At 38.7% G+C, this 121,995-nt stretch overlaps 1 protein-coding gene across 1 annotated transcript; it reads left to right on the forward strand.

Moving 5' to 3' along the window:
* Positions 1 to 35,274: 35,274 nt before the first annotated feature.
* On the forward strand, positions 35,275 to 118,242 carry LOC109423199 (protein hedgehog). Its single transcript, XM_029873771.2, has 3 exons — positions 35,275 to 36,483; positions 92,816 to 93,077; positions 116,447 to 118,242. The coding sequence occupies exons 1-3, from the start codon at positions 36,133 to 36,135 to the stop codon at positions 117,097 to 117,099; spliced, it is 1,266 nt and encodes a 421-aa protein (XP_029729631.2). The 5' UTR covers positions 35,275 to 36,132; the 3' UTR covers positions 117,100 to 118,242.
* Positions 118,243 to 121,995: the final 3,753 nt, after the last annotated feature.

The raw sequence follows: 121,995 nt of genomic DNA on the forward strand, positions 1-121,995 counted from the left end.
GGGCGCTTCGAGCAGAATACATCTTTTTTGACTACCGTTCTATTAACTCTTATATCTTGGGACCAAGTGAATCAAATCAAATCAATTTTTGAACACTTATGACTATTATATTGATCTTCGATTACCATTTTATGTGAATACAATATATTCAAAGTGAAAAAAAGTTCCAGCTTGTAGAATACTCTTACCACTGCAAGCCCTTGACTTACCAATCAATTTTGCCGAAGGAACCATCTTTCTAAGTAATCTGGATCCAGAAATATATGAAATTTAAAATTTTTAAGTTCTCTAGCACTAGTTTTTGACCAACCTAACAACTTTGCTGAAAACACCAACTCTCGTAATTATCAATACCCTGAGATATATGAGATGTTAATTTTGTCAGTGTTTCGTCTGTTTGGCTCTGATATCATAGAAATCATCAGTTTGAGTGGCATCTGCTTACGATTTAAAATGTTAACAAGATCGCAGTACAATTATAGTTAACACAATTTTTGGAATTTGTATACACCGTGTCAAATAAGTTCTCATACAAAATACAAATTTAGAAAATATTATTTTATTTCACATCTGTTATTCATATTTTCAAAATGCATGTATTGAAGGGCCGCATAATACTGATTCAATAAAGCATACGGTTTAGAATAACTTTACTTTCTATTTGTTTTTAGAAGCCTAGCAGTACACTTACGTTTTCTGAAATCCGTTTGCTTCGGCACGCAAAAAAATGTTCGAAAAGTTTTTCTTTCTACGGTAGCTACCCGAGCAGGAGGGCATACCTTACAAATACCATGCGAAGAACAACATGTGCTCTAATACCTAAAATTGTTATTGCTCCGTTATTCTACAAAATGTTATGAGAACATCATAATAACATTTGGAGGTATTTGAGCAGAGTTTGGTATTGATGTAGTATTTGTGGGTTTAGCAGTGAAAATAACCGAATAACAGGATTTGCTATTGCATCATAAAATCATCGATCAAATGAAACATTTAATAACAAGAACTGTTATTAGTTTGCTATTCAATAACTTTACGATAACAAATACAGCACTTGAAATTTTAGGTATGCATTCATTATTGAAATAACAAGACTTGTTATTTTCTAGGTGTTATTTTTACAAAATTTTGGTATTCGTTTTTGTTATTTTGCCTCTTATTGCCACCTAATGAAGGGCATATCAAGGTATGATAGTATTTAAGATAAATACCTTGATATGTTATTCTCTTGTTATTTTCTTCTGCTCGGGTAAAAGTGTCCATAAGGTTAAATTTTTTACCTCAGAGTTGTAAAGTATTTCAATTAAAATCCTTTGAATGCTAAAAAATCTACATACATTTATCTGTTAATCATGGAAGACTTTTGAAAAATCAATGCGATGGTGTTTAAACTACGGCAGCTTTTATGAATAGTGTGCCTAAATACCTTAAAATCACGGTTTTATTGTTAGTCTTAACCGTCGTTCAATAAATATTTATTGTTACAATAATAACACGTTGAATACATTTTTGGACGATAAGAGTAATGTAGGATGTTATAAAAATTTGAAATATGCCAATTTTCAACTTTGAAAAACGAGTATTGATGATACGGGGCCCGTAGAATGTGATATTTATATGTTTCTTTTTATTTTCTTTTGTAAGCACTGTCACGAAAAAATAGTCATAAACACGCCAAATTTATCCTGTGCCAGCTCTTTGATGTTTGCGCTTTTTTTTTCTGCCGCACCCTGTACAATCAAAATTTGTTTAAAAAATCATTTTTGGGCTAAATTACTTTCAATTAAATATTGTTGGGCTTTATGCAGTTAATGACGAACCAGCCGAGGGCTGTCTATATAACAAAGGCAAATCAATCAATCAATCTTTATGTAGTTAAACACTATGCAAATTTTAAAACATGTTATCGACATTGGTCACAGAGGTAGTGTTTTTTTTTAATCAGGAGCATTACCTCTGCAGCAAGTATTAATAAATTCCAAATAATTTGCTAGATATCATGCCATTATTTTTTTCAAAAACGAGTCTTTTAGTCAAATACTTGTGGCTGAGATAAATTTAAATTTCAAAGTAAACTAGCATAACTGAGATAAAAACTTAGTGAACATTTTATTTGTTGCACTTTGTTATCTGGCGATTATTTGGGAATGTTACTCTAGCAGCTATTTTTGCAATGATCATCAAAATCAAAAGTCCTGACATCGATTGCGCCTTCAAACCACTTTGAGTCCAATACACTCACCATTTCCTCTTGAGCAAAGTTGAAACAAATTGATAGAGCTTTCAGGTTTCGATCACAAGCACACAAATACACGACTGCAAGCAGAAGAACTCATAGCCACGAACGTAACTCGCCGAAACCCAAAATATAAAAGAAAACGAATTCCAACACATTAATGGTTGCTGGAAGCGCTTCAGTCAGCCAGCCAGCCAACCATCGAATCAATGAACACAAAAGAGGGAGAAGTTAAAAGCACGGAGCGAAACCTCATTTATATAAATGATTGGTTTCGGAAAGGGCGGGATTTGAGATATTTCTCATCTCTCGATCTTCTTGCCGTTGCTGGCGGTGGAATTGGTGGTTGCTTCGTTGACCCAAGGTGTTTCCTTCACCGAGGAAAGAATTGGTTCTTTTTAAGTTTTATTCCAACGCTAAAGACAACTCTACTTGGCGGCATTATGTTTGGAGCATCAACACGCGAATACCTCATCCTGATGGTATCTTTGATGGAAGTGAAACAACTCACAGATGAGCCCTTGCTTTTTGTAATGCGATTGAGTTTCTGCTGCTTGGTTTTGCCTATGTATTTTATCGTTCGAAGCTTGTTGGTAATACGCTATGAAGAAAGGGAGCTGGATGAGTATCGAAATGAATGGTGGATAATGTTGCCAATAATACATGTATGTGCACTATATAAAAAAGGTGAATTATGTAATAATTATTTTGATGTTATTTTTAAAGCAATCTCAGAACCAAATCATATTGGTAGTTAGCGAGTAAATGAAAGTCATTTGTTCTGACATAAGCACGTGTCTGGCTGAATACTATTCAATCAATTATTGCTTAGATGGTTTCCAAAAATAAATAAGATTTTTTTTAACTGCAGAATAGATTTGAGTCGAAGGGTCTCCGATTTTAATGAAAATTTCACCACAGCTAGTCTGCCTGTGGACGCATAAATGAAACATGTAACAATAGAAAAACACGAGAAAAACGCATTTTAAGTTCCAGAATAAAATTTGACTATGGTCGCATTCGATTGACATCAACGCAATTCAACTATCAAAATATATATAACTAGTTTATTTGTGGACGCAGTAGCGCCCGTGGCATGTTTTTTTTTTCAATATAGGTAAACGGTTCATGTGTTATTCACGCCTGTAGATTTTAAATGAAAAAAACATTTCATTTTTCTATTCAAAACATAGAGTTTTTTTATTTGGTGAAGTCAATGCAGCTTATAGGGTAAACAGCTATAATATGCGCCCCCCCCCCCCTAAGCAGAAATGGCAATATATCTGAAACTGGCGCCTTATTCCATCTATTGTTCACTGCAAATCGTTGTTACTAAAGTTATTGAAGTGTTGCATGCGAACTTTACCTTTGGAGAGGTGGCTATGGAAGCTTTGAAACATTTTTCGAAAACGTTCCAAAATTTACCTTTTCAAAACAAACGGGGCAATACGCCCCATCAAAAGAAAAACGTCCACCCCGTGATAAAACTGTCCCAGGAGATAATTCCACCACATGCTTATCCTAGGAGGGTCTTTCAACAAGTGTTTAACTGCATAAAAGTTGCAAAGTAACATAAGCGAACAGAACTAGCTTCGTCAGTGGCGTAGCTAGGAATTTGAGGGCCCGGTGCGGAAGCAAATTGGTAGGCCCCCATGAAAATTACATAATATGTACATATTTTACAATGATAAATCTATACATTTAACTGTCGAATAATCTCACTGTTATATTTTGTACAAAACGTTGAAAAAATCTCGCTTTTTGTACTCAGTATTCTAGTGATGCTGGCAGTGATGGCCAACGGAAGGTTAAAAATTATCTATCTTATCTTATTTTCTGTTTTCCTTTATGATTTTTTTCGGGAGCGCGAGATTTTTTTATAAGAATTATGCTGAAAATGTTTTAACAATTTATTTAGAAATTGCACCAAATAATCATTTATAAACGCTTTCAAAGATTGCTTTACTTTTTTCTTTAAGAAATTTCACTTGAAGAATAATTTGTATTCAAGAAACTTTTAAGTTGCAAGGATATCATTCAGTATTCCTCTAAAAGCACTCCTTCAGGAATGATATTATTATAATTAGCCTTATTAATGAGGCTTTCAGTCCCTTGGCTGGTTCACCTCAGACATGCAGGAATGTTTTCAAAATACTACAGAGCAATTCTAAAGATTCTTACAAAGGCTTCATCGAGTATTTCTCGAAATATTAGTTCAAGAATCTATCAATTATTTTCCGAGGATTCATCTAGAAGATTATCTTATGAATTCTTTCAAAATTTCGATCAAAATCGATCGAAAAATCACCAATGATTCATTTAGAACCAGATATTCTTCCAAGAAATTACAACGGGATTCCCTCAGAGGAAGAGAAGCCCTTCTAGGGTTTCTTTAAACATTCTTCCGTTTCTTTCAGAGAATCCTCTCAATATTCCTTTGGTGATTTTCCACGAAAGTCAAGTATTTCTCCATAGATTCTTCAAGTATTTCTCAATTCTTCCCTGAAATAACTCTTTTAGATATTTCTCCAATAATTAAGCTTGGAATTTCTTCAAGCATTCCCTTTTCCAAAAAAAATCTTCAAGGATTCTTCAAGAAGTTTCTCTAATGTTTTACTAAGAGATTCATCATAGGATTTCTCCATTATTTAAACAAAATCTCCAAGGATTCCTACTGAAGAAATTGAATAAATTAAATTAAATTAATTAAATTAAATTTTTAGATAGACTTTTGTAGGAGTTCTGTAGGAATTCTTTCAAAAAATCCTTTGGACTTCCTCTAACGAATGTTTCAATATCCATCAACTCTAGGAGTTTTCTCAAGAGTTCCTTCAGGAATTTTTGCTTGTATTCCTCTGGATACTTTTCAAAAAAAATCTATCTCTCCAGAATTTATGATTGATTCCTCCAGAATTATTACGTTATTTTTTTATATAATCCGTGCTTACTTCTAAAAAATATACAAAAATAAGAAACAGAACAAAAACGCTTCATTCCATTGTTTTGAGTGGGATAAAAATGGCAGCGTAAATGGCTAAATAGTAAAGGAACAGATACTCTATCTTCTCCAGAAGTCTCTCCAAGGATTTAGGAAATGTTCTAAGGTTATTCAAAATTCTAAAGGATTTCCTTTAAAGAAGCCTATGGAAATTGCTCCCAAAATTCCTTCAGGATTTTTTCCAGAGATTCTCTTGCGATTTGCCCGAAGATTCGTTCAGATTTTATTCAAGTATTCTCTTAGAGTTTCTTCAATTAATTTCATTCATTCATTCCTAAACTGATTATCACAAATTCCTCCAAGAAATTCCATAGGAATTCCTCCAGGGGATGCATTGAGTGTTTTTGCTAGATTTTTTTTTAGAAATTCCTCTAATAAGCCTATTCAAGGATTCATAAATTCCTCCAATGAATACTTTAGAAACTCAAATAAAAAAATATAAGAATTCTTTCAATTCTCACAGAAATCCCTCCTAGAAATTCTACAGAAATTTCTTAATACATTTTTAGGAAATTGTTTGTGATCTCTTCTGGTAATCATCTTTTTTTTGGAAATTCTTTTGGCAATTCTCTTGAGATTTTTCTCGGTCGTTCCGTTGTAAATTCGTGGATTTATTTTAAATTTGCAAAGATGTATCTCATAGAACATCAAAAGTAATAACAGACGGAATTTAATAAAGAATTATCAGAAGAAATTTACAGAGCAATTACCAAAGAAGCTTTTAAAAGTTGCCACTTAAATTTACAAACGAATCGACTAATTAGTTTTCAAAGTACCTGTATGTGTCTCTGACAGGTTTTAGGCCACTGAATCCGAATCCGGGCTCAGATTTGTTTCAGGACGCCACAATTTTGAGCTATACCTCAATTTATAGAGCAAAATATGCGATTTTGGGCTTTTTTGACTGCAAGCCGTCAAGCATGGAAATATTTTTTTAAGCAATCAAAAGGTAAAATGGTCAATTGACATCTATATTTACGACTCATGCAAAATATTTCGTTTTATCAAATCAAATTTGAAAGATTTAAGCATTTTATGTTGTAAACTTGCATGCATTTTTTGGAGGGTGGTTTGTATCGTACCGAAATTCCAAAAGAGTTAGGCCGAAATAGTTTTCAAAAACATTTGCAGAGAAAAATCCAAGAATTCTCTTATAGGACCTTTCGGATCAAATCCAATCAAAGCATTTCCCAAGAATTTGCCAAAAAAAAACCGCCAAAAGATATTTGAAAGTTTTATTCAGGTAACTCACAGAAAACTCGCCGAATAAATTACCAAAAAAAAATGCCAAATGAATTACCCAATCAATTCCCGTAGAGATTGGCATAGAAGCTTCCAGAAAAGTGTTAAAGTTATTCCGAAAGTTATTATCAGAGGCTTTCTCAAACGAATCGTCAAAAAAAAAATCAGTGAAAAGTTGCAGACGGAATTCCCAACAAAATTTTCGTAGAAATAAAAATCTAAAGAAATTCGTAGAAATGAAAATCAGAAGCCATTTTTGTAGCATTTCTGAGAATTAGTTGAAGAAGTTGCCTAACAATTAATCAAATATATCACCAAAAGAAATTTTCAGAGCAATAGCAGAACGGAATCTCAAATTAATGTTTAAAGATATTCCTTAACGAATTTGTACACGGGTTTCCGAATTAATTACTGAAAAAGATAAAAAAAAAATCGAAGAAATACTTCAAAAATTGTAATAAATGATGTAAAAATTCTCACAGGAATTGCTCCAAGAGATTCTACTGATTCTACTCAATGAATCCTTTAGGAAATCTTCCAAGGTTTTTATCAGCTTTTTTCCTATTGATACCTTTAACGGTTTCTTTAGCGATAACACCAGTTTCGTCCGGATTTCTTTCACGAAACTTCTATCGAAATGTTTCTAACGATTTCATTAAGATTTTTTTCTCAAGTGTTGAGCTCCAAGAACTCTTTTCTTGGATATCTTTTACGATTCATCTGGGAAATACTTCAAGGACTTCTTTACAAATTCCTCGAAGATTTTCTGCGAAAGTTGCTACAGCGATTCCTAAGGAAACTTCTTCTTCAATTCCTTGAAGGATTTTCTTCAGTATTATGTAATCCCAAGAACTCTATAAAGAGTTTCTTAAAGATATCTACAAACGATTCCCACATGTTCTCTTCAGCATATTTTCAGAAGAATACTTTGGAGTTCCTTCAAGATTTTTTTAGAAACTTCTTCAAGAGTTCTTTTTGCGCTGCCTCATACGATTTTTCTTGGAAGTCCTTTCAAGGATTTCTTAAGAATTTGTTCAAGCATTTTTTTAGTAATCATACCTGCAGGGATTTCCTCAGAAATGCCTCTAATAATTTCTGTAGAAAATCATTCAAAGACTCCTTAGGCAATGTTTTTAAGTCCTTTTCCACAATTCGTTCAAGAATCTTTTAAGAATTTCCAGTAAAAATTTAATCTTTTCAACAAGGATTTTGTTTTTCAAGTTACGTATAAAGATTCGTTCATGGATTTCTCGAAGTTTTTCTTCAGATAACCCTACAAGGATGGACACATTCATCCCTAAAAAATTCCTGCACAAATTTCCTCAGGGTGTCTTACAGAAATTCACCCAAGGCCTCCTGCGGAAATTCCTCCAAGGAAATATATAGGAATTCTTTTGAAGATTGGTTTTTTTTATTTGCACCAAAGAATTTGGAATTCTTTGGAGTTCCCTTCATTGATTTCTTGAGAAATTATCTAGGCATTTCATAATTAGTTCTTCCAAAAATCCCTTTGCTTACAGATTTTTTCAGGAATCCTTTAAGTAATTACTCATAGTACTCCTGTACTTCTAGTACTACTTCATAGTACTGTAGTAATCCTTCTAGAACATCATCAAATATACCTTCAAAATCAACCCAATGATTCTTTCCTAATACATCTTAGAATTCATCTAAGCGATTCTTAAAGATTTTTTTTTAGAAATTTCTACAAAAAATCCTACAGACATTTGTAACCGTTCGTCGAATTAGCACGAGAGTATCTTAAAACGCGATGGCTTTTGCGCCACTCTCGCGAACGAGAGACCACCGGTTCAATTTAGGTTTGCCCGACTAATTAGCGACTCTACTCTCAAGGGCTCCTTCGAACGGCCGCTATCTTGAACTGAAACCCAAAACGCACTAATTTATACACACAAAAACGAACGAACTGAATCTATAACAGAAACTTACTCAAAAAAGACTAAAGAACTGAATGAACAACAATAATCGAACAATAAAAGGTGTTTGAAATGAATTTATTTAAATAAAAGGAACAAAAAACAAAAGAAACAAAGAAAACTAAACAACTGAATTCGTCCAAAGTATATTATTTTTCACAATGTTCGTCAAGTGTGTGTGTGTGTTGTGTGTGTGTATAATCATGGCCATGAACTCAAAAACGACGTACCTGCGCAGGATTTCTTGAAGCGACGACTCGATGCTTCGTCGTGGCCAATCGTCGACGTCGGTTCGCTCTCCAAAACGTTCGCCGGACTAAAGGTGCGGAGGGGGAGTGTCGGCGGTCCGGTACTCTGCCCGATCGTGCTTAAACCGCACGCGGGTAGGCCGGATATCATCCCTACTCTCCGTTTGACTGCCAGTTTTGGCGGGCGAGGAGTAGCGAGAAAGGCTTGAAGCCAAAATAAAAAGCGCCCCTTGGACGCTGAAGTCCAAGGACGAAACACACAATTAAAACAATATACACTAAACACGAATTCGAATTGAATAATAACCTTTTATAAAATACAAAAAAGCACAGGGAACAGAGTGTCTGCCCCTGGCGACAAAATCCAATGTTTAAGACACTACATAACGAAAAACAAAGTCAATTAATAATAAACTCACTTCAAATGACACTATTTTACAAAATTACAATTCCACTAAATACTACACACCTTTACAAAACTTAAACCTGGCAGAAGGTCGCCGAAGCTCACTTCTGTTCTCCAGCCGACTCTAACTAAAAGTGATGGAGTCAAGTCGATTTCTCTAGTCAAGTAAATTTCCTGCTATTGAAGCAGTCGTCTATTCAATTTACAAACTATTATATACAAGTGCGCCAAATTCAAATCGCACATGGCCGTAAAAGTATTTTGCGCCATCGAAAAAGTCCTATAAGATACGTAACATGAATCGTCATTAGCTTAGCCTAGACACAAACCATATATGAAACGGTTAATCTCTACTAATGGAAAACGGTTCAAACTCAAAGTCAAATGCAACGAATCCAATTCACATAAGATTTTACTTAAAAAGACAAAAACGTCAAAAGCTACAAATTAACTAAAATAATCATGAAAACTAGTAAATAATTATAAAAAAAAAACAAATTCTAAAATCAAAATCAAAATATTCAAGAAATATATCAATTTAATCTAATTGAATTCAAACTTTATTTTACTTAAACAGAATAAAAACGTCAAAACGTTACACATTTCTACAAGACTTCCTTCGGGAATACATTCAAATTTCTTTGGAAAATCTCCCAAGGATCCATTCGGGTATGGCTTCAAAAATCTCAAAATATCATCAAATATATTTTCTACGAGGAACTACTGCAAGATTCCTTCTTGAAGAAATCTCTAAAATCATTCTTGGAGAAATTCCTTGAGGTCCATCTGAAGGATTTCTTGAAGAGCTTCATGATATACACACTTAAAAATTCTGAAATTTGCACGAGACAGAAACATCAAAGAACGTAAACATTTTCAAGACTGAATCACAAATTGGACTCAATTTTACGTGCATCATGTAAATCCTGGTTGGTTGCGTTAGATGTCAACAAATCCACTTCATCAGAAACGTAGAATCAGTATCATATTCATTTGCTACCTTCTAAGTCGATGAAATAGTCGAGAGGTAAGAGATGTGGCCCACAATCAGCAGATCCTGAGTTCGAATCCAGGCATGTCAATATTTTACTTTTATAAGTTTTATCTATCAGAACGGTTCTAGTGATGGCTAAACACTAAGAAAATCCTGGAAGACGTAAATTTACATGTTTTGACCTCTAAATTTGTGTCTTTGAAGACGCTCGTATATGTCAGGTTCAGGACACCTAAAATTACATGATTTTTTCTAGGTGTGTAATACTTGAATGGCTTTATGAACGGTTCCGAAATGGTATTTCTGAACGACTGCTTGAAGAAATTCTTACAAAAAAATCTCAAAGGCATTCCTGAAGGATTTCTTGATAATTGTTTGAAGAAATTCTTGAAGAAATGTCAGGAGGAGTTCCTGAAGCAATCATTGTAAGTATTCGTAAACAAGCATTGGTTTAAGAAAGTTTTCTTAAGCAATCCCTGAAGTAATTCATAGAGGAATTTTTGTAGAAGTCTTTGAAGTAACTGCCTGATAAATCGAAAAATATATTCTTGCCCGAAGGAATTCCCGCAGAAACCCTTCAAGAACGTAACATGCGTTCAGTTCTTAATTTTGATAAATGGGGCCCCTGAATTTCAGCTGCTATCTTTTGGTAAATCAACACCTATGTTTGGTTCTGTTGTTGGGATATCAGGGACGTTTTCATAATTGGGGACTACGAAGGTGATGATTTTGTTTGCGGTTTTCTGTGAGAAAGTGAAGGAGGGAAGATTTTTTGCTTTTTTTCACTCATACTCCCATAAGAAACCCTGTAGGAAGAAAGAGTGTTTCCCGGCTCATCAACCTTCGTAGTCCCCAATGCTCATGAATTATACTTCCATTCTTCTTCTTCTTCTTCTTCTTCTTCTTTATGGCTCGACGTCCTCGCTGGGACTTGGCCTGCCTCGCTTCAACTTAGCGTTCTTTGAGCATTTCCACAGTTATTAATTGAAGGGCTTTCTTTGCCTGCCATTGCATGAATTTGTATATTGTGACGCAAGTACAATGATACACTATGCCCAGGGAGTCGAGAAAATTTTCCCGACCAGAACGGGAATCGAACCCGCCGTCTCCGGATTGACGACCCATAGCCTTAACCACTAGACTAACTGAAGACCCATTATACTTCCATATCGGTACTGAATATCGTAAAATTCAATTTTGATATCAAACAAATTTTTTATTGTATTTTGGGGCTCCTGCAGGTGCAGAGTAGTCATCAAATTAATATAAAGAAAACTAACGAAACTACATGAATAAAGTGTGTACATTTATGATTGTTAATAATAGAACATCAAAATAGCCATCTGTGTTCCCCATTCTAAAATCTCTTAATAATCACGAGGCCCCTACATACCTATCAGCAGATCGGTAAGTTTTTAACTTATACTTATACAGGGGATACTCAAAATTACTGGGACAGGTAAATATTTCACTTTTCAAAAAATGTTCAACTCGTTGTAACTTTTCGAAAAGGGCATTAAATATTCTCAAATTTTTACTGTAAGTTCATCAACTAAATAGTTCTACACGAAGTTATAAAGATTCTAGAAAAAGGTATAATTATCTGATAGCCAATTTTGAGCTGTTATATCTCCGGATTCAATGAACTGAATGCAATGAAATTTTGATCTATTATGACTTATATAATGAACTTTGAAAAACAGTTGGCTTAATTTGAAATTAATAATAAGAAAAAAAGTTATAGCGATTGCATTTATTCTTTGCTTTTTTAGTAAATTTATCTATTTTTCATATATGCATCCCATTACTTTTTCAATTTAATGCCGGCTATTTGGTTGCTTTCCTTTGAAACATAAATATATTCAAGTCAATTAGAAGGAATTTGAATGAACTATAATTACTGTCTCGAATTTCGAAACTTCATCATCGTTCATCGCTTTCGATAAATTGGTGTTATATTAGAAAAATAAGATAATCGTTATAATTTTCTTTTGTGTAAATAATTTTAAGTTTAGTCAAATTTTTTCAATAGCTCATTATATAAGTCATAAATGATCAGTATTTCATTGCATTCGGTGCATTATATCCGGAGATATAACAGGTCAAAGTCGGCTATCGAATAATTATTCCTTTTTCTAGAATCTTCATAACTTCGTGTAGACTGGCCCGATATTTTTCAAATTTTGACCACTGATACACAACTAGTTGATGAACTTACAGTAATAATTTGAGAATATTTGATGCCTTTTTCGAAAAGTTACGGTGAGTTGAACATTTTTTGAGAAGTGAAAATTTTACCTGTCCCAGTTATTTTGAGTATCCCCTGTAGGAATCTTTCGCTAATCACAGAACTTTATTCAAACTGGGCCCCCGAATTCAGGGGGCCTGCAAATCAGGGAAGGATTTTAACACTAGACCTTTCCTGATTTGGAGGCCCCCTAGATTCGGGGGCCCGGTGCGGACCGCACCCTCCGCCCCCCCCTTGCTACGCCACTGAGCTTCGTTCACAATGAAGTCAGATTACAAGAGGTAAAATATTACGCCAAAAGCCTCGATTTCAGACTTTTTGATGTTTTCATTGCTTTTCTGTACCAATCCGCTAACGGACCAGCTTGATGGCAATTATTCTTCAATGTTTGAGATTTCTAATCGATCACGCATGCAAAAAGCGCTTGAATCGTTAAAAAATAAAGGGGGGCGTAATGCTCCGGTGGGGCGCATTATACCCTTTTACCCTATTTATATCTGAAAAACTTCGGTGAAGTCACCGGACAGACAAACAGGTCTATCTGTGTTCTTTCCAGCAACTGCTGCATTTGGTTGTCTAAGAGTGACAGATTCTTTTCTGCATTAAAGAAATCGAAATTTTTAACGTCTGTTGTCTGTGATTTTTCATCAAATGCTGTGTCTGGTTGTCTAAGTTGTCACTGGTTTTTTTCTCTGCATCTGATAGCGAAAATGAATTGAAGTGTCAAATATTAAAAAAAAAAAACAAAATTTTCAACGTCTTGTCTGTGATTTTTTCATCAAATGCTGTGTCTGGTTGTCTGTGATTTTTCTCACCAAATACTGTGTCTGGTTGTCTAAGGTTGTCACTGGGTTTGTTCTCTGCATCTGATTGTGAAAAATAATTGAAGTGTCAAAAGTTTTATTTTTCGTGAGAATTTCCCCGCGTGCTGCGTCTGGTTGGCTAGTAACCGAACAGACAAACAGGGCTATTATATATATGATAAATTAATATGTTGACAAACAATTTCAAAAATTTGTATCAAAATATAAAGTTTGACATAAAAACCTCAAGAATGTCGTAATGTAACATGTGACATTTATGCGTCCGACGGCAGCAATGGTTAAACAGTATCGGGCAATAAAAATGCACCAAAGCCGTATTCCCATACAAAATATTCATCTTTAGATTGAAATATCTCAACCGATTGTTTTCATTTTTCTGTGATGATCTACAAAACATTTCAATTTTCATAAACTACTGAAAAAGTTCAGTAATAACTCTCGAGCTCTCGACGCATACTAATTAGACACCAGCAAAACAAACTGCCTGGTGGCTAGGCATGCGGAGTGCGAGAGTAAGTCTCGGCTTCATATAAATAATTCGCTCGCACTTGTAAGTAGCGGGCACAAATAGGAGTGTGTAGTTGATTGGCATCTAAGCCGAAAAGAGAGATGAGTTTGTGAAATAGGAGTGTTCATGGTGCGGCTTCGGAGTCAGTTTGGCTTTCTATTCCGCAGAACCATTACCTGTTCTGTGGCTTAGTTGGTTAAAGCGCCGGTCTAGCGAATACGGAGTCGTGGGTTCGAATCCCACCAGAACGCGATTTTTTTCACAAATTTCATCTCCCAATTTGCCAATTAGCAACATTTCGTGCCTTCTTAATTACAAGTTTTTCCAGTATGTTTCGGTAATAACTATTGATGCAAAAGTTACAGATTGGTTGAATTTTGACAATAAAAATGCATCAAGTCTAAAAGTTTCATAGCAAAAAATGGTTACGTCATATCATTTTGGTGTCTTCGGCAAATATGTTTCTTGTGTGATGATGAATAAATTTGCTGAAGAGACGAACATGATATGACTTAAGTATTTTTTGCTATACAACTCTTTGTCTTGGTGCATTTTTGTTTTCAAAATTCAACCTGTCTGTAACTTTTGTATCAATAGTTATCACCGAACCTTTTCAATAGTTTTGAAAAACTGAAATGTGTTGTAGTTCGTCACAGAAAAATGAAAACAATCGGTTTAAAGATAACTGATATATGGTAATCTAAAATTGACTATTTTGTATAGGAAAACGGCTTTGGTGCATTTTTATTGTTCGATACTGTTCGACAAAGTTGTTTGGCATATAGTAACCTACAATAACACTGTTCGACAAAAAAAAACTTTTGCCGTGATCAGAGACCCCATTAGTAGGGCATTAAAGCGCATGGAAAATGTAGAAAAATTCCATTTTCAAATCTGTTGGAGCACCCCTAGAAACTTTTTGAGATGAGTTTGAATTTTATTCATTTTTGAAGGTTCGACAAGAGCTTCAGAGATCATCATTAACACATTTAAAATACAATATCTTTAAAATGCAGTTTTGTGCACCGCTGAAAATTTCACAGATCTGAGAAGCAACTTTGATAAATAACTAGTCAAAATTTCTACCTATTACGACATTCCGTTTCGTTGATACATATCCGCGAAAGCTTAACTCTGACTTATATAGTGAAAATCTTTTAGGTTTTTTTTTATTCTAATCCCATAAAGCACGCCCATATTCATATTTATTCAAAAAAAACTTCTATGCGTTAATTCCGTGAAGCGTCAGTCTTTCGGATACTTCGAACGCCTCGGAATATTGAATGGATTTTCGCTTCAGTAGGAGAAAACGTTTCTTTACAAGTCCATTAAGGTCACTGGATGTGACGTCCGTTTTCTAGTGTTAATGTATTTTTCGGTGTCTGACTGAAGAAGATGGAAATTGTATTTCAAACATCTGGTTCAACTAAGTATGATTCTGGAAAGCTATACGAGAAATTTTAGCATATGATTACAAAGGATTTCACAGGAAGAAAGTTAGATTAATTCATTGAGGTCAACATGAGTGTTTTAAGGAAAAAACTCTTCCAAATAAATTTAAAGTTCTAATTGCAGTTTTCAAAAACTTTTTTGTCGCTTATGAAAATGAACAAAGTTTATTGTAGGGTAGGTAATCAAAATTTGAACCAAATTGCGGATTTCTGAAGCAGTGAAAATTTAAAGTGATTTTTTCTCCCACATGGGAATAATTTACTACGTCAAAACCGTATGTACATGAAAGCCACGGGTAAAAGTTTTCTGTTAAATGTTAAAAAGTTTGTATTTGCACCGAATTTCATTGAAAGATTTGATTTTTCATCAACAATGATTTTAAGCTTAATTTGAACCATCGTAACCATAATTTGAACCAATTTTAATCTTAATTTGAACTACTGGCAGCAGCAGCTCGAGCATCTCACAAAACAGCCAATTCCATGCTAAACAATGAAAAATCACATGAATCTGCTAATTCTCATACCTATTTTTCATTAGGCAGTGGAATCTCGACTCAGAATGTTCGAAATCCTTTAGGAATTTGGAAACTAAATTTGGAATTTTTCATCCCCCAAGAGTAAACAAAGCAACCACTAGCGCAATCTACAGGCCAACACTAGAAGCTCATTCCCGTTTACTAGTTCAAATTTAGATTACAAATGGTTCAACTTAAGATAACATTCTCCAAGTAAGAATCACTTAAATTTGATAATTTTATGACAAATAATGCGGAATATTACTCGGTTGGTCGATTCTACGATAAATAAGCTTTCATTTGACGTGTTCACATATTGCGTGTGATACAATGCATGAGCTGTACGAGTGCACCGAAAATGTGCTTTCTCTTTGGGGAAATAAGTGAAATCACAGTGATTTTTCAATTGCCTGTTTTCCATGACAAAAACGCTTTTTTCAATGCTTTCAAGGTCAATATAACCTGATAACGTTATATTACGGAAAGCTGTTTAACATATTTGTCGGGATAATATTTGCCTGAAAAGTACGTCGTTTTAATGAATTTTGAAATGGTTCAAATTAAGATTACAATTTGACTAGTTCAAAGTTTGATTTCTTACCCTAACCTTTGACATCAAATGTTACTTTCATAATCATGTTGAAAAACCAATAAACTGCGATTTTGAATGTGATGGATTAGGATCACTATTCAGGCAAAATACACTTCGTCCACTTTATTCAAGGAAGTATTTTGTTTTGATCGAATTTCGAGTCGTGCCCAAATTTAAATATCCATATATCGCATATGGATGAGAATGCTTTTCAATGATTTGGTGTGTATCTTAGTAATCGATCCAGATTGCCTGACCTGGTGGATATCAAGCAGTTCCAGGTTCTTAAAAAATTAAATACGATGCGGAAAATATATTCAAATTCCAACGACCTCTGCTTTGAAACAAATTTGGACTATTTGGACTAAATAAATTATATTAACTCGCCTTAGTGCTTCTGGATAGATAATATTTAACACTATATTAATAAATAGGGGATCATTTAGGCAGGAGCACCTATTTTGGGCACTTGCTGCTATAACTCAGTCAATTCCAACCGATTTTGAATTGTTGCACATAGCTAGATACTATGCGTATCTGATCGTGTCTCAAAAATCAAGCCAATCGGTTCTAAATTAACTGAGTCATAGACACAAGTGCCCAAAAAAGGTGATCCTGCCTAAATGGTTCCAGACCTCATGCCGCTGGAACTTTTTTTTTCTCCCCTGTTGGGGAAATTAAACCACTGCGGCCCGCTGGAACTTATAAAGCAATTTTACAATCGTGGAGGACATTACACTGTCCGACAAAAAAAAACTTTTGCCGTGATCAGAGACCCCATGAGTAGGGCATAAAAGCGCATGGAAAATGTAGAAAAATGCCATTTTCAAATCTGTTGGAGCACCCCTAGAATCTTTTTGAGATGAGTTTGAATTTTATTCATTTTTGAAGGTTTGACACGAGCTTTAGAAATCATCATAAACACTTTTGAAATACAATATCTTTAAAATGCAATTTTGTGCACCGCTGAAATTTTCACAGATCTGAGAAGTAGCTTTGATAAATAACTAGTCAAAATTTCAGCCAATTACGACATTCCATTTCATTGATACATATCCGGGAAGAATCAAATAAGACTTATATAATACAAATCCTTGAAGTTTTCTCTTAATTCAATCACAAAAAGCAAGCCCCTATCATTATCTAATCATAACATAATAACTATTTTACTTTGATTTGACTTCGAAATGCTACACTTATGATCTATATAATTGAATTCAAATTTTCTAGAAGAAATTCCGGTCGATTTTTTAAATTACTAACGTGGTAAGCCTGTGTAAAAATGAAAATAAAATCTAATACATTTATATTTTGCGATCAGTACAAAAAAACGTTTCCAGTGTTTTCGTGGGTTGTCTATATTCACTTAATGTTTCGAAGAACCTCCTAGCCATACCAAAGTGGTAAAATTGATAACTTTATTGAAAAAAACAAACCTATTTCAATACAATGAATTGAAGCTGGCATTGCGCAGAAAACATGGTTTGAGTTCACGACTGTACAAAACAATACAACCCTAAAAAAATGCAAGCCAAAAATGAGAACCTACTCCATCAACTATTAGTAATCGTACAAGCACTGTTGTTTTCATCACATTTTAGTTAGTTTCACAATACAGAATGTGTATGTTGGGGTATTACCATTCAAGACACTTTTATGAAATTAATTTTTTTTCATGTAAATAGTAAAATATTTCTAATCTTAATTTCAAGCTCAATAACACTGTTCGACAAAAAAAAACTTTTGCCGTGATCAGAGACCCCATTAGTAGGGCATTAAAGCGCATGGAAAATGTAGAAAAATTCCATTTTCAAATCTGTTGGAGCACCCCTAGAAACTTTTTGAGATGAGTTTGAATTTTATTCATTTTTGAAGGTTCGACAAGAGCTTCAGAGATCATCATTAACACATTTAAAATACAATATCTTTAAAATGCAGTTTTGTGCACCGCTGAAAATTTCACAGATCTGAGAAGCAACTTTGATAAATAACTAGTCAAAATTTCTACCTATTACGACATTCCGTTTCGTTGATACATATCCGCGAAAGCTTAACTCTGACTTATATAGTGAAAATCTTTTAGGTTTTTTTTTATTCTAATCCCATAAAGCACGCCCATATTCATATTTATTCAAAAAAAACTTCTATGCGTTAATTCCGTGAAGCGTCAGTCTTTCGGATACTTCGAACGCCTCGGAATATTGAATGGATTTTCGCTTCAGTAGGAGAAAACGTTTCTTTACAAGTCCATTAAGGTCACTGGATGTGACGTCCGTTTTCTAGTGTTAATGTATTTTTCGGTGTCTGACTGAAGAAGATGGAAATTGTATTTCAAACATCTGGTTCAACTAAGTATGATTCTGGAAAGCTATACGAGAAATTTTAGCATATGATTACAAAGGATTTCACAGGAAGAAAGTTAGATTAATTCATTGAGGTCAACATGAGTGTTTTAAGGAAAAAACTCTTCCAAATAAATTTAAAGTTCTAATTGCAGTTTTCAAAAACTTTTTTGTCGCTTATGAAAATGAACAAAGTTTATTGTAGGGTAGGTAATCAAAATTTGAACCAAATTGCGGATTTCTGAAGCAGTGAAAATTTAAAGTGATTTTTTCTCCCACATGGGAATAATTTACTACGTCAAAACCGTATGTACATGAAAGCCACGGGTAAAAGTTTTCTGTTAAATGTTAAAAAGTTTGTATTTGCACCGAATTTCATTGAAAGATTTGATTTTTCATCAACAATGATTTTAAGCTTAATTTGAACCATCGTAACCATAATTTGAACCAATTTTAATCTTAATTTGAACTACTGGCAGCAGCAGCTCGAGCATCTCACAAAACAGCCAATTCCATGCTAAACAATGAAAAATCACATGAATCTGCTAATTCTCATACCTATTTTTCATTAGGCAGTGGAATCTCGACTCAGAATGTTCGAAATCCTTTAGGAATTTGGAAACTAAATTTGGAATTTTTCATCCCCCAAGAGTAAACAAAGCAACCACTAGCGCAATCTACAGGCCAACACTAGAAGCTCATTCCCGTTTACTAGTTCAAATTTAGATTACAAATGGTTCAACTTAAGATAACATTCTCCAAGTAAGAATCACTTAAATTTGATAATTTTATGACAAATAATGCGGAATATTACTCGGTTGGTCGATTCTACGATAAATAAGCTTTCATTTGACGTGTTCACATATTGCGTGTGATACAATGCATGAGCTGTACGAGTGCACCGAAAATGTGCTTTCTCTTTGGGGAAATAAGTGAAATCACAGTGATTTTTCAATTGCCTGTTTTCCATGACAAAAACGCTTTTTTCAATGCTTTCAAGGTCAATATAACCTGATAACGTTATATTACGGAAAGCTGTTTAACATATTTGTCGGGATAATATTTGCCTGAAAAGTACGTCGTTTTAATGAATTTTGAAATGGTTCAAATTAAGATTACAATTTGACTAGTTCAAAGTTTGATTTCTTACCCTAACCTTTGACATCAAATGTTACTTTCATAATCATGTTGAAAAACCAATAAACTGCGATTTTGAATGTGATGGATTAGGATCACTATTCAGGCAAAATACACTTCGTCCACTTTATTCAAGGAAGTATTTTGTTTTGATCGAATTTCGAGTCGTGCCCAAATTTAAATATCCATATATCGCATATGGATGAGAATGCTTTTCAATGATTTGGTGTGTATCTTAGTAATCGATCCAGATTGCCTGACCTGGTGGATATCAAGCAGTTCCAGGTTCTTAAAAAATTAAATACGATGCGGAAAATATATTCAAATTCCAACGACCTCTGCTTTGAAACAAATTTGGACTATTTGGACTAAATAAATTATATTAACTCGCCTTAGTGCTTCTGGATAGATAATATTTAACACTATATTAATAAATAGGGGATCATTTAGGCAGGAGCACCTATTTTGGGCACTTGCTGCTATAACTCAGTCAATTCCAACCGATTTTGAATTGTTGCACATAGCTAGATACTATGCGTATCTGATCGTGTCTCAAAAATCAAGCCAATCGGTTCTAAATTAACTGAGTCATAGACACAAGTGCCCAAAAAAGGTGATCCTGCCTAAATGGTTCCAGACCTCATGCCGCTGGAACTTTTTTTTTCTCCCCTGTTGGGGAAATTAAACCACTGCGGCCCGCTGGAACTTATAAAGCAATTTTACAATCGTGGAGGACATTATTGAGCTTGAAATTAAGATTAGAAATATTTTACTATTTACATGAAAAAAAATTAATTTCATAAAAGTGTCTTGAATGGTAATACCCCAACATACACATTCTGTATTGTGAAACTAACTAAAATGTGATGAAAACAACAGTGCTTGTACGATTACTAATAGTTGATGGAGTAGGTTCTCATTTTTGGCTTGCATTTTTTTAGGGTTGTATTGTTTTGTACAGTCGTGAACTCAAACCATGTTTTCTGCGCAATGCCAGCTTCAATTCATTGTATTGAAATAGGTTTGTTTTTTTCAATAAAGTTATCAATTTTACCACTTTGGTATGGCTAGGAGGTTCTTCGAAACATTAAGTGAATATAGACAACCCACGAAAACACTGGAAACGTTTTTTTGTACTGATCGCAAAATATAAATGTATTAGATTTTATTTTCATTTTTACACAGGCTTACCACGTTAGTAATTTAAAAAATCGACCGGAATTTCTTCTAGAAAATTTGAATTCAATTATATAGATCATAAGTGTAGCATTTCGAAGTCAAATCAAAGTAAAATAGTTATTATGTTATGATTAGATAATGATAGGGGCTTGCTTTTTGTGATTGAATTAAGAGAAAACTTCAAGGATTTGTATTATATAAGTCTTATTTGATTCTTCCCGGATATGTATCAATGAAATGGAATGTCGTAATTGGCTGAAATTTTGACTAGTTATTTATCAAAGCTACTTCTCAGATCTGTGAAAATTTCAGCGGTGCACAAAATTGCATTTTAAAGATATTGTATTTCAAAAGTGTTTATGATGATTTCTAAAGCTCGTGTCAAACCTTCAAAAATGAATAAAATTCAAACTCATCTCAAAAAGATTCTAGGGGTGCTCCAACAGATTTGAAAATGGCATTTTTCTACATTTTCCATGCGCTTTTATGCCCTACTCATGGGGTCTCTGATCACGGCAAAAGTTTTTTTTTGTCGGACAGTGTAATATCAAAGGGTTTAAAAATTGAACGCTTACAGCGCCACCTAGCGGCAAAATTCGAAAACTTAAAATTTCTGCATACATTTGGTCAAGCTTTCCCATACAAACTTCAAGCGTTTTGAGCGCCCCCTTAGGCTTAATTGATTTCGCTCATATTTTGAACGTAGCTTCTGGGAGTCCAAAACAACTGATTTAGGAGGTAAGACTTGGCATTTTTTGAATTTTTTTGTTTTTCATATAAGCGTGGGCCACCCTAATGATCAAATATAAAATTCAAAAACAACATAGTTGACTATTTTTCCTAGATAATTTTCGAAAAAAAATCTAAGACACCCCAAACTTCAGAACGTATCCCAAAAGCCATACATCGTAGAATTAACTTTTTATGTCAAATCGACATTAAATTTCCTCTCTTATTCAATAAAAATATATTTAGAGCAAAATGTCTATAAATGTTAATAAAAGTAGCGCCTGCATCGTATATTTTTGACAAAATATGTTCGGTTTTCTTCGATACGGCGATTGATCTAGATTCTAGGTACTCGAATGAAAAAGAGAGTTTCGGAGGATGTTGATTGTTGAGTCATGTGTCTCGGAGTGTCTCACTTCGCTGGATTCCACGGGAAAGGTTTGATTATTTACTAACCGTGTTTCGGTCGGTGCGGGTGTGCTGAGCTAGTGTCCATTACCACCAATCAATATCATTGTCTGATTGCGAACCGGACGAAAACTTTTGGAGAACCACGTTGGCGTTCCGTTGAAATGACGATTCTGCTAGTATAGCCGTGGCTGCGCCACCCGGTCAGTTTAACGTGTGTCAAAAAGTAATTCATCCGCGTAGTTTCATTCAGGAGTGTTAAGCGCATGGAAAGAAATTGGGCGGGTTTGATGCCCAAGTAGGGTTGAGGAAATCACCCCTTAAAATATAAAAATGCTTGCAAGGACTTGGCCAGAATGGATCTATGCTATTGGAGATAGTAGCGAAATCTGCAAGAGCAATGCCCAAGTAACCATTAAGCCGTAAAAATGGCATTAAGTCGGCTCTATAGTTCAATGTAGAACCTGGCTAACAGAGCTAATCGGCTCTATATCCTCTTATAGAGCTGCTCAAAAGCCACTTTTGGCGAATTATTCGGCTGATATACGGCCAACTTTAAAATATCGTACCAAGTCCCTGGAGCGAAAGTTGTCAAAAGTGAGACAAAGAAAAAAGAAAAAAATATTTTGCTTATCACCTGTTCTTTTCTAACTTCCTTCGCTTCCATTGAAGTTGCTTTATTGCTACTTCATCCAGATCCTAGCTGTTGTCCTCCGGGTTCCTGATTAAGTCCAAGTCTGTATATGTATAGTTTTGTATATAAAAAGCCACGAATGATCTATGAAAAATTACCAAATGATCCATCGATAACTTTTCAATATTCCAAAGAAGCCAGAAAACCATAAATCAGTCATTTGGATCCATACAACATTGTCGAATGCTCCCTTCTTTTCGTAAAATTTAGCAATAAAAAATTACAGAACTTTATAAACTGCGCCAGGAAATAGATGAAATGATCCCTAGAATAATCCATAAAAAATACGAATCTATCCCTAAAACAAAAGAAAATTATCCATAGAAATGATGAAAAAAGATCCATGAAATATTGAAAGAGATTCATGAAAAATTGAAAAACAATCCATAAAATATAAAAAATGATCCAAAAAATTGTGGGAACGATGCCCTTCGGACATTTTTCAGAACCTGCCAACTATGTGTACGATTGAGTGTATCGTTGTTTATTTGTTCACAAGTTTTTTTTTTGACGCGCAACAGCAAACCGGTATTTGAACTATGTGATAACCGGGATTGCTGCATCAATCCTCGCGCGGTGTTCGAGAAAATGGGCATTTTTGTATGGTAACGATGGTAAGGGCCCATATAGCCGAGGCGCTAAACGCACGGGTATTCAGCATGACCATGCTGAGGGTGACGGGTTCGATTCCTGGTCGGTCCAGGATCTTTTCGTTAAGGGGCATAGAGTATCTTCGTGCCTGCCACACGATATACGCATGCAAAATGGTCATTGGCAGAGGAAGCTCTCAGTTAATAACTGTGGAAGTGCTCATAGAACACTAAGCTGAGTAGCAGGCTTTGTCCCAATGAGGACGTTACGCCAAGAAAAGAGAGAGAGAGTATGGTAACGATACTTACAAACCCATTCGGTCCATCATTGAAACTCTGAGAACGATAACTGCTATCATTGATATGATTCGTTGAATCGACGGTTTATAATCCAGTTAAAGATAACCGAATAATAAGAAAATCATATCCTGTACAATTTCTGTATCATAGGTACCATTTTATACGGGCTGAAAGTCTCTTTAATAATGACAAATCAATCAATCAACCTTTTCCGGGATTGCTACTTACAGGATTCTTTCAGGAATTTCTTCTGGGATTCCTCCGAGAAGTCTTTCAGCGATTCCTTCGGGAACATCTTCTGGACTTCTGTCAGAAATTGCTATTGTAATTCTGTCAGGAGCTCTTTCGTGAATTCTTCCAGGAGCTTCTTCTGGAATTTCTTTGGAAACATTTTCCAAGAGTGTTCATCAGTTTTTATTTATAGAATTCTTTATGAAGTTTCGACAGGACTTCTTTGAGGAATACTCCAACAAGTTCCTTCTGGTTATCCTCCAATTGTTCCTTCTGGGATTCCATTTTTCCAGGAATACTTTCTGGAAGTCGGAAAAAAATCTGAAGACTTTCCGAAAGAAGCTATTAGGAGAATCTCCAAAGGAATTCCAGGAGGATTCCCGAAACTTCTTGAGAAATTCCGGAAGAAATCCCCTGAAAGCGAAAGAGTTTCTGGAAGAATTTGTGATGGAATCTTTTAGTAATCTCGGAAGAAATTCTTGTAAGGATCCCAAAGGATATTTCTGAAATAATACCAAAATTAAGGAGGAATCACAGACGGAAATCCTAGTGGGATCCTAGAATAAATTTATGGAGAAACCATCGAAAGAATCTCTGGGAATCCCGGCAGTATTGCCGGGAGGAATCCTGGCAAGAGCTTCTGAAAGAATCCCAGAACCTCTCTAGAAATCTTAAAGAAAGTTTCGGAAGAACCCCAGAGGGAACTTCTGAAGAAATCATAAATAAACCCCTGGAAGAATCTTACATATAACTCTCTGTGAATCCCAGATCTCCTGGAAGGGTGCCACCGTGCCACCAACAAGTCATACACTATGTCCAATAAGTTCTCATACTAAATCAAATTGAATTCATTCCACATCTGTTATTATGATTTTCAAAATTATTTTTTTTTTGTTTTTGATAGACCATCTAACACTGATCAAATGCAGCATATGTTTTGGAATTAACTGTCCTTAATCTTTCTCTACTGATCGCTTATGTGTTGTAAGTCAAATTTTGCTGGCATGCACGCCATTTCATTGGTATTCGTCTCATTTTGACGAGTAATGGTTTTAAGTTGAAACAAATTAGGTTCCTGTCCTCACCATTACTAGTAACGACTACAACCAGAAGAGAAAAAATGTGATATTCTGTATTGGTGAAGGACGAAGCTGTTTTACTTTGTATAAATAAAACACAAATTAAACAAAAATGTCCATTCATTTGTTTCAATCAGATTTGATGTCTTAAAAAAGCATGGCTGTATCTTATCTTGTTGATTCACACCATTCTCACTTTTAAAACATGCTTGTATTCCTATTGTGGTAAATTTTGTCTAAAATTTACGTTTTATGATATTTTTATTTATCTATAACTAGCAGTCCCGGCAAACGTCGTACTGCCTGCCTACTATGTTTTTTGACATCCGGTTTCATAGAGAAATGCCCCTTAAAATGGAATTTCTGATTTTCCCGTTTTTCTTGCCTTCTCGGTCACTTTTCCTAATTATTTCTTCGTATGAACACGTCAGAGCCCTGGCGGAATGCAGCAGTGAAAGAATCATGTCGATCTGTTGACCCGTTTCCGAGCCTATTCGTGACATACAAACACCATTCCATTTTTATTTATATAGACACATTTTCATTTTTTTAGTTAACATCAAATTCATGATAATACTGAATCAACAATTTGCCGCCATAATACTCGATTTGCAGCTGCAGCTCTCCAACCTCGGTCACGCCCAACACTCGCCAGATCACGCTCCACCTGGTCCGCCCATCGTGCTCTCTGCGCTCCACGCCTTCTTGTACCAACCAGATGGTTAGCAAACACCAACTTTGCAGGGTTGTTGTCCGGCATTCTTACAACATGCCCTGCCCACCGTGTCCTTCCGGCTTTGGCCACCTTCTGGATGCTGGGTTCGCCTAAAGTGCAGCGAGCTCGTGGTTCATCCTTCTCCGCCACACACCGTTCTCCTGCACGCCACCGTTCTTAGCACCCGTCGCTCGAAAACTCCGAGTGCTTGCAGGTCCTCCTCGAGCATCGTCCATGTCTCGTGTCCGTAGAGAACCACCGGTCTTATTAACGTCTTGTACATGGTACATTTGACTAGCAGTTCCGGCAAACGTCGTCCTGCCTGCCTACTCTGTTTTTTGACATCCGGTTCCATGAAGAAATGCCCCTCAAAATGGAATTTCATATTTTCCCGTTTTTCTTGCCTTCCCGGTCACTTTTTCCAATTATTTTTTCGTACGAACACGTTGGAGGCCTGGCGGAATGCAACAGTGAAAGAATCATGTCGATCTGTTGACCCGTTCCCGAGCCTATTCGTGACATACAAACACCATTCCATTTTTATTTATTAGAGTTGTATCAATGCATCTAATAAAGCATTAAAGTACGACGTAAGGAATGTCAAGACACTGCTTTACACGTCGAAACAGCCCACTCATACTTCCTACATCTATTTATTGCAAATATCAGACATGACTTTAGTCAATCCTCAACAGTAACAACCTCAAATCCAATTCGTTGGTTCAGGCAATAGAACGTCAATTTCAATCTTAGCTTATGACAACTTGAGTGCATACGGAAGAGGATGGCTCTAAAAAGGAATAACGGACTTTATAAGCTTAACCGATAATGATTACGACCCATGAATATTTTCGGCATATCAGAACAACCCTCCACGGCCGAGCATATCGATGTCCTTAATGTTACAGTTAATTACAGTTAATTAATCATAAATGAATTAGAGAGATGTGCATATCGATGGGGTTGGAAACAAAGAGGCGTAAGTGTCAGAACCCCACTTTCGAGTAAATTGTGTTTTTCAACAATTTTCCACCCCTTACAAAATGAACCCGTAACGTGGGTAGATCACCTTGGAATGGTGCGTTACGGCGTAAGATCTACCATACAATACCAAATTTTAATCCTGCTATTTTCCAGTCTGGTTAATGTAAATGCAGGATCAAGATTTGGTTTACTTTTTTTTACTGTTTTTTTGTTTATTAATTGTTTTTTATTCTATTTTTGTAATTTGTTTTTCACTGCTAATATATGTACAGTTTGTTTCAGAGGAATGCAGGTAAATTTGTCCTATGTGTAAATAACCCAATTTACAAAAAATATAACTGTTGTGAACGTATCACCATTTAATACTATTTTCTATTTCAGATTTACAAGCAGCGATCAAAACGGCAAAGCATCTCTTTTCTTAGAAAGATTAAGATTACCGTACGATTCAGTGGCTGGTTGGCCACGGTGTCCGCGTCGATTTCTTCGAGCCGAGTTTCGTAATTTCGCATGTTCTGTTTCTTCGAGTACAGTATCGTAATTTCACGGGTTTTGATGTGTGTTTCTTCCGTTTCTTATTTTCGCGAACCTCGTTTTACGCAAACTATTTTTGATATAAAAAAAATGAAATGTCTGGAAGCCATCCGGTAGTTAAAATACAGTGATCGGGGCGTGAGTGTGGTATCCGGGATCAGCCGTACGACGCCAGCTAGCAGTAGATGCGGTTTTGTTTTCTCAAATTGATTGTGCGGTGGTCATTATTCCCTGACATGTCGCGTATGTGAGGACGTATTCAATTTTTCGGGAGTGCATCGTTCGTAGCAAAACAATAATCGGTCTGGTGATTGTAGCAATTTGTTTACCAAAACAACGCCCCAAAAAATCATCCCTTCCCGTATCCAAACTCCTAGTGATTACTCGTAGTAACGCAGAGAATTCCTCGGTTATTGGCCTAAGCGAGAATCACGTCATCACTTCCTTCCCTATCCTCAAATGACCTGCATTCGGACGCGGCCGGCGCTGGTATTGCTTATTAAAAAGTATTAGGATTCCAGTAATTACACAATGAAGAGAAAGCTAATCCCAAGCATCATCTGTTGGTTCTTTGTGTAAATGCAGTTGTCCTTGTAATAACAGAGGAGCAACCGCGGGCGGTCAATCATGCTCATGCTCATCATGCTCATGCTCATGCTCAATTTTCCACCCCTTACAAAATGTATGGTATTTCAAAATGGACTCAATTTTCTCAGATTTTTGTATTTTTTTCTAACAACCATAAGAATAATTTTAAAAAAAGTTCTTGAAAGCTTGAAATCTGAAAAAAATTGATATTCTCAGCTCAAAATCGACAAAATTGTCATCTACACTCCTTTGCATCTGAGCCCCTCAATTATTAAGCCTTCACGACATGCGCTGTTGTAAAAAGTACAACACTGCGTAAGCACGATGTAACTTTGGGAACAAACAGTTTTAGTTGCACATTTACGGAGAAAAAAATCTGTTTCAATGGCAAATAAATTTATGCTATTAAAGCTTACGGGTATAATGCTATGAAATGCTGCTGGATAAAACGGATCGTCACGCCACAGAGTGACTTCTAGTGTTCTAGTGTTATGCAACCATGCGTTTCCATCACAGCTGTTCTTGAATGAAATCATTGTTATCTTTGTTCGCGCATTTTTTTTGTTTGTGGTGTCGTCAGACGACTGGCTAAGACCGGTCACGGTCCATCTCACCTTAGTGCAGTTTTGCGCAGACAGGGCTATTATCACCAAAAAAAAACAAAAAAAAACAAAACAATAGTTGAAGTTAGATGCAGTGCACCTGATCATTCCGAACTTTGAAAAAAAAAATCCAAGTGGAATTCCTGGAAAAATCCTATATCTAATCCCTGGAAAAACGGAAGCCTGGCGGAACCTGATACCTGATCCCTAAAGGAAACCCGGGATCATCCCTGAACGAATCTCTGAAGGAACTCCATGTGAAATTCTTAGAGTCATCTCGGAAACTTTACGATAAATTCCTGAAGAAAATTTTTATAGGAATACCATGATGAACTCCTGAAGGAAGCCCTGGAGGAATTCCATGAGGAATTCTTGAAAATATCCCCGATATGATTCCGCGAGGAAACCCTGGAGATATCCTGGAGGAATTCCTGAAGAAATTTCTAAAGAAATTAAAAAAGGAGTATATGAAAGCTCTGTAGGAATCCCGGAGCCGGAACAAATTGTGGTGGAAATCCTCAGGAGGACAAAGAAGAAATTCTTGTACAAATACCTTGTGGAAATTAAGAAGGAGACACTACAATTACCCTGGAAGAATTCCTGGAGATGGCATGTAAGGCAAGATACAGTATTGAGAAGAAAAAAGTAAACATTTCTTGATTGGAAAAAATATACAAAACAGCAATTTCTGGAGGTCTATATCTTTGGTTTCTGTGAGCTTGATCTGATTGATCTGATAATATCACACAGGACTAAAAATTACCTGTATATTCTACTTTCATTGAGTTCAACGCATGTACAATTTACATTGGTTCCATTTTGGTAAACCCTTGAGATCCCGTGAAATCCCCTGAGACCATATGAAACTCCCATCGAACCCTCTCAGACCCCTTGAAACGACCCTGGCCGCCATTATTGACTTTATTATATTTAAGTACATATGTACAACATTGGTACTGAAGAGTATTGTGTTGTTCCTTGCTGCGCATGCATCGCTTCTGTAAGGGGTGTGTGTGGCAGCATAATCGATCGCGTTCGCTATTGTCTCGAGTGGAAATCAAACCAATAGATCCACGGGTGTTTAGTATTCAGTATTGTGTTGTTCTTTGCAGAGAAGAACAATTAGATGATCGGCATTGAACCAAAAAAATCACACAACAATTGGTTAGATCTTTCCAATATTTTTTTATTCATAAATAATTCTACTTCAGTATATATTTGATATATAACTGCATACAAGTTGAAAATTCGCTATTTTCAACATCCTTTCATTTATTGGAAGCTGCTTCAGTTCTGGGCTTTTTCTAAGTTGATGAAGGGATTTATAAATGCTTGTAAGGACTTGGCCAGGTGTGTGGAGCTGAGTGAATCTATGACATTGCAGATAGTAGCGACATCAGAAATGTCAATGGATATATTCAACTTTGCAACTCCATCCAAGATTTGTGCAAGTATTCATGCTATGCTATGCTATGCTATGCTATATGTACAACATTGGTACTGAATGGCACTTCCTCATAATTTTTGTTCAAATTAAATGGCGCAGTATCATATCGTTCGAGCACATAATGTCCGAGGACTTTATGGTGCATTTTTCCGGGGCATAACGTTCAAACATGCAGATAGGGGAGGAAGAGTAGCCCCGGCACCTTAAGCATTGGGATTATTCAAAATTAATGTAAGAGGTAATTTGATATTTTGACTACGCAGAATGTTTCATTCATTAGTATTTATAAGATTTGTGCAATAAAATTTTCAAAATATGTTTATTCCGCCGAATTAATCAACCATTTTTGCCCAAAAGTGTCATTTTGCGGTTTGGCCGAATGCCAAATAAGGAAAAATCTACTTAAGTGATCATGCCGTTATTCTCCATATACATCAGTATAACTGGAAAGAATAGCCTATGATTTAACCTTTCGCACCGTTGTAAAAAAGTCCATACTACCAAAACATCTCGCTTGTTCTCTTCTTCTTTTTCTTCTTGGCATTACGTTCCAACTGGAAAAAGCCTGTTGTTATGCTTGTTCTATGAGCCCTTCCACAGTTATTAACTGAGAGCTGCCTCTGCCAATGTCCATTTTGAATGTATATATCGTGTGGCAGGCTCGAAGATATTTTATAGTATGTATATGCCCAAGAAAGTCATGGACATTTCCTTTACGAAAAGATCCTGGACCGACTGGAAATCGAACCCATCACACACACGGTCATACCTCGATATATCGTAACTTTAAGCTTGATATAACGATCGGCTCCGTAAAGCGTTGAACGTCATTGCGCCTCGATTAACTGAACTAGATAAAAATAATTATGATTCTATTTTGCCAGCCCTCAGGTGATTCCTTGAAGAATCACTGGAGGAATACCCGAAGAAATTCCAAAAAGAGTTCCTGAAATAATCCTCGCCGATGAGTGACGGGCTTACCCGAAAAGCCAACTTTTCCTAAATTGCACCGTAATTTCTGAAAAATTCTCTAAACTGGCCGTTCGATTTATCTTGGCACTAAAGAATAGTACAGATGAGAATACATGATAGATTAAATTTAATGTATATACTTGTTTTGTAATCCAGAGGCTGAATTCTACCGACAAAAAATTACATCCACCGTTGGTGCAACAACGTGTGCGTTTGTTTTGTTTATTTTCTTCGCGTTTGACAGGTTTGGTATCATGTGTCTCAAAAGAGTAAAAATGGTAAAAACAAATAAGGTGAGTGGCCAAAAAGCTAGGGTAAGAAATCAAACTTTGAACTAGTCAATTTATAATCTTAATTTGAACCATTTCGAAATTCATTAAAACGACGTACTTTTTAGACAAATATTGTCCCGAAAAAGATGTTAAACAGCTTTCCATAATATAACCTGATAACATGGACTTTAAAAGCTTTGAAAAAAGCGTTTTTGTCATAGAAAACAGGCAATTTCAAAATCACTGTAATTTCACCCATTTCCCCCCAGAGAAAGCACATTTTTTATGCACTCGTACAGCTCATGCATTGTATCACATGCAATATGTGAACACGTCAAATGAATGCTTATTTATCGTAGAATAAACCAACCGAATAATATTCCGTATTATTTGTCTTTAAATTATCAAATTTAAGTAATTCTTACTTGGAGAATGTTATCTTAAGTTGAACCATTAAATTTTGTAATCTAAATTTGAACTAGTAAACGGGGGCGAGCTTCCCGTGTTGGCCGGCAGACTGCGCTAGTGGTTGTTTTGTTTACTCTTGGGGGATGAAATATTCCAAATTTTGTTTCCAAGTTCCTGAAGAGTTTAGAACATTCTTAGTTGAAATTCCACTGCCTAATGAAAAATAGTTATGGGAATTAGCAAATCCATGTGTTTTTCTATTGTTCAGCATATGGGAGATGCTCGAGCTGCTGCCGCCAGTAGTTCAAATTAAGATTAAAATTGGTTCAAATTATGATTACGATAGTTCAAATTAAGATTAAAATCATAGTTGACGAATAATTGAATTTTTCAATGATGTTACCGTAGTAAATTATTTCCATGTGGGAGAAAAAATCACTCACTCACACACACTCGTTTCCCCCCAACAACATAGAGTAATGCGGGGCAAAAGGTCACACCTAAATAACTATTAAACAAAAAGAAAACAATATCGTTGTTTCTCGTTAAACGAATCTCTCTCATGTTACGAAACGTACTACTAGATTTTTCACGTTCCTTTTGTAGTTCTAGTAATAAAAATTTAAATACAAGTACCGTAAACCGGGGTCAAATTGATCTCCGGGTCGAAATTGATCAGACGTTTCTCAGTAAGAAAAATCACACTTTATATAGTGTACTTACAAATATCAGATCGTATCAGATTTCAACGGTACGATAATTGTAAGAAACCCATTCAAAGTATGCTTTACCTATCCGAAAAACTTCTGATCAATTTCGACCTGGAGATCAAGTTGACCCCGGTTTACGGTACTGAAATGCGAACTTTTGCCCCATAGTGGGGGCAAAAGTTCGCACTGTGCGGGGTAAAAGTTCGCACATTGGGAAGGATAGTTTGTTAGTGTGAAGTATATTTATTTCATGTTAATTCATGTTCACCCTTTCACTCTATGCACTAAATGTGTTTCTTTCAATTCATGGCATTACATGCCAATTGGAACACGGCTTGGTACTCAGCTTTAGTATACAGTGTATTTTAACCCTTCAGCGCGCGCTGTTGTAAAAAGTACAACACTACCAAAAAACCTCGCTTTTCGTATACAGCGCGAGCGCGGTGCAGTTTCGGTTGCTTGATGGCGCGCGTCTTGGAAGGTTAAGAACACTTCCAAAACTTATAGCAAAGAGCGTTACTGAAGTTGTCAAAATACATTGTGAAGTAGTTACATTTGCAAGTGTTACACAAAATACTTGAAAAAAAAATGCAGCAAAATTTTTGAACGGGATCGTAATGTTAATCTAACCTTCGTCAGTATGGTAAACTAAACTATGAAAGACCCCAAAAAAAAGTATAACAACATAATATCCCCAAAAACTTTCAAAGGATGACACGAAGATGGTGAAAAAATGTTCCAAAATGTTTTTTCAGCCATTTTTCACTTTTTGTTTTAAATAGGCGAACGATTTAAAAATGCATATTACACATATTATACATAATATAGTAGTTTCTCTATGAAATCGTCATTGCTTCAAATGTTTTGTAACTATATTGATGCTCTAGATTCAGAAATATAGTGCGAACTTTTGCTCCACAGCTACTGCCAACTTTTCCCCACTGTCGAGGCTTTAACAATGTTCCTTCCTACAAGAAGCACTAGAAGCTTTTTGTTTATTCGAGTGCACCACTCAAACTACTATGGAATGACAATTATCCGACATCAAGAGATTTTGTAAATCTTCTTCTTTCGATCACTACAAATTCTTATTCCAAAAGGTCCAAAACTTACATCAAAATAGCTAGAAACACATTAGTTTACATAACTCTGCTACTGCATAACGAAATCGTTCCAGTTTTAATTGAAAAGTATCTGGCCTGATAATGTGTCGAACCCATACAAGTTTGCCTGGGTTTTTAACTCGTGCGCTGAGAAAGACCCACTGCGAAATTTTGCCCCGCATTACTCTACAGGTAAACTTTAGTGTCACGCAGACCCAATATTTTGGCGTCTTTATCCTTCAACACAACAAGAAAAAATACCGCGCAAAGTCTTGAAAAAATGCTAATAGATATGTATGCGCGGTTGCTGAAAAAATCGAGTATTGCAACGAGTTTCACACAAAACTTTACACACTAAGATTCTGATTTTCCAGCTCAGTAAAATTTTCGCTGAGTTCTGTAATTTTTTCATCTTTTTACTGAGTTTTCAACAGCAGATTTAACTCGGTACACTCGGTAATCAATGTTTACCGTTCATCAGTAACGATATTTACCGTTCATCTGTAATTTTTGACAGTTCATTTGCAGAACTCGTTAACTTATTTACAGAGTATTCAGCAAAAGGGATAACCGAGCGTACCGAGTTAAATCTGCTGTTGAGAACTCAGTAAAAAGATGGGGAAAATACCGAGCTGATCTTAGTGTGTATGCAATGATTTTTTTATTATACAACCCATTTGGGTTGCATAATGTTCATAATGCATAATAAACCAGTGCGGAAAAGTTGGCCATTATGATACCAACATGACTTATATAAAATTAAAATTATTATACTGAATTGCATAAAATCGAGAAGACACCAATCTGCGTGGTCAATCTTTAGCTATTTTCCGCACTTGTTGTAGAAGACACGAACATGATAAGGGAGGTGGGGTAATATGCACCCCCTAAGCAAATGTGGCCCTATAACTAAGATTAAGATGATTTTATGGGTGTCTTGCGTTTTGAAAGTTAGTTTACTTATTTAACTAAGAGACACCAACTTTTGGTCCGCGTGATATCAATTTCACCGAATCAAATTAACAATTTAAAAAAGTGTTACGTTTTGGGTGCTGAAAAACTGCTGGGGGAAAAACGCACCTTGAAGTGGGGCAATACAACCTCTGGCATTTCCTGCTTTGAATTTTAATGAAATACCAGGCGACTCTATCTTACTATTAACGGCAGCAAATGGAAGGTGCAGGAGGCGGATGGTAGTTAATATTAGCGCATTTGCCCAAAAGTACACGCGGCGAATCCCTGAGGAAAGGAACAGCCGCGTTTTTTGCTCCCCTTTTACTCCATTCTTATGGGAGATAACATTGCGGCGTTTCCTCAAGTGCGGCTGTTCCTTTCCTCAGGGATTTGCCGCGTGGAATTTCGTGCAAATGCGCGGTTGGAACCTTATAAAGGCCGCGCGGTGTATCATATTCAGCAAACCAGTCAATAGGTTGATTCCATATAATCAGCGCACAATCGCTTAAATTGCGTTTGTAGCGCACGCAATCTTTCCAAATATGGAAAATCATCGTTTTCCACGTTTTTCATTCGAATATTCTTGTCCTATTTAATTTTACGTTTCGTTTGCTTGCACCGGACGATGTTCCGATGTTCTTATATTATGAAATAGCGTAAGGGCGTTTAGCCCCAGGGGTGCGTATTACCCCGGGTTACCCTACATGATGTACTAGGAGCGATTTTGAAAGTTTTGCGCGATAATCTACGGCGAAACGCACAATAAGACGGACGGGTGTCCTCGTCAAAATGGCCCTAATTCCAGTTATATGTCCTTTACCACGTTTAATTTGACGGCGCGTTATTCCCCGCTTTCCTATACAGTACTTAAAGGACCTATCCAAAAAATATCTAAAATTCTCCATACAAAAAGTTTAATGTTTTAGTAATAAATAAATAAAAAATAAATAAATAAATGCTCATATATTCCCATATTCTTACATCGGATATTTTACTTCCATCGCAGGCCCGACCCTGCACATCCAGCACTGGCTTTCTCTCAAGATACTTGAGCAGCGTGGTTAGGCACTCAATACCACCACAGAAACCCAACCCGAAAAGCTTTTCAACTCATTTTTCCTCCGTTTGCTGCCTTATCCCACCGAAGGTGAGTAAGGGTAACTCTCGACACACGTTTTTCGCTATTTTACTCTCGCGTTCGGTGAGTCCCGTTGGCTGGTTGGTTGGCTGACTGGCGTTCGTCGTGTACGCGTGAAAGAGAAGCCATGGTCCTTCCACCCCTGTTGAAAAGAACCACACCACAAAACAGAGCCAAGACGAACGAAGCGAGAGCGAACATGGTGCCTGGCTACGAAAATTTTCAACCGTGCATCTACTTAGTTCTAATTTAGTGCTAGTCGAATTACCATCTCCTCCCTGTTTTTCCTTCGGCCGGCGGTGACAAGTTGACGAGAGTGAGTGTTTCCAGAAGAGCATTTCCGGAATTGGATTAAGCTGCGCGCGACTATTTGCTAGCTGAGATTCAAAAATTTGAAATTGCGTGAATACCATACAATTGGATACATGTTTGAAACAGTTTTAAAGAGTGAAAATCGGTGAAGGCGTCTTGGGAATGATGTTTTTAACGGTAATGGAAATTGGATTCAAACGGATGCAGTGACAATTGTGCAACCCTAACTATTGCACGTTGAAGATGGTAGCGTCGTGAATTGAGACCAGTCAGAATGCATTGATAATGTTGAAGTGGGGAATCCTGATAAGTAAGCACTAGTTAATATTGTACCAAATGAAATAGGAAAAGCAACAGTGACAAGTGTTTACATGGAATACTGTGTTCACCTTAGTGTAATATGAAGTGAATGGTTGAGTGATTAGCTCGATCCTATATTAGATAAAGAAAAAAAAGTGAAAACGGTTACCAATTTCACCAGTCACGTGTTATCCGTTCAAGAATGTTCAGCATGGCTCGGAATAGTTTCAGCAGCGGTCGGAAAAACTGTTTCAACAGCCGAAGAAAGTGCTTTACAATGCTGTTGATTTTCCTGCTCTACATGGTGTCCCAGGTGCAGTCCTGTGGTCCTGGCAGGGGGATTGGAGGTCCCCGAAGAACCCGAAAACTGCTTCCGTTAGTGTTCAAACAGCATGTTCCGAACGTTAGTGAGAATTCGTTGGGCGCTTCCGGGATGCAAGAGGGTCCCATCTCTAGAAACGATAGTAAATTCCGCAATCTGGAGACCAATTACAATAAGGATATAATATTCAAAGATGAGGAAGGTACTGGAGCCGATCGTGTGATGACGCAGGTGAGTACAATTGAGCGGTAACACGCTTAGCCTACATTCGCCCGACGGTTGGAAATAGATTGTGCTTTTTATGGAGGCGGTGACTGATACTGTGTATCGCACTTTCTAGATAAAAGCCAGCGTCGTGCTGTGATTAAGTAAAAAAAATGTACACAATAGCCTTGATTAGGAATCGGTTATCGAAGCGATGAGAAATCAATCATTACGTTTATTTTTGTTTATTTTAGGAGGTTCAGTCGTCGCTTTACGGCTTAATTGTTCAGCTGCATCTACCATTTTGGTGGATCATTCGTTTTACGATATGTCAAATGACATGGTGTTTACTGCAATTAGGTTTATTGCTTGACTTTGCAGGACGTAATTTAGAGAGACATATAACATTAAAAACTGCAAACAAGAGCCACTTGTGGTACAAAATAAACTGGCTGAATGAACATTGCGTCTTAGACGCGTAAATAGGCCACCGTGCTGGTGTTGACAAAATATGTAACAACAATTCAGTGTGTATTTTTGCCTTTCTCGTACACCAAGGTGTACCGAAAGGCTATATGTTCACTCCAAAAACGAAAATTTGATAGAGCCCCCGGAGGGGTCAAGTGTTATATACCAATCAACTCAGCTCGACGAGTTGAGATGATGTCTGTGTGTATGTATGTGTGTGTGTGTGTGTGTATGTATGTATGTGTGTGTGTATGTGTACAAAAAGGTCACCTCTTTTTTAGATAGTAAATATGAACCGATTTCAACGACCGATGGTTCATTCGACGGGGTACATTGTCCCATTGTTTCCTATTGAAAATGGTTCAGATCGGTCCAGCCGTTCCGGAGTTATGGCCATTTAGTTGTTCCGGACCGGTACCCCAGGAAGGGGCCAGATATGAAAATGCAACAAACCCATGCATGCGACCCATCAAACCACGGCATTTTCGATTATCTGGTGAACGGGAAGTAGGAAAATAGTCTCTGACTATATCTGAACCGGTAGTGTTCCAGAACCGGTCCCGGGAGTCCCGCCGGAAGTGGCCAAATAAGAAAGTGAACATAACCCATGCATGCGACACGTCAAATAGCGGCTTTTTCGATAACCGGTTGAATGGTAAGCAGGAAAATAGTTTCAGACCTTGTTTGAACCGGTAGTGTTCCGGAACCGGTTCCGGGTGTCCTGTCGGAAGTGGCCAATTTAAAAGTGAACCAAACCCAGGCATGCGACACATCAAAGAGCAACTTTTTCGATAACCAGATGAACGGCTAGCAAGAAAATAGACCATGTTTGGAACCGGTAGTGTTCCGGAACCGGTTCCGGATGTTCAGCCGGAAGTGGCCAATTAAAAAAGTGTTCCAAACCCAGGCATGCGACACATCAAAGAGCGGCTTTTTCGATAACCAGATGAACGGTAAGCAGGAAAATAGTTTCAGACCATGTTTGATCCGGTTGTGTTCCGGAACCGGTTCCGGATGTCCTGCCGGAAGTGGCCAATTATAAAAAAGAGAACCAAACCCAGGCATGCGACACATCAAAGCGCGGCTTTTTCGATAATCAGATAAACGGTAAGCAGGAAAATAGTTTCAAACCTCGTTTGAACCGGTTCCGGATGTCCTGCCGGAAGTGGCCAATTAAAAAAGTGTTCCAAACCCAGGCATGCGACACATCAAGGAGCGGTTTTTTCGATAACCATATGATCGGTAAGCGGGAAAATAGTTTCAGGCCATGTTTGATCCGGTTGTGTTCCGGAACCGGTTCCGGATGTCCTGCCGGAAGAGGCCAATCAAAAAAGTGTATCAAACCTAGGCAGGCATGCGACACATCAAAGAGCAGCTTTTTCGATAACCAGATGAACGGTAAGCATGAAAATTGTTTCAGACCATATCTGAACTAATTGTATTCCGGAACCGGTTCCGGATGTCCTGCCGGAAGTGGTCAATTAAAAAGGTGAACCAAACTCAGGCATCGAAGAGCGGCTTTTTCGATAACCAGATGAACGGTAAGCAGGAAAAGAGTTTCATACCGTATCTAAACCGGTTGTGTTCCGGAACCGGTACCAGGTGTCCCGTCGGAAGTGACCAATTAAAAAACTAAACTAAACCCATGCAAGCGAAACATCAAATCATCAAAAATGTTCGTTAACCAGATAAACGGGCAGCAAAAAAATAGTCTCTGACCACACTTAAGATTACCGGCAGTGTTGCAGAATCAGGATTGGATCCATTGCTGAAATTACGCAGGTAAAAAAAATCGATGCAAGCGATTAATAAGTGTAAAAGAACAAAATCTTGATAAAAATTTAAGCGATCTTGTCAAATTACATCATTTTAGATTCCTGAGGCGTTATTATACAGTAGGATGGATCAAAGTTGTATGGAAGAAAATAAATTTTATAGCACCAATCCCTTTTGCGTTTGAAAATAATGCGAACAGTTTTGATGCAACTGGTTGAGTCCTCGCGCTCTGTAACACGGTTGAAATTTGAATGAGCTTTAATAGGGGAAATTTCGCTTGCTTGCACTTTTTTTTGTCAAATTTCACATGAATCTTATAAGTAATGATAATAAAATATAGGCTCAAGTGCGCAGAAAAAAAAATTGCCGAAATGTCTTGATAAAGATCGGCATCCAGTGCTAGTGAAGGTGGTCAAGCAGTCAACTGAAAGATTTGATATTTTTCAGCTCGGCCTATACGTTTAACATAGCGTCGGAATGTGAGCCATCAATGAGTTTCCAAATTCAATTACGGCTTTGATAAAATTCTTGCTTTTCTGAATAAGGCTGACACAAATGAGCATGAGCATGAGCATGATTGACCGCCCGCGCTTGCTCCTCTGTTATTGCAAGGACAACTGCATTTACACAAAGAACCAACATATGATGCTTGGGATTAGCTTTCTCTTCATTGTGTAAATTCTGGAATCCCAATACTTTTCAATAAGCAATACCAGCGCCGGCCGCGTCCGAATGCAGGTCAATTGAGGATAGGGAAGGAAGTGATGACGTGATTCTCGCTTAGGCCAATAACCGAGGAATTCTCTGCGTTACTACGAGAAATCACTAGGAGTTTGGACAGGGGAAATGGAGATGTGTTAAGGATTTTGTCGTGGTAAACGAGTGTAATGTTTTGATTCGCGATTAATAATGCGCTCGCGAAGAAATACCCTTCTAAACCTTGGACGACGAACGCGATCTAACATAAGTTATTCATTCGCAACTAAGGAGAACACAATGCTAAACACCGACGCATCGGTAGTTTGCGTTTCCGCGCGAGACAATTCACAATTAACAAAATAACACGTGATAAATAAATCAGAAAGATCTTACCGCACGGTTCGCCGTCTATCTTTTAACGACCCTCTCTTTTTCCAAAAATTCATGCAACCTTTATTTGAGTCAAAACATTTATTCATTTGGACTAAAATATTACAAATATCGACACCGAAGATGACGAACCATTCAAATTTTTGTGTTCATGCAAAAAATGAAAGGAAATTATTTATTATCAACTAAATGTGCATTTGGAACTAGCGCCGACACATGACGTGACGAACTTTTCAATATTTGTTAGATAAATACACAAAAACCAGAGCTGCAGCATCTTCCACTAACTGGCCTCGAAATTACACTGAACTGCTACAACAACACACGGGTACGACGCTGTGCACATTCAAATTGTCGACGACAACGCGCCCGATCCGATTGAAAAAAGCGGCACTTCCTTTGCCACCAAAAACACACTAAACCGCCTCGTACGAAGATGAGCACGCACACCTTTCTGAATAAGGCTGACACAAATTTCGATTTTCTCTTAAGTTCAGAGGGGTCTCTCCTTGGAAATTTTGATCGGAATTCAACATTTTGAAGAAGTGCACAAATAAATAAACCAATATTTTTTTTCAATTTTAATGTAGAATTAGAGTCTTCCAGAAGTTTTTTTTATCAAAACTGATAAATTAAGCGGTTTTGCTTAGTTTTTTAAGAATTTTTTCATCAAATACATTTATTATTTATCAACTCCACCCCACATTGACGAGTCAACGAGCACTGTGACAAAAAAAGAAAATGAGATTTATTCCGTTCTAGAGTATTCTCAGGATTCAGGAACGCTTCGGCTTATGGCCGGAAAAAAATGTTGAGTACATATTCGACGAGAAAGGCAATATCACCACTAGGTGGATAAATCTGGGTTTTATCTTTATTACGAGATTTCAATGTAGGGAACATTAAAAATCGGAAAACCGGTAATGAACAAAAAACATGGCGACTAGAGAGTGTATCAATATTCTATATTTTAAACTAGCGCGCCCAAAAGTATTTCGGCTTCTATTATTAAAGTGTAAATAACGTAAAACCGGTAAAACTTGCAGAGGTTCTCTGAATCGTTCAAAAAGTTTTATTAGACTGCCTAAGGAGTGTATCGGAAATTAACTTTAAACGTTCAAAACACTCTAGAAAAATGATTGGTCGTTTTATCCCGGTTCTTCTATCAAATCTTCACTATAAGTATAGGGCGACGAAGGGTATTATCGGCAGGTTCTCTTCGTCATGGGGCATAAAACTCAGCTTGGTTGGGAAGGATTTGAGGGCAACGCTGAGTTCATCAGATTTCAAAAAAAAAACATGACTAAAAGAACAAAACTGCCGAAAATACGTAAGGTCCCCTAGTTAAGCTTAGAAGAGCCTAGTTAAGCTTAGAAAAATTTGGAAAATGTTTAGTATTATTGAAAATATGGTTCAATGAGTACACCACACCAAATAATAATCTGTACTTTCACGTTTTAATAATTTGTAGCGAAAAAAGTTTGTACGGGCAAAAATCTGGAAAATATTTAGTATTATTAGCAGCTATATACACATAACATATCACTCAATGCCGACTTTTAAAATTCTTTTGATAGAAAACCCCCCAACAATTAGAAAATGGTAGTTGCGTAACCATGCTTTGAAGACGCATAAAAATGAGTTCATAAAAATGACCTGAGTTTCATTTTTGAAATCGCGCTATAATGTGGAGTTTTTTTTTCTTGAAAGAATCCTTTTTGTTTAATAGGAATAATTATACCAATTTCAAATAAAAATATTGTTTCATACAAAAGTCAAAATATTTGAATTCCGGTTTCATGTACTAGTGGAAAGTTAAACATTGTGCAGAATCAATGTACTTATAAAATTTGTGTTAATTCAGAACGCAATCAATATATCTATATAAAAACTAATTTTCAGTCCTTTTAAGCAACAAAACTCACGAACGGATGAACTGATCAGCATTGCTCTTGCACGGTTCCATTCGTATTCATGGTGGCTGTGTTTGTAAGAAGAAAAAGAAATGAAAACCAACTAAAAAAATTGATTTAGTATATTTTTTCATAAGAGCAATATCAAACCAAACTAGAGTACGGTGTAACATTTACCTCAACAGTTGTCAAACCACCTCATCTTGGCAAGAGAAGATTTTCCGGGACAGTTAGTATCAAATAAATAGGTTAGCAAAGATTTGTAAAATTTACCATCGAGCGATAGCGCATTAGCCTGGTGCTGACCGCACGAGTACGAAATGTAAAGAATAATGTTTCTCTTGAAAACTGAAGACTTCTGATGACCTGCAAATAACAACATAGAATGTCTTGAACTTTCCATTTTGTCGTTACCCGTCGGCACCTATTGTTTTTATGGTTTCATTCGAAAACTGTTTATGAGTATACTGTTCATTCTTTCTAAATGAAAAAATATTTCATGTATTGAGAAAATTAACCACCCAACGCACAATGGCAATGGTTTATTTTCCCATCTTCACGCTCTTAATTAATAGCTCGTAGGATTGAGGAAATAGAGCAATGGTGTCTTCGGCAAAGTTAACGGGAATGACCAGCGCAATCTTTTGACAGTTAGAGTTTTCGGATCTAAAAGTGAGATACAAAATTATTTTTTTAAATTGTAGAGATAAAGGGTTGACGTCTTCGGCAAAGTTGTAGCATTTTCGATTCCAAACAACTTTCCTGAAGACGTCAATGTTGTATTTTTAACACCAATGGAGATAGAGGCCTGTTTATGAAAGTTAGCCCCAAAAACACGTTTTTAAGTAAAACATACATTTGTTGAATTTTTAGACCCATACAATGTTCTGCAAAGTTGTATGTATCAATAAAATATGCAACTTTGCTAAAGGCATCAAAGCTTTAAGAATTAAATGAGACGAGTTATAGATGAATTTATGATTTTTCCATCCATTTTTTGGGATAAATATCTTTCTTAGGGGCAGAAAGGTGCAGCTGAGGATACCCTTATCAGAAAGTACATCTAAAGAGCTTTCAAATAAGGGTTAGTTTGTCCGTCCACGATCGTCTACTGAGGATATATGTCCATGATAAAAAAAAATGTCCTTAGTACGATTTAATTGCAATCAAACTTTGACAGAATAATTCCTGGCTACTATGACAATCCCCCTAAATTGATCCGAAAACTCTAACTGTCAAAAGATGGCGCTGGTCATTCCCGTCAACTTTGCCGAAGACACCATTGCTCTATTTCCTCAATTCTACGAGCTATTAATTAAGAGCGTGAAAATGGGAAAATAAACCATTGTGCATCGGGTTCCGTCTTGATTCTAGGCATGGACCCAAGCCTGAACATCTTAAATATGCATATTTTATAGTGTCACCAGGTACTTCATGTTTTCCATAAAAATTCTGCATTTGAATATAAATATGATTCAAAACAAAAACAATGTTTTTTAAAGAATTCATTTTACATAAATTTCCCTGTCGAAACCTTTAAATGATTTTTTAGAAAAATTAAATGTTCTACAAAAATGTTTCAAACTTGTATATTTATAATTTTTGGGTTGAGTATCATGCATATCATTTAAACAACGCTTTATATCGCAATACAAGTTTCAAGTTGATTTTGTATTTTTAAATTTAACGAAACGATGAAAAACATTCAAATACAACATAGACCAGATTTTGTCAGTCCCGCTTCACAACAAAATTTTTACTCTGAGAACTCTTGATTTGCTGCCGAAATATTAATATTTCACCATTGCTGCGTGTCCATGCCCCCATCCGCGTATTAAAATTCAAAGGGAAATTTAATAATACAATCTTGTATATATTTTTTTTTTCACTACGTCTACACATGAAGTCATTCGTTCCGATTCTAACATGTACACTGTGTAGACTCGCATTATCTATGTTCAATCATGTTTTGAATAAATGTTTGTTTAAATTCCTCCAAAAATATGAATCATAAATTTTCCCCTAAAACGTGCAGTGCATTTTATTTACAAAAAGTCCCCTAAAGCATTGCACACATGATAAGCATTCCTTAGAAAGTGACAAAGTTTAGCGCTGCAATCTATCCACTCGAAGTGTTTTCTCGGTGACGGCAATGACAATTGACAAACACTTAGATCATCCGTTTGTCATTTCCGTGATCCAAACTCTCGGAAAGGTGCCACCACCAATATCAACACCAATCGTACCAGGCGTCTCGTACAGATAATCACAAAATTGTCTAGACGTGGTATTTGTGGGACGCTGAATGGTGCTGACTATCATTTGCCTTTGATCCAATTCGCAAGCCTCTAAAAACTGCGTCAAACTGATGTCACATAGTGATGAGCGGAAATTGCCGCTTCTTTTTTTCATTGAACGTTTATTGCTATCGCAATGAGCAACGACGAAAGCTACTATCATGTGTTGGCTTAAACTTAATTCACATTGGTTCACACGTTTCACTTTAGATGGATTTCTGATAAGATTTGCTTCGAATTTTTCGCGAGGTTTTATTCATTTTTTTCATCTTAATGGCGTTACATTTAGATTGGGACGAGGACTGCTTTTCACCTCAGTGTTCTACGAGCACTTCCTTCCTTGTTAATCGATCATAATACAAATGTCAAAGTATAGCACGTAATACACACGACGATACTTTATGCCCAGGGAAGTCAAGGATATTCCGTTTACGAAAAGTTCCTGTACCAACAGCGAATCGAACCCATCGCCCTCAGCATAGTCTTGCTGCATACCAGGGCGTTGTCCGCTTCAACTATACGGGCTCCGTTTCGCGAGGTATGTTTGTCTTCAAATAAGCAACGCAATGATAGCTTATCTTTTCCGAGCAAATTTAAAATTAAACGAATGCAAGCGAGAAAAGGGACGGAGAAGCGTGTCGTCCAGGTCGGTAAACTTCCAAGAACGATGATCATTTTGGAACTGACCTTGGAAGGATTTACGTTGTACGGTTGGCTACTTCTGCTCCTCGGTGGTGGTGTCCGATGGTGTACTGTACACAGTGTGTCATAAATGAACAGAAGTCCTTCGCCCTTTTGTCACCGTTTACGACGGGCAACAAAACGAGCTCTCGTCAAGGATGTGACATTCATTGTTAGTGCTACTTATGTTATTGCCTCATAAACAAATTGGGTTTTAGAATATTCTCTAGCAGACGCGTGCGACCTTCACATGGTGCGAGTTTAGTGGGTGCCTTGCTGATGGCAGTTAACGTTCAATGATATTTCATCAATATCGTCGTCAAATAACAAATACCGTACCGTGGTTCGGAGTCATATTGATACATTTGTAACAATTTCGATTTTCGCGAATGACGTTTATTGTACAAATTAAGATACTGCCTAGTAAGTTCTGAAGATGTTAGTAGCAGGTAGTCATTCCATCAAACTACGTAACGAAATTTGAATGAAATTTGAATACAATCTAACAAAAGAAGCAGCTTGTGTTTTGCAAATTAAAAGCACAGCTTTGCGACCAAATGATTCACCATGTAAACATACATATCTGTTAATTCATAAAATAAAAACGTTTTTTGTTTACACAATTCGCAGTAAAAGCCGGAAAGAAGACAATTTTCCTTGCAATGAACATCTTCTATTAAAATAAATGATTGTCAAAGGTTCAGACTGCATTACTATTTCAAGATCATGAGGAAACACTTTTTTAAATAGAATACTTTTATTTGTTATTGATACTATTCGAACTGGGGCTGCAAAACGGTGAGTCGATAAGGAGAGCATCCAATATAGCTCTGGTCCTCACAAGTTCCTACCTCATGCTTCCACGGGTCAAGCGATGACAAAGACCGCCAGCTAAGAGTTGTGTGATTAGCTGGTAGTGCAGCCTGGGCACTGTTGTCCTTCTGACTTCAGCTAGATTGAGGAGGTACGATCCGAGTGTCTGTTCACCAAGGAGGTGCGGCTCAAACAGCGTCTGTTCTGGCATCCAGCGGCTGAGTAAGAAACGCTGCACCACACCCAGCTAGATCCAAGGTGGTAGCCCCATCAGCGTGGTCGTCCCAGTGTTGGTTGGGACGTTAAACAGAACTGGCACGATGGCCCTCCGGCGAGACAGGAGTGTTGGCGTAGGCCCAATAAGCCACCCGTAAAAATCCCCATTGCGAATAACATAGGAGAAAATACGACTCGATACAATCGGCAAAGACCCACGCGACGAAATAAGGACTACGATTGGAAACTTGGAACATGGAATTGCAAGTCACTAGGTTTCGCAGGATGTGACAGGATAATTTACGACGAACTACATCCCCGCAACTTCGACATCGTGGCGTTGCAGGAACTTTGTTGGACTGGACAGAAAGTGTGGAAAAGCGGGCATCGAGCGGCTACCTTCTACCAAAGCTGTGGCACCACCAATGAACTGGGAACAGGATTTATAGTGTTGGGCAAGATGCGACAACGTGTGATCGGGTGGCAGCCGATCAACGCAAGGATGTGCATGTTGAGAATTAAGGGCCGTTTCTTCAACTACAGCATCATCAACGTCCACTGCCCACACGAAGGGAGACCCGATGACGAGAAAGAAGCGTTCTACGCGCAGTTAGAGCAAACATACGATGGTTGCTCGCCGCGTGACGTGAAAATTGTTGTCGGCGACATGAACGCGCAGGTAGGAAGGGAGGAAATGTACAGACCGGTAATCGGGCGAAACAGCCTGCACGCCGCACACTGGAGTAACCGGGTCCAATTCATGGCCAAAAAGATTTAACACGTTTTTATGGTGTATTATGTATGTACTAGCGATAAAATTGTGAAGTTAGATATTGAGGAAGCATTTAGGATTATAAATAGCCATTTTAATGCACTTAAAGACTAGAAATGATTTCTTATAACCTCTCCAAGGACAACGTTTATTTTCACCCCCAAAAATCGCTTGAAGCGTCGAACATTTTTATTTGACAACAGAGAACTGAAAAATAATTATATTTCCATGAAAAATATTGTTTGGAAACAAGGGCCACCTCGTTTCATAGAAATTCTTCTTGAAGTGTGAGAGAAATTCAATTCTTTTATAAGTGTTTATGTGTGTTTATAAGTGTTTATGTCTTCAGCAAAGTTGTAAGGAGTGCCATAATTGGGAAACTTGTTGAACAATTGTTCTACCTTCACAATTTTTGGAAATATGGACCGTTATTTTTGAACGGTCCCTTAACCCGTTAACGCCCAAGGTATCTCACAATTTAAATCTTCAAATAAATATGTTATCAAAGGTCAAGTTCCAATAAAATAAGCATGATTTGATGAAAAAATTGGAAGTCTATGGTGTAGTTCCAAAAAAATTCTTCGTTGTAGGTCCTCAATATCTGATAATTTTCTTGAGTTCTACTTCAGCAAAACTACTACGCTATCGTTATATTCTGATCCGTAGAGATAAAATGCAGCTCTAAACAAGTGAGAGAGATGATAACCACTCAAAAAGAATAGAAAAAGGACTTATAAATCGGGGCAGAAATATAACCCGATAAACGCCTAAAAGTATGCAAGGCATGATTCTTGTAATTTTATGTAGTTTCGACTGCAGTGTTCATTATGTCTCATTTTTTTTAATAAATCAAATAAAGAGAGCTCACTATGTGTGGCATAAGCAAACTATAAAATACTTCAGAAGTTAGATTTTACACAGATAATTATTTCTAAGAAAGTAATTGAGTTTTTCCTTCAGCACCCCACAAACACTCTTTACGTACTCACCATACGTAAACTTTTCAGAAGTTTTTTTATATTTTAAAAAGAAAATCGTGTTAAGTAATGTTCCATTTAATTTGTCTACTTTGACAGATACGTATTTCGACCTCAACTATATATTTGTCTTCGGTGTCTCGTATTTACAGGTATTCTACTAACACGCCCAGGTTCATAATCATTCCATGTGTTGATATAAAACTTCAGATATATTCTACATGGCTTCTCCACTTATGTTTGTACTACTCCATGATTGTTTATTCGTGAACAATATGTGAATTTTATGGTGTTATTCTGTGCACTATCAAAGTTACATCGAAAAGATAATGTGAAATCCCCGAATGAATCCCGGGATGATATACAGAAGGAATTCTGAGAGTCATATCTGGTAGAGTTCTGAGGGAATCTCAACTGAAAGCTTGGTAGGAATCCCTGAAATAATCACAGGAGAAATCCCGGGAGGAATCTATATATATAAAAATGCAGTGGCATACGTGGGACCGCGCATGACTTGCGAACGGAAGGTCCGATTTTGGTCGTCTTAGTTATGTTCTGTTAGTTTTCACCCAAGGAAGGTTTATGAGGCATAAAACATGGAAAAATGAGAGTTTTTGAAAATCGATCTTCTATACATTTTGACCGGGGACTTGGTCTTGGCTAGAAACTTGAAACGTCAAAAAACGCAGTAGGCAAGACAAAGTTTGCCGGGTACAGCTAGTTGCTGTATAAATCCCGAGCGAGGACCCCGGTTCATAGCAAGAATTCCATTAGGATTCTCTGAATATGTTTCGACAGAAACTTTGAAAGTATACTAAAATGAGTCTGTGAAGTAATTTCAGAAGATATCCGTAAAAGAATGCTGGATAAAATTTCTGAAAGAATCCTTTCAGGATTTTCTAAAGCAATTCTGGCAGAAATCCCTGAAGTTATTCCTGAAGGAATCCCGTAAAGAGTACCTGATGTATTCCTAAGAAAGATCATGACAGGAATGCCGGCCAGAAGCTGAGCAGACATTCCTGCAAGAACCATATAAGATGTCTCTATGATCTAGGGTTGCCTGAAAACAATCTCGGAAGAAACATATATTTTTTCATTTTTTTTTCGGGAGGGATCCTTTTAAGGAATAATAGTAGGAATCATAGAAGGAATCTTTGAAGGAATTCCAGCACAAATCCCTGAAAGAATGCAGAAAAGAATAACTAACAGAATCCTTTCAGGATTATCCAAAACAACGCCTGCAAAAACCCTGAAGAGAACACCGGAGCAATCCATACAGCAATCTCGGAATCAATATCTAAAGGAATCTCGGGAATAAACCTGAGAAGATTCTCGAAAGTAATGCCTGAAGAAATCCTGGAAAGAATTACTGAAGGTATCTCAAAAAAGAACCTCAGCTCATCTAATCTCATCTCAATTCTTCACCCTATTCTCTAGCCTCTACCTTACTGTCTTCTTTGCCCTCTATTCCAACCGTCTATCCTACGCTCTATCATAACCTTCAACCCTACCATTTGCCCTACCCTCTAAACTATCCTTTACTATAACCACTGCCATATCCTTTACCGTACCCTCTAGTCTATATTGTGCTTAATCGTACCGTCTACCCTACTCTCTACCCTAACATTTTTCCTACCCTCAAACCTACTCTCTATTCTACCCTTCTCCCTACCATCTACTCTATCCTCTACCCTAATCTTCTACTCCACTCCCTTTACTCTATCATTCACCCAAACCCTCTACCCGACCGTCTGCTCCACCTTTTATCCTACCCGCTACCCTACCATCTACCCTTTAGATACGCATATTGCATGGTATTATAGCTCAAACTACAATTCCGTGGCCACTAACTTGGGTATGGTCCGCCATCTTGGGTTTCAAAATGGCGTCGGATATTCATTTTTGAGTTCTACTCATGAAGCCCGATCGGTAGATACCCATATTGCATGGTTTCATAGCTCAAACTCTCATTCTGTGGCCGCCATCTTGGATATGGGCCGCCATCTTGGATTTCTAAACAGAGTCAAGTATCGTTTTTTGACTTCTACTCATGAAGCCCGATCGATAGATACCCATATTGCATAATATCATAGCTCAAACTACCATTCCGTGGCCGCCATCTTGGATATGGTCCGCCATCTTGGATTTCAAAATGGCGTAAAATATCGATTTTTGACTTCTACTCATCAAGCCCGATCGATAGATACCCATATTGCATGGTATTATAGATCAAACTGCCATTTCATGGCCGCCATATTGGATATGGTCCGCCATATTTGATTTCAAAATGGCGTCGGATATTCATTTTTGAGTTCTACTTGTGAAGCCCGATCGATAGATACCCATATTGCATAGTATCCGAAGCAGCATTGCCGTTAAAAAGCATATATTCTGGAGTCTTGACCGCCATCTTGGATCCTAAGCCGCCATCTTGAATTTAAATATCCTTGCTACCACCTCCACATCCTAAGGAATGTGTGATTAACAACTCTGCCGAAGAAATGAACTGTAAATTATTAACCATTGTCAAGATTCCAGGGAAATAACTTTTTTTCGCATTGGAAATGATGCTCACAGATCGTGACAATATGCATTCTTTGCAGCATCGTTTACGCCACCTGGTGAACCAGTCACATACTATATTGTCCACTATGAGCAAGGTATGGGTGTGTAGAACATCTTCTCTGAAGAAAGTATTCCAAAATTTTGCATAATTCTGGAGATATTCACATCCAAAGGACTGTCCTATTTATAGGACGCTGGGCGTTCGGGGCATCTGTCCTATAAATAGGACGCTGGGCGGATATGGGTTAAACTCAGTTTAAATGTTGTACCTTTTTCTAGATATTTTGGGAATCACATTTTCATTTTGGTGTAACTTTTATAGTGCCCTGGAAAACACATCAAAACACAAAAATTAATCATGGATTGAAATTTTAGGAGTTTGGACATGATGATAGAAGCCGTGTGGAATACATCAGTTTGCATTTATCTATTAAAACATGGCATTTTAACACAACTTTGTACATAAAAGTAAGTTCGTGGAGTGCTGAGTGAAAAACTCAATGAGTGTAGCTATAAAAAACAATATTTATCTGAAAATATTTTCTTAACGGTGCATCAACATATGATTACATGCTACAAATAGTGTGCTCTTTATTTGAGTTGTTTTTGATTTTTTTATAACAAATTTTGAACACAACAGTTCTAGCTACATTAGATTACTACTGCATTGCATACATTTAGGCGTTTATCGGTGTATGGAGATTTCTGCCCGAATTTACAAAATAAAATCCATTTGACACATTTTGTTAAGAGATAGAAGACCAGATTTGTATTCTGCTATGATCTATCTACCGAGAATAAGTGGCCGTTCATTGAAAAAGTAGTCGAAACGAAGTTGTTATATCAAAATTTAACAGAAATTGTAACTAAAAACTAGTCAAAAAGGTGTAAATTTCAAAATGATTTATTTTTTCGTCTGGTACTTTCTGGTACCCGTTCTCTTGCGATTCACAAAGGATATGCCTTATATTTCATTGTAATTTTATCCAGATTGCGGAATGCTGCAGAATCTGAAAACTTTTTGAATGCTGAAAATGGTTCAAAATTGACAAAAAACATGATTTTGAAAGCTCTTCTGTAAGAGAGCAAAATAAATGAAACCAGGTGAAGTTTTTTGTTTAAATGATACACCCTTATCAGGAGAACTGTGTTACATACTCAGTTATTTTTTCAAAATGTCAATATTTCGATAATTGAAGTTCTTCCGATGAGTTATGATGCAAATGAAAAAAAACAGTAGGGAAAATCGTCAAATTTCGGCATTTATTCCTAAAAAAATATGCATCCCAAAGTATTTTATCGATTGCCACATGATGAAGCATTACTTCATTTATCTTTAAAAAATATTAGACTCTGGAAAACCCCGAAAAAAATTGTTCGACTTATGGCCAGGAATTCGGCCCATTTACGCCTGTGTGCGCCGTATCGAATGATAACGGCCAGCGATGCGTAAACTTTGCAGCCTCCCGTGGTATGGTAGTCCGAAGCACCTTCCTCCCCCGCAAAGATATCCACAAAGCCACCTGGAGATCACCCGACCATCAAACAGAAAACCAAATCGACCACGTTCTAATCGACGGTAAATTCTTCTCAGATATAACCAACGTCCGCACATACCGCAGTGCGAATATAGATTCGGATCACTACTTAGTCGCTGTAGGCATGCGCTCAAAACTTTCGACAGTTATCACCACGCGTCGAAGTCGAACGCCGCGGCTCAACATCGAGCAACTTCGTAACGTAGAAGTGGCTCAAGACTACGCGCAGCAGTTAGCAGTGGCCCTACCAACGGAAGAGCAGCTTGGCGCAGCTACACTTGAAGATGGCTGGAGGGACATCCGATCCGCCATAGGTAGTACCTCGGCTACAGCACTAGGTTTCGCGACTCCGAATCACAGAAACGACTAGTACGACGGCGAATGTGAACAGTTGAAAAACGAGAAGAATGCAGCATGGGCGAGAATGCTGCAACACCGTACGAGAGCGAATGAGGCACGTTACAAACAGGCGTGGAACAGGCAGAACTCAGTCTTCCGGATGAAGAAGCGCCAGCAGGAAGAACGAGATCGCAAAGCGATGGAAGAGCTGTACCGCGCTAAGGACACACGAAAGTTCTACGAGAAGCTGAATCGCTCGCGCAGAGGCTTTGTGTCACAAGCCGACATGTGCCGAGATAATCACGGGAATATTCTCACGAGCGAGCGTGAGGTGGTCGAGAGGTGGCGGCAGCATTACGATGAGCACCTCAATGGCGACGTTGCAAGTACCGAAGGTGGCGTGGTAACAGATCTAGGAGTATGTGCACAGGACGAAAGACTTCCGGCCCCTGACCTTCAAGAGATTGAGGAGGAGGTTGGCCGGTTGAAAAACAACAAAGCCGCTGGAGCAGATCAACTACCAAGCGAGCTTCTAAAATACGGTGGAGAAGCACTGGTGAGAGCACTACACTGGGTCATTACCAAGATTTGGGAGGAGGAAGTATTACCGGAGGAATGGATGGAAGGTATCGTGTGTCCCATCTACAAAAAGGGCGACAAGTTGGATTGCGGGAACTACCGTGCGATCACACTACTGAGCGCTGCCTACAAGATACTCTCTCAAATTTTATGCCGCCGTCTATCACCGATTGCAAGAGAGTTCGTGGGGCAATATCAGGCTGGATTTATGGGTGAACGCGCTACAACGGACCAGATGTTCGCCATCCGCCAGGTGTTGCAGAAATGCCGCGAATACAACGTGCCCACACATCACTTGTTCATCGATTTCAAATCGGCGTATGATACAATCGATCGAGAACAGCTATGGCAGATTATGCACGAATACGGATTCCCGGATAAACTGATACGGTTGATCAAGGCGACGATGGATCGAGTGATGTGCGTAGTTCGAGTATCAGGGACACTCTCGAGTCCCTTCGAATCTCGCAGAGGGTTACGGCAAGGTGATGGTCTTTCGTGCTTGCTGTTCAACATTGCTTTGGAGGGTGTAATAAGAAGAGCGGGGATAAACACGAGTGGGACGATTTTCACGAAGTCCGTTCAGCTGCTTGGTTTCGCCGATGATATTGATATTATTGCTCGTAAATTTGAGACGATGGCGGAAACGTACATCCGACTAAAGAGTGAAGCCAGGCGAATCGGATTAGTCATTAATGTGTCGAAAACAAAGTACTTGATGGCAAAGGGCTCCAGGGAGGAATCACCGCGCCCGCCACCCCGAATTCATATCGACGGTGATGAAATCGAGGCGGTTGAAGAATTCGTGTACTTGGGCTCACTGGTGACCGCCGACAACGACACCAGCAGAGAAATTCAGAGGCGCATTGTGGCAGGAAATCGTTCTTACTTTGGACTCCGCAAAACTCTACGATCGAATAAAGTTCGCCGTAACACGAAGTTAACCATCTACAAAACGCTGATTAGACCGGTCGTCCTCTATGGGCACGAAACATGGACCCTACGTGCAGAGGACCAACGCGCCCTTGGAGTTTTCGAACGGAAGGTGTTGCGTACCATCTACGGCGGAGTGCAGATGGAAGACGGGACTTGGAGACGGCGAATGAACCACGAGCTGCATCAGCTGCTGAGAGAACCAACCATCGTCCATACCGCGAAAATCGGGAGGCTACGGTGGGCGGGTCACGTCATCAGGATGTCGGATAGCAACCCGACTAAAATGGTTCTCGAGAGTCATCCGACCGGTACAAGAAGACGTGGAGCGCAGCGAGCTAGGTGGATCGACCAAGTGGAGGACGATCTGCGGACCCTACGCAGAGTGCGGAACTGGAGGCAAACAGCCATGGACCGAGTGGAATGGAGGCGGCTACTATGTACAGCAGAGGCCACCCCGGCCTTAGCCTGACCGGTAAGGTAAGTAACTATTCGAACTGCGAAATCCTCAAATTCTAAAGATAGCTAAAGACAATCAAAAAAAGAAAATGTATTTTGGGTGTCAAAGACTTTGATAGGTCCACTTTTCATTCCATACTATTTGAAGCCAAAACGCTTTTACCTTTGCGGAAGACAGCCACAGATCAACCTTCAGCATAAATTAACAGCAACGATCAATATTTGCAGACTCATGCAAAATAGTACGGCCCAAGTGCCCTTAGTCCAAGAACCTTACCAGGGGAATTTCTACCTTGGAAACCTTGTGAACCCGATGTTTGCTACTTTCAGTAAAATGAAATGGCAAACTCGCGTATCGTGCCTCGAGCATGTGTGCTTGTCAACACCGCTAACGTTGTTACACTCGTCTCTGAATTATCCACCATATGTGCTCTCACAATTGATGTATCTGTTAGAAATAGGAAATACATTCAGTGATCATTCAAGTCATCACATACATAGTGATGCTGATGCACACCATATCATATGGGGCAGCTCATACATTAACTTGAGAGGCTTTAGTTTGATGGAGTAGTACAGATCTTGCATTACTTAACATAGGCAACCGCCCAACCCTCATGGTATCTGCTAGAGAGGAAGGATTAGACATAAAGCTTTGCTCTAGTAGAATTAGTCACGAGCCGACCAATTGGCATGTGTCAGATGAAGAATCTTTACCTTCGCAAAGTTTGCGTTTCAGGAACCCCCAGTCAACCAACTGGGATCTCTTTACTGAGCTAGTTGTGGCCAAATTTCATGAATATTCACCACCCATTGACACTCGATGTGGATCATCGCATCCATGCTATTCATCTGGCCAACGTGCCTCTTCATGTGGACCAATCTGGTGATCTTCATGTGAATACTAATCAATCTGGAACAAAGTCCTAAACACCAAGATGATGTAAAATAGCCCAACTTATAAAATCATTCCTGAATTTGATTTAAATTTGATCATAACTATAGGTGAATGGTGTCGAGATGAAAAGATCGCCGTTGTCTGTGCAAACGCGCGGACGTTTCTAAAATTTGGTACTGTCATTTTTTTCCGCATTTGATTTTTTTTTGTCGATTTGGAGTTTTTTGGACATGAAGTTGTATTCTAGTGGATTTCAGTGATTTGTTGAGCAGTCAAAGTTCCATCAATACCAGACAAATGAATGGTTCCCACAGCGCGACCGAGGAAAGAGTGTTGTGTTTTGGATCTGTGCTAAGGGTTAGTTGTAGTTTCGTTTTCCAAGTGTCATTTTTATGTTGTTCCGGCGAGGAGATCACGGTTGAATGAAAAATAACTGACGATATAAGCGGGGGAACACTCCAGCAGACCGGATAAATGCGTGGATGTGTAAGCTGCATACATAATGACGGAGCAACGAGACATATTCCAGCAACAAAATCATGGTTACCGTCACAACACCTCAATTGTTCAGCGCAGAGAAGGAGTACGCATCAGTTTGACCATAGATTCAAGAAAGGCCAGCGACTGAATGTCTGAAGACTACAATACGACGAGCTGGAACTAGGTGAGATCTTTCTGATTGCACTCTTTGTATATTTTACTGTTTTGTTATATGACTGCATGTATATTGAAAATTCGCTATTTTCAATGTCCGTTCATCTATTGGAAGCTGCTTTAGTTCTGGGCTCTGTCTAAGTTGATGATTGGGCTTTAAAATAAAAATGCTTGCAATGACTTGGCCAGATGTGTGGAGCTGAGTGGGTCTACGGCATTGTAGATAGTAGCGAAACCAGCAATGTCAATAGATATATTCATCTTTGCAACTCCATCCAAGATTTGTGCAAGTATTCATGCTATGCTATGCTCTGCTAACTATAGGTGAATGGTGTCGAGATATGTTTATTCTTGAAATATTCTTCTAGAAGCAGCCAATCCCACGGAATTTTTTTTTTTTAAATTGGCATCTTCCAGTTTTTCGTGCTTGCACTTAAGGTTCTCTGGTGATTTTGTTATCAGCCATGTGTTTCCAAGGAGATTGCCCAAGCAACCAAAAGTTTGGATAAAACAGCATGTTTGGGCTTAATCGGCTATTCGAATAGAATGACGAACCATGAATAGCGTTCTATACAGTTCACTTTTTAAGTAATTAACCGAACTTGAGATCACAAAAAGTATACTTTTGCCGCTGAAAAGAACTCTATTCAGCTTAAAATTAAGCTTCGATAAAATGAAAAAAGCCGCTTATTCCTCAAAAGTAATTTATTTTTAAGAGACATTAGCACAGGTGTAATCCAAGTTGTTTAATGCCTTGAAGTACATTTTTGATGTTTTTTACTTACTGAGACTTGAACTCGGGTACTCCTCGTTGAAAGCCGGCGCCTATCCACTACTTCATGTTTGCTTTGTTAAGCACTGAGGAATTTTACTCAATGTGCTGATAACATTCATTAGAGCTCAATCAGGTTCGCGTGTGAACTTTATCTGAACTTAGATGCTTTGCGTTGATTACTAGTAAGTACGTTGAAAATATTATAGTGAAACAAAGTGTACTTGTGAAATTAACACAAGCTGTGGCTGCTGAGCTCGATTTCCGAGTGATTTAATTGAATGAGAACTTCTCCCGGGCTCCGCTGTCGCCGAAATTCAAGTGAAGTTCACTCTTGGTACGGTTAATATCTATCTGAACTTTGAGTAGTAAGTTCAAAACAAGTACGAAACAAGTTCGAAACGGAACTTTTCATGTTATTGGAATATGTCCAACTGAACTTTATTTGAGCACGCAAAAGTTCAACATAAGTTCGGATAAATTTTGATTGAACTTTGCTCTAAAGTTCAAAGTAAGTTTTTTCTGAACCTATTTTTGACTTTAATGTCGTTTTGAAGAGAAGTCAAAAGCTTGTACATGTACTTCCAAGTGCATAAACAATACATATGTAACTTTTTGAAGAATTAAGTTCAACGAAACCGGAATTGAACCAAATTTGAACTTTTGAGTTCGTTCTTTAAGTGGAATCCGAGCTTTTGGTTGCTTGGGTGAGAACCACATGGAGGCACATGGTTGTTGATGTCTACGCTATCCATCTTAGGGGTCATTCAAATATGATGACTATCGTGTAGCGGGGAGGGAGATGACATTCCATGTATTGAGTTTACGAAAAAGCGGGACAAAGGGTGGAAATGCCCGTAAAATGATGGACGTAATATTTTAATGTTCTCATGAAGAGGCATCTTACCCCATGACAGATGCCCTTCTTGCACCACATGGTGTCAAAATTTCGATTATTATCGAACTTTCATGTACCTCGGATCTTCCTTCAGAGAATGTCAGCTTTCCTGCTATATTTTGTAATTGGAAAGTTTGAAAATATTCCATCGTGGGAATTTTGATTTAGCTAAGTTTTTGGCTATTTTTCATACTAAAATTCATCAAGTACAGTTTTGAGTCGAAAACGTCCCATACACAATGCATGGGAAAATTTTCCCCAATTAAATATTGTCTACAGATTTTTCAAAATCTGCCTTGATAATTCCTGAAAATATTGTATAAATGTGCACAGTGGAGCGTACTGACACCGGTCAACTGCGAAGATTGACTTCTTCTTCTTCTTTGTGGCTCTACGTCCCCACTGGGACTTAGCTTCAACTTAGTGTTCTTTGAGCATTTCCACAGTTATTAATTGAAGGGCATTCTTTGCCAGCCATTGCATGAATTTGTATATTGTGAGGCAAGTACAATGATAAACTATGCCCAGGGAATCGAGAAAATTTTCCCGACCGGAACGGGAATCGAACCCGACGTCTCCGGATTAACCTTAATTACTAGGCTAACTGGAGACCCTGCGAAGATGACTAGATTCAGCGACCAAAATCTTACATCAGATGCGTCAATCTTGATTTCAATCTTTTATAAAGAGCATCCATGCTCATTTTAACACCAACAGATTATCTTGCCAGTCTTCGCTTGGTAATTACTATCATTGTTTGTGTGCTTCCCAAACTTTACAATTTGTCACCCTGGTAACTGTAGATTCGAAAACCTGCAACAATCCCGGGCGCCATGAATACCAATATCGACAAGCTCTTGTTTATCACTATCGTGAACCACATCGGACTTCTTCCAAGAACTAAACGCGAATTCCATTTAAAGTAGTTCCGTTTGCACTTGTGGTCTGCGGCCAAATATTTGCCGTTCCTCGTACACCTGTCAAAAACAACAACCAATATTGACGCAATGTTACAAATTTGTCTTTCACAAATCGTTCTCCAAACACCCAAGCCTGGCCCAGTGGTCGCACACAAGTGCCGCCCTCCACCGGTTCGTTTCAGTGAATTGCAAAGTGCAATAACGTCGGCTTATGGTTATTTTTCTAGCCCGATCGTAATTGTATGCATGGCGGGTAACACAAGGGTGTGAAGTGTGCGTTGTTAACAATGTTGGCTTACAAGTGTTCTTCTGCTCCTCTAACATGAACCAAATGTAGCAAACTCCCCCAGAAGGTGAAACAGAGCGCGGCGGTAGACACCTATTTTACCTACAACAGCTAACCACCAAGTCAGAGCATAAGAAAAGATGCTGCAGCGCGATCGAGACGAACGCGCACATTGGGCACTACAAACACTCGTACGGCTTTCAACCGTTCGGAAACCGGCTCGAGGCTGCACCATACAATGTTTTATGGTAATTTTTTTCGGAATTTTTCTCACTAAATGATTTTTGGGGTTTCCTCGTAGCACTCCACCACAAGAGCATTAAAAGATAAACCAAACTTGTCGTGGTCGATGGAAGGGTTGAATCGGGTCACAGTTTACTTTTAGAGCAATCATGCAGACAGGTTGAGGAGCGGACCGCGGTGAGCGCGTTGTTCGTATATGTAATACTTGTTCAAATAACGAACTCTGGAGAAAATGCGAGATTCTATATGTTCACCTTCATCAGAAAATCTCGATATTTTTGACGACAATAGCATCAAATTTTCAAAACATTGTTTTCATTTGATCAAACCATGAGATAAACAACATCTGCTAAAAAAATCTTCACACTTGACATGCATCTTGCTTGGCACTCGGAAAAGTGAAATTGATTGATTCAGTTACTGTCAACCGATCCTTTGCACAAAGGAACTGCCTAGAGAGGGGACGGAGAAAATTCTATTAATGGATAGATATTGGTGAGTTCGTTCCATGTTATTTGACAAAAAATCAACAGTATGTGTTGAAGAAAGCCATAGCCTTTAACCAAACAAAAGCTCTCGGTTCACTTTTTTTATTTTTAGAATAAAAATAATTATTTTGGTCTAAAAAAAGTGGTATTAATTGCTTCACTTACCAAGGTGTATCCAGATCATGTAACTTTTTTTCCTCTCCTCAATAACAAAAGCTTTTTCCTGTCCCAGCCGTAGAGATGCAAACTCAATCTCCAGTACCGTAATCCGGGGTCAAATTGATCACTTTAAAACAACTTTTGCGGATAACATCGATGCCAATTCAAATATTGCCAAAAGAATTTCTGTAAAACCAGTACCCTGTGGATCTCCATGAAACCATGTGACGGAATTTTGTTCAACAAATTTAAACTTTAAGTTAAATAATTCAAAATATCAAAAAATTGGAAATGCCACTTTGGGGCGAAATTGATCAGTATACAATTAAGCATCGTTTGGAATGGAAAATTTCCTTCTCCGCTTAATTTTGCTCTTCTAAAACCGAATAACGCGTTTAAAATCTTACAACTAGTGAATTTAATACTTTAAATGCAAAATTAAATTTTGAAATTTCACCTTAAACGCCTAAAGGTAGGCAATTTAATTTGAAATAAGTGATTTCTATCGCAATAAATGACTATTTTATAATAAAATGAACTTTTTTATAACTATTTCATGTTCTGATAAGCTACATAACTTTCCAACCAAGGCTCCACTAAAATTTTAATACAGAGAATTTACGGGAAGTCCCATTAGCAATCGATTGTTTAGTAGCAATGATTTCAGCTTAATGAGAAACACATTGCAAATTCCTTAAAAAAATAAGGCAAAACTAACTTTTTTCTAAAAAATTAAAAGTCTACACTCATCTCTAGACATCTACGAACCAAATGACGTAAAAAGTTTAAGATCATTACGACGCTTAAGAGTTCCTAGTATGGAATTACAATGTAGTACCCTAATGATCAATTTCACCCCGCTGATCAATTTGACCCCGGTTTACGGTAACAATTACGTGACATTAACATTAACAGAACAGAAGTGATATTTATTAGTTCCTTGTGCTAATTTTAATAGCTCTGGTTAATCACGAAATAGCAACCAAGAGTTTATCGGTCATCTACGGTCATGCACATTTGATTCAATCGAACATTCTAATACTTTCACAATCGAAATGCGACCCTGCAATAATCGATTATTTAATTATAATAATCAAATATCTCACCTTGTACCTTGGCACTTCAGGTTGTCCAGTGATTGGGCCACAGGGGAAACCCTGTCTCTGTCACTCCATTTGCCACCCCAACACTACCATCATCGTAAGTGAAACGCAGTGTGACGTTCGAAGTTTGTTTTTGCTTCTCTTTCGGTTTGTTTAAGCTTAAGAGCTTAAGATTTACTTTGAAATATTGAATAGGCAGGAGTAGAAGACGGAACATCGGAGCAGGTTTGACGTGCTTAGAGATCGGTTTGGGTAAACAATCAAAGGTGGGTGAGAAACTGAGCCTGCTGCCAGCTAGTGGTGCTGCATCAAAATTTACATAAATGTTGTTTTAATACACATTTTTATATGTTCGTTTCAGTTTCTTTCTTTTGTTCGAAATTATCTTGCATGAAATTTTCGGACCAGAATGGGCGAAGTGTCCCATACTTGAAATTTTGCAGAAATAGATGTCCAGCAATGACTTTTAATTCACACCAGGCAGCGTAATATTTGCCATATCAATATGTCAAGTCACGTGAAATTTATAATAATCAGCTGCACTGGTACAATTACAAAACGGCCTTTTTTCTGAAATATGTTCTTTGTCACTACTTCCTATGTTAGAAGTTCTATTTCTAGTCCTTCACGAAGATGCAAGTCATTTTCCAATGAAACCCACAAATATTCTGTTATGATTGGCACTCTGCGCAAAGGTCATCCGACGTGCATTTGCACCAAACCCAGACGACACCGTTACGGCAACAAAATCTGTTCTCTTCGATAATGATGCCGTGATAATGATCATTAATTTCATCAAGATCGCGCGCTGCTTAGCTCCAAAGCTTCAAAGCTTTTATTGTTTTATGGGCAGCACTTCTCTCACTTTATGGCCCCCACTATTTGCCATTTGCCCCCGACCATCAATCTTCGTCTCGGGAGAGACGAGCTGAGGACCCATCGTTTTTAAAAGTGAAACCAAACTTCTTTGTTTCTGTCAGATGTGGATTTGCAATGCAAGCGAATAAGACGCATACAGGTCGGAAATCCACCAAAGCGAACTCTTCGGCGACGTGTAATCAAATTAACTAATTCCTCTTTAATTTTATTGTGGGCACGAAACCAAGACTCTGCATCCATCAGAATACAGTACGAAGACATCGCGATAAAGTGTCGTAAAACCGTTTTTCGGCATCTCCACATCTAACTGGCCATTCTCAGATTCGGAATTGATTTATGTGTGTTGATATAAATTCCATAATTGATTAAATATTTGTGAGATTTTACAACTGCTGCTCTCTTAGCTGATGCTTCACCGTCTCAGAAAATTTCCGTTTTGCTTGCAGTGAATCTGGATCTCACGAAACCAGTTATCATAATATGTTTATTGTTGATATTTTGAGGGGCAATCACGTGGTTTTCTGAAATAAACATTTTATTGGCCACCTATATCGGTAGGTACCTACTACCTACTGCCGTCATTGGCGATGAATATGAAAGGCGGCGGTAGCCGCGAGCCTTCCTAGCGGTTTTTAACCCGAGTGTCTTATAAAATGATAAAACTGGCTGTTGCATGGGAGATTTTGCCTGTTCTCTTGAAAATCTCTGTCTCTAGGTCGCAAACACTTTCGATCACCCCCATTTGTCGGTAAACAGCAAAAAACTTGTCCAAAAATATTTAATCCTGTGAGAAGGTGTAACTTGACACATGGCTGAACAGACCTTGAGAGATGGATTACACGACACATAATTTGACAGTTTTTTTTTAGATTTGTGTGTCTTTAATGTGTATTGCGTTAGCTTAGAGCTTACATATATTGTAAAAGTACTACTGTACAAAATTAGAAAACCAATAAAATAAAATAAAATAAAACAATTGACAACATCAGTGTTGGGAATACTCACTTGCGAAAAGTTATACTCACTTGCTTCTATCTCAGTCCAGAAGCATGCTATCAAAAAATGATGTTTGAAGGACTTTAGATTGTAGTCTAATCGGCAAACTTTTAGATTAAACTACATTCCAAAGGCCCTTCAAACATCATTTTTTGATAGCATGCCTCTGGACTGAGATAGAAGCAAGTGAGTATAACTCTTGCAAGTGAGTATTCTCAACACTGGACAACATAGTTGTGTGTAGTGGTTGTCCATAAGCCACGTAGAATTCTGGGTTGATCAGGTGTTTGTTGTAGTGCCTCTTCCACCTTTCAAACACAAGTTTCAATTCCCAGCCATAAGGACGTGCTAGGTTTGGACATTTTCTTATAAACATTCTCTCACACCCATACGACTAAGGAAAGGTTTACATTTACGCTATGCAATGCTAATATCGCTGTTTATAATCGTAGAAAAAAATCTCAACATCCTTCAAGCTGCTTACGTAGTGTTTCTAACCAGACATAAACAATTGTCATGCAGATATCATCTGTTGACGTAGCAGCGATTAAACTTCCTTCCTCTGAAAGTGGAAAATTGCGTTCTATGTGCAAATGTGAAGATGACAGTCATCTAGTATCATCAATTTTGCGAAATTGCTACCATTAGTAGAATCTCAGTGCTGTACGGCCTGATACCGACAAGCGTCGATTCCAGAACTGATGTTATTCAGTATCTAAAGTCCTACCTATTCAAAAGCATCAATGCTTCATGTTATGATGTTGCCACACTTCGCTTAGTGCTCAGATTTGTCTTACCACAAAGGCCAAAATTTCGAGAGCTACGTAATCCCAATCGATTAGCGCCATTAGTGGGGTCCCCACGAGGAAGCATTATTTTCTGATTTACTACGAAGTATATGGCTCATGGCAAACAAATGGCTTTATTATATTTTACTTTTTCACATCTATCGATTTTATACGGCCAAGTGCGGGCGCAGCTTTTCTCTTGAAATGTGCGCGACACAATCACGATGTTTACATTTCACGCTGCCGTTCCGTCGCCGCCTTCATCCGCTGCTTCTACTTCTGCCGCAGGCCCGGGACCAATATTCAAGAGATTGATCTCTCTCTCCCCTCGCCGCTGAGGTTTGTTGAATTTATTGCAAAACCCAACGACTGGGTCAGTAGGTAGGGGAGCGAGAGTGCGCACGAGACGCCATAACTGAATCAATATGCCTTTTATAACGGGGCGCGCATTAGATAAACCGTGGCAGCGTAAATAAAATAATTAAAAATCACTTTAATGAAGGCGAAGTGTCGTCTAGTGCTGCTGCCTGGCCTGGCTGACTGAAGAGCATTCTTTGTGTGTGGCGGCTCGCAGTGTGGCAGCTGGCGATAATCAAATCGCACATTAACGTCATTGAAATTGGCGAAAATTTCAGCGAATCAGATATGGCACATTTATAAACAGGTCTGGAATCGATCAGCAGCAGTTTGAATAGGTGAAGTGGTTGGCAAAGAAGGAGGCACTTTTTTGGCCCCAGTCGGGGATTTTGGGAAAACGGTACACGCTAACGCCGCTCAGCACAAAATTGCATGATTTCCAGACTACACCAAAAATGTGTAACCATTGCACATTCACAAAATCAGCTCCTGTGCCCGCAGAATCGTTAAATTCGCAAAAAAATTTGTACAGCAATCTAGCTAGGTTTACTAGTGACCTTGGAAAACAAAAAAAAATATCGACATTTCGCATCTAGACGAATGTACGAGCTGTTTTTGAGAAAGTGTAACTGTAACACATTTTTGTGTGGTCTGGAAATTATGCACTTATGAGTAGGGCTTACACATTTTAGTGCTGAGCGGTTTTACTGTGTACCACCTAAGAAAAGGCAGTTTTCATCTTCAACCGTTCTCACTGGAACTTGGACTATCTCTTCGAGTGTTGTTTTGGCTTATGAGCGTTTTTTTTTTGCCCGTATCTCCTCATAACTGATTTTGGAATAAACTTGTAGAACTTTTTTTTCCAAAATCACGCAAAATATGAGTTTTTTTTATTTCTTTTATTTTATTTCTTCTTGCCCAATTTCAGGTTACGTTTAAGGTGCTGAAAAGCAGATGGGGGCAAAACGACCTCTGGCATTTTTTTTTGAATTCTAATGAATTACCATGGGGCTCCATCCAGCTGTTACAGCAATGGAAGATGTAGGAGGCGGATGGTATTTAATGGTATGGTTCAATATTATCAGCACGCAATCGCTTAATTTCCGTGCACTTTATATTAAAAAATCTTTCCAAATGTGGAAGAGCATCGTTTTCCACACATTTCATTTAAATTTTCTCATTCTTGGGCATGACCTGCTCAACTTTACGTCTAGTTTTCTTGCATCTGAAGTAAACTACATTTATATAATGGAGTAGTGTGAGGGGGTTTTGCTCCGGGTTGCATATTACCCAACACGGAAAATCCAAACTTTTTGCTCATTTTTTGATCGATTTTACCCAAAATAGAATATACCGAATAAGCTGGTTGCCCAAAATCAGATTGTGGTTAGCAGAAGGCAATATGGACGTCATGCTTGATCCGGGATCGGAATCCGAAAAAAATCTTCGCGCGTTGTTAGTTTTCTGCGGGAGAGAGATTGGAATCAGAAGATAATTTTCGTGTGCTAGTGGCTTTCGTGATAAACGCCGTGACTAGTGGATCATATCACCTACCAAAGGTTTTTTTTATCTGTGTTAAAGAGATTTTTTGCCTTAGGCTAATTCATCTCGCGACCCGCATTTTGTGAGTTTGTCGGAAGTGGGATTCGATCCCAGGTCTTCGGCGTGATAGTAACGTGGTTTAACCATCACACCAGATCCGCTCCACACCTACCAAAGGTGGCTCATAGATGCACGCCATAGTCTACCCTTCCAACAAATACTCCTTCCCGAGACAATTATGGGGATGCTGTGAATTCCACGGTTTCTAGTAGCAACGGTTGTCTCATTCCTTCCCATTCTCGATGACCGTAAACACGTGGCCGGGTCCGTTATTGACTTTAAAACTTTGAACTCTCGACTTGTGCACATTGAGAATTGTAGCTAGTCCCAAGCTTCACATTCATTGGTTCTCTGTGCAACTTTGATTGTTCTGGTCAATCACGGAGTAGCTACTACGATGTGCAGGGGGGCTGGGTAGACTTGTCCCTTTTTCTTAATTTGCCTGTAACTTGCAGGAAACACAAAACTAGGTCCAATTTTTGCACAGAATGGCACGTAAATATCTATTGTAAGTTTATATATAACAGAAACATTATTGTTAAAGTTTTCAAAATTGCGTTTCAATGGAGGCATGTCTTATGATGTATTTTTAGAAAATGGGTCACACTTGATCCCCTTTTGAACACATGATTCATTTAAAAGGAAAATAACTTCAAAGGCTTCCTATTTATTTTCTGTTCATGTTTTCTCGTATTTTCGATGAATATGGTGTATTTTAAATCGAAAAATTTCCTTATATATGTTTAAATATGATATATTTTGAAAATGGGGAGGCTTGATCCCCCTTTTCATGGTGCGTACTAAAATAATAAATATCTGACGCATTTTATAATTGAATATGATAGAAATCCAAGCAAATAGAGGCTTTCGGATGGAATTTTATTTTTCGTACATATAATTTGTCTCGAGGGATCAAGTCTTCCCATGTCACTATTAAAAAAAAAGACCCTACATCGTCTTCAGCCAGAGGCTGCACAGACTGAACATTACATACACGAGACAACGGACAACACACATAACACCCAGTGGCCCAGTGGCGAATTTTCCGTTTGACGAAAAGTTTTCCCCGACTGGAGCGGGAATCGAACTCGCACTCCGAGGCTTACGAAACGCCTAGACGACTGACGCCGCTAACCGCACGGCCACGAAGCCCACACTAAGGTGCAACAATTAAACTATTTTTATAACAACCTTTCTTGGATAAACAATAAACATGTTTGGTAATATTTTGCAAATAGTCTAAATGCTGTCAAATTTTGACACGATTTGGTTCAATTTTCAGTTATCAAGAAGTTGGGAGATCGGCAGTTCCACGCACCAAGTTACCAATCGCAAGTCCTTTTTTCGCTGGGGTCGTTGCCGTTGGTCTCGGTTCGTATTATTCTGTTGCTGATTTTCCGTTACAACGGTTTTTTTACGGCTGGCTCGTAGGGCCTGACACCAATCACCTAATTGCCGGAGGACCACAGTGCACAGTTGAGCTTAGAGTCCTTCTCTGGCACTCGGACGTTGATCAGCCATCCCTAACATGGGAATCAGACGCTGTTGTGAGCCGCTCGTCCTGGAGAACAGATGCTCAGGTATGCCCAAGATCCGACCGATGCCACGCGGAGGGAGGGATAAGAGTTGCTGGGCAGAGGCTAGTGATCTCAATGGGATTTGTATTGCGCGAATTACCCAGCCTTTGCCGTGTTAATTTATTTTCAGCTTGGCATAACTACTCTTGAAGATGTGTGAAGGGACCACTGTGCTTTGCCATATCCCTAGTTGCAGCATCGTACAAAAGCGAATGAGGCGTGTTATAGACAGACATGGAACAGAGCTCAATTTTTCGGAGAACAAAGCGCCACGGATAGTGTGAGTAACGAAGCAATGGAAGTGCTGAACCACGCCAAGGACACATGAAATCTACAAAAAGCTGAACTGGTCGCGTGGAAGCACAAGCAGAGAGTTTGGGATTCCTCCAGAAAGGGTAGGAAGGTTCATACCGTGGTTCAAAATGGACAAGCATGCCCCAAGGCGAGGTGAACTTTAACTTAGCACCATTTATGGCAAGCCAGGTTTTAGGCAGTATTTTCACAGATTCGGATCTGCATGTCCGAAGTGCGCAAACTGCGACGAGACCGGGGAGCACGTTCTTTTTGAATGCCCACATTTCGTGGAGCAAAGGTCGAGTGTGCAAGAAATATGTGGTAGAGGTATTACTCCGGACAACATTGTTGAAAAAATATGTGTGGGGGCGCACATGCGGGATTCCGTTACTTACGGCCTCCCGAATCGCAGGGATGGGAACACTCACTTGCAAAGAATTACACTCACCTGCTATTTTCTTAGCTCAGAGGCGTGCAATCAAGAAACGATGTAGGGAAGACTTTGGCCTTGTGATTTTGTCTAAAACTTTGTCGAATAGAGTAGGGGTCAATCACGAATCCCAAAGTCGTGACAGAGCTGTGAAAGCGACTCTCCACGAGGTGAGTGTAATTTACATTCACCTCGTTGAGAGTTGCCTTCGCAGCTCACTCACGAATTCGGTTTGCGTGTGCGACCCCTACTTTATTCGGCAAACTTTTAGACAAAATCATAAGGGAAAAATCGTCCATACATCGTTTTTTGATTGCATGCTTCTAAGCTAAGAAAACTGCAAGTGAGTGTAACTCTTTGCAAGTGAGTGTTTCCATCCTTGCCGAATCGTTCATGAATTACAGAGATAATTTCGGGCCGATCAACAGCAAATTGAGTTGGACAAGTTAAGATGTTATAGGACCCAGATAACCGATGCGATAAACACATGGGTTTCAGCAAGATCACGGGTTCGATTCCTAGTCTGTCCAGGAATTTCTCATAAAGAAATTTCCTTGATTTGTTTGAGTATGGTATCTTTGTGTCTGTCAGGCAGAGAAAGCTCTCAGTTAAAAACTGAAAATGCATTGATTACTAAGCCGAGAAGCAGGTTTTGTCCCAGTTGGGATGTTATACTGAGATGATGAAGACGAAGAAGGGGTCTTGTTTCTTTTTTCTAGTGTAGTGTTGAACAATAGACAGGGGTCCATCCCTCTGCGTAGTCTTGAATGCCCTGGGACTACCCACCCGAAATCACCGCCCATCACATTAATTTAATCTAAGAGGACGGTTTTAAAGTTTTTGATAGCTCTGTACTATTGAAAATACCGTATATCGCTTAAAAATCGATTATGATGTGATGCGTACTTTGTCGATCGGCCATCGATGAAGTCCGCTTCGATGCAACTCGTTAAGCATTAGTAATAGACGACGGAAAGTATTCTAGGATACTAATTTGTACGTGGCATTCAGAACTCCGCTAACTTTACCTCCGAAACCTGCCAAGGGTGTTTTCTAAGATAAGCTGGTGGATGTGCCCTTCTTGACTACAAGCGGTCGCTCGCTTCCATATATTTTTAGTTGTTGGAATCGCCAAATGATAACTTGTCATATGAAAATACACATATGCAATGGCTTTATTTTTACCTGATACATCGGATCAGGATTTCAAAGTTTGCTTCTTCTTCAAAATTGTCTCTTTTTTCTTCCACTAAACGTTTCATTTTGGACAATTAATTCTTCAATAAATCAATCGCAAATCTAATAGTTGGTAGCCATGAAAAAACTGGCAATCCAGCCTACCTGTTTTCGCTAGCTACTTCCAATAGCCTGTTGCTTCCTACCTTCAACTTGTTCCGAATATCATCCATTCAACAACCAATCGAGGTTATCTTTAAATTGAATCGGATTCCAAGTTCCATGTCTCCACTGGACGCTGATTAATACGATGTTGTCTCCATAGGCGATTCCTTTCCATTGGAGCACATAAGACCGGAGCGCACGGCCAATGGGGTCCGTCGATGGTAGCGAGAGTTCGAGGACGTAGTTCTCCCGATTGCTGGTGAATGGACCATCATTGACGGACGGAGCTACCTCAGCTTCTTCGTTTCTTACCTCGTCACGTCATCGGTCATCGGCCCTCGAATGGCGGCGCACCATGAATTTTCATCGGCATCCCCCTTTACCCCACTCCTCCCGGCAATCGTCCTTCCATCACACCAGCAGAAATGATTAAAACGCAACACCTTGAGATTACCTCAAATTACACTTAATATGTTTCGCTTTCAGTGCGACCTAACTCGTTGCGGCGCGGTCCGTCTTCTCAGCTCGATTCAGAACTGCTGCAGTTTGTCCCTATCTTTTGCTGCCTTCTCTACCAAACCAACCACACCATCAAGAGGCAACGATGTTGCTGCTGCTGCTGCTGCTGCTGCTGCTGCTGCTGCTGCTGCTGCTGCTGCTGCTGCTGCTGCTGCTGCTGCTGCTGCGGCTGCTGAAGATGACGAAGGCTAACCGAAAAGTCGTGTAACTTGTCACTTTTATTAATGCGCTTTAAGCCACTTAATAGTGTGCTCCCCACCTTCATTTATATTCCAGTCTTCAGAGTCAACCAACTACTAATGCTTAACAAATTGTTTACGACTGTAGACCCCATAACCTGAAATTTATGGCCTGTGTAGTAAAAAAACGCTCCATGTTGATGATGCACCGCCCGAATCGGTTGAATACCAGTCTCGAGTGAGAATCCTTTTCTCCCTGCCTAATGGTTAGTGGGTTAGGCCAGCAGATTCAGCTTAGTGCCGATGTGAGTCCGTTCATTTTCTGCGAAAAGGGTTGTTGAGGTAACACAGACAGGGCACCAATATGATAACAAGTTGAAAAAATCGAACATACAATATATAATTTCAACGTAAATATTTAAATTGCTCATAATCTTTTTATGTAAACCAGAAAATCCGTATAATTTTATTGAAAGAAAATTGGATGTTCTTATGAAAGATTCAAATAACGATCAATATCTTTTGATCAATCGCTCAATTTTAATTATTTTGACTCTGATTATTTTTAAACAAAATAGGAATCCGAACTTAACTATTTCGTGTGATTTTTTATTTAACAAAATAACCGTTCAAGGACATGAACCTGGTTCAATTTTTTACGGTTATAAATAGTTTACGAAATTCACTAAGGATCTGGAAATCAGTAAAAGTCATGGTGAAATGTGCCTCGTTTGTCAAGGCTCGTGGCGAAGAATTTATGTGGCAATCATATCGCATTCAGGACAATCCGTTTTATACCGTAATAAACGCCTATCAAACCGTGGATAAACGCATCGTCGTCGTTTGGGACAACCTCCACCGATCGAAAGAACCGATTATGCCCATAAAAATGCGCTCCTAGTGCTTGTTCATGTACTTGACTTCCGATTATAATTTATGGCAATGTTTCAAGGGATCAACTTGTCTTATTGCGGATTCCACGGCTGAAGAAATATTATGGTCGATGATAGCTATTTATACGGCCCGTCCCGGCTCCAATCCAATCTACAAATGAGCAGCTAATCTGCCGCCAAAACACGCGCACTGAACTTGGTCGACGCATCGGCCGGCATGTGAGAAATGTTTGTAAATGGGAGAATGAGCGGAGAATGGCCGCTTTTTGACTTCCATAGATTATAGCGCAAATGCTCCTCTACCTTCGCGCAAGAAGAGAGCCTATATAAAGCGCTTCCATCATGCATCATCTATCGGGCAGTTTGCTTTTTCATTGCTTTCGCTTTACCTCGATTTGATAGGAAGACGAGGCAAATGGCAGAAGATATCATAACTCATCTCGTTATTACATTTTATTGCACACTCTTCTTCGCAAGTCTTCTGCATAAGCGGGAAGAGCGTTTTTCGCTCAGATCGTACATCTTCCAGTCGGCTCTTCTGGTGGATATGTTCCGATAGGACTTATAAGTCCAGCTAACAAATTGGACACGAAAGAGATATGATGGGAGTATGACGTTGCGTTGTGCAGCCTTTGATACACGCTAGCCAATTACTGAGTAGGTTCTATATCTACCTGCTACAAAAGCGAGAAATTCTGCCTATCACAAAATTTTACATCAACTTTAAAGCTATGTTCATTTAGAATCCGGAATGACAAAATCACGTATATCTTAGGGATGGAATAACAAACATAAACGTTCTACAAAGTTATTCCTTAGGGTATCAACTACGATTCTTTCAATTCTGAGCCAAATCGAACTCGGTAAACTCGCGTTCTGAATGAGAGACTGGAGGACATCCAATTTCCCATATATTTGGACTGAACATCCCTTACAAACCTTCAACTCATTTGCGCCAGCTCATTTTTTATCCGATTGAGCTGAATCTTTCACAGATTGTTCTTCTCATCCAAAGGCACGATTCTAGAGGGTGCCCCGTGGAAGTTTACGACATATTTGTATTTGGGCCAGTCTAATGATACATATATGATAGGCTAATCCAGATGACCCCCAATTGTAGAGGCGCTTGGTGAGATAAGGAGAAAATCGTTTGTTTACATAAAAAAGTCGTCAAATTTTACTCAATTTTTGCTCTAGAAGTTGCTAATTTCCATTTGCAATGGCTTCCATTATCATCATTCTTGATGCCCATGCCGACAGATACGGGATTGGCCAGCTAACAAAAAATCCGGAAGATCGCCCGCCGGAAGCATAGCAAGAGCTCCTCAAATTAATCACATAAATTGTTCGTAAGTACCTACCGGATCTTAGCGCACCTGAAAAAGAATTAAATTTTCTTTCCAAAAAGTGCTCGTTTGTTTCTCTACGCTGCGGAATTCGATATGAAAAAGTGAAAAAAGTGCACTTTGCCTATGCTGCGCCATGTGAAATTTTGGAGGAGCTACGTTTTTCATAGGGTTCTCATTCCTGCCAGCAGATGCGGAGGGATCGTTAGCTTCCGTTGGATTTACCTATACCGTGAAGGTGATTTTTTTTCCTATTTACAAAAAGGTACTCAGACTCGATTTTGCCAATTACCGAGGAATAACACTCCTCAACTCAGGGTACAAAATTAGGTGACGTATTCTGTTCAACAGTGTGTAACCGTTGGTGAAATCCTACGTCGAAGAAAAACAAACTGGTTTCTGTAAGGGCCGATCAACGAAGGATCATTTTAAAAGCGAGATAGCAAGAATTGGTGTCACAATAAACACCAGCATGACCAAGTACATCCCAACAAACATGTTTGCTCTACAAAGGCTGAATAAACCACTCTTATGCTTGATTAAAAAAAATAACTGAATAAGCTGTTATTCAGCTATTATTATTATTTGGGATGATTGCAGGTAGACAATGCGGGTCCAAATATGTTATTGATAAAGCCAACTAGTGGCCATCCATGCTGCCCATGATCGCATAGTCGACGTAACCACCATTGATAATGTCAGCATGCACAAGCTAATATCTATCAAATGTGCATAATTATGACCAGTTTTATTCAATAGAGTTCAAGCTCTAGTCATTGCTAGATGTCAAAGTGAAAAAAAATCTTTTTGTTTTCATTATTCATTGTTAAAATGTCACAAGTGTGTTGAAAACTACAGTGGCGCTTACGTCACTTATGCGAATATGGGCAGCATGGTGAAAAATAATCATTACTCATGCTACTGTTGTCAGAAGTGCTACGCTATTGATGAAAGGCTTCAAATATTGTTAACATAATTTCTTATACATATACTTTCGTCCACATTTTTCTTTCTTTGTTCTCTTATTGCATTTGGTTGTTTGGACTGAATTAGGCCGGAACAAATCTCATTTTCTTCTTTTGTCAACGAGCAACTCGTCAAGGGGGTGGATAATAAATAATAAATGTATTTGTTGAAAAATTACCCAAACAATTAGGCAAAATTGTAAACTCATCGGATTTGTTAGGAAATTTTCTCGACAACTCTAATTTCAGTTCAAAATTTTTAAATTTTTGTATAATTTATTTGTGTCCCTCCTCAAAATGTCAAATTCCGACCAAAATTTTCCGAGGGGGGGGGGGGGGGGGTGACATTAGAGAAAATTGAAATTTGTGTAAGCCTTATTTACAATAAAATACTCTGCACATCTGAAAGTTACCAAAATCGATAATAAAACTTGTGTCACTGCAAACAATCGGATCAATAACCTTCAGAAAATTCCTATCAGCTTCCTCAATCAACCACAAAATATGTCGCATTCCTCGCCGTATATTCGATACTTCAGGAGAATGCGGTTAGCCTGAGGAACAATCTGCTCGTCATTTGTCAAAAAATCAAACTCACCACGTCCGGACGGATGCCTCAATCCTGACTGCGGGCGGTAGGTTGATCCAGTATCTAATTACGACCTCCGGATACGCTTATGGTCGTTTGGATATTGATCTCCGTCCAACAACAAAAAAAAACAGCTTTCAATCGCGCCCCTTCCCAAAATCCCAAGGGAAGAAATTATTCTCGCCCTGCGTTGTACACACTCTCGAATTCTACCGTAAAGCAAAGCAAGTGGCACACGCTTCTAAGGATTCCCTCAATTAAACCATCAGATACGCCAAAAACTAACCTTTCTCAACAGAGTCTCGCACCAAAGTCGTGGCCGATCGTCGTAACCCTATTTTTATTCAAACCTCTCAACGAAGCTCAATCTCGTGGCTGGTGGCGGCGGGAGATTTGATACTCTTTTCACTGCTGCTGCCCTCGAAAGCCAGCTCAAACTGATTCCTATCAACCTGCCATCGATCATCCGGTTGGCTCTCACACATTCACTCAGCAAGTATTAAAGACGACGGCCTGCTTGCCGAAAGAATGAGTCGATAATAACTGCTCAGGCAGTTGAAACTTGATCCCCTTTTGCCACCTCGTCTGTCAATTCCTGTGTATCCTCTCGATTGGTTTTCCTCTCGTGGTGCCTCGATTATAATCTTCAGTGGCATTATTGTATGTACTGTTATCCTACACTCATGTAGATTTCTTATAGATTACCTCTTTTCTCTCACTTTCTTGTATCCCATCCCGTGTCGTCCTCATGTCAGCCACACGGTTGCATATTATTAAGGCAAGATTACATTTTAATCACAATTTTTCAATCTACAACACGTTCGGTGGCACCGGTACGGCCCTTCTTTGACACTCGCCATCAGAATGTGCTGCCTCTGCCTTTGCTTCTCGGAGGCAGCTATTAATCACACCAGAGAGTAGTGGTGTATTGTTGAGCAGCCTCCGCAGCGCAGGCTCCGAACACTGAAGTAGCGAGCGGTGGCAGAATAGAGCTCGATGACACAAGTTATTGTACCAGGAGCGTGTTTAACATAAATAACACACGACATATTGAAAGTGACTGCGTGCGCTTGAGCATGCTTCTCTTCCACCGGGATCCTTTCCTCAAATCAAGCTGATCGCCTTTGTGAACTTGAAATGACAAAACAAGTGAATCATATTAATACGGTGTAATTTAATATTTATCTCTTTTCGATTCGTCCCCGGTTACTTCATTGAGCCGCATTTTTGTATTCCCGGAGCTTGACAAATGATCCCAGCTGGGGCAATTTATCTTCGGGCGTGTGAGGAATTTGTCATACTCAACCAACGCAGTCCGATTGTCGTCTTTGAGAGAAGGAGAAAAGAGTTGCGTTTGATAAACACTGATTGAGCCAAACTCCACTCATATAAAGGGGCCGTTCATAAACCACGCCGGGTAAGAGGGATGTTTTGAAGATCGGGGTTCATACATTTTTTATGAATATTAGACCACGTAGGGCGAATGGGGATCATAATATCCAGACCACGGGGTTTATGGAAAGTCCCTTGGGAGATTTTGTTTTCATTTGTATCGTTGTGCAATGAATTAATAAGTAAAGTTGTAGGTATTCGTTAAAAGGCATGCTTTTACAATAGTGATCTTAGTCACACGCTCAAAGTTGAAGGGGTTAACTCGCGGGTGTTCCGCATTACCATGCTGTGAGTGACAGGTTCGCTTCCTAATCAGTTCAGGAACTTTTCGTAATGGAAATGCTTCTAACTTCTTTGAGCATAGAGATTTTTCGAGCCTGCCAGATGATAAAAAATACCAAATGGTGCTGAAAGCCAAGCCTTGTCCCAGTTGAGAAGTAACGCCCAAAAGAAGAAGAAAACATTCAGCTGCCAATAATTTGAAAACAAGAGCGTAACTGCGTAACCCACTTTGGAATGTGGGTATCAAATTATCCTACGATTCAAAATAATTCATTATTAAAAAACACGCTAAGTATTACGGTACTGTTATTTTTATTTTCATATTTTAAAAATACACAAAATTAAGACAAGAATAGCCGATGTTCAACTGACTCCCCCTATACTGTTTTAGTCTTATTCGAATGATGCAGGGTTTTTTTTCCAGAGTGCCTCTACAGAGACTTCAACGAGCGGAAACCAGCAAACCCGTTCACAGTGGTCAGTAGGGAAATCTCCAGATTTATTTCTATCACAGCCAAACTATTTGAATTAGATTTTTCCGAGTAGCACGGGCGATTGAAAGGCAATCGTGCCTCAAGGGAGCGTATTCGTTGTGTGTCAACTACTGATGGCAGTTTCAACGATCCATCAGTCAATTGATCCTCTAATTGGGCGACTAGCTTCCAAGCAGTCAGTCGTGTGGTAGAAATGCTCTTTCGTATCGTTCTCCACTTGCCACTGGGAACAAAGGAGAGATTTATGTTTGCAAACACCATTGAGGCATGCCAATTTTTATTTCATATTGTTTTGATTTGTTATTCGCCAGCCCTGCAAAATGAATTGAAAGGAAAAAGTCATCGGAGGCAATGCCCAGCTGCTTTGCTACCGGCGATCAATGGTGGTCCCTACCTAGGAAAGAGGCAACAGGGCTTTGGGATTGTTCCGCAGGGATCATAGAGGTTTTTACATTCAATACTGTATGGGCCCTATTGTTAGTGGTTCATCTGTGTGTTCGATGGGTCTGATCCATTCTACAAGAAAACTAATACACCTGGAGGCAATTTCCTCCAAATCAATGTGTACGTCCGTTCTGACCGCAGAAAAGCAAAATACTTTCAACTGGCCTCTGATCTAGCCGCTCCCGTCTTCTCACTTTCCGTGTCAAATATTTGGTCTTTTTTTTTGGTTTTCATTACTCCCTCTTTCTGGACTGTTGCTGTCGTCGATGCTAGCACATGAACGGGATATTTTACAAGAGGCTCCTCTCATAGCTCGTTACTGGCACCGGGGATAACCATGCCAACAATATAAATTTAAACTATAAGTTTTACACTTGTTTAAATGCTCTTTTAAAAATGCATTAGTATACCAACAGGACTAGTAAAACTGATTTGGATCTGAACACAACAATACAGACTATGGCACACATCATCGCTCTCCTGTAACAGCGGCACAACTCAAAAAAATAATTTCCAGAATAAGCGTTTGAAAATTAGGTATCTTTAAGCACCTCCTAAAGTGTCTCGAGTTTACCAAAGTGGCGAATCATAGTCGTTTTGACAGGTCTCCTGCTCGATTGGAACTATGTGGATGACAGCAAACGGACTGTTCCAATTTTGACGCTTCTCCACTTTGTTTCATCCAGGCTCGTTAGCACCTCCTACAAGTTCGCATATTTATAACAAAAATAAACAAATTGTGATTGTCGTATCTTGGAAAGGGCCTGAAGAACTATTTTTTTTTAATGAGTTTTGGATCACTATTTTTCAACGGTTTTTCCTTAATTTGGTTTCTATAACTTTTTCGAGCATCTCTTATTACTATTTAAGAAATATCATTGGAATTGCACCTAAAATTGATTTTTTTTTAAATGATCTTTTGTACTGATTTCAGTTAGAAATCAGAACCAAATGTTAAAGATCTTTGAAAATGAAAACAGTTTCCATTATCCAACTTGTTGGCATTGAAGCAAGCAATAAGCTATTAATGATTGAAGATATCAAGATGAGGGTATTTATATATATTTATATATATATATGTATTGTAAAAATTTCAGTTTTAGAAGGTATCAAAATCTTTAACAGTTAAACTAACACACCAATAATCGGAAAAGTGAATATTACATTAGATCAATTAACGTAAAATCACAAAGAAACCAAAAATCCCAAATTAGATGTGATGGCAACTTCTCTCGTTACAAACGCCCATGCACTGGAAGATGCAGTAACAACAGCAACGAAAGAAAACCCAAAAACCTTAAAACGTCCAAATATTTAGACGCCGTAACAAATTCCACAAGTTTTAGGCGAGCGGGAAGAAACAATTCCACCACGGTAGCCTTTAAACAAACAGCAAACAAGACTTCCCAAACCAGCCAGGGGAGGAATCCAAGACAAGACAAATGATACCGAATCGAGAAATTCCAGGAAATAAACACGAGAGACGCTGAGAAGGCTGAGCAGAAAAAAACGACACACTGGGCAGAGGGACCAGTTTCGGAAATCGATTACACCACATCCAGGTTCTTCGAGTTTGCTCTGACCTCGAGTATTCGTCGTCGCGCTGCGAAGCTCGAGGACACCGTACCCAAATGGAAGTGGCTAACGAGAGGAGGACTTTTTGAGCCTCTGCCCGGTAATGGAGATCGAAACGAAGGAAGCATCCCATCAGACACCCAGCCAGTTGACAACCGTGAAAACATTTGAATCTAATATGACATCTGTGACGAAATGCTTACCGGATTAAGCGTGTTGTTGGTGTGTTGGATCAGTTGCGCCTTCCTCCGGTCGTCGGTTTCACAACAGTACTCTGTAACTACATGCTTATGTCGTCTTTGGTGTTGGTGTTGTAGTGCATATTCCATTCTTAGACAGAGAAAAACTGTTCAGCTGGAACGGCCATGAACATAAATATGAGCATAAATTTTAATTTGGTTTCCTTCCATCGTCCGTCCATGGGTCCGAAGAATTCAGTAAAACGAAAACGAGCTCCTTGATCAAAAGAGTATTTCGTCGCGGGAGAAGAAAATTCACACTGCTACAAAATAAATTACTTGGGTCGAAAAAATAAATCATACGTTGTAAATTCCTGGAAACCCAAAGTACAGTTGGAAGGGTGCAAGGAATCTCTCCAAATTGTCTGAAATTCGGGTATTTCTTGCTATTACTTACTGTGGATAACCTTGAATACGATCTTACAGTTCCCAGTAGAGACAACCTGTTTTCTAGTTTTTGTTCTAGGGGTATTGTATGAACCATTTGATGGGAGCACACAGAAACATTTCACTTCACCGTTCCTGACATTCAAGCGGTGGCCACGGTTTTCTTGAGCGATAAACTCGTCATGACCCACTAAGCATGCATCCCGTTGAGGAATGCTTTCCCCTACAAACCGAATCGTTGCAAGAGCTGTTAATAGCCCCATATGAGCAGCAAAAGTGGCCCACTAGAACCAAAACTTCGAAAGACATGAACGAAATGAAAATAATTTTAATGACTTAAGCCACGCCTATACACTTCTTCACACTCTCATAGGTGGAGTCATCCGCAGAGCACCGCGCGCACGCCGGCTGGCTGGGGTGTGTTGTTGAGTTGAGTAGTTTTGGTCGTTTCTCAAGTGACAAAAAATTAAACAAGCATCTCCGCGCAACGACTACAGCAGCGCAGCGGTGCGGCGCACCACTCGGACTGGTGGATATATGCACCTCTGTGGCAGGCACGTTGTGATGGTGTGGTGACAATAAAACCGTTATGGTAGATGTATAATTTGACACCCGGTCTGGCACCGTCAATTTTCGCCTCATACCAACCGTTTCCCCACTGCCCCCGCCAGTACCCGAAGATCAAGAAAGAGAAAACCAGACAGAAGACGGTGAAGGTGAAAATTACTACCCGATGGCGATCAAGGTAGAGCTGCCGCGCAGAAGCATCCATCCAGCAACAACAATGCGTAATTGTACCTCATCACCATTCATCAAAGCTGTGCATCTCATCAGTGAAATGAAGGTAGTCGGATACCAAGGTTGTTACTAGAATGGGGCGTAGAATTTCTCGAATTTCCACATTATTTCGGAATTAGGTTGAATGCAGCGTGGTGGTTTGGAATTTTTAGGGGGAAAACAGGAATCTCTGCCTTCAGAAAAGTTAGTTACGGAAATGGAAGCTACGTTATGAGAGTAGAATATAATCATCATATGACAAGAATCACTTAGCGTTCGCGTTGATGAAGTTTTGCCTTCATGCCTATGTCTATTAGACATAGAATGACCAGAACCAGAAAACGACTAAACGTAGCTGGAGGCTGTATGACTAATTTGCACTCGGCCAAGCAAAATGAGGGAGCAAAAGACAGAAGAAAGGGTGATAGCTGAAGTACAAGGAAGCATGGACCAGAACATTGCGCGGAAGATTTTTACAATGAGCACTTCGATTAATTTCAGCTCAATGATAAATTTCATCCAAAATCATGATACTATCGGCTCTTCGACCGTGCTTAACAAAACTTTTTAAAAAATCTTCTATAATTTTTAAATCTCTTTGATTGATTATAATCATTTCTTCCAAAAACTTGAAGAATACAGTAAAATTAGAGCAATTTTCATCAGTTCTAAATTGCAAATATTAATTTAAGGTTTTTGTCGAGCAGTTTTTCAGACAAAAAAAAACATTTTCGGAAAGTACACTTTGTATATTACACGGTGAGTTTTCAGGGGAACGAATTTTTTATTAATTCTGCAACTACATCCTACATGGGTTTTGCCAAACAAACGCTGAATGTGTTGGTTCCACCTATCAGTTTTGGTAACAACTCAATTTCTCAAACCTCGTGATTGAAATTTTCTACGCCCAAACTCACTGCTTTGTTTCTCTGTGTGCTCATTATTTTCAGCAAAATATTTGGTATTGTACCGTCAAGGCGCCATTCACCGTGTGCCTTCCAATATTTTTTCATTATTTCCATATTATGATTGAATGATATGACAATTTCCCTTCAATTTTACCAATACAACACTAATGTATTGTTACCATGTCAAAACGCTCATTAGAAACATTTAAAAGTATCATTTTAACACTAAAGTGTGTTAACATGAAGCGGGTTTCTGCTCGTTCACTGCATTCATAGTGAAAAAACGAAAACTGCGCTAAGGTGATTTAAGCGATAAACTAAATGTAGTAACGTTTTTATTCCACCAAGAAGCAATTAAATTCACATATCAGGTATGTATTTTACATTACCGAAGTAAGTTTAACAAGAAAGTACGATAATTCGTACTTTTTAATTGAAACAAAAAGGCACGGTAAATGGGTACCCTAAAAATCAATGGTCTCCATTCACCGTGCCCCATATTGTCCCATATATCTAGAAAAAATCGAAAATTTGAACATTCGTTTTTCTAATAAAATCTTGCAAGTTATTACTTGAAATGAATTTAAACGAAGAAAATTCGCTTGGCTGGATTGTTTTGATCATTTTTAAACAAAGTAGAATAAAATTTCTCATACACGGTTGTTCCGATCAACACCACTGGGCTCAGCACGACATCCCTGCAGCATCTACGAAACGGTCATCACTATGCGGTATGATACGTATGTATGATAGTCAAAACAAAACAAAGTTGATAGTCATTAGTAACGTGGAAGTTTGATATAACTGCAAAATTAAAATTAGAAAAATCACTACGTTTGATTGAATATTAAACAATAATTTATTGGAAATTTGTTCTACTATTTGCTGTACACGTAAGTTCTATTGAATTTGTTGAAGATTTGTACTTAAAACTAACTAAAACTTGAATAAATCGGTACGGTACGACATTCAGGTTAGGCTACATGCAAAGTGAACAAATTTGTTGAAGTTACGGTGAATTAATTGTAAGTTTTCTACATTTTCCTATAAACTATCATTAATTTGATAACTATTACCGTTAAAATAACCTACTATGTACAATTTGCTTGAAAATTATATGAAATAGATTCGTGCATTGTCGCTGATTGACCTAGCGAGACCCGTTCGCAAGAGGATAACGGATAGGAAACTAAATTGTGAGTAGTAGAACCCTAATTGATGAATGAACATTTTATAATAAAACTCATTTTGTGGGGCTGTTCGAGTCCGTATGAAGTTGATCATCAATATTAACTTCTTTTCTCGATCAGCCTAGATAGCTGTGTAGTGTCGGTAGCGATTGTCTCAATTGGCTAAGAATAACACTACGGACCGCCTGTTCTGGTGGTAAGAATCCACCAACAGGTGACCCCTAATTCATGGTGTGATGCGGCTTTATGCTTACCGTGCCTAGGAATGAATGGCTAGGGGGGTCTAATAAAAACCTAACCGCTAACGGAGCCTGTGGAGTACCAGGGCGCCCTCCACAGTATGTAGCCCTTACTGCGCTAACCGGAGCAATGGTGCAGTGGACCTTGTGTTTCTCCGAGACAATCAGCTGCCCTTCTTTAGTCTCACTTGAGGCTAAATAAGGGCGGGATTATGAAGATGTTGTTAATTAGTTTAAATTTTCACCTATATGGTTTCGCATTATGCGATTTACACAGTGTATTCTGTGTATCCTCGCCTTTGGCGTTTTCCAATCGATACCGATTTGGTTTTATTGTTGCTGTTCTTTGTTGTGCTGCTGTTGCGAAGAGTTTAATCTTACCTAGTTTGGGTAGTGGCTACGGTTAGGATAGCTCAGATCAATCTTCAGCATAAAAGAACAGCAACGATCAATCTTTGCAGACTTATGCAAAATGGTACAGCCCAAGTGGCCTTGGTACAAGAACCTTACTTTCGTAAGGGAAATTTCTATCTAGGAAACCTTGTGAACCCAGTGTTTGCCACTTTCAGTAAACATGAAATGGCAAACTCGCGTGTCATGCCTCGAGCCTGTGTGCTTGTCAACAACCCAATAGTTGCTACACTCATCTCTGAACTAACCACCAGAGATGTATGTGCTATCATAATTGATGTATCTGTTGGAAACCTCAACAGGAAATACGTCTATTGTTCTGTGTATTTACCACATGATGAACCATCCCCTACGGATGCTTTCAAACAAGTCATCGCATACTGCACTTCAAAAGGCCTTCCGCTAATTGTTGGCAGTGATGCTAATGCTCACCATATCATCTGGGGCAGCTCAGACATTAACTTGAGAGGCTCCAGTTTGATGGAGTACTTAAGTAGTACAGATCTTGCATTACTTAACATAGGCAACCGCCCAACCTTCATGGTATCTGCTAGAGAGGAAGTGTTAGATATAACGCTCTGCTCTAGCAGAATTAGTCACGAGCTGACCAATTGGCATGTGTCAGATGAAGAATCTTTATCTGACCATCGCTATATCTTTTTTGAACATTTAAATGTTACTTCGCAAACATTGCGTTTCAGGAATCCTCGGTCAACAAACTGGGATCTTTATACTGATTTGGTTGCAGCCAAATTTCATGGATATTCACCATCCATTGACACTCCAAGTGATTTAGATGATGCCGTTGATACTACAACGACCTTCATCATGGAAGCTTTTGAAGAAGCATGCCCTCTACGGTCTGTGAAGATCACAAGAGGAACCCCTTGGTGGAACTCTGATCTGGCGAAACTCAGGAAACAATGTAGAAAGAGTTGGAACAGACGACGTTCGGCTGGTTCGGAGGCTTTCAGGTCGGCTCGCAAGGCCTACAGGAAAGCTCTCCGGTCTGCTGAACGATCCGGCTGGAAAAACCTTTGTACAAATGTTTCCAGCTTGAGTGAAGTCAGTCGGTTAAACAAAATCCTTGCGAAATCTAAGGATTTCCGGGTGAACGAACTTCGTTTGCCAAATGGCGATCTGACTTCCTCTGATGAGGAAGTTCTGGAATGCTTATTCAGCACACACTTCCCTGGATGTGTGGATATTACATCTTCGGATGATCCTGATGTCTTTTCTTGTAGTTATGATTCTTTAGCTTCGGCTCGGAGTATTGTAACTATAGAATCGATTGAGTGGGCTCTTAATAGCTTTGCTTCTTTCAAATCTCCTGGGGCAGATGGGATTTATCCTATTTTGCTTCAGAAGGGATTTGATTATTTCAAACATGTTTTGAAAAAACTACTTGTTTGCAGTTTTGCTACAGGGTATATTCCCAAATCCTGGAGGGATATTACTGTAAAGTTTATTCCGAAAGTGGGTCGTGCGTCGTATGAAGAAGCAAAGAGTTTCAGACCTATCAGTTTGACCTCTTTTCTTCTGAAATGCTTAGAACGCATTGTGGATCATCATATCCGTGATGTTCATCTGGCCAACGTGCCTCTTCATGTGAACCAACATGCCTACCAATCTGGTAAGTCCACTGTGACTCTTTTACACAAGGTTGTTTACGATATCGAGAAAGCATTCGCTCAAAAGCAATCTTGTTTGGGTGTTTTCTTAGATATCGAGGGTGCCTTTGACAACGTGCCTTTCGATGCCATATTGGAAGCCACACGGAGTCATGGTATATCTCCAATGATTTCCAATTGGATTCACCAAATGCTCAAAAACCGATATCTCTTCTCGACATTGCGTCTAGCAGGGATTAGGAAATTGAGTGTTTGTGGATGCCCCCAAGGGGGAGTCTTATCACCGCTTTTGTGGAATCTCGTAGCAGATACGCTATTGAGGCAACTCAATAATAGCGGTTTTCCTACTTATGGTTTTACCGACGACTACCTAACATTGTTAGTTGGTATGTGCATCAGCACCCTTTTCGACCTGATGCAAAACGCCCTTCAGGTAGTTGAGGGTTGGTGTCGCCAATATGGCCTTTCGGTTAATCCGAGTAAAACATCTATTGTTCTTTTCACGGAAAGGTGAAACCGTAATGGCGTTCGACCTTTGCGTCTCTTTGATTCTGAAATCGATGTGACTGAACAGGTAAAGTACGTTGGAGTCATTCTTGATTCCAAGCTTTCCTGGGCACCTCACATTGAGTTCAGAATCAAGAAAGCTTGTATGGCCTTCGGGCAATGCCGGCGTACTTTTGGTACAACTTGGGGTCTAAAACCCAAGTATATCAAATGGATTTACACAACTGTGGTTCGGCCAATATTGGCTTATGGATGTCTTGTGTGGTGGCAAAAGGGTGAAGTGAGAACGGTCCAATCAAAATTAGGCCATCTCCAAAGGATGTGCTTAATGGCGATGTCTGGAGCGTTCTCTTCAACTCCTACGGCAGCGCTAGAAGTTCTCTTTGACGTTGCCCCACTACACATTCATCTCAAACAAGAAGCCCTTTCTTGCACTTACCGGTTACGGGTACTCGGTCTACTAGAGGAAACTCCTGTGAACCGCAGTTCAACACACACCTCGTTGTTTTCACTTTTGGTGAATTGGGACAAAATTGTCCTTGCTCCAAGTGATCTTACAATTGCTTGTAATTTTTCATATAGGACATTTTCCACGAAATTCCCTTCTCGGGAAGAGTGGACATCTGGTTATCTGGAAAGAAGTATTTCAGACGGCATCGTATGTTACACTGATGGCTCCCTTCTCGAAGGTCGAGCAGGTGCTGGTGTTTATTCTCGTGAACTAAGGCTGTATCAGTCTTATTCACTTGGTAGACACTGTACCGTTTTTCAGGCCGAAATCTTTGCTCTTATGTGCGGAGTGCAATCAGCACTTCAGCAGCACGTAATGGGCAAAGTAATATACTTCTGTTCAGATAGCCAGGCTGCTATTAAAGCACTTGCTTCGGCCAACTCCAGGTCGAAGATAGTTATCGCTTGTCGAACTCAAATCGAGGAGCTGAATTCAGCAAACGCTGTTCACCTTCTATGGGTACCTGGTCATTCTTCCATCGCTGGAAATGAATTGGCTGATGAGTTAGCTCGCTCTGGAGCATCACATGACTTCATTGGCCCTGAGCCAGCTATTCCGATATCGAAGTGTTGGATTAAGCTTCAGATTCACACCTGGGCTGTCACTCAACACAGACAATATTGGAATAGTTTGGAGTCATGTCGTCAAACCAAATTGTATAGTGCTGAGCCATCTCTACGGGTGGCGAAGTATCTAACTAATCTGTCTAAGCAGAATTGCAGCATGCTGGTCAAAGCATTGACTGGCCACTGCCGACTCAGCTATCACATGGCGAATATTCAGCAAGCTGATTCATTTGCCTGTGATAGCTGTGAATCCGATTATGGAACTTCGTATCATTTGATATGTAACTGTCCAGTTTTCGCGCAACTGCGTTTCCGAGTATTCGGTAAACACTTATTAAGTGAAACTGACTTCAGAAACCTGAATCTTCAGGATATTCTGTTGTTCTTAACCCGCTGTGGTAAAGAGCTATAGGCTCTCTTTCGCTTTATGCGTTATTACAGTGCCCTTTTCAGGGCGCTGTTTGAACCCATTGTGGTACGCTTGTGCGTTAGTACCCTCTTCCAGGGTATTTTTCACATTTCCCTACCTGTCCCTATCCCCATCCAAATCCTTTTTCCTTCCTTTTCCCTCAGGTAGATGATGAAATAGGCTGTTATTTTGGCGATGGCACAAATGTCCCAAATGGAGGATAACGTGCCTCTGGAGCCGGCCTTCTGATACCTGATACCTGATAGGCTACATGCAAAGTGAACAAATTTGTTGAAGTTACGGTGAATTAATTGTAAGTTTTCTACATTTTCCTATAAACTATCATTAATTTGATAACTATTACCGTTAAAATAACCTACTATGTACAATTTGCTTGAAAATTATATGAAATAGATTCGTGCATTGTCGCTGATTGACCTAGCGAGACCCGTTCGCAAGAGGATAACGAATAGGAAACTAAATTGTGAGTAGTAGAACCCTAATTGATGAATGAACATTTTATAATAAAACTCATTTTAGCTTTGATCAGCTGTTAACGTAGACGGACAGTGATTTCAAAGATTACTTTCTACAATTATCCGAACACGGTGAATGGGTCCCTACTACCACAGTGAATGGTGACCTACCACGGAATTAGGCGACCCTACTACCCTTTACTAAATGTACTGTATCACCAAATTTTGTGAAACATTTTTCTACTTCTGTGGATATTGCTTTAATTTTAACCTATAATGAAGGCAATTAAAAGCGGCACCAACAATGTTTATAAGACTGGTGTCAAATGACAGCTCTTATTTGCCCCGAATCCTCTTAGATCCACGGTGAATGGTGCCTTGACGGTATGATAAAACAATACCAAATCTTTGCTCACGAATGAGACCTCAAGTATATAGCGTCAAATGTTTGACAAGAATTGAACTAAAGATCAAACATCTGCTTGGCACTAGTGACAATTCCATCGAGTCGAACAAGATGTTTGAGCGTCGTTTTTTATTACAAATATTTGACCCTGTGTACTGGTATCTTAAGTGGTTTCGCATGAGAATCTCATCTGGTTTTCGTGAGAAATTATAAACTACTGATCATCTTTTCCACAGCAAATGGTTCTAAACTAGTACAATTTTAGTGGAGCGAGCTGGTGTGATGGTTATACATACCACGTGGCGTGATTATCACGCCATGGACATGGAAACGAATCCCACTCTCGACAAACTCACAAAATGTGAGTTCTTCCCATGGAAAGAAAAGTACAGCGTGGGTCCTGAGAGTAACTATCCCCGGGATAAAAATCTCGTAAATAAAGATAAAAAGTACAACTTTAAAACTCATCATCTGTTCATGTATTTTAAAGGACTGGCCTATCATTTATTTACTGTTTACTTTTTGCGTCCGTCGAAAACTAAGCTCTCAGTAAGGAATCCTCCAAACCTAGTCGTGCCCATACTCAATGTTTACATGTTGCGCCGTATAACGTACTCCTGGCAAAGTATTCATGGCAAGCAATCTTCCGAACCAAGTCATGCGCACGCTCACTGTTTATGTTTTGCGCCGAATAACAGACTCCCGGTAAGGAATCTTTCGAATCTTTCCACGCACAGGCGTATCGTTTATGTTCTACGCCGAACAATAAACTACCGACAAGGAATCTTAGAATCTACCCGAGCAGAAAAAAAATATCATGAGCATAATAAAATATGTTATTTTGGCATAATCACTGAATAATAGAATCAGTAGTTTATTAAGTTATTAAGATAACAAACTGTTATAAACTTGTCTGTCATAAGCGGCAAAATAACAATTGTCATAACAAAAAAATGTTCCTGGAAGACCAATTAAATAACATGTTTTGATATATTCAGTAACAACTCAATAACAGCGAATTTTAAAACTTGGTTTTGTTGTGTTATTGTTCATCACATATTTGTACATTCTCAATAGCAGAATAATATCTAAACTTGTTCTACAACGATATATGTTATTGAAATATTATTTAGTGGATGTATACCAAAAACTTAACCATAACAAAATAAGATTGCCCAACAAAACATGTTATAAAAGAGCATTACTTTGATAAATTGATAACAACAAATTATAATACCAAAAAAGGCTATGTGATTCTGTTATTATCAATTTGCTATTCTCCTCTGCTTCGGAAGATTGCTTGCCATGAATACTTTGCCAGGAGTACGTTATACGGCGCAACATGTAAACATTGAGTATGGGCACGACTAGGTTTGGAGGATTCCTTACTGAGAGCTTAGTTTTCGACGGACGCAAAAAGTAAACAGTAAATAAATGATAGGCCAGTCCTTTAAAATACATGAACAGATGATGAGTTTTAAAGTTGTACTTTTTATCTTTATTTACGAGATTTTTATCCCGGGGATAGTTACTCTCAGGACCCACGCTGTACTTTTCTTTCCATGGGAAGAACTCACATTTTGTGAGTTTGTCGAGAGTGGGATTCGTTTCCATGTCCATGGCGTGATAATCACGCCACGTGGTACAAAATAAGATTGCCCAACAAAACATGTTATAAAAGAGCATTACTTTGATAAATTGATAACAACAAATTATAATACCAAAAAAGGCTATGTGATTCTGTTATTATCAATTTGCTATTCTCCTCTGCTTCGGTAACCACATACACGTTCAATGTTTACTTTTCCAGGTGAACAACGTACTCCCGGCAAGAAATCTTCAAATCGGTGTCCGGCCATTTGGCCGAACGCCGTTTGGCCAAATGTCATCTGGCCGAATGGATTATTTGGCCGAATTCCGTTTGACCGAAATATGATCAAAAGAATTCAGAGGAAGTTTATGACATTTTTTTCCTCCCCTGTTGGGGAAATTCTAATAAGCTGAACTTTTGTGGCATAAACTTAAGTTTATAATATTATAATTGTCAATATGATCATCAGAAATATTCTTTTCTTTTAATCATAGGCTATTCTTTCTAGTTTTTTCATTCAGGGATTAGTTGGCGATGAAACTGTCAATATTTTCCTTCTTTGAACTATTGGCTGTTATTTCGAGTTATACCGATACGGAAATCAGTGGCTTGGTTACTTAAGTTCATCATTTATTTTTCGGTCAAACGGCATTCGGCCAACTGACCCTTTCGGCCAAATGGCGGTCGGCCCAACGGCATTCGGTCAAACGGCATTCAGCAAAACGGCGTTCGGCCAAATGACCCGGAACCCTTCAAATCTAGCCGCGCACACACTCTCTTTTTACTATATGCATCCGAACATCGACGAAGAATGCTCCAAATTTACTTTTACCCAGAGTAATTAGAGTAATTCGAGAGCTCGAATGACAGAGGAATGGAACCCACAAAGTACTCCTATTTTCATCCTATCGAAAACAAAGATAATAAGCGCTGTTGCGACGGAGTCTCATGTATTTGGGTGAATCTGGCAACTGTCCTATCCAATAGGAATTAATTGAATTGAATGTATATATTAGAATTGTAAGGAGATTTAGTGATAAGTTGAGCGTTGAGTCGAAGAGTTCGTTAGAGATTAAGAAACTATCATGTAAGTAATTTTAAGTTAAAAACAGTGTAAAATACTAAAAATGAATTCTATTCAATATAGCATTAAAGCTGCCGTTAAATACGCTGCTCTCAGTATGTCTTTCATTAATCCGGAAGAAACTCGCGCCAACAAGCGCTATTTGTATTGTTTTTTTTTTTTGTATTTTTGTCAGGAGTGAGCAATGAGCATGCATGATGACAAAAAGAACGGAAACAATAGGTGCTTAAATAATCTGTTTTTGGAATAGGACGAACATAGGGGCATAGACTGAAGAAGGGTTCTTATACCCTACGTGATGATGATTCCTCGCATGCGTGTCGAACCAGCTATAACGGTTGAGTTCAAGTCTTGCTCCTATTGCTTCTTTGACTACCGAAGATAAGCACTGTTGCAAATGAAAATTATCCATTTGTATTATCGTCATGGAATCGGTCAAGAAATGTGCAATTCTAACGTGATATGTTTCCATATTTTTCGTTCTTACCACTACACATAAACATTGAGCACGTGGTTAGCCTTTCAAAACATTTGGTAACATTGAAGAATGCATAAACAAAGCCTTTTTATCAATTGCTTTTTGCATCACTAATGCAGTTATAAGGCTTATGAGGATTTCAAAAGCAAAAACATACTGCTGAATCAATGCGTAAAGCTCTTTCATTGCTCTATTAATGTTTATTATTAATGCTTACGGTTATCTGAGAATAAAAACTGCTCAGACAGCCACTGAATGAGTCTTCGAACTAGCCATTTATTGTCGACGCTCACAAATCGACAGCTATATTGCAGGCAATTCAATAACAGCAACGGCCTCGTCCTAACGCTCATCGGGTAAATTTCTTGCGATCATGCAGACGTTTCACGAAAAAATCCTACTTCAAGGATAGTGTTAGGAGTGGATCTGGGAGGCACCCATCCAGTTAAACACGTGTTGTGAGTTCATATACACCGTAGTGCATAATTGATCGGACAAACGCCGATTGTCATATAAAATGGCCATGTTTGAGATGCTGTGAATATGGTATGCTTTCAGCTCAATTTTTGACACGGAACTACAAATATCCTGAATATTACGTATACGAAGTACAAAATGTGGTCGTTCACAGATCTGTACCTCTTTGATTTACACACGTGCCGCTGTCCGATCACTTTTGCACATTTTGAACGCCTTGTTATGCCCACACCTATAAACGATCATATTTTGTATTTCGTATAAGTAAAATTCAGCTAGTTTAATTTGTAGTTCCGTGTCAAAAATTGAGCTCAATCCATCAAAGCAAACCATAGTTACAGCATCTCAAACTTGATCATTTTGTATGGGAACCGGATTTTGTCCGATCAATTATGAATCACAGTGTAGCGATGCTATCATGACATAGCCAAGCCACCGAAATTTCAGATAAAATAACATGTTTGGGATTAATCAACTATTAAAAGGAAGATGAATAGCGTTCTATACAGCCCACATTTTAAGTAAATAATCGCTGCATAGAACGTTTTCCAGCTCAAAAATTAAGCTTTGATTTAGATGAAATTTAAAAAAATGTGGCTAGTCCTCAAAAGCTATTTATTTTCAAGGGGCATTAGGGTAAATCGCCAATTATTGAACACCTTAAAAATTAACCAATTATTACATACTCCATGCTTTTCTTATGAGGTGTGCAACAATTGACGAGTTTTAAAGGTGTGTATTAGTGTGCAATAATTGGTGACTATCCCTAGTACATGTGGATTGTGGAATGCAAATTGTCTTATATCTTGAAATATATGTTTGATCTTGTTCACTCATTGAGACTGTAATTCGGGTTTTCCGCATTGAAAGGGATTTTACTCAAAGTGCTGTAGTCTTGATTTAGAGCTCAAACAAGTTACCGTATGACTTTTCTGGCCAAGCGATTTAATTTAATAAGAACTTCCCTGGGCTGCAAAATTCAAATGACGTTGACTTTTGGTACGATTTAAATACAGGGGATGGCCAAAATGTTTGGGATAGGCAACTTTTTTTCTCTCACAAAAAAGTTCAACATGCTATAACTTTTCATAGAGTGCATCAAAAAATCTCAAATTTTGACTGTTTATCAACCTATTATATGTGCATCATTGGTACAAATTTGGGCTTGATTGAATAATTTTTCGCGAAGTTAGAACCGTTCGGGTAAAACACTATTTTTTAGACAACTCATTTTTGAGCTGTCATATCTCGGAAACCAGTAAACCGAATTGAATGAATTTTTAAACGTTTATCAGCAATATATTGATACTTAATACAACGTTATAAAATGTAATATTTTCTCACAGCGAATTAAGTTGTACCGGGTTAAAATTTTTACCCATATAGAGGAAAATAAGTCAAATTAACAATACCGCACAAAAAATACTAAATGTGCTCTTCCTTTAATCTAAATAGGCTCTAATATATCTGATTAAAGATAACTTGAGAACAGAAGTGGAAAATCTTTGGACATCAACACTAAAATTTATTGACATTGAAGTAAAAAAATTACATTTTTTCGAGAAAAATCCAAAAAGTGTCAATCCATGATAACTTTTTTCAAAGTTCAAAAAGTATGTATGTTTTAATAGTTTGTGAAACATTTATATATTGTTAGTGTACGTTCAAAATTTCATTCAATTCGGTTCACTGGTTTCCGAGATATGACAGCTCAAAAATTAGTTGTCTAAAAAATAGAGTTTTACCCGAACAGTTCTAATTTTGCGAAAGATTAACCAATCGAGCCCAAATTTGTACCAATGATGCACATATAACAGGTTGATGAACATTCAAAATTTGAGATTTTTCGATACACTCTATGAAAAGTTATAGCATGTTGAACTTTTTTGTGAGAGAAAAAAAGTTGCCTATCCCAAACATTTTGGCCATCCCCTGTATATCCGAGCTTTCAGTAATAAGTTCGAAACAAGTTCACTTGTTTTGGATATTAAGGTCGTTAAGAAGTGAATTCAAATGCTTGTACTGTGTTTTTCAAAGCTTGTATAACTTGTCGAAAAACCAAGTTCAACGAAACCGTAATTGAACCAAACTTGGACTTCTGAATTCGCTCTTCAAGTAAAATTCTCATTTTTTGTTGCTTGGGGACAATCTTTCATTACAAATCTCACACAGGCTTTCGCAACAAAGTATTTTGGATACAATTGAAACGCTACCGACTTTCAATCGTCGCAATGCTCTGCGGAAATTGGCGAAAGGTAAAATATGTGAAGTCAATCTTTAACGGCTTCCCCAAGCTATCTATTTGCAAAGAGAAGTCAATAAATCATCTAAGTTACGTCGGAAAAGTAATGTCCGAAACACTTTCCGTGCAGCCCTGAAACTATTCCTTGGGCGTCAGTCCTAGGCAACGCCATCGTTTCAGTCTTCCATGGAGAATGGGTGCAAAAATGATTAACTTTTATTTTTATAGGTACACGCACCTCGTTAATCAGCTGCCGGTTTGCGGCCGGAGTCCATCATTAAATGCAAAAGAAGTTTTATCACACTCGCCTTACACTACCTTTCAGAAATACTGCGAAACTAGTAATTTGCGCGCAGGTTTTATCCAAGGTGGAGAAAAAGAGAAAAAAATATGGGAAGTCAATCATACATATTCAACGGGACCAAGTGGTCGTAAGTGAAACCATGTCGAGATGGATCGATAATTACAGCGATGATCAATGGTTATTTTCACTGAGAGTATTTTACGATGGAAGAAATATTTCGCACATATCACATTACATGTGGCAGAAACAAATTCAATGCGTTGGAACAGCTTTGCCAGTTTCTCAATGATCAGATACCGTGCGGCTCTATTCGAAAACTAGAAAATTATCATTGCTTCTGAATGAACAACACCGGTAACCATCTAAATCGACAAGTTATGCTTTTTATGATGGTTGATGAAGTCGCAATCCGTTTTTACCTATTTATCTTTCGAGCACTATCGCTCACTTGTCGTACTCGTTGAAGGAGACTCGAGCGCAACCAGAGTTAAGTGTCTCTACACACAGTCATTTGCACGGTATTCGAATTGCCTGGAGGCACTAACCGCTCTTTTTATTCGTAAGTTGCATTCACCCCATTGCGAAGCCAGAATCGTGCCACACCAGTTCGCGATCGGTTGGGTCTACAGCAGAGCACTAATTTATGGCAATTGCCATGTTGACAAATAATTATCGTTATTATAATTTAATTTAATTATCGGAAACGCTTATTAATTCCTAACTTGTGTCTGTTTTACCACATTTGCAGCGGTGTAAAGAAAAGCTGAATATCCTGGCTGTGTCGGTGATGAACCAATGGCCCGGACTTCGGTTGATGGTAACGGAAGGCTGGGATGAGGACCACATGCATGCACGTGAGTCCCTGCACTACGAGGGCCGGGCCGTCGATATCATGACATCGGACAAGGATAGGTCCAAGATCGGAATGTTGGCGCGATTAGCCGTCGAGGCTGGTTTCGATTGGGTTTACTATGAAAGCCGAAGTCACATACACTGTTCAGTGAAATCAGGTAAGAGGAAGTTTAACAGTTCATAAATCTTAAAACATCATTTGAAGCTATATGTGGTTGAAAGGAGAAAGAATTTCTACGAATTTAGCAATTGTTGATATTTTGGGTCTGGGAAAACTCAAAGTTAATCCCAATCAAACGTACGTATAGATAACCATAAAAATACTGTAAATTTTTTCGCACTTTTAAGGAGCTTTTTACCATATTTTCGTTTCTTTTGGGTTTCTGGCAATGAACAACCTTCTCAAATTCGAATGTGTGTCTCAGAAAAGTAACACCGAAACACTACTCACGCTCACTAAAACCCGACTCATACCATCGCCGGGTGATCCCCGGAATAACTCGTAATTGGATACTTTCATACTGCCGGTCTGTTGTTCCCTCTCTCACTCGCAGTATATGATACGATTCCGTAAATATATCATTTTTCAACTTCGAAAAAGAGCGTCCAAAGTCGCGCCGCTCTTGATTGACATGATCATACATTGCGCCTTCGGGTCTGCGCCAGGTTGGTAACTGCACATCAAGATCACGCACAGTCCGGTCCCAGCCTCGTCGCCACTGCTGACTGTCGTGAGTGAGTCCCATCCAAAAGCGTTACTTTTCACACACAAGGACGATTTTCGTATAGCTGTCAACAAACGATCCTCGTCAAGACGGCTTTAATGAATGTAAATTGTTACCGGTCGGTTGTGTCAGTAATGGTCGAAAACGAAACAAAAACATGCACACCTTACCAGAAAACTTGTTAATTTTCTCTTCCAGCCCCCAAGAGGAGCCTGCACGGAACACTGACTGCTCGCTCAGCATCTTGTTAGTGGACTGCGGCTTGACCAGTCTGGTGTTTTTAACCTTCGTGTTTCCCTACTGAACTATAGGGTACTATACATACCCAGCATTGATGAATTGCCACTGGCGTGCTTTCGCACATTTTTACCAAAACCGAAGCGGTGATCAGCATCTGCGAATTTTGCCCTTTTTTTTGACCATTTTATTCAATTCATTTAAAAGTATGAAAAAACTGTAGGGCATAAAATTTTATTGAGAATATAATTTTATGCATGAGTCGCCATCCTTATATAATTACCAAATATAGTTACACCCAAATCACCATATTTTCACACTCAATTCAGGAGACAAAGGGACAAAACACAAAATGTCAGCAAACTCGGCCATTTGTCAAAATCCAAATTTAAGCTATCAGTATACATTTTGTCAAGTGTGTATTTTTTCCTCACACATAAACCAATACCAATCATAATAACCAATATCAGCTTGGTATTTAAGCTGTTATGTCAAAGTTAAGACCGATGTTTTATATAGGTATCAGAAGGCCGGCTGCAGAGGCACGTTATCCTCCATTTGGAACATTTGTGCCATCGCCATCGATATCTAAGAAAACACCCAAACAAGATTGCTTTTGAGCGAATGCTTTCTCGATATCGTAAACAACCTTGTGTAAAAGAGTCACAGTGGACTTACCAGATTGGTAGGCATGTTGGTTCGCATGAAGAGGCACGTTGGCCAGATGAACATCACGGATGTGATGATCCACAATGCGTTCTAAGCATTTCAGAAAAAAAGAGCTCAAACTGATAGGTCTGAAACTTTTTGCTTCTTCATACGACGCACGACCCACTCTCGGAATAAACTTTACAGTAATATCCCTCCAGGATTTGGGAATATACCCTGTAGCAAAACTGCAAACAAGTAGTTTTTTCAAAACATGTTTGAAATAATCAAATCCCTTCTGAAGCAAAATAGGATAAATCCCATCTGCCCCAGGAGATTTGAAAGAAGCAAAGCTATTAAGAGCCCACTCAATCGATTCTATAGTTACAATACTCCGAGCCAAAGCTAAAGAATCATAACTACAAGAAAAGACATCAGGATCATCCGAAGATGTAATATCCACACATCCAGGGAAGTGTGTGCTGAATAAGCATTCCAGAACTTCCTCATCAGAGGATGTCAGATCGCCATTTGGCAAACGAAGTTCGTTCACCCGGAAAACCTTAGATTTCGCAAGGATTTTGTTTAACCGACGGACTTCACTCAAGCTGGAAACATTTGTACAAAGGTTTTTCCAACCGGATCGTTCAGCAGACCGGAGAGTTTTCCTGTAGGCCTTGCGAGCCGACCTGAAAGCCTCCGAAACAGGCCAAACGTCGTCTGTTCCAACTCTTTCTACATTGTTTCCTGAGTTTCGCCAGATCAGAGTTACCCCAAGGGGTTCCTCTTGTGATCTTCACAGACCTTCGACAGGGCATGCTTCTTCAAAAGCTTCCTTGATGAAGGTCGTTGTAGTATCAACGGCATCATCTAAATCACTTGGAGTGTCAATGGATGGTGAATATCCATGAAATTTGGCTGCAACCAAATCAGTATAAAGTTCCCAGTTTGTTGACCGAGGATTCCTGAAACGCAATGTTTGCGAAGTAACATTTAAATGTTCAAAAAAGATATAGCGATGGACAGATAAAGATTCTTCATCTGACACATGCCAATTGGTCAGCTCGTGACTAATTCTGCTAGAGCAAAGCGTTATATCTAACACTTCCTCTCTAGCAGATACCATGAAGGTTGGGCGGTTGCCTACGTTAAGTAATGCAAGATCTGTACTACTTAAGTACTCCATCAAACTGGAGCCTCTCAAGTTAAAGTCTGAGCTACCCCAGATAGTATGGTGAGCATTAGCATCACTGCCAACAATTAGCGGAAGGCCTTTTGAAGTACAGTATGCGATGACTTGTTTGAAAGCATCCGTAGGGGATGGTTCATCATGCGATAAATACACAGAACAATAGACGTATTTCCTGTTGAGGTTTCCAACAGATACATCAATTGTGATAGCACATACATCTCTGGTGGTTAGTTCAGAGATGAGTGTAGCAACTATTGCGTTGTTGACAAGCACACAGGCTCGAGGCATGACACGCGAGTTTGCCATTTCATGTTTACTGAAAGTGGCAAACACCGGGTTCACAAGGTTTCCTAAATAGAAATTTCCCTTTCAGTAGCTACCCATCTGCCGTGTACGACGCACGCGGTATTGATGAGCTCTGCCGGATATTTTTTTATTACTGCATACCCGAGCAGAGGGGAATATCAAATTAATAACTACGAAATCACAAAACCTGTTTTTATATCTTGTTTTGTTATTATTGAATTATCAAGGCATTACGTTTCCATAACATGTTTTGTTGGACAATCTTATTTTGTTATGACCAAGCAATTGGTATGCAGCCCTTAAATAACATTTCAATATTACATTCTGTTGTGGAACAAGTTTGGTTATTATTGTATTATTGAGAGTGCACAAATACTTTATGGTATTGCTATCTAAACTAAAACAAATTTTGAAACAAAACCTACGTCATTCTACAACGTTATTTACAGCATTTGAGGGAAAGCAACTGCATATTCACTCATCAATTTGTCTTCCTCTTCCATTTATCATTACATCCAAACTGAGACAAAGTGCATGCCCCATATCACTAGCTAGTATTCCGTGGGAAAAAGTTTGCATAATGCACCAGAAAAACTGTTTAACGATTTTTTGAAAAGTGCGCAAAGTTAGGCCCTAGGTGCGCAAAGTATGGTACGCTTATGGTATCACATTTGATAAAAGGTGTGGTATATTACGTGACAGGAGGTTCTGTAATGTGTACAAAACAAAGTCCCTGCTGGGCGGCGCGAGGTTTTGCTAAATGTCTGAAATTGACTGAGTTGTAGCTGAAAAGTACCCAAAATACCAGCCACTGCCCAAGTGGCGCAGTACCCTGCATACATCTAAACGAGAACATAGCAGACTATATTGAAGGTTTTTAAGGTTTTCAAAGGGACGTTCCAGATTCCCAAGAAGTAGGCACAATAAATGTGTCCGAAATGACGGATGAAAAGATAAGAATCCGTTTTGAATTGAAACAGACTGAAAGCCATTACCCCGAATCATCTGAACAGAAGTGAAGCAATTCCAACAGAGTCGCTTCTGGGAGATAAGTTCTCGTCGTTGTCCAACGGCCATCCCCTGGAATGACGGGCATTGGAACAGCAGGTGTTTCTCCACGCATGCAATACAGGTAGGTGGATCCGGCTCGAAGGACCAATGTTTGCTTACCGCTGAAAGTCTCTCTAATAAAGACAAATCAATCAATCAATGTTTGCTTACCAAGGATGATGGGTTCGGATCACGGAGGCTTACTAAACGGCACTAGCCTCTAGGACCACCACAGGTTGTGATTGGGAACATGTACGATTCGGTACGCTAACTGCGGAATCACTGGCTCATCCTAAGACTGATAAGCCTTAGCTAACGAGAGTAGGCACCAGCACCTGCTCGGCTTTCGAGAGAGGAGCCATCAGTGTAACATACTATGCCGTCTAAAATACTTCGCTCCGGATAACCAGATTTCCACTCTTCCCGGAAAAGGAATTTCGTGGAAAATGTCCTATACGGAAAATAACAAGCAATTGTAAGATCAGGGGGGGGGGGGTGAAGAGAACGCTTCAGACATCGCCATAAAGCACATCCTGTGGAGATGGCCTAATTTTGATTGAATCGTTCTCACTTCCCCCTTTTGCCACCACACAAGACATATATAGTCCAATATTGGTCGAACAACAGCTGTGTAGTAAATCCATTTGATATACTTGGGTTTAAGACCCCGAGTTTTACCAAAGGTTTGCCTGCATTGTCCGAAGACCATAGGGACCGTTTATAAACCTCGTAGACCAAAATGTAGTCATCTCTGAACTCCGAAGATGTAATATCCACACATCCGGGGAAGTGTGTACTGAATAAGCATTCCAGAACTTCCTCGTCAGAGGAAGTCAAATCACCATTTGGCAAACGAAGTTCGCTTACTCGGAAACCCTTAAATTTCGCCAGGATTTTGTTCAACCGACTGACTCCACTCAAACTGGAAACATTTGTACAATGGTTTTTCCAGCCAGATCGTTCATCAGACCGAAGAGCTTTCTGGTAGGCCTTGCAAGCCGTCTTGAAAGCCTCCGATTCAGCCGAACGTTGCCTAATCCAGCCTTTTCTACATTGTTTCCCAAGCATCGCCAGATCAGAGTTCCACCAAGGGGTTCCTCTTGTGGTCTTCACAGAGACCCCAGAAGACAAGCTTCTTCAAAGGCTTCTATGATGAAGGCGTAGTAGTATCAACGGTATCATATAAATCACTTGGAGTGTCAATGGATGGTGAGTATCGATGAAATTTGACCGCAACCAAATCAGTAAAGAGATTCCAGTTGGTTGATCGGAAGGTTTGTGGAGTAACATTCAAGTGTCCAAAAAAGATGTAGCGATGGTCAGATAAAGATTCTTCATCTGATACATGCTATTTGGTCAACTCGTGATTAATTCTGTTAGAGCAAAGCGTTATGTTTAACACTTCCCCTCTGGCAGATACCATGAATGTTGGGTGGTTGCCTATGGAGCCTCTTAAGTTAATGTCTGAGCTGCCCCTGATGATATGGTGAGCATTAGCATCACTGCCAACAATTAGCGAAAGGCCTTTTGAAGTGCAGTATGCTAATAGCATAATGCTATGACTTACTTGACAGCATCCGTAGGGGATGGTTCATCATGCAATAAATAAACCGAACAATAGACGTGTTTCCTGTTCAGGTTTCCAAAAGATACATCAATTAAGATAGCACATACATCTCTGGTGATTAGTTCAGAGATGAGTGTAGATTTGTTTTTCGTTCAATGTCAAGTTTTGTGCGCTTAATTGTATGGAATGACTAATGACCATGCGTCTCCATCACTTTAAGTTGAACATGAAACGAAACTCTTTAAAATAATAGGAATTTCAGAACTCATTCTTGTAAAATCTCGCCGAAAACCAATCGATGAACCACCAGCAGAGACTTTTGTGGTTTTTGGCCATACCTGGAATTACGTACGTTATATCGAGATACTAGGTCGAATGATTTCCTCTGGGCAATACAAAAACTTTTGAATAAAAACTCGTTAATGTCACTCAAACTAGGTAATAACAGCATATCAGGATCATCATATTGTGTCATATCCGGCATGGAAACAGGTTGTAATAGGAACAAGTTTTAAAAGTGTAATAACTTGTACTTTCAACATAATAAAAAAATGATTGCATGATTAGGTGTAGGCTACTGTAATAAATTGAACGATGTTTCTCAGTTTCATTCACCTTAATCATGGCTATCAATCTACATACGAATTAAACACGGTTCCATTTTCAATGCTGTGTGTCTATATTCAGTTTTTATTGAGAGACAAAAAATGAAAATATCATCTAATTTAAGTTTTTCCATATACTTTGCCGAATGTGCTATCTATCAGGTATAACGACACGGTATGAAATTATCCATTAATAAGTTTCCTTCCCCCTTAATCATACTTTCGTTTTATGAACTCTCCAAAAATTGTCAAAAAAGTCAAGTCTTTTGTAAAACTCCCTACCACATTGGCTTGATTTTGTTTGAATAATTTACCAAAGTCGGCCGAACCCGTTCACACAATCATTCCCAAGCATCGAATTCTTCTGCCGCCAATTCTTTCCATAATTTGCCGTGATTCACCGGCTAACCGGTATGTATCGCGCAAAAGTCAAATTCGACCATCAGAGATGACGAAGCGTGGCACCTTCCAGCATCCGTGCTGGGATCATCATCATCATCCACATAACCGGCCGCCAGTAGTGAGTGTCTGCCGCCATCTTATTGGTTGGAATTCTTGTGCGCTTTCTTGTTTGTATCTCACGAAACACGGTTGCCGGCACACGGTTGTTGTTGTTGTTGTTGCCTTTGGTGTTGTCTTTCGGAATTGCTGCTGTTGCGGTTGATGTTTTGACGTACCTTCCAATCCATCCGACATCCTACATGTAGCCGACCGATGATGATGCCGTTGCGCGCCGCTTTGCTTTTCTTGTGGCCTTTGCGATGTCGTCGTTTGTATATAGCCGGGAAAAGGCGGCGTGAACATTAAAAAGAAGATGGAGGAGACGAGTGTGGATTGGGAACCCAGAGTTTATGCCCTCGTGCGCTCGGTGCCCGCGCGTTCGTAAACGTAGAAGAGAGATAGTAAATATGACGATAAAACCATTCAGTATTCAGCCAGTTTTGTCCAATCCTCCGTCCGGGCGGCTCGGAACAGAGGGAAAAAAGAGAGCTGGCCACCTTGCTGTATAGGAGAGTATGCATGTGCATACTGAAGGTCTGCTGTTGTCAATGGTGCTGTTCGGAACGGAAACTGCAACTTTAGAAGCTTGCGGTTTACCTTTCGAAGAATTTTGAGTTATTTTTTATGCTTTGGAGCATTTGATAATTTATTTGGGACATATGTTCATCGATATGGAGCCTCGTGGTCATACTAATGATGTCTAAGTTTGGAATTACCCCAAGAATTTCAGAGCAGTTTATCCAATTGACAATTTAGGGCGTTGGCCATCACTTGCCCCCAACAGATCTCACACAGGAATTAAATATTTAACGAAAAACTTGTTTCAGATTCTTGCTAATTCTGCATGAAATTTCCAAGCAGTTTGTTATTCGATTCTCAAAGTCAGATATATCTGAAAATTTTCTCAGAAATTCTCCAGATTCCTGGGGAAATTATGCTACCGTAATTTGGTGGGGAGTTGATCACTTTTCCTCTATTCGTATCAATAAAATCAAATATTTTTTAAACATGCACTGAGTGGACCTGTACCAAATTTCGTATACAAAAATGCTACTAGGAACTGTTCAAATGGCCAAATTTGAAAACTTTCAATCCGGGGTGAATTTGATCAACTAATAACATAACATTCTAGGATTGGAAAATTATTGAATAAACTAAATTTGTTGATGCTGAATCTGAATAAGTTTTCAAGTCTTACAACTGTGTATTTTGCATGTTAAAAATTAATAAAAAAAAAAAATAGTAAATTTCATAGTGACCCACATTAAACGCCTAAAGGTAGGCAATTTCATAAAAAAGAAGTCTTACTTTCGCAAAAATATGCTATTTTCAAATAAAACTTATATGTTAACATCAATTTTAACTCAAAGCTATGTTGAATAAATAAAAGTTTCTTGTAAGTCATCTGATATTATAAGGCGTCGATGGGAGGCGAAAGGCAGTCTTTTTACATAGTTTTAATACACATCCAAAAAGTCATTAAATCAGACGTAATTGGCCCAAAATAATTATTAAAATATATTCACACAGTTGATTTACGTCAAAAGTTTATATATTGAAACAGAATTGTAGCGTCCTCAGTGGTTGAAGGACGTGGATCTCATAGTGATCAAGTTCACCCCGTTGATCACTACCCCCCAGATTACGGTATACTTTAGAACTAAGTTATTCCAAGTTTTATCATGTGAAATGAGATTTGATCACGAATTTCTCCATGGATTGGAGAAATTGAGAACGTTCAGGAATTTATTCAGAGATATTTGAAAAAAAATCTTGTACAGAAAAAACCCTAGAATTTCCTACGTAGAGTTCCCTTGTGTGTTCCTTCCACCCTTTTCATAATGGCCCTCTAGGAAATTCTTCAATTATTCCTACAGACTTTTATCCAGTGGTTTAACTTGGAATTACATTAGTGATTTTTTTCAGTAATTTGAGCTTGAACTCTTCAAAAAATCCTTCAGAGATATATCTAGAGAACCCCTCAATCTAATTTCTCTAGAAAGAATTTTAGTTCTTCACTAAAACTCAAGTAGTGCCTCGTAGCTGTTTTTGTATGATTGGCTTCAAATAGCTTATGCACAAACTTCTTTGAAAGTTTTTTCAGAAGTCCCAAATTTCTTACAGCAGCTCTTCAAGGAATTCTTCTAGGAATTTACTCAAGGTTTTTCTTTAGGATGTTCCCCTGAAAATTTCGATTAATTTTACACAAATTTCTAGTGTATTTGCACCAAGAATTTCTCCGAATGTTCCGAATCCTCTAGGGCAAATCAGAAGATTCCCTACAAAAAGTTTTTTTTTTAAATTTTAGATGAGGTTTTTGAAGATTTCCGCCAGAGGCTAATTCAGATTTAGTAGGACTAGTACATACAGAATTTCGCAAAACAATCATCCAGAGTTTTTTTTTTCTATTTCTCGACGAATTCCGCAAATAGTTCTAAGAATCTAAAATTTTTTTAGATATTCCATAAGAACATATACTAGGAGTGAATGTATAAACTTTTTCAAGAGTTCTTATATACAATACTCTTGGAAGATTTTTTTTCTTTCGTCGTGTTTTTTTCTCAATTGGAAGAATCTCTGAGGATAATCGTTTATGATTTTTTTAGGAAAACTATCAAAGATTTTTTTTTCGCAAGAATTTTCAGGTTTTGCTTAACAGCATAAAATTAGACAAAAATGATAATCCCACACTTTTGCACCATTCCATTACAGAAGCGGGAAATTACCTTCTCACCAGGCTTGGGATTGATCACCGTTAGTGGTCATGTTCAAATAACGAATGCCAGTTTGGCGTCTTCAGTATCGTGCAATCGCAATAGGCTCATGAAATCGTCAAGTACGTTGCTCGAGAACTTGATGTGTAGCTAGCATGCATTGGAATACGACGTTCAGTTACCATAAAGAAAACAACTGAACGTTTTAGGAAAAACGACCTTCACTGACAGTGAAATGACGGTCGTGAGGGATTGCCACAATATGCTTACCATCCAGTATAGATGAATTTCGTTCGTATGGTTTTATTTGAGTGGACTACGTTTTCTTGGGTACTCGCTAAGCGGACTCTAGCCTGGGCTCTATTAAAACTATGTCGACGCCAAAGGTCATTTTTTGATACGAGACACCTTGTGCATCGGCATTTTCTTAGAATAGGTATTTAGATACAGTAATTAATTAGCTACGCAGAAGCAGTCAAACACCAGTTCTCACCGGGAGTGCAGTTTTTTAAATGGTCGCCCAATAGATGGCAAAATATCATCTTCCACTTAGAATATTGTTAAAAAAAATATTACCGGGGCCAGGTTGAAATTGAAGGATGCCCGTTTGTTATAAAGTCAATCACAACAATTGGCATCAGTGGAAGAAATTGTTGAAACGTTGCTTAATTGGTGTACGATTGAAGTCGGTTCAAAGTCGAGCGAAATTTATTGAATTTGAATGTGGTAAAAGTCCTCTTTTATTTACATGGCAAAAACGAATCATTTGTAAAACGCGGCTTCAATGCAGGTGGTGAGTATGCAAGGCTACTCAACCATAGTTGAAACTCCAGAGAGCGTATGTTATCGGAGGAACGCATCGCACTTTCCTCTTATACTATCCAAGGAATGCGTTCAGAACATCAACGATAGCCTGTTATGAGATTCCGAGTCAGCGGTACCAGCTGGATCTGTGTACTAAAAGACTCTTCGTAGGTTGGATTATCCTCTCCTGCTGATCAAATGCATAACTCAGGAAAGAAATATTTTTTAAGCCCTGGAGCCATCCAAATTCGTCCTTCATCTGAAAGAGAAGATAACACGTATACATGTGCAGACTGGCTAGCTAATAATATTGAGGAACAAACCTTTGAATAAGTCCATTTCAATTCAATAAATCAAAAAGGTACTGCCACGCGTTCCAAAAATTGTGTCGATTGGTTCAAAATTGGCTGAGTTATAGCAGAAAGTGCCCAAAATAGGAGCCCTGCCGAGATGGTTCCACTTCCCTATTTCCTAAATGGTCATTTGGAAGAAATGTTTAAGAAACTCCCGCTAACGACTAAAACGATTCTTAGAGGATCTCCTGGAGGAATACTTGACGGAAGTTGTCAAGGAATTACTGGAGAAAAGCCTTGAGGTATTCTTGAAGTAATTTGTTAAGAAATTCCTCAACGAGTCCATATAGTAATGTCTACTTTCGCTTCTGTAAGAATTTCGTAGATAACTTCTTCAAGGAATTATTGGAGGACGAAAAAATCCACAGATGAAACTGAGCCAAAAACATTATAAAAATGTGGGGATTCTCAGTTTCATGTACGTTGAAACGTAAAAAATATCAACTAAATTTATTTCGCACGAGAACTTATGTTTATATAAAGTAGAAAATCTCGAAAAAGTTTCGAAGTTTTCTTGTAATTTGAAAAAAAAAATCGCTCTGTTTTCTATTTTATTGATACCAAAATACAAGCATCTACTCAGCTGGCGATCATCTGCGATATCATTGCAAGTAGCCCGGTAAATGATGCCGAAATGACAGCAGACATGACATGGTGACACGCCTGAGAAATGAACCCATAACCATCCGTATACAAAGCAAACGTGTTATCCTGAAGACGACAAGGACGCGCCTTCATCCAAATTGATCATTTTTGTAGTTCTTTGTCAAAATTTCAGATCTTACATCCTTTGAGATGTAACCAGTAAGAAGGAAAAGAATGCTCATTACATCCCTTACCCCCGCACCGCATTTTACATTGTATTCAAAACTCGACGCGTCAAGTAACATTGATTGATTTATTGATCCGACGATCTCATACGCTTCGGTCGTCGAGGATCTCTGAAATTGATGATACACGAAGAAGCCTCAATCGTGCATGACGCCACTTTTAAGACCAATCAGACAGCTCAAAAATTATAAAGTCCTGCTAACGAGTCTCATTTGTCAGCAATACACCGCGGTGCTCGGTGGGAACGTGCCTCGGAGAATGATCTTTCCTCCCCCTACTTTCCACATTAAATTCATTGGTGTCATTCAACAGTAAGCACCCATTTTTGACACGGCTACTTGTAGTCCCGTCTCGCCTGCCCAACAGTGATGCAACGGAGATGATCGGTTGGTACGCGCATTTGATTGATCGTCATTGTTGGCGGCTTAAGCAAAAATGGAGGAACAAAAGTGGGCTTCAATGGCACAAAGAGCTGCTTTTGGGCATCGGCTGGGAAGAGAGCCTGCGCAAAAAAGAACCTCTTTAAAGGAATATCTCATTAATAAGGCTTTGATCATGGTTATTACCGGCTGACACTACAGCAAGGGGCATATTCCGCATGGCGTGATGGTGGTATAATAACACAGGATTGGGCGGATGGCCATGCACATAACGAGAGGCGATGTAAATAAATTTGATTTCGATATCGTGAGAATGCAATTTGCTGGATTTCCCTGAGCCATGCAGCAATCCTTCACACGAGATTGTGCCTTCATTCATCTTGCTCACGGGGGTCGCACACTTTGGAGCAGCAGCAGCTCATCCATCGCGTCGTTAGGCATATCCAACGCTGACTTGAAACACAAGATTAACATGGGCATCATTCATGCCCAAGTGCGTCAAATGTCAAGATTTATTTGTTGTTAAATTATAACAATAACAAAACCCGCAAAAGAACGAGTAATCGTTTCCCACTTCGGCCCGATGTAGTGGGAACATTCAGGGCGCTTCCACCCACTTGCCCTCAAGTGGAGAAAGACGAAATGGTCGTGGTGTAGGAACAGAAACGCCATGAAAGCGTGACAGAGATAGGAGGCGTTCTGTCATTCAACTCTGCCCGGGCAGTCGTTGCCGAGCAGAGCGCGTGAAATAATCTTGTCAAGTGTTTATTTACACTTGTAGACATACAAAAACACAAACAGCTAAATAAATGCGGTCCCTTTCAATGGTCTTATCGAGACACCGGTACTTTGTGTTTTGGTCGCAGGGAATCCCCCCGCTTATTTAGATACCCTGACATTTGTCGGACGAAGCACTGACCAGATGTTTTGGCTTTCTTTACGTTTAGCAACTTTTTCATGCTTTATATGCTTTATTCTGTGTTTGAATTTACATTTTTTTTACAAGTTCTATTGCTATTTTTTTTATCAATATCGTTGAGCAATTCATAATCGACTGAAATTGTTTGTTATTTAATATTTCCTTCTTCTGCTTCTCTTGATTCTTTATCTGCTTCTGCGGCTTCGTTATTCCCGGATTGAAAAAGGGCTGTCTTCTCAGCAAACAGATAAATTTCGTTTGCGTTTACGAGTAACGGGACCCAAGCTGGTTACGCAATCCGAAAAAGGTCTTATTTGCTGCTGCAAAAAGCCTTTTCACTTCATGGGAAACATCACGTAACAACACGTCGCACAAGTGTTCCATGATGAACCAATTCTTCATCTACTTCAATTGCTAACACTTCAAGCACTAACACCACTAAGCCTGCCTCTGTCTCCATCCGCAATCGTGTACTTTGTCTTGGCCAATCGTTGATCGCTAAGCTCATCCTCGCTGTCTCACTCTTCAGACGAGCAACTGCCATACGATCAATTTCCATGACATCAATATCGTCTGCAACTCCGGGAAGCGTGTACAACAGTTCTCCAGTATTGTGCCAGTGTATCTCCTGGATAGCTGCCACATTCTCGCCGACATTCTGCAGTTCACGACGAGCCAGGAGCGCAACATGCGAGGGTTCCTTCAAAGCAGTCATGGTCCAAGATCCGGCTATCCAATCATTGTCCTCGTTGCCTGTTGCCATTTAAACAAATCGTTTGCTCTACTTTTGCTTTTCTCGTTGTTCGAAGGTGTTACCTTTCTAGGTCTAACTGACGAGACACGGCATATCATACTGAGCCGCTGAATGACCAGAACAGACGCTGTATGAGCCCCATCGCCTCGGTGAACAGATGCTCGGGGCATATATCCTCAGTCTAGCTGAAGTCAGATGGATAACAATGTTTAGGTTGCACTACCGGCCAAGCGCACAACTTTCAGCTGGTAGACTTTGTCATCGATTGAGTGGAAACATGGGGTACAAACTTGTGAGAATTTGAACTATGTTGGACGCTGCTTTCAAGTTGTCGACTCACCAATTGGCAGTCCATAGTCGTTGGTTTCATGATTTCAGTCAAGATGTCTCTCAAACTTCAAAATAGCTTGTTTATCTCCCTTCGATCCACACAGCAGTATTATCAATGCTACGTAGTTACACTACAAAAATGTACTGCAAAACCAAGCAGCATTTTAACCAGCAATATGAGCTCACTCATCAACTTAGACTTTTTCAAAGAGAAACTCGCTACGTGCTGCACTGCGCCATCATAAAAAAAACTGAATCTATTACATTATATGTTAGTGGACATTAGAGTGGGTCAACGTTGTATGGAGAAACTTTAAATTTGATCGTATCAACCCGGAACAAAGGTTTTTCAATCTATATTAGCGTCCAAAACAACTGTGCAAAATTTGGGAGCGATTGGTTGCGTCCCCGTATTCCGCATTGTGATTGAAATTTGTATGGAAGTTAGTATGGGAAAACGTACTTTTTTGCATTTTACTCATAAGTTGGATTCTTTTGTCAAACACCATGTAACTAATAACGTTAAAGTATAGCCTAGGTTATGCCAAAAAACTTTGCCGAAGACCGCAAAGTGATCCGACGCTTGTGAAAAAAGTTATTCGCCTGGTAACTTAGGCCAAAAATTGAGATTTTATTATTGATGTTATTCCTTTACATGTTAAATGTTAAGCACCACCGGGTAATCTGACCGTTATAACTTTTTTCACAAGCGTCGGATCACTTTGCGATCTTCGGCAAAGTTTTTCGGCATATCTTAGGCTATACTTCATCGACATTGGTAAGATAGTTTTAGACCAAAAAATTCAATTTATGACAAAAATGCAAAAAAGCACGTTTTCCCATACTAAATTCCATACAAATTTCAATCGCAATGCGGAATGCGGGGAAGCAACCAATCGCTCCCAAATTTTGCACAGTTATTTTGGACGCTAAAAGGAATCGTAAAAGCTTTGTTCCAAAAAATCGACTTTGTTGACCCAGTCTAGTGGACATATTTTAGACTCTTTTGTTAGTTCCATTGAGTTACCAGGGTTGACCTTTACATTATATTAATCATCCCAAATAATATCATTACTGTAGAAAGATGTTCTGTACTTCAGTTCGGGGAGCAAATTATGAAAATAAAATTGCTTGCATAAAACGTTTGATCACGGCCTGTCTCAAAGGTGTAACTAACCAAACCATCAGAGACAAACATTAATGAATGAAACACAGACAGTTCAACGGCCGCCATTTTGAATCCGTGGTCCAAAATATACACCCAAAGCATGTGTGGGATTTGCATTTCACCTTCATGAATATCCAAATCCAATCGACAGATTATCATCACATCGCGATGGAACTGGTTATCAGGCAGATGAAAATTTCATTCATGTCCGTCTGGGTCGTCTATTAACGATTCGCTCCTGGAGTCTGTGAGTCGATGACCATTTATCTGTCGACATCGGCGTCGCGTCCTCCACGACCACGCCACCGGTCGCAATAACAGCTTCTTGAAACCAGGTGAAAACAGAGTCGACGAAGAAACTGGTTTTCTCCTTAGGAAGCCTCTTTCGCTCTCCTCCGGAGTTGGTTGTTGGCTCTGCGGCGCGCTGCTGGGGGCTCTCGGCGAGTAGTTCGACCAATACCAAAAGACGACGACGATTAGCAGCAGCAGTAGGAGCAACAGCAGCGGCAGCCAGCACCCAGTGGCGAATCGACCACATATTCGAGGCAGGGCCGTTTATTTTATTGAGCACCACAACAGAACACCTCCAAACATTTTTTTCGTTTGCCTGTTGCTTACCTTGGCTCTCACGGATGCCTGCGATGATATGCTGGGGATAGCAATACGGGTGATATCGGAAGAACACGTATTTTTAGGAGAGCAAACAGCGATGCACGGCGAAAATTTGATCGAAGAAGTCAACCAAATGTATGCGTAAAGAGCTGATTGGTATTTCAAATTAATATTTTTTATATCATATTCACAAAACTTTATTTCGCAGTATAATTTTGCTTCGTAAGTCTGTATTGAAGTAAAAATGTGTAAAAATTCAAGACCGAAATAAATATGTAGTTTTAAAGTGTGTAAAATCTGTGCGGTTCGTTGCTTATCGTTGAAGTCTCTAACATAATTATTGACAAAACGCAAAATATCTCGGGATTATGTCCAACATAACGCACACAGTGTTCAGAAAAAAATTCAAATCGAACAGAAAAGACACAAAATAATCGAAATGTCAGTAAATGATATTTCATCTCAATACATTTTTATTTAAAAATTTCAAATTTCAAGGAATCGGTAATATCAATATCCATCCGGTACTGTGCACCCTCGCCTTCCAGATGAGACAATGTGGAACAGTGCGGAAACTAAAAAACCACATGAGTTAGCATTTTAGGATTTTACAACCTTCTGCGGAAGACATGAAACAGAAGGAAGACATGAAGAAAAACACAGCCTGAAGCATGGCGAGGAAGCGGTAAAGGGATATGGAAACCTACATTTAATATTCGTGGTTTTCCAGTTTTCCTTTGCGGCCTGCGTTCTGTTTACTGCCCGGTTGTTACATGTGATCTAGACGAAGGTCTGACCAAAAATGATAATAACAAACACCTGAACAAATCTCGTCTCGGACTGGAGTGCGATACCGAATCGTATGGCTACAAGTGCCCGATACAAAAGAGCTAAACAAACATAATCCTCAACTCTGAACAGTTCTTTTCACTTCCTAGAACTTGGAAGGGCAAACACAGAGATACATCGTGCTGCAAGCGGCAATCGATGGTCAATCCTGCTTAAACATTTCTCGAATGGATAACGCTATTATAAAATCATCAGATTTAGAGGGAAAGTTGATTAGCCAAACGGATTACAGCCGGCTTCTGCTTGCATCGGAACTAATCCAGATTAGAGAGTCGAGCACTTGCTTTCCAATATTCGTTCGTCTGCTTCGGGAAGTGTTGTTCGAAGAACACTGTTTACATTACACAAATTCTTACAAAATGTTCTTACAATTGTACTTTATCAAGTATTCAAAGCATTCAATCTTTTAGCTCGAAAGTAAAACAACTATCCCTGCATTCCGTGTTAGAAGAATCAGCTGATACTTTCTGTTCCATTGATAAAAAATATGAAAACTGAGAGTCAAACTGTATTAAAACCAGGATAGTTTGTAAAGTATCTAAATACTGCTTTTATTAAGGTGAAACATCAAGACTTCCCATTTCAATTTTACATACTTTAAAGGCACAAATCTGGCGAACGAAGCACAAGTCGGCCATTGTAGCAGGCATATTTGTTTTCTTTGAAGTTTCTCCTTAAACAAACACATCTAGATTGGCAAACCATTACAGCAGCCAACAAAAATCTGTAGATGTTATGATTACAGGAGTCATGAGCCAATTACCTGAATGAATAAGTTGTTAAAAAAAAGTTACTAGATGGGCTCATGTATTATTTTTAGTGTAAACTAGCTGTACCCGGCAAACTTTGTCTTGCCTACTGCGTTTTTTGACGTTTCAAGTCCCTATCCAAGCCCAAGTCCCCGTTCAAAATGTATGAAACCCCGATTTTCAAAGACTCTCAATTTTCCCATGTTTTTTGGTTCATAAACCTTCCTTGAGTTAAAAATAACAGAACAACATTTAGACGACCCAAATCGGACCATCCGTTCGCAAGTTATGCGCGGTCCCACGTATGCCACTGCATTTTTATATATATTAGACTGGGTCAACAAAGTCGATTTTTCGGAACAAAGCTTTTTCGATTCCTTTTAGCGTTCAAAACAACTGTGCAAAATTTGGGAGTGATTGGTTGCATCCCCGTATTCCGCATTGCAATTGAAATTTGTATGGAATTTAGTATGGAAAAACGTGCTTTTTTGTATTTTTCTCATAAATTGAAATTTTTCGTCTAAAACAATCTAACTAATGACGTTAAAATATAGTCTAGAATATGCCGAAAAACTTCGCCGAAGACCGCAAAGTGATCCGTCACTTGTGAAAAAAGTTATAACGTACAGATTGCCCGGTGGTGCTAAACATTTAACATGTAAAGGAATAACATCAATAATAAAATCTCAATTTTTGGCCTAAGTTACCAGGCTAATAACTTTTTACACATGCGTCGGATCACTTTGCGGCCTTCGGCAAAGTTTTTCGGCATATCCTAGACTATATTTTAACGTCATTAGTTAGATTGTTTTTAGACGAGAGCGCGTGCGGGTGTTTAATTTTTGCGCTGTCATTTTTTTTCGCTTCCGCGAGTTTTTGATTTAAGGGCTGTTATAAGAATAATTAATGAAGCAAATGTCAATTAGTTACGCGGTCGAGAGATAAATCGTCGTGCAAGGTTGCATCGTGCCATGGCTCTGGCTCTACCGAACTAAAATGAGATACCGGTAACGAAATCTGCCGAAAGTGTGCTTCGCAACCGCACGTCCGGGAAGTGTTTCACAGTGATTCAACCGTCCGTGACAAAATGAAGAGTGCTTCTGGACCAATTCTGGACATCCACTGCTCTTGGTCTACCTGTGAGCCTGAACGTTGCCCAACCGCATCCTTTGGAGTACTCTTCCACTAACTACACCTATAGGTGTAGTTATAGAAAGATATACAACTATAGAACAATACCCATATCCCCTTGACACCTAGGCCTGAGAGGTCGTAGAACTTTCTATAGATGTATACATCTTTGTTAGGTGTCTAACTAACCATCCCTCCAAATTCCTCAGCAATCGCAAGGACGAGGCCAGGACAACCCTCGGCTGTTGGAGAATTGTGTCAGTCTTGTCGAGAAGTCAGAGATAAGTCCCCAATCTTTGTTTTTTTGGTATCCGACGGGAAGGAGGCAATCCTCATAACTATGGTCTAGGGCTGTACTGCCTACGAAACTTGTGCGACTTGCTTAATGCTAATGTTTACTTTTTTAGTGGTAACCAGGTAAATGATTAAACCATAACAATTTCTTATATGCTTTTTCGCCAAGGAAAGCACCCCATTAAACCCTATCCAATTTCCAACTCTAGATATCTATGAAGTGGGCCAAGTTCTTGGACACATTCTGAGTAGATATCTAACCAACATTTCCTCCCCATCCCCGCTGATCGTAAGGACCTGGCCAGGTGTCGAGAGTTCGTTAAATGAAAGGTTTGTCAAGTCCCAGGCAACTTTTCTGGCGCATTAAACGTCTCTATCGACAGCCACCCCAGGATGTGTACGGTCGGCTATGCTATGCTATGCTATGCTATTAGTTAGATTGTTTTAGACGAAAAATTCAAATTCATGAGAAAAATGCAAAAAAGCACGATTTCCCATACTAAATTCCATACAAATTTCAATTGCAATGCGGAATACGGAGACGCAACCAATCACTCCCAAATTTTGCACAGTTGTTTTGGACGCTAATATAGATTGAAAAAGGTTTGTTCGGGGTTGATACGATCAAATTTAAAGTTTCTCCATACAACGTTGACTCACTCTAATATATATAGATGTGTTGCTTGTAGTGAAATATCGAAAAACAAAAAACGTAAAAGTCTCTAAACTAATTCTCCAAACAAAATAATAATAAAATTTAACGAATAGATTCCAAAGTATTTTTAAAGGAATTCATGGAGAAATTTTTTGGACAATTACAGTAAACCCATACACTACGCAGGTAGACTAATTTTTGACCATTTCAGACCCCCATCACATTGGTCCACGAACCAGATTTACGAGGAAAGATGCATTCAGCGCCTTTAAATGATTTTTTAGACAAATAAGATCTTCTACAAAGTTGCCTCTAATAATAAGGCCCTCTTTCAAATGTGCACTTAAATTAGGGTGGTCCATATTTTCAAAGAAGTTTGAAAGCAAACTTTTTTAGTTGCAAGAATTTCTATATACATTCTCCGGGAATGTTGAAGATCTATCAATTTCGAGCAAGTTTGCTGAAGACAATTTTTATTTAGCTTCAAAGTTGACCGATCTAGAGATATTTCTCTGATTTAGCTTAGGGTGGTTCAAGAAAAACCGGTTTACTGGCATTAACTTTTCCAGTTTCGACTTTTCATCAAAGTCGCCCGAGAATCACTTGTAGAGAATTTGAAGACGCGTCGGTTCGTGCGCTGAGATGGTCGTTACCTCTTTTGGTTCAATAGTTCCAGGTGTTTTTCTTGAAAAATCATAGTTTTTTGAAAAAGTGATATGGCGGGTTGGGGCAAACATAAAAAATATCTTTTGCCCGCCTTCAAAAGAAGAAGCAAAAAATACTTGAAAAGTGCCTACACTCTTAAAAAATAGGAATTTACTTGGGACGAAAACCATCAACGTATACGTAAACATTCTATGACTCAATTTTACAACCATTATGTAAGCTCGAGTTGGTTGCACAAAATGTCAACAAACCTATCTGACCAGGTACGTAGATTCAATTTTACATTTATCATCCATCATTCAACTCGATAATAAAGCCGAGAGGTGTAGTGGTTGCCTCTCAATCAAAGGACCGGTGTTCGAATCCAAGCCAGAATTTCGCAATGTATTTTACTTTCATGTTTTATCTGTCGATTCGGTTCTAGGGATTGCTAGCTCGACTTTACTCGTGCTAGAAGGCGTAAATTTGAGTGAAAAGGGCCGCTCCTTTTATGTGCATCCAAGTGAACTTAAATTTACATGATTTTTTCCAAGAGTGTATTTTCCTAGAAAAGCATCAATATCTTTTGAACGGAATGACGTAGCATCACTTACAAGCCAATCCAATGGGTTAAAGTCAGTCATATAAAAATTAACACTAAAAATTATCAAGCTCTATGGACTTAAAAACCGGCAACAACAAATCACTCACCTTTCATTCGTCATTTTGAAACAAACACCTCTTTGCATTTTATCAAAACATAAAGCCTGACAAAATCGCGGCATGTTACACCTTAACCCACAGGAAAACAGACGTCATACTCTTGTCGCACTTCGTTGATCAGTTGGTCAATTGGCCACTCGCGCCGCTCAAATCGTTTTTGTTCCTGTTTGATGTTTGCTCACTACCGCCATCTAATGGTTGCTTGACCAAGCACAGTGATTAGTATTGGGCGATTACGTTTTCGTGACGATGTTTTTAATTGGAATTTGTTCCAAAAGTTACGTCAGTTTCTCCGTGGCCTTAAGTTGATGGTTTTCTAATCGGTCGCTGGAATTGGTCTGGATTTCCGGATGTCTACCTCAGTCTGCGTCACATAATCAATTTGCACGTTTGGAAATTCCAGTTACAAATCCAAAAAAGTCCAATTCATTTCAATGATTTTGCTACATACACAACACACCCACACCGCTCGTTTATCATTATCTCGCCATTGGCATTGGCAGGTCCAAACCCAAACATGTCAAAATAAAAAGACATTGATGTGATACCGAAAGTCATTTAATAGCCAGTGTGAAATAAGGGAATCTAGCAAATCAGTATACACATTCTTCTTCTATGATATAATTGCCGACACAAACAGACGTTCCCAACCGTTTGGATGCCATGAGTGAGATTGATTTTGTTTAGAATATGGTACAATGTTCAAAGCTACTAACAACTAACAAGTCATGTAGATTTACAGAGAAACTGACATCACACTCGACTCGTACTTCACTGATCGCCTTTCTAACGGTTGATTAAACTATTCAGTAGGTGGTCGATTGGCCATTCACAGCGCTGACACAGTTTTTGCTCTTGTTTGATGTTTGCTCATTATCGCCATCTAGTGATGATCGGCCAAACACAGCATGATTATGATTGAGCAATTACGTTTTCGTAATGATGCTAAATATTTATTGCAATTTGTTTTTAGTGCCACGTCTGTTTCTCTGTGGTAGAATTTTTGTTGTATTTTATATGTTACTTAGAATTGTTTTATCAATAACGTTCGTTTTATTAAAGTTTTGAAAACATTCAAAATCAAACATTTTATCCTTCAAAAATTATATCAGGGGTCAGTCCGTTTTACAGGGAACAGCATAGCTGAGTTTTTAAGGGTTAAAAAGGGTAAAATTATCCTAATTTTAAGTTTGGAGCCACTTTAAGCCTGATTTTGCTAGGCAGCCCGGACCCTACTTGCCGGGCAAAGCAAACCCTCAAGCCTTCAACTCTACAGGAAACCCAATACAGCTGCAGCATCACAATGAACGGAAAATGTTCGAGGCTACTTCTTTCTTCCCGCTGCCTATCTTAATATCATCGCACAAATGCGCAACCAGATTGACAGGCAAGATAGCAATCGTTTCACAACCGCACACAGACACCCCTATACAACAAATCACACAACAACCGATCATCGGTGCCCGGTCCCTTGATCAGGAGAGGACCTCACGCAGAATCCGGCCAAAAGTTTGAAAAGCAACTTCTTGTGCATCTCTCCCTTCTGTTCGGTCTCGATCGGGGCTTTTGTTGCCCGTCATTGTCATCGATACAGTTTATTTTCCCTTCCCGATGGCCAACCGTTCACATGCGTAACCTCAAAAAGCCAAACTGTGGTGCCGTTCCTAGGGGAAGCCGGTGCATTATGTACAGGTCTACAAGCGTTACGATTGATAGCGTTCGTATCACCTGCGAAGCAAACAAACTGACCAGTTCTCGCGAAAATTGAAGTAACTTTTTCTAAGATGCGAATGAAGAAGCCCAAGAAAGTTGAGCAAACTGGAATTGCGTTTGTGTGATCCCATGCCATGCTTTAGTCTAGATAAATGCTCAGCGAACTCATAAAGTGTATATTTCCCCATCACCCCCTAATGTAGGTATTTGATGCCTCTGCCATGTCAGCACCGTTTCTCTGCGCTGAAGAAAAGAGAATCACAATATTGAAAGAGATGAGCTGAGCATCCCACGCAGATAATTGAATCTTGTTTCGTTTCCAGAGGATAGGATACGGGAAAGAGAGAAGAGCTGAGGCTTACCCGACCTGTGGGTATGGTGAGATCGGTGATGGGAAAAGGAAGGAACTATTGCGGCTAAAAGAGGGTGTAATAAATCAATAGATAGTAAAAATGTAAACCACAGCATGGCGCCGCGGTACCTTTTCAAGCCATTTCATTCTACTCTGTTTATCCTATTAATCTATTGTTATGCGTTGTGGGTATCCGATTCGGAATGTTTTTTTGAAATTCGGCACCAATTTTAGAGCAGTATTTGTACTTTTTTCTATTTTTATACTTCTTGGACTCTAGTTATTTGTATTATTGAAGTTTGTCAAGCTAAATTGTCTACGTAACATATGTGGCTACGCAATCTGTGTCGATCTGTGCCAAAAACAACAAAAACTACATTTCTTAATAAAAATAAGCATTTATGTTGTATACACAATTCTTGAATTCATTAGACAGGCCTGGTGGTCTAGTGGCTACCGTTTCTGATACACATTCACAAAGTCCTGGGAAACAAAATGCATTTATTTCATCAGAATGTTATTAAGATAACTTCTTCAAAAATATTTTGGTGTATACAACGTCCCCACTGGAACACAGCCACTTTCGATTTTAAAAACTTTCAAAAAATCTAAAACGCATAATCATAATCCTTTTTCTATGATCCTTTCAATCACCAATGTTTTAAGTTGTAAAGTAGACTATTAGTACCAGCACTCATACCTTTAATCTTCTTATTTCAGACTCGTCCCAGACGAATCATGCAAGTGGATGCTTCACAGCTGACAGTACAGTGCAGACAGCCAACGGTGAGAAACGAAAACTCAGCGACCTACGAATTGGCGAACAAGTACTTAGCGTGGACAGTTCGGGCAATACGGTGTACAGCGAAGTGATGATGTTCATGGACCGCGATACTCACCAAAGCCGAGAATTCGTCCACATTGAAGCCGACGGCGGTGCGCATCTAACCGTCACTCCGGCTCACCTGGTTCTGGTGTGGCAGAGACAAGACGGTAAATCACTCTACTTATTTGCCGATCGCGTACAGGAAGGTGACTACATCTTAGTCAACATCAACAGCATACTAGAGCCTCGGAAGGTGCTGAGGATATCTGCGAAACTATCGCAGGGGGTGTACGCTCCACTAACTAGAGAGGGTACGATTGTGGTGGACTCGATAGCTGCCTCATGCTACGCTCTCATCGATAGCCAATCGGTGGCTCATCTTAGCTTCCTGCCATACCGAGCAGTGCAAAAACTTATGAATCTATTTAGGAGTAGCAGTCAAAGCCGCAGCTTAAGTCTACCTCGACACGAAGGCATCCATTGGTATGCCAAAACGCTGTACGCGATCAAAGATTTTGTCATACCGAACGATTGGCTATACCACTAGTGATGCTACGTGTAGCCTTAACCATCGAAAAATCTGCCAATTATGTGTAAATAGTGTAAATTACTAACATAGAATCGAAAATAGCTTCCATTGTTTCTCATTGATATGAAACAATTTAAATGCAAAAGCGAGAGGGTATGTGAGATCTACTTAAATTATACTCGAATGAAAGCGACAGTACTGAATGTGTTTCCCATCCAGAAAATTTGAAATTTAAAATGCAAATATTCAATGTGCAGATTGGGAAGAGTAAAGTTATTTTACTTGCTTAGCAAACTTCGGAATGTTTGAGAAACGCTCCCTGATATTGTAACACAAAATGTTGACGAAAAACGAAGCGGTTCAATCTTAATTGTAATGTGAAACGATGTCTAGTGCTCTTAAGTAGGATCAATATCAAATAATTTATTTTTAATTATTTTTGTAAAATATTTTAAATTAACGAGTTGTAATTTGAAACCCAAAAACCTAATTGTTAATATTTTGAACAAATTTGGCCAGTGACTACTAATCAGCTTTTCATTACAAGTGCAAAATGATTTGTAGAAAACAAAGTGAAAATATCAGTCAAAGCGATGAAGCAGTACGATTTGATGTAATATTTATCAAATAGCATTACAAGAAAAGTGATATCTAATTATAATTTATAGTCTTTACACAATGACAAATAATTTATGAACAAGCTGCAACTCATAGCACTCGTGTACATATAGAAATTAATTTCAAAAGCTGAAAAGCCGTCAAACCTTACACGCACTGAAACGCATGCATTCCGACTCAACGTGAAACGTTTCAAATCGAATGGACAAAGCTCCATACGCTTCTTTACCGACTATCGAAACGCGAAAGCTTCCTATAACTGTTCGCTTACTAAGGCGTTATGCTACGCTCTGAAACGCTTCCCCGTTGAAGGCAATGGAAGAAAAAAAAAACGGCCGAAAGCAAACGCCAGCCTCACATCTGTTTGTAATCGAACTCCCAGAAGCAGCGTGTTGTTACGTTTCAACAACTGCAGAAAGCAAGCTGTCTGTCATCATATTGCATCGCATGTTATTTCTGTAAATATAGCCAAATTGAAGAGAACGCGCGGTTCAAATGTAAAAAAGATCAAATAAACAATGTTGTTATTCAAAACAATGAAAATTGCTCGTTTTGCGTATATAGAAAGTTGCGAAAAATAGAAAGCCATTCATGACTGTTTATCATCGTCCCATTTCCATAGAATTGGAAAGTCTTTCTGAACTTTGCAGCAGAATAATCAGTTACGAAGCCAACAAGGTGAAGGTGTCTAGATGGATTTAGAAGGATAATTTAGTTTTCGTGTTTCGCATTTACAGTTATATCAAAAAGTCAGAGGTGGGCACATTTCTGTTAATCCGTTAATCTTTAATTAACGGCGTTAAACGATTTAACGTTCCAGTTAATTTTTGGAAAAATCGATTAACGTTAACGACGTTAAATCTGCCAGTGGTTAAATCATCCGTTAATTTTTGTAAGTGGTCTTATCATTTGTTTCAGTTTTGCGTACATTCTGTATCATGGCAATGAATATAATATGACTTATCAGGAAATAAGCTTGGTTATTTGAAAGAAAAATGTTTTCAAAATTTTATTGTGTATAAGCTAAAGGCAATGAAGGTCAACATCGTAGAAATATTTAACCACATTCAGAACAATGAATATAATTTATAGATATCTTTTGGCGATTTTTTTAACCGAATGAATTTTAACATTAACATTTAACGTTAACTAGCGTTAAATTTCTATGATCAACGGTTAACGACGTTAACTTTTCGGTTAACGGTGCCCATCTCTGCAAAAAGTTTTGACAAAAATTTGGTTTGGTTACGTGTGTGAATTGCCATTTTTATCCTAAAATTGCTTTACATTCGTTGAAGACATCGGCGCGTAGGGGAACCAACGCATTTTGGACACAGCGTTACGTCAATATGTGTACAATTTGTTTTTGTCTAAGTGTCTAAAAAATATTGGCGCGTTGCTATGTCCAAAATATTTTGGTTCGCTTAATAGGCGATGGAATGAAGCTACCCACTATGATTGGTTTCATGTACTATTTTTGCTTATTGAAAGTCAAAATCCAACAATTTTACCTAACTTCAGTAGGCCGATCCCAGAGGCATGTTCTTCGATTTCTATTAATTGTTTGCTAATTTAAACCGTTATGATTGGAAAATTTCTCAAAAACCACCTCAACACGAAATGTTGTTGAAAAAAAGAAAGATAGAGCTACTTTTTGCAGTTATAAAAAGTTGGGTTGGGCATATTGATATCGACCGCCATCTTGAATTAATATGTATGCAAAAACCTTTTTTCCATGATGGCCATCACCGATTTACAAAAAAATTGCGTCAATCGAAAACTGAGACATATTTACACAACATATTAAATTGTTTTTTTTCTCCCATCAAAAGCCGTCTGCCGTTTTGTACACTGTGGTGCATAATTGATCGGACAAACGCCGATTTTCATACCAAATGGCCAGGTTTGAGATGCTGTAACCAACTATTAAGTCTATGCTGTAACTATGGCTTGCTTTGATGGATTGAGCTCAATTTTTGACACGGAACTACCGATATGCTGAATTTTCCGTAGCGGTGTCGGCACCTCTCAAACGTCAAATTTTCAGTGAGAGTAAGCAGGCCAGCGTAAGTACGTGCAGTGGACCATACGAAGTACCAAATGTTTTCGGTACCCCTTTGATTTACATGCGTGACGCTGTCCGATCACTTTTGCACATTTTAAACGCCTTGTCACGCCTAGGTGAACGAAAACTTTTGGTACTTCGAATACGTGAAATTCAGCATATCTGTAGATCCGTGTCAAAAATTGAGCTCAATCCATCAAAGCAAAGCATAGTTACAGCATCTCAAACTTGGCTATTTTGTATGAAAAACGGCGTTTGCTCGATCAATTATGCACCACAGTGTAAATCATGTCACTTTTCCGCACAGGGCACGGTGTGTCGAAACGAACAGGCATATTATCGAACTTGCATGAACGTAAAATCTGTTTTTCGTTTTAAGTTAGCCTTAACCGTGTGAAAAATATTCCGGAGGGTTTCTACCCTTTTCTTAAAGATTTTCTAATCTTTATCGGGGAAAATTGAAATAAAATTGTTTTTAGTATTTTTTGCAAATTCTCATCGTAATAGGCTGTTTAACCTCATGCAAATCTGTCAGGTAAAGGCCTACTTTTCCACACCAAATTAGCAGTGCTGTAATGGTTGGAAAATTGTGACAACTGTAACAATTTTAATCTGCTATGATCAGATTATCTTAAACATAGCTATGAACATCAGTGTGCAGTTTGATGGAAAAGTTTTGTTAACCCGTATCGGCCTGAGTCAGCGCAATAGAAATACACTAGAACTCCAATGGCGCTGTAGTCACTTTTCCTATTTAATTATATAGATGACTTTAATTGTATTAATTTAAACAATCAGTGTCCATCTGGTAGAGAATCTTTTGTTTTGGTAAACAAAATTTATTTGACACTTCTAGTACCGCTATTGACGCTGTAAGGGCGTGGCAAACTAGATGTTAGTCACACGAACAGTCGCGACATTGAACTTCTGTGGCTAGTTATTCTAATGTCAGCACATATGAACTAAAAATGTCGCCGTTCAGCGAATACACAACGGATTTGAATAATTTTTTGACAGTGCACTCGTACATATGTTTAGTTTGTAAAAGTGGACAGAGAACGTCGGAATGGTCCCTATGGCCGGAGTTATTCCGGTGGGTCACTGGGTCAGATTCGTATAAAAAGGGCTGTTTTTCGGTACACAGAGTGTTTTCCATTATGATTCGCTATTAAACTCACTCTATTTTCACTAAAACTTTTACCTCTGCAACCAAACATTGCTTCCACACAGTTTTTGACCGTTTAGGAACTACCGGATGTGGACACCTGGCATAATCTCCGGAGGAACCTGCCACATACTGTATACTGGGGTACACATCAACCATAACCCATTTTTTGCAGCTCTATGTATTGACTTTAGCGGTATGGTGTCTTGGAAGATCTTGTTCTATATACTGAACTCTTTATTTTGGGATTTTCACTTTTGTGATTAATCCTCCTAAAAGTGTGACAAAAATTCACTTTTTTCAAAAATTAAGATAGAGAGTTGGAGTCTTCTGCAAAGTTGTAGAAAAATGTATTGTTACACTGGGAAAAAAATCTTCATTCCTTCTATGTGTTCGGGACATGGATTTTTGCAATGGGGGTAAACAAATGTTTTCCATTAGTGCGACTCATACTTTTGATGAGGCACCATACAGCAGCGACTCATACAATTTAGAGCACATACTATTCATGTGCTAATTTGCCTACGTAATCGGGTATTGGTTGCATATACTTTGGATGTGGTTTGGCACATGCATATTTTCCATTAAGTATGAGGCAATTTTCCTGAGTGTTGGAAAATTTGCCGAACAAACTATTACCTTATTTGCTTAATTATAAGAGATATGTGTCGTTTTTTTGTGAATGACCCCTCAAAATAGTTTTTTTGTTGTTGTATCTTTTTCTGGGGATTTTTGGTAATTTTCGTTTGTTCTACAAAGTTGTTTTTTTGTTATGAAACACACCTCACACTTATTTTAGAGTCACTTGTTCTGCTGTTCTATTTTCGGTAAAAGTTTGGATTACCGAAGTTCAGCACAGATTTACCGAAGTTCGGCTATTTTTTACCGAACGTTCGGTAAACATTACCGATGATTCAGTAGAGTTTACCGAACGTTCGGTAATTTTTTGACGAACTTCGGTAATATATTGCTGAACATTCGGTAATCTGAACTTTTACCGAAAATAGAACTGCTGAATACGGTACTTTATTTTAAGTGTGCTCCTTCTGCTTTTTATCATTGAAAT

Source organism: Aedes albopictus, chromosome 1, assembly GCF_035046485.1.
Source record: "Aedes albopictus strain Foshan chromosome 1, AalbF5, whole genome shotgun sequence".
Taxonomy (NCBI): Eukaryota; Metazoa; Arthropoda; class Insecta; order Diptera; family Culicidae; genus Aedes; species Aedes albopictus.

What these genes read in the sequence shown, in the direction of transcription:
- LOC109423199 (XM_029873771.2), top strand. Translation starts at nt 36,133, where the DNA reads ATGTTCAGCATGGCTCGGAATAGTTTCAGCAGCGGTCGGAAAAACTGT. An exon ending in CCGATCGTGTGATGACGCAG is followed by an intron (nt 36,484 to 92,815) that starts GTGAGTACAATT and finishes CCACATTTGCAG; the next exon opens with CGGTGTAAAGAAAAGCTGAA. An exon ending in ACACTGTTCAGTGAAATCAG is followed by an intron (nt 93,078 to 116,446) that starts GTAAGAGGAAGT and finishes TTCTTATTTCAG; the next exon opens with ACTCGTCCCAGACGAATCAT.